The 110,962-nt window shown below is 39.0% G+C and overlaps 5 protein-coding genes across 7 annotated transcripts; 4 read left to right on the top strand and 1 right to left on the bottom strand.

Annotated features, from left to right (window-relative positions):
- The first annotated feature begins 8,767 nt into the window (after positions 1-8,767).
- Positions 8,768-38,849, top strand: oatx (organic anion transporter X). The gene is made up of 10 exons (XM_084138221.1): positions 8,768-9,350; positions 14,559-14,662; positions 16,024-16,178; positions 19,458-19,626; positions 30,185-30,308; positions 30,803-30,918; positions 31,052-31,266; positions 35,798-35,906; positions 37,825-38,031; positions 38,144-38,849. The coding sequence occupies exons 1-10, from the start codon at positions 8,970-8,972 to the stop codon at positions 38,286-38,288; spliced, it is 1,725 nt and encodes a 574-aa protein (XP_083994347.1). The 5' UTR covers positions 8,768-8,969; the 3' UTR covers positions 38,289-38,849.
- A 4,168-nt stretch (positions 38,850-43,017) lies between these two features.
- On the top strand, positions 43,018-75,297 carry LOC311097167 (arf-GAP with Rho-GAP domain, ANK repeat and PH domain-containing protein 1). 2 transcript variants are annotated; one of them, XM_084136671.1, is made up of 23 exons: positions 43,018-43,142; positions 44,201-44,298; positions 45,706-45,767; positions 51,815-52,319; positions 52,435-52,548; positions 53,222-53,335; positions 56,961-57,021; positions 57,108-57,228; positions 57,391-57,548; positions 60,027-60,133; positions 60,206-60,491; positions 62,567-62,749; positions 62,839-63,013; positions 63,632-63,676; positions 63,811-63,928; positions 66,850-66,949; positions 67,057-67,249; positions 67,333-67,378; positions 70,217-70,368; positions 71,799-72,008; positions 73,787-73,892; positions 74,595-74,742; positions 74,820-75,297. In XM_084136671.1, exons 1-23 carry the CDS (start codon positions 43,125-43,127, stop codon positions 74,859-74,861), a joined length of 3,162 nt encoding a protein of 1,053 aa, XP_083992797.1. In that variant the 5' UTR covers positions 43,018-43,124; the 3' UTR covers positions 74,862-75,297. The 2 variants fall into 2 exon arrangements, with proteins under 2 accessions (XP_083992797.1, XP_083992796.1); XM_084136670.1 differs by having other exon boundaries at positions 51,812-52,319.
- ik (IK cytokine) lies at positions 74,922-94,715 on the bottom strand. Its single transcript, XM_084136673.1, has 20 exons — positions 94,593-94,715; positions 93,943-94,009; positions 93,447-93,539; positions 93,278-93,337; positions 90,272-90,439; positions 87,378-87,492; positions 87,227-87,297; positions 86,666-86,712; positions 83,412-83,575; positions 82,994-83,102; positions 82,199-82,238; positions 81,907-82,114; positions 80,987-81,005; positions 79,629-79,694; positions 78,195-78,276; positions 77,317-77,374; positions 77,149-77,237; positions 76,960-77,068; positions 76,781-76,815; positions 74,922-75,424 (listed from the first exon to the last, which is right to left on the bottom strand). Exons 1-20 carry the CDS (start codon positions 94,606-94,608, stop codon positions 75,397-75,399), a joined length of 1,644 nt encoding a protein of 547 aa, XP_083992799.1. The 5' UTR covers positions 94,609-94,715; the 3' UTR covers positions 74,922-75,396.
- An 883-nt stretch (positions 94,716-95,598) lies between these two features.
- On the top strand, positions 95,599-99,023 carry ndufa2 (NADH:ubiquinone oxidoreductase subunit A2). The gene is made up of 3 exons (XM_084137517.1): positions 95,599-95,755; positions 98,651-98,757; positions 98,837-99,023. Exons 1-3 carry the CDS (start codon positions 95,649-95,651, stop codon positions 98,926-98,928), a joined length of 306 nt encoding a protein of 101 aa, XP_083993643.1. The 5' UTR covers positions 95,599-95,648; the 3' UTR covers positions 98,929-99,023.
- A 1,403-nt stretch (positions 99,024-100,426) lies between these two features.
- On the top strand, positions 100,427-108,199 carry arsib (arylsulfatase family, member Ib). 2 transcript variants are annotated; one of them, XM_084138007.1, is made up of 2 exons: positions 100,427-101,387; positions 105,012-108,199. In XM_084138007.1, the coding sequence occupies exons 1-2, from the start codon at positions 101,059-101,061 to the stop codon at positions 106,411-106,413; spliced, it is 1,731 nt and encodes a 576-aa protein (XP_083994133.1). In that variant the 5' UTR covers positions 100,427-101,058; the 3' UTR covers positions 106,414-108,199. The 2 variants fall into 2 exon arrangements, with proteins under 2 accessions (XP_083994133.1, XP_083994134.1); XM_084138008.1 differs by lacking the exon at positions 100,427-101,387 and adding an exon at positions 104,730-104,890.
- Positions 108,200-110,962: the final 2,763 nt, after the last annotated feature.

The raw sequence follows: 110,962 nt of genomic DNA, 5'->3' as shown, positions 1-110,962 counted from the left end.
CTGTGCTACGGATGTTTGAAGCTCGGTCACAGTGCCAGAGACTGTCGTTCCAGACATAGCTGTGATACCTGCAAGGGAAGACATCTTACCTGCTTACACGATGACAGCTTCATTAGAAGGGTGAAGTCCTCCCCTGCTCAGAGAACACACACGAAAGGGTTGTGACAACGTATTTAAGTGTAGAATCTGGATGCACATCTGCTATAAAGCCTGGAACACACCAAGCCGACGGTCAGCCATCGGGCAGTTTTTGTTTGTCGGCCGACTAAGTTTTCTCAGTGTGTTCCGCACCGTCGGCTGAAATTGGTCCTCGTCTGCTTTTTTCAGCCGATTCGACAGGCTGAATCAGCGTCGGGCCGTCTGTGAAAGAGGGAACTCTGATTGGCTGTTCAGCTTAGTGAACGAGTCAGTGCTCGATAATAATAGCCAAACAGCGAGCAAAGAAGTCAAAACGGTACAGATAGATGGCTGTTCTTATGTTACATCATCTAACCTGAGTGTTCCATGACGAATATTTCAATATTAACACGAGCGGAGTGGAATAAAGAAAGTGTTTAGCAGGATTGATATTCAAAATGGTAAGCACACGCTGCTTTATGTGCGGTTTGTGCATCTGCAACCTGCAGCATCGGTTTCCCTTTTTTAAATGATGAATATAAACAAATATATCTGCAGAAACAGACAGTTGTCTCATTCACACGCAAGCGCAGAACGCGCATTCTAGCTAAAGCCTGGAACACAGCAAGCAGACGCCGATGAACTATCACTGATGAAAGCCAACTTTGTTGTCGCCTCGCGTCGGGGTAAAAAGCTGCACTTGAACACCGAGAGAACTAATGACTGTTAGCTAGAATGCGCATTCTGCACCTGCGTGTGAATGAGACAACTGTCTATTTCTGCAGATATATTTCGTCTTTTCGTCAGATATAACTTGGTCTGTTCCAGGCTTAACAGTCAGCAGTTCTCTTGGTGTGTTCAAGTGCAGCTTTTTACCCCGACGCGAGGCGACAACACAGTCGGCTTTCATCAGCGCTAGTTCGTCGGCATCGGCTTGGTGTGTTCCAGGCTTAACACCTCAATGATTGTGCCAGTGTGGTTGTCCTCACAAAATGACCCAGCCTCTGAGAAAATCGTCTATGCTCTGTTAGACACACAAAGCAACACTGTCTTAATCGAATATGCAGTAAGTCAAAGTCTAAAGGTTGATTCATGCCCAGTGATACTTAGGCTCACTACTATGGTTGGAAGAGATTCGTTGATGTCAAGTGAAAGAGTTTCCAGTCTTCAAGTCAGAGGTTTTAATTCTACGGTAATTCTAGACTTGTGAAGTGATTCTTGGAGCAGACAATGAGCCATATGCTGTTCGCACGGATCTCGGATGGAGCACCGTGGGTCTTGACACAGGGCCGGTTCTAGACATTAGGAGGCCCTAGGAAAAATTCATGTTGGAGGCCCCCGACCCCCAATAAAAAACACTTGAAACAAATATGATTCCTAACCTTTTTATTTACAACATTTAATTTTAAATTTAGTATATTTGTACTTACACAGTACATAAGTTTGGACACATTACTATTTTTACTGTTTTTGAAAGAAGTCTCTTATGCTCATCAAGCCTGGATTTATTTGATCAAAAATACAGAAAATAATATACCTAGTGAAATTTAATTTAAAATAATTTTTCTAGTGTAACTTGCAGGTTAAATTTTTCACGAAGAAAATGCAATAAACATAAAGTTAAGAACCGCCCACCACTGTTTTGTATGTTTTTCATACCAAAATGCTGAATATAATATGAAAAGTTGGTACTTTTTAGTGGTTTTAAGCACTCCCTCTCCCTTCCACTAGGCTGGGCGTGACATCATAAAAGGAACTCCAAGCCTAGAGTTACTGTAGTCTAATGGCAAGTAGGCTAGCAGTTATATTGAAATAACTCAATAGTAAACATAATCGTGTGTGCTGGCTTCAAGAGGACCGTGATTCTGCCTGAAATGAGAGTAAGCTATTCGCAAAACAAACGGGTTCAGGCAGCATGCACGCAAAGTTAAACCGAACTTTTATTTTGACGGGTTGCCGCGAAGACCTTTGAGTTTCTGTGTGTGTATGATATTACGATAGTTTTGTGGCTCTGGAGATGAATTTCATCATGTCATCATATCGTGACTGGCACGATTTACGTTTTATTATCAAATGTTAGAAATGGTGCTTAATATTTATTTTATAACCTGTGATACTTTTTTCAGGATTTTTTGATCATTAAAAAGTTGTTTTAAAAAAGTCTTCACTATCACTTTTTATATATTTAACACATCCTTGCTGAATATTCCTGTTTTTTCTGTATTTTTGATCAAATAAATGCAGGCTTGTAGAGCATAATAAGAAACTTCTTTCAAAAACATTAAAAATAGTAATGGGTCCAGACTTTTTACCGGTACTGTATGTACATATTAATCAAACTTTATCTAAGGTAATCTCTTTTTTGTTTAATGAAGATGTTTAATGTTGTTGTTGTTGTTATTTTGCTGTTTTATTCAATTTATTCAGAGTTCCAGAATACCACTTCAGTAGATGAACATAAGTGCTTTTATAAAAAAAAATCATAGCTGCGGTATAGGCAGGATTTTTCCCTCCCATTTAATCAATATTGACTGCAGATATTGTCATATTATTAATATCAGTAATATGATAATATGTATTACATTGTTACCTTAAATATGCTATACACAAATCAAGTGGAAGAGAAAGACACGATCCCTACTGAGCAGAAGAAAAGAAATTCTAAACTGATAGTATTGGCGTAAGTAGGCTATGATGTCAGGGTATAATCTAATCATCAGCAGAATTTAGAAGATAGACCCATAGATATGAGATCCTTTATTTGAAACATTAAAAAATGTTGTAGTGTGTTGGCTTTTTAACTTTGAATACAAACGTCTTGTCTTTTACTTTTGTAGCTTTTTTACTAGTCAGCTCCCAACGCGATGTTATTATTGTACACGCAAATTCAAAGCGTCGCGTCTGGGCACGTTAATGACGCTCGCGCTCTTTTAAACTCGTAATAAAGCAGTGAATGATTTTTCCAGAATGACGCTGATCTACAGTAAGTTTATATTTAGAATATTGCAATCACTCCAAAATAGATGACGACAACTCACACACCTGCATTATGAGCTGTGCCTCTTTGCATGCCTATTTAGGTTTTTGCTTCGCAGCACCTGATGGATTCGTTCGTTACACAAACTTTCAGAAGCCGTGCCGGCTTTGAAACGGAAACATTAATTGGTTTAACTGCAGATGAGTGACAATTCAACAATATCCAATGAACAATGAGGCTAGTATTTCTGCCCGTCTTGACTGGTGGACTATATAGGGGATGTTACGGTTATGGAGGCCCCTCCTCAAAGCCCGAGGCCCTAGGCAATCGCCTGCTCTGCCTATAGCTAACGCCAGCTGATGTTATCAAAGTGCTGGAGTCAGATTTCAAGGATACTAAAGAAAACACAAGAGTGGTGTCTCAAGAGGACATTATGTTCTTGAATAAACTGGAAGAAAACATCAAAATGAACGAAGACAGCGATTTGGAAATTCCCCTTCCATTCAAGAAAAGACCCTATCTTCCAGATAATGAGCCTCTTGCTGTCATGAGACTTCAACATCTAAAGCGGAGATTAATTAAGTGGCAGGAATACAGAGAGCATTATGTGAAGTTCATGGAAGACGTAATAGAGAATGGTGACGCAGAAAGAGTCATTGATGAAGGAAAGAAAGGAAAATGGTACATCCCTCATCACGGGGTGTATCACTCGAAGAAGCCAGGGAAATTACGCATAGTCTTTGACTGCTCTGCCAGATACAAGGGGTCCAGCTTGAATGATCATCTACTTACAGGCCCTGACTTGATGAGCAGCCTGACTGGCATTCATTTGCGGTTCAGACAGTATCCAGTGGCCTTGATGTGTGATACTGAGAGGATGTTCCACCAGTTCCATGTTGACAAAGCAGATCGAGATTACATACAATTTCTATGGTGGAGAAATGGAGATTTCGACTCACAGCCTCAAACGTTCCCCATGAGAGTACATCTATTCGGTGCCTCGTCGTCCCCTGGATGCGCTAACTACGGACTGAAGAGAAGGTGAATATCTGTACCACGTAGGTTCACAATTCATTATGCGAGATTTCTACATGGATAATGGAGTCTCCAGTGTTGAATGTGCAGAGAAGGCCATCCATTCGGCGCGAGAAGTTCGCCAGGTTTGCGCACTAGGAGGTTTAAGATTGCATAAGTTTGTGTCCAACAACAAGGCAGTTTTGGAGAGCATACCACCCTCTCAGTGTGCTGTGGACGTTACAGCTGTCAATCTGTCCCTCACTGACCAGCCTTTGGAAAGAGCCTTGGGTATTTACTGGCAACTGGAACATGATAACTTCAGATTTCGTGTCAACCTAAGGGACCAGCCAGCAACCCATAGAGGCATACTGTCTATAGTGGCCTCATTGTTCGACCCCCTAGGGTTTCTTGCACCATTCTTGCTCAAAGGAAAGGCTGTTCTGCAAGAAATTTGCAGAAATGGCATGGGCTGGGATGATCCTTTACCCCTGATGGTTTGCAGCCAAGGTGGGAGCATTGGAAGGCCGATCTTGCAAACTTAGAGAAGATCAAGGTGCCTTGTTGTAATGTGCCTGCTGGATTTCAGAGAATCACAAAGAGAGAAATTCATCACTTCTCAGACGCCAGCACGAGAGGATATGGCCAGTGCTCATACCTTAGGCTCAAGAACGAACAAGGTGATGTCCATTGTGCTTTGCTCATGGCAAAATCTAGAGTAGCCCCACTTAAGGTCACAACAATCCCTCGGTTAGAGTTGACCGCTGCGGTTGTGTCAGTTGAAGGGAATGATATGTTAAAGGAAGAAATGAACCTTGAAGATGCAGAGGCATATTTCTGGACTGACTCTCAAGTGGTGTTAGGCTATATAAACAACGAAGCTCGCCGCTTCCACACGTTCGTCGCAAATTGAGTAACAGAGAATTCATCACAGTACAACTCCTCAACAGTGGCGATACATTCTCTCAGATGAAAATCCAGCCGACTATGCATCACGAGGTATGAGTGTTAATGATCTTGTCACTTCCAGCTGGTTCAGAGGACCGAACATCTTGTGGGAAAGGCAAATAGCTCCCCCTGTGGATGTTAACACACAACTTCCAATTAGAGACCGAGAGGTCAAGAAGGCTCAGTCACTGAACAAGCAAACGGTACAGTATTCCTGCTTATCCAACCATCTCACAAAGTTGTCCTCATGGCCCAAATTCATCCAAGCAGTTGCATGTCTACTTCGTCGAGTCAGGAAGGACAAGTCAAGTGACCACAGTACAGTGGCAGAACATGAGGATGCTAAGTGCATCATTATCAAGGACGTACAGAATGTATGCATCAGATGTATGCAGAAGAGATAGCCTTACTCCATAAGGGCAAGCAACTCTCAAGCAAGGCTATGCAATCTAGACACCTTTGTCGACCACGACGGATTGCTCAAGGTGGGAGGAAGGCTTTGCAATTCTTCTGTCCCTAACTCCATTAAATGTCCAGTAATAATTCCAAAGGAACACCATCTTACAAAACTTCTGATCACTGATTGTCATGAAAAAACAACATCAAGGAAAAGGCTTAACTATAAATGAGATCAGATCAAGAGGATTTTGGATAACAGGAGTAAATAGGACTGTAGCCTCCTTTGTACGATGGTGCGTGAGATGTAGCAAACTTCGCAGACCAACAGAAGAGCAAAAAATGGCCAACCTGCCCTCAGAGCGTATAGATCCATCCCCTCCATTCACGTACTGCGGAATGGATGTTTTTGGTCCGTTCATCACCAGACAAAGCTGTAAATCGTACAAGAGGTATGGACTTCTCTTTACCTGTTTCTGTTGCAGAGCCATCCATATTGAGATGCTGGATGACATGTCCACGGACGCCTTTATCAACGGCCTGCGTTGTTTCATCGCTATCAGAGGAGCAGTTTGTCAAATAAGGTGCGACCAAGGCAGTAATTTCATTGGAGCTAAGAATGAGTTTGCTAAGGCCATGAAAGAGGTTGACACCAATCGCCTGGTAACGCTCTTAGCAGAAAAACTATGTGACTTTGTCTTCAACGCACCCCATTCAAGTCACACAGGAGGAGTTTGGGAGAGACAGATTAGAACTGTGAGAAGTGTTCTTCATTCCACTCTGTCCTGATTTCGTAATTTTGTTGCTATATCGTCTATTGTTTTGTTTCTTTTATATGTACGTGAATTATTTACAAATTCCAATAATGATAATTCATCTGTTCTAGCTCTTACAATGTTGTGATGGCATTGTGAAGGTGTTGTGAAGGTATTAAGGACAATAAACCGACAACATCAGTGAAAAAGTGAATTTCCTTTATTCAACCGGGCTGCTACACTTTAATGGCCTGACGTCGTCATACTCAGATTCTAGTCAGAGTATGAGTCTGATACTGCTCCATTGGGCTATGTTTATGGGGCGTGTTTCAACCGAACCAGGAAAGAAAATGCCTCTGCACTAGGTGGTTTTCAGTCACGTGATTATGATGACGTGCGAAGGCGGTGCGATTTTAGACGGAGGGCAGGAAGTAAACATGGAGAATACGTCTATGGAGTAAACCGTTGCGGAGAGTCTGTATTGTACGGATTTAGATCCAGTTTCAAGACATAGATACAAGGAGTTAATTAACATATGTTATTTCACTTCCTCAGCTATTTCACTTCCTGCCCTCCATCTGAATTTCGCGCTCTCGCGAAGCAGCAACGTGACTTCACGTGAAACCAACCTATTGGATAGACCTACAACCAATCAGAGCAACGGAGTAAGTGACATATGTTCTTAATTAAATTTTCCGATCAACAAATGATCGCGGTTCTCTGTTCCTCTTAAAATTAATGCGCTGTCGATATCTTCTATAACAGATGCGATGGCGTAATCTACACATCTCAATTCTCCAGCGGCAGTTATCTTTGTTGTAAACGAATTCAACCCAAGCGCTCTTTGCTGACGTGGATGATTACGTTACTGTTGATCATCTGTCCATCATTGTATAAAGCCCGCCCTGACAATTTGATTGGTCCGATCAGCTCTGGTTCGAGCATAGTTGCTCCACATCGGATCATGTCCAGACCGAACTTCCCGACCTCAAATGTTGTGGGCGGGGCTAAGTTCGGCTGGCATCCAGGCTAACACTTTAATATTTCCATGTTTGAAAGCTGTGTATTGAAGAGCTTCTGTGCTCCTATTGGTCATTGTCACAGTCAGATGTGACGGAACCCGTCATGGAGGACCAAAAAATGTTTTTAAACATGCTAGTCTTTCTGGTGTGACATTGTGGAGCATCGGTTGTTGTACAATGACACACTATATGAGATGAAACGATTGATTCTTTCATCCCGACACCCATTGACGTTTATGAAACACCGCGACACCCTATGCCAAGCGGACCGGGCTGATATCGTGTAGTCTGAACCCGGCATAATCTTTCATGAATACTTCACCCACTGGAACAGTTTTACAGGAACTGATTTAAATTCAGCTTTCCTGAAGGACATCTCAATTCTCTAATTGCACCACAAGGAGGCGAGGAAGGAGGAGTGAGAAAGCTTCCTGAGGAGTCATAAGCGAGGATTCACAGTTGTATCCTTCCCTCACATCCTAAGTGGAGCTAAGATACGAGAAAAGGAAACAAGGATGCACAAATAAGAAATGCGAAGCACCCACTGATCTTCTCCTGCAGAGGTTGTCTTTTGTCGCACTATGACACAATAATATGACAATACGTAATGAGTTGTTTTTTGAGCTTGGTTTCCATAAAAGCTGTTTTAGTACAATGAATTAAGTCAAAAGATCAAGGAAAATTTGATTTCTCAATTCATGACCCCTTTAAAATGTTTGTGAATACAGGTCCAGTTTAGGATGAACATGATCCTTTCATATTTTGTAAAACGTGAAATCAGAGTCAGAGGTTAGATTCCCAGCGAACAAAAATGTTTAAAATATTTTGCTAACTTTCCAATTAAGTTATGAAAGCATTATTTCTGAATGTCCTCTGAATGTTTAAAACTTCTAAAGACGTTTAACTTGTGGGAACATTCCATTCTATAATTTTGAAAACTATAGGAATGTTACTTGTGAATGTTCTAAACATCCTGAAAGAAGAGTTAACATTTAAAAAATGTTAGGCAAAAAAAATGTAAAAAAAATCCATTGATATTGTCACGCTTTAGCAAAGCATGGTGTTGGAACACGATGAAGACGATTAATGTAAACATAATAACAAAAGGACACAAACAAACTCAGCATAAACGTTAACGAGAGACGGATGAGAACTGAAATACAGGCAGGGCAAACAAAGATGATTGAATGAACACGTTTCTGGAATATGTTTGTTCATTACTTTGAGAGAAAGTTGTCAAAACCTTGGCCAAATTTCTGAGAACATTCCCTGTTAGCTTGGTTTAATTATAGTATTTTTGGTTACCGGTTTATATTTAACAAACTTTTTTTAAAGTGAACTTTACAAAACCATCGTTTTCTTATTGATATAAAAAGACAAAACAGTAAAGAAAGAGACTTATCTTATTTTCTCAACGGGTTTCCTCAAGGTCACTTGTTCTGCACAAGCTCTTTATGAAAATTCCAGTGCAGGGGATTTTAATCAGATTAAAACTTATTGCACTCCGTGTGTGTCATGGAGGGGGTGACTTTTAATTCACTTCAGCTCTGTGTTTGGAAGAATGCTTTGTGTTCAGAAATCAGAAACTCCTTTGGCAACCATTAACCCCAAAATTAATCATTCAAAGTTTTAAATAGCTTTTGTTTTTTTGCGTAATTTTCATTGAAGGTAAAGAGTTCAGTCGTGGTGAGTTGTGTCAATCTGCTGAGGAAAACTCTATTACGGGAGTCTCGGATCAGTATGGGCTTTGCGGATCTTCTGGATGAAGTTGGCGGGTTTGGACGCTTTCAGCTGATTCATGTCATGCTTCTGTCCATCCCGGGCCTTCTGATGGCTTGCCAGAATTTACTAAATAACTTTACTGCTGGTGTACCGGAGCATCACTGTCGCATACCGAATATAACGGCCGCACTGAATGAGAGCACCTCATCACTCCTGCGCGCGTTTATCCCACTGGATTCATCACTGGCACTGTCCAAATGCACTCGGTACACTGAGACTCAGTGGCATTTAATCACAGACAAACTGAGTCACAGAAATGCGACTGAACTGCAGACAGAGAGTTGTGCTGATGGCTGGACATATGACAAGACTGAATTCAGCTCATCTATAGTATCAGAAGTAAGTTGTTTCATTAGCTCTGACACAAAATATGTAGGCCTATTTATCAACATTATAGGTCGAAATTTATACAGTGGTCGTGTACAAATGTTTTAGCATAAAAAAAAAAAGAAAAGTTTTGAAAGCTCTAAATAGGCTAAATATTGCAAATTCTGCACTAGGTTTATGCAAATTAGTGGCAATGAGATATGTCGACAAATTGTAGACATTGAGTCAGATCAGATTTAAGTTTTTTTCTATCGCAGCACGAGATGCTCTTTTCAAATCATGCTGGATAAACTCCATATGGAGTTTCATCATTTAAATCATTAGGTTTAGTCCATGCCAGCATACAAACGGCTGAAAGCAAAAGAAAACACACCAAATACTGACACATTCTCAAATGAACATGAATTCAACTTTTTCAACATTTCAATTGTTACAGCGATAATCGAATTTGCAATTTTATTAAATATTGTAATAAAATAATATTAAATGAGAAAAGTATTACTAGGGTCATTCTGTATCAACTCAACCGGCTCAAATGTTTGACTTTGATCTTTCTTTCTTTTTTTCTGTAGAAAGGCAAACATAAATAGTGATGATAACCAAAATATTAAATATCACATATGAATATGTACTGCGTAATCCACTGTTTTGTAGAGGGCGGTCAAAATTTTAATTTTCACCTGAGATTTGGAGCCAAATTAGAGGGGTGTAAAAATGACTTTAGAAAGATCAGATTTATGGTCTTTAGGTCAGCATCATTATTATATTTTTACACAGTGATTGGTAAGTGTATTAGTAAAATCTGTTTACTTTAGCAATCTTTGTTTAATTAAATGCTAACGGTGAGCGTTCAAAAATGGAAAAAAGTCTTCTTGTGTTTTTTTGCCTCAAGTTTGAATGCCTGTAACTCAAGAAGTACTATAGATATCTTAATATCTTTTTAGATTCCGGTTCTTAACAAACTTTTCATTTAGTATCTTCATTTTAAAGGGATACTTCACTTTAACTTCCATAGTAGGAAAAAAAAGTACTATGGAAGTCAATGGTTCCAGTTAACTGTTTGGTTACTGACATTCTTCAAAATATCTATCTTTGTGTGCAGCAGAAGAAAGAAATTTATACAGGTTTGAAACAACTTGAGGGTGAGTAAATTATGAGTTAATTATTCATTTTAAAGTGAAGTATCCCTTTAAAGGCCCTCGATGGATCAGTCTCAGAGATATGGAGATATTAATGCAGCGCCATGAGTAAATTGGTCATTTGCACACATTTTCAGTGGTCAAACCCCAAATGTGGGTCACTTTGCATACAGTTTTTTTCTTTTAAAGAGGAATATCCGAAGAACAAATAATGTGGAAACTAGAAATGTATCTCGTGTTTTTCTATCAACACCAGTAATTTTTTAACAGGTCCTAACTATGGTCTGCAGATGATTCATAAATAATCTTACATAACTATTCTTAAATTATTCTAAAACCTGTCCATCCTTCTCTGGATCCTGTGAGCAATGATTCAAAGCCACCTCCAACCCTGGAGATTGATGGATCTCCTGCTGATCTTGTCCGGGAGATCCTAGATTCACACAGGAGGGGTAATGGGATGCAGTATCTGGTGGACTGGAAGGGAAACGTATCAGAGGAAAGGTCTTGGGTTGCAGCCGCAGACATTATAGATCTATCGTTTATCAGTGACATTCAACACAATCATCCATATCGACCAGCACCCAGACCAGACCTTCCTGTTTATCATGCATCACTTCCTGTTTGTATCGTATTTAAACAATCAAGGCTGCGTTGAAGTCCAATTTTGTATGCCCTTCCCTCGCTAACATCTCAGATGTACGTCATTGCTTATGTTGCACGAGTGCCCACTACTGGCGGAACCCTTGCAATGTGTTTAAAGGCCCCGTGAAATCAAAATGTAAATTTTTTAGCTTTTAATATGGATATGTTAGCCTTAAGGTTATGAATAAGCTGGTGTGTTCCAAAACAATGACAAAATTTGCATTTAGGAGAAATAAGCGTTCAAGCTTACAGTCTCTCACTTCTAAAAAATGGATTACGTATTATTATGACATCACCGCGGACTTCAGCTTCTCATCACATCTTCTGTCCAATCAAATGCTCTCTAGAATCTAAAGCTCCGCCCCCTCTGCTATAAATACCACCTGGCCAAAGCCACCGTTGACACTTCACGGAGAAAAATGGGTTGGAGATGTGTGTTCGATTACACAAACCCTCAAGTTCAAATCAACTTTGTCTAACATAGTTTTACTGAAAATTGAGAAAATTTCCATATGTCAACGCTGTACCACAGTGGAATTGCAGTAATGTATTTCCCTATTGGGTTTTTTTTATAGATAGTAGCGTCAACAATTTGTTCTTTATTTATTTGAAGTGTTTTTGGTAGTATAGTTGTATTTATGTATAAATAAATTGATTTCTTCATTTCAGAAAATGAATACAGCAATATTTTACAGAAAGGGCAATAGGAAGAGTGCAGATTTAGCTCTTCATGTGCGGATGAGTTAGCCAAAAGATTGGGAATGATAGTGATTAAATGATAGGGATCTACTTATTTTTGGTTTGCATGAGTTCAAAGTATGTAAATCTATCAATTTCTAAAAGAAATAATTATCTTTTTTTTTTTAAAAAAATCTTTTTTTATTTTTATAATTAAACCTATTTCATGTCATAAAAACGTATTTGAAAAAAATATTTCATGGTTAGAACATAATGAGAGGGTTAAAAAGATTAAAGATTCCAGCTTCGATATTTGACCACTGTTTATGATAAAACTGGTTTCAGTGACATTCATTTCTTAATTTATGTAAGTGTAAAATAATCTATCTGTAATGTTTGATATTTTGAATTTTGAAATATATTCCATCAATCAGATCTAAAGATATTCCTCATGGCGTTCTAACACAAAAAAATACCACAGACGCACGTCGCCAAGTATATATCATGAAGCACTCGCGTTTGGTTCTCGCTCAAGAAGCATGCACAGACCGTAGAAAATGGCACAATATTATTTTCAGCAGACTCACGATTAAAAAGAGCTCAAACTCAGCATAATCCATCACTCAGATCTAAAGATATTCCTAATGGGTTTGACACACACAAACCCCCACAGGCGCACACAGAGCCTTGTAAATAGATGGAGCACTGATGTCGCGTTTTCATTCATAACTCAATAAAGCATGCATAAATTGTGGAAAATGGCACATCATTATTTACAGCAGATTGTTAAGATTAAAAAGAGCCCAAACTCACCATAATCCATCACTCAGATCTAAAGATATTCCTCATGGACTTCTAACACATGAAGTTGCACAGGCGCACCATGAAGTAGCAGTAGCAGTGATGCTATGTTGTTTTGAGGTGACGTTTCAGCTCATATATCCATGAAATATGCATGGATTGTGAAAATTACAAAGAGCCCAAAACACAACATAATCCATTGCGCTGATCACAAGATATTCCTCACAAAGTAATGCATACTTGACTAAAAAACAAGTCTCTCATCTTTCCGGGGTGCAATGTGTTTTCCCATTTTCCCGGTGTTGTGCCGAATTTCGACCCCCGCCAAATTATTACCCTCTAGTATTGATAGGTTTAGGATTAGTTGTGGGGGAGGGGTTAGGATTAGGGGTGGGGTTAGGATTAGGCAATCAGGTACTGACTTCAACGAGGGGGTAATCATTTGGCAGGGGGTCGAAATTCGGCACAACACCGGAACCGTCCGTGTTTGTTTTCAAATGTGGATTAACACAAAATATGTATAATTTTAAAGCTTAGAATCTTCGCTTTTTAAAGCATCTAACCACTTTGATCAACTCTGAACGAGAGCGGACTAGTTGCTCTAAACCGGAGTGTACCGCCCTCGGGCGCCACCTAGCTGTGAAAATATTCATTATCATATTTTTCCAAAAAATTGCCTTGATTAACACAAATAGTCATTTGAAAGCTTAGAGTCTGAACTTTACAAGTGAATGTAGCCAATTCGAAAAACTCATAATTATTGCTGAGTTATTAGCTGATAAATATAATTTCTTTTTTTCATAATCTATAAAATACTTTTTTGTACTATGTACTGTAATGTGTCAAAAACATCATACAGCTCATGAAACATTCACAGATCGTTGAAAATGGCACATCATTTTTTACAGCATATTATTACAATTAAAATGAGCCCAAAATGAACATAATCTATTGCGTTGATGACAAGATATTCCTCATGGAGGAACAATTTAAAAAATGCCCAATAGGGGGCGTCAAGGACTGAACAAAAAGGCTATCTTGGTTCCAAATGCTGTAACTTTTGATTCCTTTATCCAATCACCACAAAATTGTATCCAGATGCAGCTAACATGTAGGGACTTCACCAGTTATTCCATGTCAAATAAGAAAGATATGCAAAATCATGATAAAAATTATATATATTTTTTGTCTTTTATCAGCAGTTTCTCATCAGGAGAATGCCCAAATGTAATGTAATTTATATTTTCAAAAAAATTGAAAAGTGTTTTATCTAACGATACCTACCTTTTGACTCTTTTGTTTTTTGGGGTGCACTTATAATATTAGTATAATTTTTACATCAAAAATTGTCATAATTTAGAAATAAATGGCATTTTTCCTAACTTGATTTTAGCCCTCTGATTTGAACGCTCTGTTTGAAGGGGCGTGTCTGTGTGAGACTTCAGTGTAAACGCCCACTGCTGTGATTGGCTGACATATGAAATAGCTAAGTTGTACATGTGGAATTCTCTCGAAAACTTTTAGCATGTTTTTACTATTACAGTTCACTAATCGTGAAAAATGTTCATTATAGCATATTTAGTGGCATGAAAAGTTGCAATGATGAGCATTGTATCCGATCACAGACATGTCTGCAGCAATCTCGTCACTGTAACTCTATTTCTGCACACTAACGAATGCTTTCATCATAACTAACAGTGCAAACACAATGGAAATAAGAGATTCGTTGATTCTAACGGGAGTTTTGGCGAGAGTCCAGAACACTTGCGCGGTTTGATTTACAGTTCCAGCGATTGTAAAGGAACTATCGAGATGATCATTTAGTCAACAAAATGAGTTACACTTGATGCCCCATAGGAATCAAGTGAGGGAGTCAGGACCACCATTTTTGTCAAGCACAAAGAGTAAAAAGCATGTGTAATGTTTTGCAGTAACTCTTTTCTCTCATTTGTCACAGTGGGATTTAGTTTGTACACTTCGTCCACTCAAACAGATGAGCCAGACCATTTACATGGGAGGAGTACTGACAGGTGCCATTGTATTTGGAGGGTTATCAGACAGGTAAAGCATCCATAACTTTCTGTGTACATGGTCACGTCTTTGGACAAAACATACTCACATATGATGCCTTTTTGGAAAGTTTAAAGATTCAATAAATAGTACACATTATAGTATACATGATGTGCAAGTGCATTTAAACCTATATATCAGCAGGGGTTTTTTTACAAGAAAACAACACCACAATCTTTAGCTGCATAAGAACACTAATGATCTCGAATAAGACTCTGGTAATAATAAGACTGCTTAATAAAATATGTATAACATGCAGAAAGTAAAATGAGAACTGAAAGGTAGCCACCATGGATGAGATAAATATGATGCATACGCCATGAGCTCATATGCAGGATTACCACCTTTTTCAGATCTTCTAAACACAGTGTTGGATTAAATGAAAATATAAAATAACAATGTGACAACTCACCTCTCCCCGCAAGCTGAATCGCAAACAATTTCAGATATCTCAATGTTTTTTCAAACTCATTTGACCAGTTAGATAGAAAAGAACTGATTCAAAACAGCTGATAGAAAACACACACACAACAGTGATTCTCAGGTCGGTATACAATAATTTCCCATTATCACAGAAATTTTAATATAGAACTAAATTAAATGTTTTTAACAATTAACTTATTGACTAGAAATTTATTTAAAAGTGTACAGGCCCCATGAGACAAGTCTAAAATGTAAGTTTTTTTGCTTTCATCATGAATATAAATATAAACCTTGAGGTTAACTATAAGCTTGTGTGCTCCAAAACATTGACAAAACACATTTACTGTTTTCCTTATGGTGAATGGCACATAATCCACTATATAGGGTATAAGGAGCGATTCAGAGAGCATAAATATGCGTCCTATTGGGGCGAATTTAGGCAGCTTGTAACGGCCAAAAGACTGTCTGTAACAATAAAAAAAAAATCTTCTCAATACAGTCTCAATCAGTGAGTGTCATCCAACATACAATATACAAAAATGATTTACAAATAAAAAATGCAATGAAAGTAATCTCTCAAATTAAATAAGTACTTCTCTAAGTTATTTCTAACAAGAAGTTGGTGAACAAGAGGTTGGTATTACTAACAAGTACATGGATAATTCTTTGGATAATTGAAGGAAAGACATGCTGCCTTGATTCACTTCTCGCGAGAGAGACAGTGCATTAGACTTCTCTTCTGAAGGTTAAGAGATCATTTTGAAAATTATTGTTATATTACATTACAGCATGTAATATCTATGCATGCTTATCTGGACCACATCTCAACATTGTTAACAATTTTATGGACTACAAAAAACACTACAGAACCATTTTAACTGGTGAACTTCAGATTCAACTCTTTATTGTGTGTTTATATTCTCGTGTAGGTTTGGACGAAAGCCTATTCTGATTTGGTCATATTTTCAGCTCGCTGTCTTAGGCACATTTACAGCTCTTTCTCCGTCGTACGTGGTGTACTGCATCCTCAGATTCCTGACAGGAATGTCTGTGTCCGGAGTCATTCTCAATGGCATCTCACTCAGTGAGTGTCTCTCTTCACTGTCATACAGCATACCATATACAACAATTATTTACAAAGTAAAAATAAAATGAAAATAATCTCTCAATAAATTAAATGAAGTCAATCACTTTAAGTCAATTAGCAAAAGAAAAACTATAAAGGTAAATGTTTAAAGCAGTCGTTCCCTTTCAAGGGAACTTGGTGTTGACACTATGGGAAAGCCTCCAGCATTAAATGTTGAATAGGCATCTGACTCAGAGGAGTTAGATGTTCAGTACTTGATATGTTCATGTATGTTCAGTCAGCCAAAGATGCACGTTCTCATTCTTTTTTAATTATTACCATGTTGGGCTGCATGTCTATTTTTCTTAAATCATCAAATCATCAATGCCTAATGCTGATTGCTTGCTTTAATTGCTTGTGTTATACGAGAAAATACATAATTTTTGTCTACCTGATGTAATAGATTTAATGCAGATGTGGTTCGGGTAAGGAATTAAATTAGTGCCACTGTCTGATAATTGGTTGTGTGTTCTATTAAGGACTGCAGGTGCGGGTTTACCAAACATATAGCCGTATCTATATGGGCTGACCCCGGCTTCATCCCTGGACCCCCCACTTGAGTCGTATTGCCATCATTGTTGCAATGGACACGTCCTTCATAGCAGTCCTAGATGACTGGGTCCTACCGACTAGGAAAAAGGAAAGTATAAAGATATCTGAGGGCTCAAGGCTTTAAGTTGACAACAACCTTTGGTGCTTCCGCCCAATGGCCCCACTTTCCTCAAGCCCCAAGATGATGCGACTTATTGTCTCTAATTCTGAGAAAACTTTCTGGGCACAGGGCTTGGCTCTGCCACCCCAGCTGGGGATGCGAACAGTCCTGCCCCCAAAGGGGGAACCATCTTATGGGTCTGGTTTATTGAAAGCACTTTAAAGAGAGTTCAGTTGTTACCTGGTCTATTGACTGACACTCAGATTATGAGCTCTCCCTGTCAGTGATTCAGTGCTGTGTCAGGCAAGGCCTTTCTACACAATTCTGAAAAAACATTCTCAGGCATGGTGTTAACCCTAGGATTAGATATTTTTGGGTTAACTTTTGCTCAGCCAGTCTGTGATTGCTTTTCACAACTTGGTTGAATAGGCTTTTTAAGAGTCTTTCAGCCATGGTCTGCTCAATTGACTGAGGTCATTAGATCGTTCAGCTCTTTTCAGTGTTGTAACAGAGTAGGCCTGTCTGCACGCTTCTAAGTTCTTATGCTTTCACCTTCTGGGTTAGTAACTCATGTTCACTAAGTCTGTCATAGCCTTTCATAGCTTAGGTGGGCAGGTAGTTGTAGGCAATGGAAGCGAAGGGCCAAGGCATTCATTTTCAAGGCTCATGATGGTTTTGTAACCAATATCTCTCTTTTTGCGCAAATCTTCTTGTAGCATGGGGCTTGGCTCTGATATGATATGATATGATATGATATGATATGATATGATATGATATGATATGATATGATTGCCTTTATGGTGGTGTTGGTATTAACCCATTTAATCCCAAATTTTTCCCAGACCCAAAAATACTCAAATCATGTGTCATTAGTATCCCTTTGAAACAATCAATCATAATTTTTAGAAATGTTCATGGAAAAGTGTGTGAAAAAGTGTGTTTTATGATCGGTCACAATTGTGACCGGTGGGATACTGTGTTGTATCAACCATTGTACAGATTTAATATAGGTCTATTTGACCTGTGCAGTGTGTTTGTGTGTGTTTTTGTGTTTGTGTGTGTGTGTGTGTGTGTTTTTTTTGTGTGTTTTTGTGTGTGTGTGTGTGTGTGTGTGTGTGTGTGTGTGTGTGTGTGTGTGTGTGTGTGTGGAGATCAGACATCAGAGGAGACGTGACCATGTGCGAGTGTGTGTGTGTTTGTGTATGTGTGTTTTTGTGTGTGTGTGTTTCTGTGTGTGTTTCTCTGTGTGTGGGGAGATCAGACTTCAGAGAAGACGTGACCGTGTGTGTGTGCGTGTGTGTGTGTGTGTGAGTCTGTGTGTGCGTGTGTGTGTGTGTGTGTGTGTGTGTGTGTGTGTGTGTGTGTGTGTGTGTGGAGATCAGACATCAGAAGAGACGTGACCGTGTGTGTGTGTGTGTGTGTGTCTGTGTGTAAAATTAGGTAGAAAGTAAGGTAGAACAGTTAGCCTATGTGTATTAGTATGTAGATACAATGGTTATCCCACCGGTCACCGTTGACATGTTTGTGAGTTCTATGACCACATTAAACAAAGTTGAGTAATTGCAAATGCATATATCAATACTAGACACCTTAAACATGATGTGTACCAAAAATCTATGGCCTATCTTTATGTTAACATACTTTACCACCCTTTTCTTTGGGAGCTTTCTTGCTGCCATCCTCTTCTCTTGGCGCAAACAGGAAGTAAACAGCTCTGGTCATGTGACAATTTACAGTAAACATGCGACACTGCATATATTTCTTTGAGACCCTTTATTATTTCAATATCTGCTGGAAATGCATTGATAGATCATTCAGTAACATTTTTATAGCCTTAGAAATGAAACATTTTTTTACGGTCACTATTGTGACCGGTGGGATTCCCATAGAGTCAACACTAGAACACAGCATTGAGTTACCTTATCTCAGGCTACATTTAACCCAGTTCCCTAAGAAGGGAACTAGATGCTGCGTCACATTGCCATTCTTCTGGCATGTCTACATCATCTGTCTCTGTTAACCAATAGAATTGGCGTTTTCACTCGTGCCTCAGACATCGGTCATGCTGGAGGTGTTCCCATAGCATCAACACTGTGATACAGCATCTCATTACTTGTGTAACAAGGGTGTTACATACCTAACCTGAGATGTTTCCAGTCCTGGTGATGGGGACCTACTGCTCTGCACACTTTGCACATATCCCCTATTTAACACACCTTGATCAGATCATCAGCTGATTAGTTGAGAGCTCCATGAACTGAACTGAGTGTGTCAGATAGAAAATGCGCAGAGTGGTGTGTCCCCAAGATCAGGATTGAAAACTGCTGGGTTAAAAGACATTTAATATTAGTATTGAGCTGACTGCACTATTGGATGAAAATAAAACTGAATTGAGCTAAGTAATTACACTATCGTTGTTTCATAATGAATGAGTTTTGCTACTGTGAAGCTGCTTTTAAACATTATATATTGTATAAAGCTCTATATAAATAAATGTGACTTGACTTGAAATGTTTGTATATATTGTATAAAGCTCTAGATAAGTAAATGTTTCTCGACTTGACTTGAAATGTTTGTGTTCTCAGAGGTGGAGTGGATTCCCACTAAGACTCGAACTCTGGTGGGCACCTTATCATCTTTCTTCTTCACGTTTGGTCAGATGGTTCTAGCTGGAATCGCATACAGTTTGAAAGACTGGCGTAAAATACAATTGGCCGTCTGTCTCCCTTTCTTCATCTTCTTTTTGTACAGCTGGTGAGAGATTATTCAAATAACTTTTTGGTGCTGAATAACTTCATAAATAATGACATTCTATATTACTGATGTTTGTGACTAACTGGAATTATTCGAACAACCCATGCTCACTGGAAAAAAATTGCTTGTTTTGACATTTCTGCAAAATGATATTACATTTCTTTTTGCATGTTGAATATTAAAAATCAATGAACAAATTTCAACAAATTTACTGTCGCTGACACACCAACTCTTAAAATGTAGGGTTTAAATATGACATTGTGGTGCCATTCATGTGCATTCAACTCATTTGATCTTTTCAACATCATTTGAATGCACCATGAATCAGCAGAACCAGGACTGAAATCCGTAATAAACACTGTTGCTGAATTACTACAAATAAATTTAATTAAATGTCAAGAGGTACACGGTAAAAAGAAATCCTGTGCAAATACACAGTAAACTACTGGCAGCAGTAGTTACCAGCATTTTACTGTAAAATTATGATTTGTTACTATTATTTTTATATTATTTTAATTAACAGCACAATACTGTTTTGTCAGCCTGCTGTCACAGATACTCGAGATAGGAGATGAACTCAAAAGCAGGGATTTATTTACCAAACAAAAAAAAGAAATCAATAAACAAAACCAAAAACACGTTTGTAGCAAAGTTCAGGGAAGGAGGAGATGGGAACTGTCAGACGTAAACTTTAATGTGAAAATAAAAAGTAAACAATAAAACAAAATGAAACGGCATCCACCTCACAACCGACTGCCATACATAAAACATAAAATGGCCCAGGATTTGTCCTCTCTCGCCCTTCATTGTTATCTGTCCTCCTTACATCCTTCTGGAGCTCCTTTGTGGGACTCAAGAAAAAGACTTTAAACTTTGTTCAAGACTGGTGTGTTGCACAGGTGTCACTCATTAGCGTTCGTTCAAATTTCCTTTGCAACATCTCCGGGAGTGAAGTGAAGAAGTGAAGTTTATAAATCTTAAATGATCTTGAAATTGTGCGGAGCTGAATTGTTTCCAATCTCCGCTTTGTAAAAGCAGCCTAATTAATGTCACTGACATATAACAGAGCACCAGTCAACGTCCAAATCCGTTTTAGTGGGAAAAGTACTTAAATTAAGGAGCCATGGATTCAGGGTGCAAGGGCAAAATAATAAACAAAATAGACTGATGAATAAAACATGTATAATTAATTACCTTATCAGGGAATAAACAAAATTACAAAGAAACTTCCCTAACTCCCTTTAAATAAACAAATCACAAACAAAGTCAAAATAAAGGGCAGGACACCCCTATGCTCCTAAAACATAAGAAAGAACCAAATTAAATCATCACAAACAAACAAACATGATCAAAAGAAGGTTTTGGGATCTTTTGACAGGAGGAGGAATCCGGAGCTCTTCACGCCACAAGGCCAACGCCAGCATGAGCTCCACATCTTCAATTAGCGCCGCCCTTTTAAAGCGTGCATCAGTAGAGTAAGAAATGGATTTTCTTGGCAATGATTTTTCCATGGTGGTCACCAGGTCTTTCCCCAATCAACTGCAATGATTGGGTAATAGTTAGTTTTGCATAATTAAAATAATTCTCAACGTCCCAGCAATTACGAATATGAAATTGTTTTGAAAACTTCCAATGTTGAAAAATATCTTGTTACATAGTTAGTTTGCCAACAAAGTGAAACATTTATGTGTATTAAACATGCTTTATATGTCTTGGTTGTGACAAATAATGTTTACGTACTATATTATATTATTAAATAATGTTATATATGTTATAAAATATATTATGTTATATTTGACAGGATAACTTACGGTGAATTTACTTGTTCTTATAGGCTATTCATTGTTCATCCGGTCTGGTCTGGTCTGGTCTGTTTATTTCATTTTGTTTGTATGTCAAGTTAATCTCTCGCCATCTCTTTGTCGTCTTTCCTTAATTGTTATTTGTGTGTTTTTAAAAGCAATATTTTTCTTGCCTGTCTCTCTTATTTTTTTAGGTGGAAGAATCAGTCTGTCTCTTTGACTTGAGTGCAGCAAATCTGTTGATTACTCTTTCTAGCTCAATTGAGTTAAAAGATTCCTTTTCAATTGAAAGAACATCAAGGTTGTGAAGTCTTCCCTGACCCATAGTTCGCCTCAACCATGTGTGCAGGTGTCTCAGGGCACTGAATGATTGTCCACATGTTGTTGCTGACAAGCAGTGTTAGTACAATCTGAAAACGTTTTTTGAGAAAGGGGAACCTGTTACAGTCCAGCAGGCGGTATAGAGTGAGTATATCTGGAATGCTACCTTTTTCCTTCTTCCAGATTTACTCTTTGCAGATATTTGTGCTACCCATCTGTGATGGACAACAGACACTCAAACATTACCATCATGTAGACCACAGGAAAACTTGCACAACTTCACCCTGAGGGATACTGCAACAGGTGTTACCAAGTGCATTTGTCAGTGCCGCACTCGTACTGACTCTTATTCTGCCTGACAGAAAGAAAAGCTCGTAGCCTACTGAAGGCGGAGTGTTTTGACCAATCAGATGAAAGGGGCGTTTCAGCGCCGCCCACGTGTGCAAATGAAATATCGAACCCATAAACCGATTTGTAAACCACAAACGAAAAATCAAGCCAGATCCCCATTTTTCACGATTAGTTTTTTAAACTAAACTAAAAAACGAATAAACGAGCTGGTTTTTTAATGGATTAATGGTCAATTAATCCCTCATTATCTCCCCTACTTTAGATCCTCTTGTGTTCAGTCTTTTGTCAGACCGTTGTTGTGAGTAAAGCTTTTCCTGTGATCAACTTATCCTTGTCTTGCTGTGCTTCTTCAGACTCTAAGTGTGTTTTTGTTTTTGTTTTTGCGTTTTGATTTTTTGTCCTGCTTCCACTGTCTCCCTCTCATCCTGCCAGGCCTGGTTTCCTAGACTGCCTGCCCAGGTGTTATCTTCTGTTGGGACTTTGATGTACCACCCCAGACCCTCTCTGTGTGCTCATCACCTTCTTCAGGGAATTCAGTGTGACTTGGACACTGCGTCGGGTGACGCTATGATTGGTTTCTTTTGAGAAGTGCTCTCCTGGTCCAGTGGACATTTATTTGGACTTCCTCTTTTCTTTTTGTGTTCCTGTTTTTTTTTTCCTGGGCTCATTTGAGAGCAAAATAAACTATTCTGTTACCTGCAACTGAATCCGTGTCTCTCCCTGACAGAACGGTCTGACCATAAAATGGATTCAGCAGGTGCAGACCAAGTCAGAAACGCAGTGAGTCAACAGGGCGTTCTTCTGGGACAGCATTCCAGCCAGTTAACTGCCACTTCACGGGAGGTTGAGTGCCTGACCGCCCAAGTAGTGGATCTCAATCTCCAGATCCAAGAACTCCAGCTAGAAGCCTTGGCCAGCAGATCAGCTGCTGCGTACGGCCGTTCTCTACCTCATGCTGAGCCCGAACCCCATGCCAATAGTCCGCCACCCTACGACGGGGACCCCAATTCCTGCCGTGCGTTCCTGTCTCAGTGCTCCCTTGTCTTCGCACTCCAGCCTCAACGTTATGTTACGGAAGAGTCCCAGGTGGCCTTTGTTATCACACTTTGTCAGCCCATCAGTAATCCGGGGAATCCTGGTGGGCGCTACTCCTTGTCTCAACTCTCCCATCTCACGTACCCTGCTAAATGTTTCTATTCAATATCAAGACACTGTTCACTCCTGTTCAGCCCTGATTGACTCAGGTGCTGAGGGCAACTTCCTGGATGTCTCCGTTGCTATGCTGTGGGGCATTCCTGCCATTCCTCTCCCTTCTCCTATCTCTGTCCGCTCCCTTAATGGTCTCCTCATCACCTCCATCACCCTTTCCACTCCTTCCATAAGTCTTCTAGTCTCCGGCAATCACCGTGAGGTGACTGAGCTGTACCTTCTAGATTCCCTGACTGCCCCCGTTGTCCTTGGGTATCCGTGGCTGGTGCAGCACAACCCTCACGTGGATTGGTCAGACAATTCTTTGTTCTCTTGGAGTCAGTCTTGTCTTGCGTCATGTTTAGGTTCTGTCTTGTCTCCTGGCTCTGTGTCTTCTGTTTTATAGGTTGAGGAGGCCGATCTCGCCGGAGTCCTGGTGTCAGGTCTTCAGTAAGTCCCGGGCCACATCCTTGCCTCCTCATCGACCGTATGACTGCGCCATCAATCTCCTCCCAGGCACTTAATCCGCCCAAGGGTCGTCTGTATTCCCTTTCTGATTCTGAGAGAGAGGCCATGGACAAATATATCCGGGAATCCTTAAATGCCGGCCTCATCCGTCCCTCTTCCTCGCCCGCTGGGGCTGGGTTCTTCTTCGTTAAGAAGGATGGCTCCCTGCGACCCTGCATTGACTACCGGGGTCTAAATGACATCAATATAAAGAACAGGTATCCTCTGCCTCTGATGTCATCAGCTTTTGAGTTGTTACAGGGAGCCAGGGTCTTTACCAAGCTAGACCTCTGTAATGCCTACCATTTGATCCGGATACGTGAGGGGGATGAGTGGAAGACAGCCTTCAACACCCCAATGGGACACTTTGAATACCGAGTCTTACCATTTGGGGGTACCATTTCCCTGAGGGGGTGCCCGGTGGGTCAGTTGTTTGTGCCGGCTGCGCTGTGTCCTGAGGTCCTTGAATCCTTGAATTGAGGACATGAATCCAGAGTAGCCTGTCATCCGGGGGTTCGGAGGTCGCTGGCTGCCATCTGTCAGCGATTTTGGTGGCCATCCATGGCCCAAGATGTCAGGCAGTTTGTGTTGGCTTACTCGGTATGCGCTCAAAATAAGATGTCTAACCGTTCTCCTGTTGGTCTGTTGCAGCCATTGCCCATTCCCTCTCGCCCTTGGTCACACCTGGCCCTTGATATTGTCACTGGTCTTCCCCCATCGAGAGGTAACACCGTGATTCTGTCAGTGGTGGACCGCTTCTCCAAGGCGGCCCATTATATCCCCTTACCCAAGCTCCCCTCCGCCAGGGAGACGGCACAGGTGGTGGTGGACCACGTCTTCCGGATCCATGGTCTTCCGGTGGACGTGGTCTCCGACAGAAGACCCCAATTTGTCTCCCGGTTTTGGAAAGAGTTCTGTAGACAGATCGGGGCTTCAACGAGTCTGTCTTCAGGTTTTCACCGTCAGACCAATGGGCAGGCCGAGTGAGCCAACCAGGATCTCGAGCGAGCTCTCCGCTGCCTGGCATCACATAGTCTGAGCTCCTGGAGTCAGCAGCTATCGTGGGTGGAATATTCCCACAACTCCCTGCTGGTAGCATCTATGGGTATGTCTCCTTTTCAATGTTCTGTGGGTTATCAACCGCCCCTTTTCCCAGCACAGGAACCCGAAGCCGCGGTCTCGTCTGCCTTGGCCTTTGTCTGTCGGTGCCGTCGCACCTGGAGGAGGGCTGAGGAGGCCTTGTCCCGGGCTTCCAGACAGACCAAAGTGGCGGCTGACCGTCACCGGACTTCGGCTCCCCAGTATGTGTGCGGTCAGAAGGTGTGGCTATTCACCAAGGACCTGCCTCTCCGGGCACCTTCTTGTAAGCTGGCACCCAGGTTCATTGGGCCATATTGCATCACCAAGGTCCTGAGTCCGGTGGCAGTGCGGCTCAAGCTTCCTCACACTCTTGGTCGGGTTCACTTACACGGGCTGAGTGCAGTTGCATGCATATATCTCCATACTCTTCTGTACTCCTATGAACTGAATTCTTATGTTCTCTGAATGAACTGAGGGCTTTCTTCCAATTTTTGTAGCCCTGACTCTGCAGTTTGTCACTGTTGATTCGAATTTGCGACAGCAATAGCAAAATGCTACATTTTTGTCTATTGAGTACTTAAGCCAGACAAAACTGTCATACCATTTTAAGTTGAATGCTTTCATTTGAAACTTAAATTAGCTCATTGGATATTGGGCAAACTTCACTTATTTAGGGCCTATCTCAAAGTCATCCTTGTCTTTTCTGGCTCTCCCTAAGTCATTTCCTATTCTTTCAGCAGTCTCATGCTCTTCCCTTCTGGATAATACTGGATAAAAAATAGAGATTCTGGGGAAATATTTTATGTTTAAGTTAAAGAGTTCAGATTCAACCCTATATAAATAACATAGCTGTTGTTGGGGTTATCTAGCTCTTCCTCTGATTCACTACAAATGAAAGAGTCATCAAGTTAGGCTAGTATTATAATGCCCTGTTGCCTTAATGATATTAATGCTGCCTCCGCATGTTTTGTAAATATGTGGAGTGCTAGAGAAAGGCCAAATGGAACACGTTTGAATTTGTATGTTGTTTCCCCGAAGGCAATCCTTAGAAATTTCCTTTGTTGGAGATGGATCTGGATGTGATAATAAGCATCCTTTAGGTTGATTGAAATGAACCAGTCTCCCCTCTGTACAGAATGAAGCAGGGATTTGTGTCAACATTCTGAATCTGTATTTTCTCTTGTACTGTATTTGTTCAAAGATCTGAGGTCCAAGATATGGTGGATTTAATGTAACTGTGCAATGTGACCAACTGGCTAAGCTATGTGTTTTTGAGTACTAGCTCATGAGAGTCAGTATGACGAGCAGGACGAGGCAGAGGGCCGTGAGAGAACGGCGCGAGGCTTGTGGCGTGATTGCTGATGAGCGCCACCTGCATGACGCACCGGTTTCACCGTTCTCTCGCGGCCCTCGGCCTCGTCTCATGAGCTAGTACTCAAAAACACATAGCTTAGCCAGTGTATTATTCTCCAACCCATCACACTTATGAGCTGGTGAATTTATGGCATTTGACAAATGCTTTTATCCAAAGTGACTTTTTAATGCATTCAAGGTGCAGAACAAGTTTCATCAGGTCCATTCCCTGGTAATCGAAACCATGAGCTTTAATTGCTGGTGTACTGCACAACTGTTTGGTTCTAGGTTCATGTTTTTAATTTACTAATAAGAACTGGGAGTGATTTTTAGTCCTGGTCCTGGGCATCCATCGCTCTGCACATTTCCTATAGCTGTGTCCAAATTTAGAGCCTGCATCCTTTGAAGCCTGCATTTGAGAGCCGAAAGCTTCACAGTGGCGTGACGTTCAAATGCAGCCTTCAAATGTGTCCTTCTTTCCCTGGGCCACGAAGGATAGAATGAGTGGCCATGCTTTCACAGTCCACGAAGGTCTAAACGAGCATTGTTAAATGAGATGGTCTAGCCTACTGAGGATTACTTTTGTGACAGCTGCCGTTGACGAGCAGCATTAATGTTTGTGCTGGACTTTTTTGAAAGTTAGATTAAACTGTCTGAAAACAAAACAGGGTTCACAACCTGTCTAAGGGTACATTTAAATGACAACGATGTGCTTAAAATGGAAAAGTTTTACCTTTAAATTTTCCATGTACAGACAACACCATTGTCAAAAAGATCCCCATTCACATGGATCCGCGAAAATGTCTCGGCTTATGACTGCAACCATTGTTCCCTGAGAAGGGAACAAGACACTGCGTTGATGACGACACTATGGGGAACGCCTCTTAGCGTGAAGTATGAATGAAACTTATCCAATCCTATTGGCGTTGCGTGATGACGTACCGTGTGATGGCATACACAGAAGCTACAAAGGGATGCCGGCACACAACAGCGTTAGCTTCACGATGAAGCAAGTCGCTCCCAGGCAGGAGGAGGCGTGGCAAAGGGAAGCAGTGTCTCGTTCCCTTCTCAGGGAACAAGGGTTACAGTCGTAACCCGAGACATTCCCTTTCGAGGGAACTCGCACTGTGTCAATGACGACACTATGGGGAATAAAATGCCCACAATGTCACAACGAAGCAAACTGCGCACTTGATAGGCCAGGGAAGTAGCCTGAACTATACAGTTGCTGATGGTCTGTTTAGAAGTGGGGAGCCTCTTCTTGGGTGACCTGAAACACACCAGCAACTGGTCCGATTTCCTCCACTGAGAAGACCTTTGAAAATAGATATTAAGTGCTCTAACAGGGCAGAGCAGATGAAGTCTCACATCTTCCGCCATCACATGAGGTGGATGATGAAATGCCTGCAGAACCGTTGACCTCGCCACATTCGAAGGCACCTTTGGTACACAGCCCGGTCTGGGGTGCAAGATGGCCAAGACGGGAGCAAACTCCAGGCACTGTGGAGATATGTAGAGCGCCTGGAGATCTCCTACTCTCTTAAGAGAGGTGATAGCAAGGAGAAAGGCCACATTACGTGACAGGTTCTTGGCCGCAGCCTACTCTAGAGGTTCGAAGGGGGCCTCAACCAGCCCTTCGAGAAACCACTGCCTGATACCAAGTGGGGACTCTGGTCCGAGTCGCAGGCCTCATCCTCCATGCACCACGGAGGAACCGTACGACCAGCTGATGCCCTCCCAAAGGACCATCACTTATAGGAGCATGGAAAGCCGCAATGGCAGCCACGTACACCTTAAGTGTGGACGGGGTAAGACCAGCAGGGAAGCGATCTTGGACGAATGGGGCTGCCAGAAGTAGACTGACTCTGTCGTGTCGGACTCTTTCCAGGACCTCAGAGGTCCCAAATGAGTTAGGACCTATTTTCCGACGGTCCTAAATTCCGCCTTCTCAGGAGGCTGTGAGCGAGAGCGCCTGAGAGCTATCCCAGACTATCTGAGGGGGAGCTCTAAAGGCGACACTCTCCTTCTGACCCTGCCGGTACGAGAAGCTTGATAACAGCTGAGGCTGCCCCCTGGTGGCAGCCTTTTTAGACCTTCACTGGTGAGGGAGATATTGCCTTAATGCTGGTGACTGCTTCTTTGTCTCTTGGAACCTGACACCGAGTGCATTAACAGCGTCGCTGAACAGGCCAGTAGGCGAGACAGGGGCATCAAGGAGGAAGGCTCTGTTCTTCTTCTTGATGCCCAACAGATTAAGCCACAGGTGCCTCTCTGTGGTTACCAGCGCTGCCATGGAGTGGCCGATGGCACAGGCCGTCTCCTTGGGAACCTGGAGAGACAGATCTTTGGCTTTACGCAGCTTGGCAATATCTTCAGCTGTGGGACCCTCGCCCTCATCAAGGTTTTTAACAGGCCTGGTAAGCCTGCAAAGATGGCCATGGTGTCCAGGCTCGCACCAGCCCGACCCGCCGCCATATAAGCTCTGCCCACCAAAGCAGATGTAGTTAGGCAGGGTTTGGTGGGCAGTGCCGGGGCCTTAAGGAATGACGCAACATCAGGGGAGAGGTAGCTGGCCAAAGCCTCTTCCACCCGCGGCATCATCCCATAACCGTTCTTTCTAACCCCCATGATGTTGCTATAATCCAACACCAGGGGATTAGGCAGGCGAGATGAAAAAGGCCTGTTCCATGACCCCGGCATGAAGGCTATGATCTGTGCCTTTCTTGTGGCCAACTAATATTTAATTTGGCCACCGCACGAGTTACAACCTCCACGAGCTCCTTGTACATGGCTGTAGTCTGAAATGGCAAGGCTTCATTTTCTAGATCCCCCACCGCGATGCTGAGCACATCCACATCCAAATCAGATAGCTGTAGCACCAGGCTCTCAACCCGAGTGGAAGCAGCCACGGGGCGGGCTTCCGCCCGGGGAGTAGAGGGATCGGAGCTAGCAGGCGAGGATTGAGAAAGTGCTGAAGCAGTCTCAATTCTACTGCCATCTCCATCTGCAAGCCGCACGATCTGAGCCGCCGCGCCGCCCCAGCTGACTCAGGACCTGAACCGTGAGGAGCGTGAGCCTGACCGGCTTCATTGAATATAGCCAGGTGGGAGTGTAGCACTTGGATAGAGAGTGACTCACAGTGGCCGCAAGCAGCCCCCTCGAGGGCTGCCTGGGCGTGCTGCGCTCCCAAGCAGTACACACACAACTTGTGTATGTCCCCACCCTTAATGAAATGAGGGCAGGGATGCACACACTTCTTGAACTGCTCGCTTGCCATTATATATATATATGATTTCAGACAGACAACACCAAATAGACAGATATACAGTAGAGAGCGCTTGCTGAAGAGCGAAAGCTAACGCTGTTGTGTGCCGGCGTCCCTTTGTAGCTTCCGTGTAAGCCTTCACACACATGCCAATAGGATTGGATTAGTTTCATTCATACTTCAGACGCGATACACTAAGAGGCGTAAAAACCCTGTATTCTGCTGCCAGGTCATTAGATGGCGATGAAACACTATAGACTGAACACGAAATATGCATGACGTCACCGTGTTCAGAGATTCGTGTTTTTGTTGTTTGCACTTTGAAACACTTTTTCAAAAGTTTGCATTTTCAGGTTTCCAAAACGCCAAAATGAACGGGCAAAACGCATAAAAAGTTGTACGTTTTTATATATACCATTTTTTTTGTAACGTTAGATATTTAAGGTAAGTTGAAACCCAATACTTTATAAAATTATAATCTGTCACTTTCAAAAAATCATGAGTCTTTTGTCATTTTTCAGCCTGTACAGCAAATGACAGTGTGATTCTGTTGATTCTGAATATGATTCTGAAAAGGTCACCAGTGTGTTTAAAATGTATGTAGACTAATTAGAAAATATAGAAATTCTGCATACAGTAAAAAATAATGTTGCATGCATTAACTAACTGAAAAAATGTCTCCATGTCAAAGGTGGTTCTCTGAATCTGCTCGCTGGCTGGTGCTGAATGGTCGTTCTGAGGAGGCACTGAAGCGTCTCCAGCACGTAGCTAAAATCAACGGCAAGCCCGAGATGGCAGAAAAGATCACTTTAGAGGTTTCACATCAGCCTTTCATGTCTGTGTCATTATTAAACACTATACTTATCGAAAGTTTAGGGTTGTTTTTTAAATGATATTTATTCATGTGATGGCAAAGCTGAATTTTCAGCGGTCATTACTCCAGTCTTGAGTGTCAAAAATTCCTCCAGAAATCATTATAATATGCTGGTTTGGTGCTTTTATTATTTTCTATAATTATTATAATAATTATTGTTATTTCAGTTGAAAGAGGTTGTACTGCTTAGAATTGTTTTTGGAAACTGTGATACATTTTATTTTCAGAATTCTTCGATGAATATAAAGTTCAAAAGTTTGATGAATATAAAGTTAATATTTATTTATTAGAATATTTGTAACAATATGCTTATCTACTGTCACCTTTGATAAATTTAATGCATCCTTGCTGAAGATGTTTAATTTTGTTTAAAAAAAAATTAAACCAAACTTTTGAACAGCAGTGTGTGTGTTTTATGGACATGCTGATGTTTAGGTGCTGGAGTCACACATGCAAAAAGAAGTTCAGTCTAGTAAGGAAATGTATACTGCGCTTGATCTCATGAGAACACCAACCATGAGGAAGATATCCATGTGCCTTATGTTCGTCTGGTAAGAATCAATTTGAACATGTCAGTGTTTCAATGTCTGTATGCAAGAAACCTGGATGGTGGTCTTTTATGTATAAATATAAATACATAAATTAAAAATCAATAATAAAAATGACTACTGTTCTTCCTAATAGGTTTTCGACTAGCTTTGCATATTATGGACTGGCCATGGACCTGCAGAAGTTTGGGGTGAACATCTATCTAATGCAGATCATCTTTGGGGCTGTAGATTTTCCTGCTAAACTGGTTGCTCTTCTGATGTTGAGCTTTCTGGGCCGACGTTTGACCCAAGGCTTGTGTCTCCTTGTGTCAGCATCTGTAATATTTGCCAACATTTGTGTTCCTAAAGGTAAGACAATAGCTCTCTTTCTATTATGATGCCATTGACGCTACAATCATTCACCTAATGCAATGGCTAATCACCTAATGTGATGACACGGATTTTAAATAATAATTATAAAATTTAACAAACCCTGCTCCTGGAGGGCTACCTTCCTACAGGCTTCAGTTCCAACCCTGCACAGACATAGCTGGATGTGGTTTTCAGGTAATCCTGAGCACATTAATCCTCTGGTGCTCTTCTGTCATTTTTGAACGAAAATAATTTAGTAAAGGTTTTGGCACTTGCAAAGGAGGAAACCCAAGGTCTAGCTAGGACCAAGGAACAGGACCGGAGCACACAACGTTTTAATTAATTTATTATTGATAAATAATGACTAACGTTTCGACGGAAAGGATGTGGTAGAGTTAATATAGGCCATGAAATTCTCCAATTCAAACAAAGTGCCTATCCAAATGAAGAAAACATCATCGATGTATCTCTTCCACAGAGGGATTTTAGATGATATAGCTCCTCCCAATGAATTCTTACTGACATTGTCGGAAGTCATTTTAACAATGAACTATTTCCAATATGCGGGCCATTATTATCTACAAAAGCGTGGGGTCAGTATGGGGAGTTGCTTTGCACCGTCGTATGCATGCCTAGTAATGGGTTTTTGGGAAGCTAAATTCATTGGTAACCCTGTGAACAACCTATTCCTCCCTAAAATCCCTCTGTGGAAGAGATACATCGATGATGTTTTCTTCATTTGGATAGGGACTTTGTTTGAATTGGAGAATTTCATGGCCTATATTAACTCTACCACATCCTTTCCGAGATTCACAGTAGAACACTCTATAGACAATATTAACTTTTTAGATTTGACTATTTACAAAAATTCCCAAGGAGGTTTAGAAACATCGATCTATCGTAAACCTCTTAGTAGAAATACTATCCTCAGAGCAGATAGCCATCATCCTAAACAACTTATTAAAAATATTCCTATTGGCCAATTTTTACGGCTTAGAAGAAATTGTAGTAGCGATGCCGAGTTTGAGCGCGGAGCAGTAGAAATGATAGAACGCTTTCGAAATAGGGGCTATACTGAAAGCGACATCTCCGCAGCTTATGAACGAGCTAGATCGACGCAACGATCACATCTCTTGATTAAAACCAAACGCGTCTCTAGGCAAAGACTTTGCTTCTCCACAGAGTTCTCTCATATTGGCGGAGAAATAAAGCATGTGATTAAGAAACACTGGCACATCTTGCAGAGCGATCCAGCTCTTAAAGATATATGCGCAGAACCGCCGCGTATTACTTTTAAGCGTCCTCGCTCACTGAGAGATAGGTTGGTTCACACGACCATGAGCCCTTCATTAAAACCTACGTGGTTGCCGGCTCCTCCTTTGGGTTTTTATAGATGTGGACATTGTACCTATGGCTCTAACTCAAATGATACGAAGCAATTTTTCCATCCTCAGTCAGGTAAAAAATACAAGATCAACTCTTTTATTAATTGTAACACCACCCACGTGATTTACATGTTGAAATGTCCATGTGGTCTAGTGTATGTAGGTCAGACTAAACGCCCCCTTAAACTACGCATTGCAGAACACAAAGCAGCAATTCGGAACCGTAATATGGACTATGCAATTGCGAGACACTATGTACAAGCTAATCATGGCTCTAATGCGTCCTTAAAATTTTGGGGTATTGAAAGAATTCTACCCTCCCAACGAGGCGGCGATATAGTCAAGTCCCTACTACAAAGAGAGGCGTTCTGGATTTTCACTCTTAACACAGTGGAACCTAATGGTCTTAATGAGGAACTAGGCCTCTCATGTTTTTTATAATTCACACTGTGAGGCACTTCTATACATGTTGCTAGCGGATATTTTTACATTTATATGTTGTTTTTTTCTTTCTTTTTTTCTTTTTTTCTGAAGGTGTTGTAATTTTAATTTTTTTTTTCTTTTTTTTTTCTTCTTCTCATTTTTATTCATTTAATTTTTTTTTTCTTTTTTTTTTCGTTTTGGTCTACACCTGAGTGCTTGTATATGATTGATTAATTGATGTACCACACCCATCTAGGCCTGTGGCCAATGATTTGAATTTTAATGCTTTAAAATCTGTACATTGTTGCCATTGTTTGTTTGACTCTGAAGAAGACGCATGGGCGTCGAAACGTTAGTCATTATTTATCAATAATAAACTAATTAAAACGTTGTGTGCTCCGGTCCTGTTCCTTGGTCCTAGCTAGACCTTGGGTTTCCTCCCTTGAATTTTGTGTCCTGCTCCGTGACCACCAACCAGGCTGAAGCGCAAGTGACTTCCTTCTATTGTTTTGGCACTTGCCTTGTGAAAAAAAAAAAAAAAAAAAAATCATGGACGTGATTCGAAAAGGTTAAATGGTCCTAGAGAAAAAAATTGTCACACTTGTATTCCTCGCGGTTAAATAATGGAAGGCGAATTTCATCTAGTGAACATTTTTGGTAATGCACCCAAACAAAATGTTACTGAAAGCTCAATTTTTGAGATATCAACCTCAAATTTGGAACACAACTTGTTTAAACTTCTGCCCTTAGTTTTAGAGTTAAACGTTTTGAAAACATAGATTTCATATAAACATTGAAAACAGTATTTTTGTACATTTTTCGTCACCATAAACATAAACTTCTATAACTTTTTTAACTTTAACTTTTTACTTATTTCATTTCAGCAATATTATGCCAAGTGTCTTCAAAAAGAGACCAAACTTTAGAGACAATTTTTTCACAAGATTTATGACAGTTTAAGTTGTTACTGACTACAAAAACTGGTTACTGACAATAAGTGGATTATAACTAGAGCATAAATATAATTTAGTACCATACAATCCCCTAAAATACAAAATATTAAATAAAATAAAAACATTATTTTTATTATAAACATTATTATAACATCATAAAATATAGTACATTTATTTAATTGAAACAAAAAAAACATTTTGACCGCCATGCGAGGAGCACCAGACGGTTAATTAGGTGTGTCTGATTATGGTAGCTAAACTCTGCAGGATGTCATTTTTATCATGGATTTGTAATTTCTTGATTATTAATAAAAGTTGTCATACAGAGATATCTACACCTGTCAGCCACAACATTACAACCACTGACAGGTGAAGTGAATGACATTGATTATATTGTTACAATGCTACCTGTCAAGGAGTGGAATATATTAGGCAGCAAGTGAACAGTCAGTTCTTGAATTGTGTTGGAAGCAGGGAAAATGGGAAAGCAAAAAGATCTGAGTTGCTTTGACAAGGACCAAATAGTGATGCTAAGACAACTGGGTCAGAGCATTTCTAAGAAGTCTTGTGGTATGTTCCCAGTATTCACATGCGGTGTGAAAGCTAGTCCGTCTGGTTTGATCAGATCATACAGCTAGAGTTACGGTAGCTCAGATTGCAGAAAAACTTAATGCTGCCCATGATAGAAAGGTGTAACAACACACAGTATATAGCAGTCAGCATCAGAACTGGGCCATGGAGCAGTGGAAAAAGTTTGCCTGATCAGATGAATCACGTTTTCCTTTAGATCAGGTGGATGGCCATGTGCGTGTGTGGTGAAGAGATGGCAGAGAATCATGGGAAATCTGTGGCATGGGAAAAAATGGCTTCTTTCAGCAAACTAATGCAGCCTGCCACACTTGTTCCTGTTTTTCTTGTTTTCTTTTCTTTTACAGGGACCATGCGAGGCATAGTTGTCATGCCAGAGTGTAGTTTGTTGTAGTTTTAAAAATGTAAGTCTATTAAGTGTAGTTTCCATTCTGCTGCTAACTCGGCAAAAAGTGTTCAGGAATGGATTGAGGAACATGACAAAGAGTTAGAGGTGTTGCCTTGGCCTCCAAATTCCCCAGATCTCAATCTGATTGAGCATTTATGGGATGAGCTGGACTAACAAATCTGATCCATGAAGTGCCCACTTGCAAGAGTTAAAGTATCTGCTGCTAATGTCTTGGTGCCAGAGACCACAGAACACCTTCAGAGGTCTTGTAGAGTCCACGCCTCGACACATCAGAGCTGTTTTGGCCTACATGTTATTAAGCAGGTGCTTTTAATGTTGTGGTTAATCAGTGTATTGTCATTTTATAGTATATAAATGCACTAATTATTCTTGATCAATAGACAAATTCAGCCTTATACTATTTAGTACTGATCAGAGGTGTAACTGGTTGTTGAGTAGGCTACATGTGAATGTACAGTACACATGCTGTCTGTTCTGCTTTAGCTCCCCATTCACTAAAAAAATTAAGCTGATCAGGCAATGGCACAAAATCTATGCTGAATCCATGCGAATGCCAAACAAAAATTCAGAACGTGCAAATCCAGATAAAAATGTATGCAAATAATGCAAAAAATACAAAATTGTATTATTTCCCAAGAAACAAGATTTAGCTAAACGTTTTGTTAAATGTCTTATGTCATGTGAAAACACAAGCTACAATATCACACACACGGGTGTGTCTAATCTTAATAATTCATACTGACTGGTAATTAAGCTGTTTGTCATTGCAGATATGCAGTTTACAAGGACAGCGCTTGCCGTTATTGGGAAGGGCTTCACGTCATCGTCCTTTACTTGTGTCTACCTATTTACTGGAGAGCTTTACCCTACTGTCATCAGGTCAGAATAAACATAAAATATGTTATAGTTTTGTTTAAACCATTAAGCTATTATGCAACAATGTACAATATAGTACCATAGACCATAATGCCATTGTATATGAATATAGTGGGCTATTCATTCAGTATCATGGTATTATCTTATACCATCACTGTTAAATGGACTGTACAGAACATGGATATTATAGTCCTAAATATAAGTGCCACAGTATAGTAAAATCGTCTCGGTTACAAATGTAACCCTGGTTCCCTGAGAAGGGGAATGAGATATTGCGTCCTAGGGAGCATTTAGGCTTCAAATTTTATAAAAGTTGTGTTCATCTGTCATCATTATCTTGATAGACAAAACTTGCAAGTATCATAAACTTTTGTTGATCACAGAGCTTGTTCTTAGCGATAATCCAAAAGCCTATGGGAAAATCCTATTGGGTTTTGGTCGAGGGAACCAGTGTGATGCGAACTACCGGTTGGCCTACAAACTGACGTCATGCCTGTAAACTCTATTGCGGGTTTAGTCTAGAATTTTTTTATTTTTTTTTTGTAAATGAAAGGATACAGATATTAACAGTAAGAAATAAAGGGGACATACAGACATCATCACAAGTGGATATAAGAATTACACCAATTAACACAATTTAACCTTTTGTCATCATGAAAAATTAAAGGTTCCTTACAAAAGACTCAAGGATGATACATGTCTTCGAAGCCTTTATGTTCAAAGGTTTTTACATTTTCTTAAAGGAAGTAAACGGGACTTTATATCAGAGGAGAACATTATAAACTTTAGATTACAGTGAATGTTTCTGGCTTTGAAAGACAAAGTAATAATGCAGTATTATCAAGATCAACATCATTAAAGTGAAAATCGGACAATATATATATATGTAAATTAAGTATTTTGTGTCTATAGGCATATGTGCGTCCGGCTCGAGTTTACTGTAGTGTATGTGCGCAGGCGCGTCGTCTTTCTTTACAAAGTGACATCACCAATTACTTGTCTGGCATGAATAATACAGCGTTATTAGTTACGTTTTCATAACATTGTCATCTGTACAAAGAAAAAACTTTTCCGTTTTTATCTCATTGTTGTACATACCCTGAGGTGTGTACCCTGTCAGCCAGCATCATTATCAGCATATCATTATTCATCATATCATTCCCTCTCACCGTCTGTTTGCTGCTGTTCCTGTTTACCGTGTGTCTGCTGTGTGACCACAATAAAGTGTTTGTCTGCATTCACTTAATACCTTCTCAGTGTTTACTGACAAAGTGAAAATAGCACATGTTCTTAGCGATGGACGCTATTAACACTTAACGAGATATATTCTATTTACACTATGTAAAAATAGCAGCATTTTCTTTGCAACATCTATAAATAGTAGTTAGATACTATTTGCACCTCTGTATTTTAGTACATTATAAGACAGTATGCAATAATAACATATTAGTGTAAATTATTATATTTAAATAAATAGCGCCTTATTAGGACAATAAAGCCCTCCCTACACCTACCAATAAACACTTTATTGTTAAACCGGTAGGCACTTTAATTCACATATTTCTTCATATTTCTTGAAAATAAACGCCTTTCCGATCTGATATGTGATGGGAAAAGGATGCAGAACTAGTTCGGCAAAACCTCGGATCTGAATTCTGGTTCAAACTCGCGTCAGAAGTATCTTACCTTCCTCCCTATGCCATCACTGCCTCTGATAAATGACAGGCTTTTTTTTGTACTTTTTGTCTTGTCATTGGTGGGTGGAGTTAGAGTAAATAGCTTCTACCAACAAAGAGGACTATTTACACTTGGTGTAAATAAACACTCCGAAATTTTATTCCATAGTGTAAGTTGAGCGACCAACCATCAAAGCTCATGCAGCCTCTTCATTGTGACTCCAGTTTTCATGTTTGCTCCACAGGCAGACTGGTATGGGCTTTGTCTCCACCATGTCCAGAATAGGATCCATGGCCGCCCCTGCAGTCCTGATCTTGGATGAGATTATGCCGGCTCTGCCTAGCATTATATACGGGGGATCCGCTGTAATTGCTGGTTTAATAGCCTTTTTGCTTCCAGAAACCCACAACATTCCTCTGCCTGAAACCATTGAGGATGTAGAGGAGAAATGGTAACGTCATCTGTTCACATGATCAGTCTCGATAATAAATCAGATCACGTAGTCACTAAGTATCGGTTTCACGACTTCGTTTAACACTGTACTGTACATTTCACTCATACAGGGAAAAGAAAAAGCAAAGTCTTCAGGAACAGACACAGAGTGAATCGCTGGCCTTGCAGGACTTCAAACAAGATGGAGGAAAATATGAAGAGAACAAGTCTCACCTCCATCCACTGTCAGAGAATCCAGTTCAAATAAAGGAATAGTTATTACACTCAGAGACTGTTGATGTTGGCTGTCTCAATCTAGACCAATAAAACTGGACTACAGCTTTTTTATTATTATTCTTAAAGGAAAATGAGAATGAATTTCTGATTGAAAGCAGCTGATTGCTTTAAAAGTGAAGTGATTACATAATGCACTCATTGTTATTCTCCAAAAGTGCATAGGTAATTTACAGTATGCGACACTTGCAGTGTATTGTGTGAAAAACAGACTGAAATTTGAGTCATTATTCACCTGATAATCTTTGTTTTCTTTTTTCCCCCTTTCATGATGTTGAAAAATCATGAGAAGTTGAAGTTAATGCGTAATTGCAGGGATTGATTTTGTTCAGATTTTAAAAGGCACAGATAAGTGAGAAGTCTGATGTTATTATACAGTAAAGTATGCAGTTATGCTCAGTAATACCTTCTGGATGATTATTTAAAATGTGAGTAATGAAGGATCTGCAGTCATTTAATCATGTGAAACTTATGATGCAGAATGATTCTGCTTTTATTGTAATAACTAAATGTTGGTTTACAATAAAGCTCAGTTCATTAGCTAATGCGTTATCATGACACTTAACACTTTTTTACAGCATTTAATGATGAAGGTTAGAGCTAATATATATAGTATAATACTAGTTAATGTATTATGAATGAGCATAAATTAAAAAACAATATATATATATATATTTTTTTTTTTATTTTTTTTTTTTTTTTTTTATTTATGCTCATTCATAATACATTAACTAGTATTATACTATGAGGCTGTTTAATGCTTGAATCTGATTGGTTGACAAATGTTCTAAGGCGTGTAATTATTTAAAGTAGTTCCAGGCAGGTCTTGACCGCATTACAGTTTCATATATCACTTCGCCAAATGATTTCAGTTATTCCAAAGGTCCTTACAGCCGACAGCAGAAAAATAACAAAACCCCTCAACAACACTGACCAAGCAAATAAATAGTAAACAATAGGATAAAAACGACAAATTATTTCCTGGTTATTGTTTTTTTTAACCACAAAATTATTTTTGTAAAGTTTTTAGTATGGAAAGCACATACTCTCATGTATATTTGCATATACTGTATATATACATTTATACATAATTTATATTATATATAAATAATTTATATATAAATAAATAAAAATCTTAAATATATACATGCATATGTGTGTATTTATATATACAAAATAATTATACACAGTACACACACATATATTATGCAAACACAAACTTTTATTTTGGATGCGATTAATCGCGATTAATTTTTTTCCCAGCACTAGTTAAAACCTCATAAGGTTTCCTCAACATTCAGAGCTTTAAATTACAACTCATTTATCTCCAGTGTTCTGTTAAGTAGGCCTAAATATTGTTACTGGATTTACAAAAAAAATATTAATATTTCTTGAATCAGTCTTCACTTTGAGTCAGTGCAACTGTGATGGGTGAAAGAGATAGCCAATGTTGTTTCCTATCTTCACAATCTTAAACACTAGGCTATCAGTGCACGTGTAGCGCATGTGGGTGATGTTGAAAATTAAGCTTTTAATGTTGTTTATATGTCTATGTGGTGTTGTTAATGTGCTTTAAGACAAACCATGTGTAAATTCATAAGTCGACACCATTGCTGAGTATTTTCTTATTAAAACTGCAGTGAACCAAAGACAGTCTCAAAAACACACTTTGAAATAGCTGGTGTTTCTGACGTCACAAACGACCTTGTAACCAATCAGGGGTGCTTTCCCGAAAGCATCGTTAGCCAACTATGGTCGCAAGTTCCCTCCTTACCAATAGAGTTCAATGGACATTGCAATGAACTTGCGACCATAGTTGGCCAACGATGCTTTCGGGAAACGCACCCCAGATCAACGTGTGATCGTCAGAGGTGTCAAGTAACGAAGTACAAATATTTCGTTACATTACTTAAGTAGAAATTTTGGGTATCTATACTTTACTGGAGTAATTATTTTTCTTACGACTTTTTACTTCTACTCCTTACATTTTCACGCAATTATCTGTACTTTCTACTCCTTACATTTTAAAAATAGCCTCGTTACTCCTAGTTCATTTCGGCTTGTTTTCATTCCGGCTTGTCGTCGTTAAAAAAAAAAAATGGCCAATTACACAAATGGTTAATAGATCTGAGTCCCGCCTCCTGAACACACATCGCTAAACTGATTGGCTTTGTTTTCTTTTCTTTCTAACTTGTGAGAGGCTGTAGTCACATTTGGTTTTGCGAAGCGCCAAAACTCCTCCGAGTCCTAAGGAAACCTAGATGCGGTAAGCGAGGGAGAAATCACAGTTCAGTGCTCAAGAATACGGGGCAAATCGCGTCAAATATTGATTTGGGGACAGGCGTTTTTACAATATAATGACAATCGTAACATAACACTAACATAATCGTTAGTGAGTGTGTGTGTGAGCGAGCGAGAGAGAGAGAGTGTGAGTGTTGTGTGTGTGTGTGTGAGCGTGAGCGAGAGAGAGAGAGAGAGTGTGTGTGTGTGTGTGTGCAACTCTATATTATAGGGTCAAAATATCCCCACAAAGATGTCAATATCCGAAATCCTTGTCCTTTTGGGGATTTTTTTTTTTTTTCAGAAAACAGCTTATAAATCAGACTTGTTTTTTGAAAATGTAAAAATGCAGACAGTTTTCTGTGATAGGTAAGGTTAGTCTATGGGGGGTAGAATACACAGTTTGTTTGTACAGTATAAAAATCATTATGTCTATGGAAAGTCCCCATAAAACATGAAAAAATAACATTGCTTGGTCTGTTGAAGGCTGGTCTTGTTGAAATGAGAGGCCTGTTGATCAAATCATCCCAGTCTCATCAGCTGGACTGAAAGAAGTTTCAGTGCTCTTAGGACACTGAAAACATGGCTCAGAGCAATGGTCACAAGTGACACTTGACAGTATTGCTGTGTGTCGTGTCCAACAGGACAAACTAGACAGTATTGATGTGAAACATATGCCAACAGTTAATTTCTGTTAAATGATTAGTTCACTTAGTTAAAAATGAAAATTCTGTCATCATTTACTCACTCTCGAGTTGTTTCAAACCAGTTTCTTTCTTCTGCTGAACACAAAAGAAGATATTTTGAAGAATGTCGATAACCAGACAGTTGATGGTAGCCATTGACTTCCATAGTATTTTTTTTTCCTACTATGGAAGTCAATGGGGTCCATCCACTGTCTGGTTATCAACATTCTTCAAAATATATTCTTTTGTGTTCATCAGAAGAAATAAATTCATACAGGATTGAAACAGTTTGAGGGTGAGTAAATGATTTTCAGTTTTAGGTGAACTATATCCCTTTAATGAAAGATGCAGACATGTGTTTGGCTTCTTCAGAAAGCAAGGAACAAGACAGTATTGCACTATTGCATTGCACTATGAGCGGAGTAAAGTTAAGTCTCTGTTAAACTGCCACCATGTCTTTATTAGTTATTTGTAACATTACAGAATTAATTAATTTACGTATTGTTAAGGTCAATATAGACTAAAAACCTTAATACATTATCCTATTAATTTCCTGATTCCTTCACTTATTTAGCTTATTTATTTAGAAAATTAATTTTCTATAGGCATATATACGGCTGAAACAGGTAGCCTAGTGCATCATCCCAAATTTTTCAACATCAACATTTTAATATAATTATAGTCAAATATGGCCTTTAGAAAAATGTGGGGTTTTTTTGAGGAGCTGGGGTAGTGCACTATATAGGCCCCTGTGGCACGGCCTAAGCTTTTGTCCTTAATGGCATTTTTTTCCTTACAGTACTTTTACTTTTATACTTTAAGTAGTTTTATTAGTTTTTATACTTTTACTTGAGTAAAAAGCTTGAGTTGATACTTAAACTTCTACAGAAGTCTTTTTAAACCCTAGTATCTATACTTCTACTTGAGTAATGAATGTGAATACTTTTGACACCTCTGGTGATCGTCAACCAGTGGATCTCTGAGCTGAGTGAGTGAGTGGAGGCGGGGCTATTTTAAGGCATGAAGAAAGGAAATAAAAAATTAAATATGTAATTAAAAATTGAGGTGATCAGAGTTTTAAGGGATAAAATTATTGCAGGGGGACTTTAAATAGCCTAAGGTTTGTCTTCCAAATGGGTTACATGTATAATGATTTAGACTATAAGACTAAAACCAGGTAGTTCTTTTAAGAATTAAAATTTTACAGTTAATTTAATTGTTATCAACTAGAAATTAAAATTACACCACCTTATTTTGTAACACTGTTTAGCCTATTTTAAGCAAAACATGCACTAAATGCACAGTGTGTATAAGATGCAATTGTTAAAGTGACTATTATGAGTGATAGTGTTGATTGTTTTTTCATAAATAAAGTTGCAAAAATCCTCTGTGAGGGATTGGGAGAGAGGTTTATGATTGCTGGCATAGCAAAAATGAAACTGATGTCCATGGTTTAAGTTGATATAGGCTACCACTCACTATTTACACATTAGATGTTGGATAAGTTGTAAATTTCAATACGGATATAGCGCGAAAAAATATTAGTTATAAAAAAGCTCTTGCATAATTTAATTTGGAGAGTATATGGACTGAAATTCTAAAACACACTTTGTTCAGGCGGCCTTTGAATGAGGTGAAAATGACCATTTTGTCCATATGAGCAGTTCAGCTTTCATTTTACTGCAGGCTATCGCGTCATTTGTCTTTCAGTTCTTGTCTAGTAGGTTTAAGTTCACCTGATTACATTATAACCCAACCCACATGCGCGAGACTGAGTGACTGAGTGGAGAAACCGGTAAGACTCAAACGTCAAGTCACAAACACGCTGTCTTACATTACGTATTCATTCTTCATGCAGAACATTACGAAGGTAAGTTACACAGTCTCTCATATAGATATGCTATTTATGTTAGTCGAGGTTTTATTTCATTAGGACTGTTTTTCATAGACTGAAAAAGTATGTTTACACAGCAGTTAAACTAGCTGTCAGGTTTCATATCATAATGTAACCTAGAGCACTATAGTAGCGTAAGGATTTTTAGGGATATTATTAGATTTTAGTCGTCGTCTTAATAGTAGTAGAACTAAACCGAAGCGTAGCCTACATAAATATAGAATAGGCTTCATAGAAAATGAAATTTCGACCTGAAAGGGTCCAGTTGAGTTAGATTTGGTGGCGCTAATAAAAGTTTTTGTTGGGGTTATAGTCTATTCTATAAATTAGTTTTTTAGGTGTTGTATATAAACAAGAATCGCCACGTTATTTCCGCTTAAGAATTTACAGTATTTATATGAGAAAGATTGTCGTTTTAACTAAAGGGGGCGCTGTAATAACAGTGACAAACATGACTATATTCCTATAAACTTTGTCATTTGAAGGAACAAGAAATAGGCTACTGGTAAAAACTGAGAACAGTTATTGCTTCATAAATGATACATTTATGAACTTAAAGTCTAAAACCCTGATAAGTTTAGCTTGCAGCAACATTTTTATTTGTATTGTCTATTAAGGTGCAGTTATCCAACACTGTTGTGAAATACAGTGGTTTTACATTTAATTATATGACCATCAAACACTGAATTTATTACATTGTTACGTGATATATTAAAATATGTAACTCAGAAGTTCAATAATATTTGCCACTCACTCATCAACACAAAATATGTACAATATAAGTTCTAATTCCCTTGATACACTTACTATATTTATAAATATATAGTGTGTGTGTGGGGGGGAGTTCCCCTTTGACCAACCTTTCGTTGATGAGTGGAAATAAATCTCTGCTAAATACGTCATGTTTCTAAGAAATTGAAAGGCAGTGATCACTGTTATCACTGCATTCAAATCTTGATGTTTAAATTCTTGGCATTTCTAACCTAGTCATGCATAGTCTAACATATGTTATGCATTATACTTTTTTGCTGCAGATGTCTGTGTCTGATCCACCTGTTCTCGTACCTGTGCCAAAGCCACGATCAAGATATTTACTCAGAGCAAGTGTAGGTCAAAGATCATTTACTGACAGGTGAGCAGATGCTGTTCAACTATTGTCTGTAAAGTCTTAAACAAAAAACAAACAACCTTTTTATGCCTTAACTACGGTGGCCGAGAGAGCTCAACGCGCTGCAACTGAAGAAAACACATGCAAATAGAAAAACACCTGCAAATTAAGAAAACATCTTCATCAGTTTCACAAAACATGTGTGCTCCAAATACTCACAACACAACCAAATACAGAAACGCTCTGCAAAAGTTCACAACACAACCAAATACAGAAACGCTCTGCAAAAGTTCACAACACAACCAAATACAGAAACGCGCTGCAAATAGAACAGAACACAACGGAAATGTTTCCGGGGAACCCAATAAGTGACGGACCCGGCTAGGACGTGCTTACAGCTGTCTACTTTTATTATTATTTAATTTTTTTGCAAAACATACAGAGATGACACGTTTATGACATACAACTTTGTGTACAATATACAAAATGTATTTACAATATGTTCAATGTCATAAGAATACTAAAAAGAACAATGAGCTGAAGACTTAAATAAATAAATAAATAAATAAAGATAGAGAAAAAGAACATGAGGGAAAGACATTAATCTATACATCAGTTACATTGTACACATTTTGTTATGTTAAAATAAGTTTCATAAGAAATGTTAGAATGCAGCTAGGGTCCAAATATGAGACGGCAAGTTTTAAAGTTGAGACACTCACACACAGATATAACACATATTTTAAAAACTTTGTTGTATAAAATGTATATTTATTTGCAACAGTTATGTTAACAGCAATAATACTATATTTCTGGTAAGAACAGCTATTCAGCTGATGGACACGTGCTGCATTGTCATGGGAACACCCCAGTTGAAAATAATGAGGAAATTACATTGTCTTTCGTTGCTCCCTTCATCAACATAATGGCACACAAGTGCCCCGCTCCCTCCAAAGTGCCCAATTCAAGGGCTCTGCCGTCTGCCCTTTTAATAGAGTAGGGCATAGGTAAAGCTCACGAGCAATAAGCACGTCCCAGCCGTCCGTCCGTCACTTATTGGGTTCCCCAGAAACATTTCCGTTGTGTTCTGTCCTATTTGCAGCGCGTTTCTGTATTTGTTTGTGTTGTGAACTTTTGCAGCGCGTTTCTGTATTTGGTTGTGTTGTGAGTATTTGGAGCACACATGTGTTGTGAAACTGATGAAGATGTTTTCTTAATTTGCGGGTGTTTTTTCTATTTGCATGTGTTTTCTTCAGTTGCAGCGCGTTGAGCTCTCTCGGCCACCGTACTTAACACTACAAAGAAAGGCATTTTAAAAGAAACAAAGGACTTGAATTTTCTATCAGGAGTCTAATCCTAATCCAGGATATCTAATATCAAGAAATCTTTTTTGGAAAGTCAATACATTTACTATACTTGAATATCTTACAGAGATGGCGTTGTTCAGATGCCTTGTCCAGAAGTTCAGGTTGATGCACAGATGAACTCTGAAGGTACTTTTTATTATGTTTTTTTTTTTTTTAAACAAGATATCAGTAACATGTTTATCCTATAGTATTAGTCGTCCTCCGTGTTGACCCAGAATACATTATACTTAAAATATATTTTTTTCCTTCAATTGAAAAAGAAAACAATACTATATTATGTAAAGTGGGTACAGAAAGTCGCCACAACTTTCAAAATATTCACTTTTTTTTTGTATCCCTATAAAAGATTAAAATGAAAACCCAGCCAAACAGTAACCCACAATATTTCATATTTCAGGAAATCAATTAAATATAAAGCCATAAAATAAAAATTTACATTTACATTTTTTTGTTTAGCAGAAGTAACAAACATCTCAAGCAGTTTATCATAAGTAGAGGTGTTTGATTCCAGGTTTTTCTGCGACTCCCGCCGTACGTGGCACACTTTCTGTGTAATCCAACACCAATGACTCGAAATGTGCAAGGGATAGTTCACCCAAAATGAAAATTAGCCCATGATTTACTCACCCTCAAGACATCCTAGGTGTATATGACTTTCTTCTTTCAGCCGAACACAATTGGAGTTATATTTAAAAATGTCCTGGCTCTTCAAAGCTTTATAATGGGAGTGAATGGTGACAGATTTTGAAGCCCAAAAATGCGCATCCATCCGTCATAAAAGTAATCCATACGACTCCAGGGGATTGATAAAGGCCCCTGGACACATTACACAAATAATGACTTCAAAACTAATACAGTAATAAAACATTTATCCGTTAGACTGATTACGACAAGCACAAAGCACAGTAATGAGTCTGTGAAGCCAATTTGACTAAAGGGTGCATTTAATGAATACCCACAATGCAATTCCAGTTTCAAATCTTTTATCTCAGAAATCCAAATGGTGTAAGAGCAGCATTTAAATATCATACATGTTTTAACCATTTAAAATGTCCATATTAAAGTTTTAAACCAAAATATAGACTATGACGAAATGTTTCTGTGTCTCAGGCAAACTGCACACAGTAGATTTGTGGACATGTTCAGCACACTCAAACGCTCTCTCTGGGGTTTCTCGGTAGATCTGTACACACTTAAATGTGAATAAAGAATATTAGTATTTTGGTTCATAAGTCACTTGCCACCTACTAGCGTAGCAATGTAACCTGGAGACAGGTAAGCAGTCGAAATCGAGGAGAATCTTTCTGGTGAACTGATTCAAAAGAATCAAGTCGCTGAGATGAAACAAGGCATATTTGATTTATGGACAATATGAATGGAATAGAGTTGCATCTCAAAATGAGCTTTTCATTTAGGGTGAATTTTGATGTAGGACCCTTCCTCAAGTCCATTAGCAAAAGCGGGGCACAAACTAACGCAGGGCTAGTTGTAACACATGCCAGCATGATGAAACTTAGTGTATTTACTAGTTGCCATATCAACACTATATAGAGAAAAAATTGCACCAAAATTAAAAAATCTTTGGAAGATTTAACCAGAGCAAAAGTAAATTTAAGTACAATTTGCATCTCTGTTTTTTGTTTATTTAAAATTAGACACTTCTGATATTATTTTAATCTTATATCTGTTATTTAACAGTTGAGATAGTTCTTTAATGCTTTGCTAACCAGACAGTCGCAGGGTTTAAATCCCAGTTGTGCAGATGGGGCATGTCGTCACACTGCGTTACAATGAGCCCCTATTAAAACTATGATATTCTATTCTATACTTTTATGAATTCTATTGAGAAACCATTAGAAAAAGGTGAATAAATACTGAGAGTCAGTGTTCAGAAATTATTGTTATGTTTTAAACTATGCTGTATAGCTGTGTTTTGCAGTGTGTTTGTTTTTTGTCAAACTCAAAAATTTATTTATTTTTAATTAGTTCAAAAATGCCATTATTTTATATAAAAACGTAATAATTGTATTTTATTGAGAAACTATTTTAGTTTGAATTGTATACTTTTTGATTAGATCAGATAGCATTTTTAATCTGTCATATGGTCATGTTACAATGTACTCCACCTATGGGGCATGTTGTCACTTACACTTCCATTCTTTCGGGGTAAATCAAGTAAAAAATATACACTGTATTAATGAAACAAAACCACATAAATGTACTAGACATGAGTGAAATTAATGTGGGAAAAAATAAATACTCTGAACCCTAGGTATATTTACACAAACTGAGAAATTCAAGTGTTAGGTTGTGCCCCGCTAAAACTTTTTTAGCGTTTATGGTCACGTGACCCTCACGATTAACTTTAAAGCTAGACGATAGGAGGGTTTGAGTTAACGTGAAAACAGAATAATTAAAATCGTTTTGTTTGTGAGATACATACATTATCGTCATGCATTCAATATGAAGTTTAAATAAGTTTCATATGTAAGAAATGTGTTTAATAGTAGATACGGTACGTTAGGTAAATGTAAATGTTAGTGCAATGTCAGAAGAATAGAGGGCAAGTTTTAAAGTGTTAAAGAGCAGAGACGAATGTTGGGTTTCCTTGTTTAATGGGGACTTTCCATAGACATTATGATTTTTATAGTCTAGTGTACAAACTGTATATTCTGTCACCTAAACCTTCCCATCACAGAAAACCTTCTGCATTTTACATTTTCAAAAAAAAAAAAAAAAAAGCATCACTTAGCATGATTTATAAGCTGTTTTCCTCATGGGGTCCAAAACTGTAGGGAATACCTGATAACTCAATTCAGTTCATGAAGCTTTCTGCTAACGAGCTGATGATCTGAATCAGACGTGTTAAATTAGCGAGATGTACAAAATGTGCAGAGCGTTGGATCCCCAGGATTGAAAACTTCTGCTTTGCCAAGTGTGTCCCAAATGGCTTCATTATGGGTGCGTCTCAATCAGCTCCTGTGTTCAGTGGTCAGGGCACTGATCAGGGAGTCAGACATTTTAAAGGTAGGGTAATAGACGTGGTCTGAATATTAAAAAATATTTTTTTATTTTTTTTACCTATAGCTTCTGTGGAAGTCTCTGGATCAAAAAATGATGGTGTGCCTTCAGGAACAGGGTTGGGAAACACAGCCTTGGTCATTAGTTTCTGATTAATCCCACACCTGTTTCTGTTCTGGTTAATTAACTGTTTAATACAATCCCCAAAAAGCATTTTTTTAAGTATTTACAGTTGAAAAGTTACATGTTATCAAAAGAAGAACGGATAATCTTTATGCCATCTTTATCAAAATTAGAAAGAATAACTCTTGGAAATTTAGTAGGCAAGGGTCACGTATCTGTGTACTATAATTTAATGGTCAAACACTGTACTGAATCAACACTGGACAAATTAAATGCCTGGAAAATGGATATACAGGAAGATATAGATGAGGCAGACCAGTCTTAAAGCACAAACACAGACAATAAATACAAGGTTTAAATTATTTCAATATAAATGGTTAATGAGAACCTATATAACACCTGCCAAACTTAGTCAAATGTCCGGTAATATTCCAGATGTGTGTTCTTAAATGCTTGGATAATAAAGGTACATTATATAATTGCCTCTGGGAATGTCCAAAAATACAAAACTTCTGGAAGGAGGTTATAAAATGTATGTCAGACATGTTTAACATTGAAATTCCTTTGAATGTAAAACTTTGTATTCTTGGAATATATCCAGTGGACTTTATACAAACATCAAGACGGACTAAATTTATAGACTTTGGTCTGCTTCAAGCCAGAAGAGCTATTGCATTATGCTGGAAGAGTATGGATGCTCCATCCATGAAAATGTGGATAAAGGAGATCTCAAACTGTATTGGACTGGAAAGACTAACTTATATTGCTAAATGCAAGAGGAAAGACTTTGATCAGCTGTGGGAGCCATACATAAATATCATGTAAGCTGGGAATGTTATCATGTAATTTGGGAATCCATTCACACGGATCCGCAAAAACGACTAAAAACGCTGTATTCTGCTGCCAGGCCAGTAGATGGCGATGAAACGCTATAGACTGAACACATCATACGCATGTGCATGACGTCATCGTCTTCAGAGATTCCTGTTTTTGTTGTTTACACGGAGACCATTTTCAAAAACTTGCACTTTGAAACCCATTTTCTAAAGTGTATGTTTTCAGGCACCCAAAACGCTGTTGTCGTGTAAACGAATGGCCAAAACGCATAAAAAGTTTTACGTTTTAAGTTGTCATTTAAACAGCCCCTTAGTTTCCTTAGTTCTTTGTCCGGTATTGTCCACGGTTTAACATGCTTGTGTTCTCCTGAGTTTCTCCCTGGATTTTTTATTTTTTATTAAAGACTCTTTATTTCTCTGAAACACCAATGAAGACAAATGTTGACAATACTCTTTTTATTACATATAGTGCAGCTGTTGTGAAGCTACAAAAAGGACAAACATATATAAAGAAATATAAATACCATTGAAATGTGTAAAAGTCATCAATATACCTCATCCCATGCAGTGGCTTTGTATATTCTCATAAATATATTCTCATAAATGTCAGATATCAAAAAACACGAACAGAACAACCAACAAATGTAGACAATAACCAACATGTAGCAGCTGAAACTGAGGGCTATAAATACACATGCAAACACCAGGGACTAAATGAGACAATTAAGTAGACACAGGTGCAACACATGAGGGCGAATCAGAAACCATGGCAACAGTGGAACTGGGACAAATGAAACTGAACTGGGAACAGTGCAAAACTAAACACAAAGTCCAACTCAAGCAAAACACAAACACAGATCCAAGCTTACAGCATCTTGCCGGTTCTTGCATGTCTTGTTAGTCGACATGGCAAGTTTGATTACGTGAGTAATGACATCACACAAATCTGTTGTATTGACCTGAGGATACTTGGAATATTGAGCATGATTCACATGATTAGATTCATGGTGATTTTTCTATTTTTACTTTCATTGTTTCAGAGCTGAATGGAAATTGTTGAACATTCCTTCTTTTGGCTTTGGAATGATATAAATGTGTGAGATGACATTCACCCAGAAATGATTTACTCATGTTGTTCCAAACCTGTATGAGTTTCTCTCATCTGTTGAACACAAAGAAAGATTTTCTCCCTATGTGGTGAAAATCAAGGTTTTGTGAGTCAAATGAGTGGATCTCTGAGCTTCTGTGAGTGAGTGGAGGCGGGGCTCATTTGCATATTCATAGAACCGTGCATACTAAATGAGGCAAGGGTGTCGAGTTACATTCAAGCTATTTTAGGGCATGAAGAATTTTTTTTCAAGGAAAAAAACCCTTAAATATGTCATTTTAGTAATCAAAGATGAGTTTTAAGGGATAAAATAACTGACTACAGGGGGATTTTAAAGTGTTGGTAATCAGACAGTTGACGGTAGCCAGTGAGTTTTTTTTTTTTTTTTTTTTTTTTCTACTATGGAAGTCAATGGCTATCATCAACTGTTTGATTACCAATATTCTTCAAAATATCTTTTGTGTTCAACAGAAGAAAGAAACTCATACAGGTTTGAGGTGCATAAGTGATGACAAAATGTATTTTCGGGGGGGAACTATCCCTTTAAAGCAGTGGTCTCAAACTCAATTCCTGGAGGGCCACAGCTCTGCACAGTTTAGCTCCAACTCACTCCTGCTTAGAAGTTTCTAGTAGTCCTGAAGAAATTGATTAGCTGGATCAGGTGTATTTGATTAGGGTTAGAGCTGTGACCCTCCAGGAATTGAGTTTGAGACCACTGCTTTAAAAGGACTTCTACTGCTCACAGCCACAAACAAAGCAAACCCTTATCAAAGTGTGCAAAAGGTATGGAAGCTTGCTTCCGCCACAGAATAAAAATAAAAAAGGCAATTGCGACTTTTTATCTTTTTTTCCTCATAGTTGCGTCTTATAAAGTCAGAATTGCGAGAGATAAACGTACAATTCTGACTTTATAACATGCAATTGTGAGTTTATATCACACATTTCTGACTTTATAAGATGCAACTGTGAGGAAAAAAGTCTCAAATTATCTTTTAAAATGTTTTGTTCTTTGGCAGAAACAAGCTTCCATAAAAAGGTGATGGGTTGATGACTTTTTTGTTTTGTTTGTATTGTTTTCTCAGTAGAAACGTATATCAAAAACGATGTAAGTGTGGATGATTCATCTAGTCAGTTGCATTCCACCGCTGAACCCCCTGATCTTCAAGCTGTCGAAACCAACTGCAGCGAAACATTGCCTTGGCCAGCATTACTCACCATCAGTCCCAGTTCAGATCCGGATCCAGCGAAAACTGCTGACTCAATGTCTTCTGACGATTCCACTGTGACCCTAAACTCCTCAAAATCACAGGAGGACCTCTCTAAGGAGGACCTCTCTAAGGAGGACCTCTCTAAGGAGGACCTCACTAAGGATGACCTCACTAAGGATGACCTCACTAAGGATGACCTCACTAAGGATGACCTCACTAAGGATGACCTCACTAAGGATGACCTCACTAAGGATGACCTCACTAAGGATGACCTCAATAAGGATGACCTCAATAAGGATGACCTCAATAAGGATGACCTCAATAAGGATGACCTCAATAAGGATGACCTCAATAAGGATGACCTCACTTCTGATAATGCAAGGTAATGAATCACTACTGTTTCCCTCACAACTGTGTTTTTATTTTGTTTATGAAATGGCATGTTTCTTGACGAAACTTGTCTTTGGTAACTTCTCTGTTTATATTTTTCCTTGTAGTGTCACAGATCAGTTAATGGATGCTCAAACAGAACTTGGCACCAGTGAAAGGATCTATCAAGTTCCCAAATCACTGAACCTTCAGATCAAAACTGACAGATTCAAGAAACCAAGGTACATTATGATTACTCCTCAGAAAACAAGGTTCCCTATCATGTCTCATATGACAATCTTGTGTGCCAATATTATATATTTAACGCCTAATCAAATAAGAAATACATTTACAAATACATACATTTTGCATACTTTTATTTTTTCATTGTGACGTTAAAGTCCCCCTGTGGTGAAAATCCAGCTTTTAATGTTGTTCATATTTCTATGTGGTGTTTTTAATATGCTTTAAGACAATCCATGTGTAAGTTCATAAGTCGACAGTATTGCTGAGTATTTTCTCCTTAAAACTGCAGTAAACAAAAACACAGTTTGAAATCGCTGGTGTTTCTGACAACATAAACGACCTTGTAACCAATCAGATCCACGTGTGATCGTCAACGAGTGGATATCTGAGCTGCTGTGAGTGAGTGGAGGCGGGGCTCATTTGCATATTAATAGAATAGAACCGCGTAAATTAGGCAAGGGTGTCGAGTTACATTCAAGCTATTTTATTTTAAGACATGAAAAATCTTTTTTTCAAGGAAAAAACATCTAAATATGTCATTTTGGTGATCAAAGATGAGTTTTAAGGGATGAAATTATTAGCACATGTACAACTCTAATATAAAAGCAAACTTGACATTGCGTATTTTTTTTGCAAGAACTTAAAATATCCTGAATTCTTGGTCTGCAGGGCTGCAACCATTCGTGTGAGCAGGAAGAAGCAGACGTTATCAGGCCCGCGCCAGAGAACCAGTGAGTGTGCGGTGACACAATCCAGCTGGCTCGACGTGTGGAGGGGACGCAAGTAACTAACTCTACACAATCTCAGAAATCACATGACAACTTCAAAGAAAAGTCAAAAATCCATTTGAAACATTTCAAAATAACCAGCTATTCAACAGCTAATTTAAATAATGCATTTCAAAATAACAATATTAATACTACATATTAATATGAAATAATCAAACATCTTTACAAAAAAAACATATAAGGGCCCTTTCACACCAAACACTTTGCGAAAAGAAAAATGAAATGCAGAATTAGTCAGTTTATTCCGACAGCCAAACAAATAAGTTGGCTTAAGGAAATGGAAATTTGCGCACATTTGTGCCCATAAAAAGATACTTATGGTAATTATGAAATTATATATAGGCCTGGTTTCACAGACAGGGCTTAGATTAAGTCAGGATTTGGCCTTAGTTAAATTAGGACATTTAAGTATTATTATTTTTTTATAAACGTGCAAAAACATTAGAAAAAACATTACCGGTTGTGCATCTTAAGACAAAACAATGACACTGACATATTTTAAGATATTTCAGTGCAAGTTTCTTTCAGTTAATACAGCTCAAACATGCATTTTAATCTTTAAATCCTAAGTAAGTGGTTCGATTAATCACTAATTGCATTTAATATAATACATTTTCATTTAATTGCATATTGCATAATTATATATATATATATATATATATATATATATATATATATATATATAATAAACAAATTATACTAATATATATATATATATATATATATATATATATATATATATATATATATATATATATATATATATATATATATATATATATATATATATATATATATATATATATATTAGTATAATTTGTTTCCGAATAAGTAGTCTTTTGAAAAGTATACTAATGTGTACTACTTTTCACAAGGGATATATTGCAAAAAATAAGATGTAAATGTAAAACTCTGGTAAAAGAATGACTGATTCAGGTAAGTGTAAAAATGTTCAGAGTAGAAACATTGTGTATTAATTGTATGTCTCACAAAGGACACAAGTGCCAATGCTTTAGGAATATTTTCGACTTGCTAATCACAGGGTGTTGCTTGGCCAATGTTTGAGCCTGGCAAGGCAAGGCACTTTTACTGTTAAAAACGCTTTCAATTTCGCAATGGATCTGAGCTGATAAAAGCTACTCTTCACCACTGAATTGACTTGTCGAATTTAAGGCCGTTATGAAAAATCACTCCCAATTTTTGGCATGAGCATGAGAATTCCCAGATAAAGGACCCAGATGGTTATTTATCTGTATAATAGAAGCTGGTGGTCCAAAAACTACAATTTCAGTTTTAGAGTCATTCAATGTTAGAAAATTAGCTGCCAGCCAGCATCTTACCTCCTCAAGACAGTTCAACACAGGGTGTATGTCATAATTATCCCCATTTTTCAAAGGGAGGTACACCTGGGTGTCATCCGCGTAAAAATGGTAAGGAATGTTGTGCTTTCGAAAAATCAAGCCTAATGGAGCAAATACAGCGAAAACAACAGCGGGCCCAAAATAGACCCCTGAGGTACACCACTAGTTAAAGGGATGGTTCGGCGTAAAATCAACCTAGGGTCCTTTGCACCATGACCTCGAGCCAAACACCCCCAGAAGCCTTTTTTCCCTTGGTTGAACATTATTAAAGTTAGATCTTATTTAGAGATATCAGCTGAATGGCTTAGTGCAGGCGCTAATGGATCCTATGATGTATCTCGTAAATTACCGCACTAATAATGCCCAGAATGGCACCAAACAGTTCTAATAGGTTAATAGCTCCAAATAGGTTCTGTACTCATAAAACGAGGCATTGGAAAGTTTGTAAGTACATCAGGAGTTTATTTAAATAACACTTGCCTGACGGCTCATGCTACCGCTAACCCGGATGTCGACGTCACTTCAGTGATTTGGGACGTAAAACACGTAAAAGTCCTGGCAGAAAACGATGCTTAAGGATGTAGTGTAACGATTAATTATTATTTTTTCCGAAGTGTTAACAACTTGGTGTTAACTAATAACTGTTGCAAACTGATACTACCAACAAAATATTAGTGCATTCCTGGAACTGGGCGTTGTTACACTACATCCTTATGCATCGCTTTCTGCCAGGACTTTTACGTGCTTTTCCCAAATCACTGAAGTGACGGCCCGCTGGCCCGAAGTTGCAAGGGTGGTTTTTCTGCTCAAAGGGCGCTAGGGGGAAGCGAAACGACCACCATTCAACCCGAAAAAAAGTCATATAAGCATTCCAGTGACTGCGAAGCTGTTCAGTTAAGGTAAATTAAGCAAAAAAAAAAAAAACTGCATAGTTCCCCTTTAAGCCAAGGTTGCGTCCTTAATTTAGGTTTCTTAATTTTAAATAGAGCAAAACATTGCCATACAGAGTGTTAAAATAATAAATTTGATCATCAACATACATCTCTGAGAATGAAGACACAGTAGGGCAAACATCCCTAACAAAAGCATCTTCGAACTGTTTAGATGTAACAGAATTAACAGACCGGATTGGACGACCACAGGACTTGACATTAACCTCAAGTATTGAGTACAGTGTTAAACAATACTGGCTTATGATCTGATTGACAGATTTCATCAATCTCTATATTACTGACAGTGAGACCTGCTGAAATGACCAAATCAAGAGTATGGCCTTGTTTATGCGTAGACTCTGTGACAGACAAAGTGAGATTAAAAGAGTCAATAATTTGAAGAAATTCATTAACCAAAGGATGAGAGGGACAACACACATGTATATTAAAATCACCTAGAATTAATAGTTTGTCATTGGCATTCTCTGTACTTATCTTAAGTACTTGAACTTCAAAACTGCTAAAATTGTCCACTGATTATAAACGACACTTAAAACTGTTCTTTAAAATTGTAGTTACCCCCCCCCCACACACACACACACACACACACACACACAACCCGATGTCCGTGGAGAGCTGACAAAATTAGTCATCAGGTGCCGCTTCAGCAAGAGGACCAAGTTCATCACAATTTAGCCAAGTTTCAGTTATAAACATAAAATCCATATCATGTGATGAAAAGAAGTCATTAATTAAAAATATCTTGTTTGAAATCGATCTTGTGTTCAACAGAGCCATCTTTACAGTCGTTGTTTCTGTAGATTGAGTCAGTGATGCTGTTTGTCAACATCTGTGAAGGAGCGCGATCAAGCGTCCGGAGGTTGCCGAAGTTTACCCCAGCCTGGGGGCTTGATCTTAAAAAAGCTAGATCCGGTAACAATCTGTACGCGGCATATCCAAATGCTGTGGCCAGAGAGGTAGGAGGCATGAAGGTCCTGTAATTGGCGATCATATGTAATTAAAGATGTAGCATTATGTGTTAAACAACAGTTACGAACAGAAACAGCGGGACACACTGCACACACATCGAGTGACGGCCTGCCGATCAACACACTGGCGCCATCTTGCTCCGAGAGGAAAAACTGGTGTGAACAGTTTCATAGGAACATAAAATCTTTGTGCTCAACATTTGCATTTGGTGTGAAAGTGCCTTTTGGACACCCATTGATTATTAGATTGCAGTGAGGAAACAGAAAGAGAACTGTGCAAAGAAAGTTTTGTGTTCACGTTCGTGTTAAATTTAGCAAATGACAACTTTGTTTTGCAGGCACAATGTTCTGTGGACGACTCTAGATGGGCATCTCATGTCATTGTGGAAAAAACGCACAGTGAGTTGTTTCATAATAAATACTGAATAAATCAGTTTTTGCCTCTAACTATTTGTCAATATAACCACATTTTCAATGTGCTCCAGGACAAGTTCACAGAATATGTGTTTCACGTAACAAGCATCACCAACATACGGAAGCAGGATCAGGGACACTTCTCCATCTCTTTACAGAAGAAGCAGTTTGAATTCATGGCTCATAGTGAGGGTAAGCTGTATTATGGAGAACTGGAAACTCTGGGCGTAGAGAAGTGAAACATGTCATTTCCTAAATCTGAGTGTCAATGTTTGATTCCCAGTGTTAATATTAGCATCTAGTGGCTGAAGGTCATTGCGTTCAGCTCTATCTTGTGAATGTGTTTTGTCGCAGCTGTGCAGGAGAGCTGGTTAGTGTCTCTCTACGCCACTCGAGGGAGGGAACCGGTCACTACACCCAAACAACACGGACCACTGACCATGAAAGACCCGAGGAAAAAGGTGTACACTGCTATCTGTGGATACACCCTTTGGATTTACAACAGCAAAGAGGTGTGGAAAATTGCTTACTAATGTGAAACTTTCAAGAAGAATTTGCACATGGTTTGTCTCAAAGCATATTTAAAAGACCACATGGACATATAAACAACTTTTAAAGGCTGGATTTTCACCACAGGGGGACTTTAAGAGATAAGAGATGATAAGAGTGGAAAACTTGGTTTTACAGCTGTTACTAAGCCAGAGTGTTTGTAGCTCAGAGCTCACAATCTGTACTGGCACCTTGACACCTGGCATTGACATGCTTATCCGGATAGTAGAATCCACATATGAAAGTGGATAGCGTTTATCCTCATTCCAACGCAACTTTAGTGCCGTGGGAAAGAGAGCCGATCACACTTGTAAAATGCAAATCACCACTTACATATAACATGAGCGTTTGCATAAACTAAAAATGTCTGTCATTTTACAAAAGATAAAAGCATTCACAGATCGTTGTGTCATTGTAATCTATATTGTCCCTCTCTTTACTTAGCAGCTCAAAACTAAAAGAAAACACAGGAAATGAGTTTTAAAGCACACGCAAAAAATAATCTCATAAAATAATTAGCCAATTAAATCAACAATATCCAATATTTTATCGGTGTACATAATCTACAGGCTCAGTCTATCAAAGTGACGTTTATAATTATTTGAAGCATAACCTCATTACATATTACTATTGTAATGTAATGTCAAATATTATTGTAGCTGAATCCGGATTACGAAAATAAGACAAACCGTTCATCATAAACTGATGAAATAACGACTGGAAATAATTTCAAATGAATTGAGTGAACTTGAACCCAAAACTAAATTGTTTAAAGTCCCCCTGTAGTCAATAATTGTATCCCTTAAAACTCATCTTTGATCACCAAAATTACATATTTAAACGTTTTAAACTTCAAAGCATGCTTTAAAACAGGTTGAATGTAACTCGACACCCTTGCCTCATTTAGTATTCGCGGTTCTATGAATATGTAAATGAGCCCCGCCTCCAATGTTCAATTTATTTATAAAGCACATAATAATACAACAGAAGTTGACCACATTGCTGTACAAAGGGCAAGATAACAATCATAAAAACACATTTCAATTCTAAACATTGCCATAGACAACCTCATAATCTAAGCAGCATTAATAATAACCTATTACACCACTAGCACAGCACTCATGAATGATCAAATGCCAAAGTGAAAAAGTAAGCTTTTAAATGTCGTTTAAACTCTGTAAGAGAGGAACAGTCTCTGATATAAGGAGGTAAACTATTCCACAGCTTGGGAGCAGCGGCTGCAAAAGAGCGATCTCCTCTCATTTTCCTATACGTCCGCGGGACTACCAAGAGGTTTAATGACTCGGAGCGCAGTGCTCTCTTTGGTTTATTCACCTGGATTAGATCAGCTATATATGTCGGAGCACTACCATGTAGGGCCTTAAAAACAAATAAAAGTATCTTAAAATTAATTCTCTAGAAAACCGGCAACCAATGTAGTTCTCTTAATACAGGGGTAATATGCTCATTTTTCCGAGTGCCTGTCAGTAACCTTGCGGCCGCATTTTGGACTAGTTGCAGTCTGTTTTATGTTGAATACCATAATACAATGCATTACCATAGTCCAATCTTGAGAAAATAAATGCATAAACTATCTTTTCCAGGTCCTTCCGTGTTAAAAAGAACTTAATTTTAGCGATTAATCTTAACTGGAAAAAACTCATTTTGACTACTTGATTTATCTGTTTATCAAATTTCAGTGCACTATCGCAGATTATACCTAAGTTTTTTACTTTATGTCTCAGATAAGGGAATAGTGTGCCCAATTTAATTTTAGATATATCAGCGGACTCTGAGGGCCCAAATAAAATCATTTCAGTTTTTGATTCATTTAGAGACAAAAAAATTGCAGACATCCACCTTTTAATCTCCCCAAGACACTCTGTCAGCCTTTCAACAGCAGCAGGGACAGTTGGTTTTAAGGGTAGATACAACTGAGTATCATCTGCGTAGCAGTGAAAAGAGACATCATATTTACTCATGATCTGACCTAAAGGAAGCATATAAAGAGAAAAAAAGAGAGGTGCTAAAATAGATCCTTGTGATCCTCCACTCACTCACTCAGCTCAGAGATCCACTGGTTGACGATCACACGTTGATCTGATTGGTTACAAGGTCGTTTGTGACGTCAGAAACACCAGCGATTTCAAAGCGTGTTTTTGAGACTGTCTTTGGTTCACTGCAGTTTTAAGGAGGAAATACTCAGCAATGGTGTCGACTTATGAATTTACACATGGTTTGTCTTAAAGCATATTAAAACACCACATAGACATATAAACAACATTAAAAGCTGGATTTTCACCACAGGGGGACTTTAAAAACATGAAGCAACAACTGTCTGGTTAAAAGTGCGTTGAGACTATGAGCAAAGTAAAGTTATTATTTAAATGTTATACTGTTGGGTAGGGAAGTTTGCAAATTGAACTTTTTTTAATTAACAGGACTTCAATATAGGTCTTGGCATGATGTTTGTGTCTATGAATATAGCATCTGTGAAGTCGACAGGGCGTCACAGCTTCACTCTCATCACTCCATACAGGACCTTTAAGTGAGTCTTCCATTACAACGTTTTTTTGTCTTCCCTCTACACACTTTGTTGACTGTGGGTTGGTTTGTCCAGTTTCTCCGCAGACTCCGCGAAGGAGGCGACCATGTGGCTGGAGAATCTGAACGACGTGATCCGCAGCGCTCTGTCCTACAGCGAGGTGGCTCATCGGCTGTGGTCGAGTCCCTGTAATAAAGTGTGCGCTGACTGTGGTGCCGCCAACCCAGAGTGGGCTTCAGTGAACCTGCTGGTGGTCATCTGCGAGGCCTGCGCTGGCGCACATCGATCCATGGGCAGTAACCGGTCCAAAGTGCGAGGTCTGAAACTAGATAACAAGGTTTGGACGGAGCCTTTAATCCAGGTGAGGTTTGTCATGTTGCAACAACAAAACGCATCATCCTGTCAGCATGTCTTTATGATATTATAAGACCGGTTTTATGTCCGCCTCATTTCACAGTGCTCTGAAAAGTTGTTTTTGCACATAACTCCATGCAGAAATCCTTTAAACTTTGTGATTTTGGGTGGGTTTCTTGCATGCACAACCCACTTCAGTTTTCCCTACAGCATTACGATCTGGATTTTTGACTTAACCATTTCCACACGTCAGATGTCTTGCTTCGAAACGTGAAAATGTTAGCAAGATAAGTTGATAGAAAGTTGTCTTGCTTCTTGACATCTGTCTAGAACTATCAACTTGCCTTGCTAACATTTTCACTTTTCTTCCGTCCAGTGATCATTTGGAAGGAAAACGTGATGGAAGCCTAATGTTATTATAGCAATGAATGCACCTTTAATTGCGTGGAAATGGGCAATTAAATGCCACACAAAATACGTTTTTCTTTTTTTCATTCCATTGCACTACTTTTCCATCGTTTTTAATGTAAAACACACCCTAGATGTGATTGACTGTTGCGCTCTCATCTCGCTTCCATACTTTTGCAGAGTATTGTGCAGGCTTTCTAAAACGCGGCACTGAAGTAAAAATAACTTTTAAAAAACGTGTGTATATGAATGCCCCCTAACTGACTGAAAGATGAACTGGACATTCTTATTGCGCTGTTATTTAGGCAGACAGTTTGCCTCGTACATTCAGTTTAACAGCATTAACAAGCCAAAGAGGGCAAGGTTTCAACTGAGCTATGCATATGCATTTTAAACACTTACATTATTTTCTTGGTCCGTCCATGCAATAAATGCACATTCTTAAATGAGCGAGGTCTGATTTCAACTTGGTATAATTCAAAAATCAAATCAGAGCTGTGTATTTACAAGTAAATATGAAGATATATATTCTCGAAGATACAACTCCTCGTAATTTACACCTTGATTGCACGCAAACATTGAACCGGTCCCAGTATTTGGCACTGGTCTGTCTGTGAATTAGCCTTAAAGCATCTTGTGCTCTTCTCTCAGGTTGAATTTGGTGGGATGGCTCGGTCAGAACAGACTGTCAAACCTTTTTTTTCTCAGGGGCTTTGGCAGCTCTTTTGATTTTGGCATTATGGATGATTGAGGTTTATTGAGGCCTTTTTCTTTCATTCTACTGTACTAATTTGCACTTGATTCCAGAATATAGCATATATAATAGATTTAACCATCTTGGAGCTCGTAGTTGGTCTGTCTAGAAAGTGAATGGTAGTGTATGTACTTACATTCTGTTACTTCAACTTTGGATTTTGAAATTTGCAAAAACAAAATGTATCAGAAAAAGTTAATTAAGTTAATTCAAATTAATGTAGTATCATTTTTTTGTTTAAAGTCCCCTTGTAGTCAATAATTGTATCCCTTAAAACTCCTCTTTGATCACCAAAATTACCAAAATGTTCCTTAAAAAGAAAAAATTCTTCATGCCTTAAAATATCTTGAATGTAACTCCACAACCTTGCCTCATTTAGTATGCACGGTTCTATGAATATGCAAATTAGCCCCAACTCCACTCACTCACTCAGCTCAGAGATCCACTCGGCCAACTTAAATGCTGCACAATGATATCGCCCTTTACAACGTCGGACACATGACAGTAATTAATGTGATTAGCCTTTTGCTTGACTGTAATCAAACAGCAAATAATGTGTTGCTAATGTTACACAAACCATATTCCTGTTCGCATCTCAGAGTCTAACAATCATCAGAAAAACTTTGAACAACTCAGAACGTCAGTGGAGAAAGGCACTGAGACTGTCTTTGGTTCACTGCAGTTTTAAGGAGAAAATACTCAGCAATGCTGTCGACTTATGAATTTACACATGGTTTGTCTTAAAGCATATTAAAAACACCACATAGACATATAAACAACATTAAAAACTTGATTTTCACAACAGGGGGAATTTAACAATAACATCTAATCAATCAATAAATTTGATTGATTGATTGAACAAAAATGTGATTTTAGTTTAATAGTCTTTTAACAGTAGATGCAAATGTTTTATTTCTCAGTTGTTTATGCTGTATGGCAATAAAGCTGCCAACAGTGTGTGGGGTCACAACATCCCTCCGGCGGAGCAGATTGGACCTGATGTCTCACCAGGTCAGAAGGCAGAATTTATTCAAGCCAAGTACCGTAAAGGACTTTACCGCAAAGCTCACCCACTCGCTGCAAGCCAGAAACTGCTTGACCAGGTCAGAAATCTGATCACGGCACCCTGCAATCTTATTAGTTTCAGAGCTATCTCATATTGACCACTGCATTATGTTCTGGTGCTCTTCAGAGGTTGCGTGAGGTGGTGTGTGGTCCTGATGTAGAGGAGACTCTGTCTCTGCTGTGCTCCGGGGCAAGAGTTTCGTTCAGCGCCACGGATCCCGAGCTTCACTCCGCCATCAGTGTGGCAGAGAGTTCTGGACAGGCACTGCAGACTGAACTACTCCGACATAATGAGTTCGTGGGTTAGTTGAGTCCTGATCAGGGCTAATTAAACTCCTAGTGTATCAGAGAGTGTTTGTTAACCACCTAACAGTTTTCCATGGCTCATTTTAACCCTTTTTTGAAGATGGTACATTTTAAAACCATTCAGATAATTTGCATTGTGACATTATTTCATGACAATTAAGTACAGAAATTAATGTACCCTTGATAAACATAAGAAAAACTTAAAAATTTCATCAAATTTACCTTTCATAAAATCCAAATAATTGAAATAAAAATAGTTTTTGTATATGTCAAATCATATTTTTATATAGAGAAACGGTCAAGTGGTAAATCATGACTCCCCATTTCAATTTAAAATCTATAGGAATATACTTTTAGATTGTTACTAATAAGAATCTCTAAGGGTACTAATTGTGCTGTTCCTTGAAATTAATGCTACAATACAAAATTCTTATGATCTTTAGTATAAATTTATTTGCAAAAAAAAATAAAAAATCTTGATCTTGAAGTGTAACTTGGACATGTTTTAGTTAAACTGACTCTCTAGTTCATTATCTAACATAAGTGTAATATTCTCAGATTTTGTTTCTATGAAAAGGATGTTTTTAATTCATGTTGCTCTTTTTTTTTTAAAGAGGCGCCTGACTTTGAGCAAACAAAACATTCAGAGGAGCAGATGGGTAAGAATGCAGTACACTTTTAGATTATTGTATTGAGAGTGAAATACATTTTACCAATGCAGAATCAGTTTTATGAAGCCACTTTTGATTAAAGTAATGACGCTGTGTTTTTTCTCTGATTTCCACATGTGTAGAAGAACTCCACGGAAAGCTGGATGAGGAACGTTTCTTGTTCTCACAGGAGAATGAGTCTGCTGCCTGTGATGTGCTGGATTTGACAGAGGTCATTTCAGTGTTTGACTGCTCTGCAGGGTAAGCTCACGCCACAATATTTATTAGTGTGTGAAAGGATATATGACTTGATTTACTGTCTACAAGTTAGGACAGCATTAATTCAGGTGTGCTTGATAGCCACGCATTCAACACAGGTTTATTCATATGATAATATTTGTAGACGCATTGTGTGTAATACGTTGTGGATGTAACGTGTAGATAAACAAGTACGAATCTGAATCGAGTCAGAGTTATTTTAATGAACAAGGAGAATACTCAGGAGAAAACCAACAAGGAAACTACACATTAACATAAATAAGACTGAACAAAGAGCTGAGAGGGCTTAAATACACGGATGAGGAAATTAACTGGAACAGAAACAGGTGAGTGATAAATTGGAAACCATGGAAACTGATAATGACCAGGAACACAGGCAAAACGGGAACAGGTAAAATGAAACCAAAACACAATGAAAGTAAACATACTCCTGGTATCAGTCCCCCCTCCGGGAAGGTGCGTCCTCGCCTTAACGAGTCCAACTATGGGGGACTAATGCCAGGAGGAGAATCAGGGGCTTGCGAAGGGTAGGACACAGGAGGATATGATGGTGGGAGAAACCAGGGTGGCGATGGTGGTAGGAGGAGACAGGTGGGAACCCAGAGCACAGCCAGGATGAAGGCCCACGACAGAGTCAGGGAGGGATGAGCCATGGTGGAGACCTGGCGGAACCAGGGGGACGACAGACTGAGACGGAGCCGATGGAGATGGAGACTTAGGGGGAGCCGAAGAGCAGATGGATCTGGAAGCCGAGAGCCGCTGTGACGAGCCCTCGTGGAGACCTCGGCGGGGCCTGGCGAAGCCAAAGGGGTGGAGTGACGAAACGCAGCTGAAAACTCAGAAGTCTGTGGCACAAGCAGAGTGATAACTGACCCTGGCGGAGCCCGGTGAAGCCGTAAGGAAGACGGCCCTAGGTGGAGCCAATGGAGGGAGGAGCCAAGGTGGAGTGACGGGCTCGACAGCTGGAGGCGGAGCAAGGGGATCCCCTTGCCAAGGTGGAGCTGGAGACCGCAAGACCTGAGGCAGATCCACGCAGCAGAGCGGAGTCAACAGACAGGCAGATGAGGGACTGAAGGGAACCAGCGGAGGCGGGGCCAAAGGACTGGCTGTCTTGAGTTGAGGCGGCAGGAGAGGCAGGCTGTGTGGGACCAGTGGAGACACAGGAGACTTGGAGCTGGACAGGACCAGTGGAGACGGAGACTTGTTTTTGGGGGGTGGGACCAGCAGAGATGGGATGGGAGACTCGGGGAAATATCCTCTTCAACTTCCTCAAAATAATTCCCGGAGGCCAGGGGTGCTTCTCATTTCTTATTTGTGCATCCTCGTTTCCTATCCTCTCATCTCAGCTCCAGCCCCTGTGGGATGCTGAAATGAAAGAAAATGAGGATGGAGGAGTCGAAGGAAAGCTTATGTGTATTGGAATATTCTTGATCACTCAAGCGTCACCTCAAAGCGTCATCAGCTGTGCTCAAAGGATCTGCCCTTATGTTGTTAAAGTTTGGATATTTAAGAAATTAATAAATAATAAAGATAAAGCAGGATGCACTGTTGATAAACGTGTGATATATGGTTTATTTAAATAATAAATAATAATATAAAAATAAAGAATAAATAAAAATTATTGTGACAGATATGAAGGGGAGGAGAATTTATACGTGCGTCAGGATTCTCGACAAGAAAGCCTTCTGCATAGGATACACCTGTGCATCCTCACTCATCATAACTCCTCTGGAAGCCTCCTCACTCCTTGTTCCTCACCTCCTTCAAGATGGCTGAGTTTGAACGGGTCAAGGGCTGGAGGACAGAGGAGCGAGGAAAAAAGGAAGCATCAGTTTGAGTATTGAGAAGCACCCCAGGTGTAGCAGCGGGAGTGTGGGCGGGGCTTCCCTCCATGTCCTCGTACTCCACTAGCACACCCACTGGGACGGATGGTGTTGCCAGCTCACACACCTGGTCAGACGATCCGTCAGGCTCCGGGGCGATGATGTGCACCGGCATCATTCGTATGTTAGCAGCGCGGGAGGCGGCAAGCTGGGCTCTGGGGCTGGAGTGGGGCTGGTGATGTCCTCCCCATCGGGCAGATGGTGACGGAGACAGCAGTTCACCAGCATCCACTCCACAAACATGGTGAAATTAGGAGGTCCCCGAGGACCATCACCGGGCAGGCGTATCTTGGATCGCTCACTGAGCTGTGCATTAAACGATATGAATGCACGCTATGGAGGCTCCACGTTGGGCGGTTCTTTGCCTCCACGAGCGTAGCTGTGCATTAAAATTGTTTAATGCACAGCTCTCCGTGGATTATCCCTTACTTATTATCTGCAAGTCGTTTTTTTATGATTTTACGTACATTACAATTGTGCATTAAATACAATTAAGCTTGTTTCTTTTTCACAAGGGAATGGTGTTGTCCAAAGTGCTGACTTCGGTACTGTACTGATATTTAAAAATGTGACGATGCCAGCATTTCCCTCTAGCATTTTGAGCGCTGTTGAACGGATTCTTAAACCCCTTTGATTGGCCATTGTGTTCACATGCTCAATGTCTCTGATTGGCTACAATGATCAGCGCTTCAAAAACATTTAGTCTTCTCCAAGCGCTCACACAGATATACACGGGAGCGTTTGAAAGCGTGCATCTATCAGCGGATCCCTAATATATCCACCGATAGACGGATCTGCTGATAGACGCCTGGTGCCTTCAGCTGTGATTAACTACGGCCAAGTTACAGTTGTGCTGGTAATCAGAACAACAGCCCACTTACTTGAATTATATTGTTTAAATATACTGTTATATTTTGTCAATCATGAATTGTTAATAATCCAGAACCATTCTTTGGAGGTTCTCTTATTTATATTTTTCTTATTCCGTAGAGAAGAGTAATTTCCTTTTGTCTTTTATAGGCAAACCCATGAGTTTGAGGTGTTAACTTTGACAGACAGACTGACTTGCTCGGCAGACGAACGAGACGCCCTCCTTGGTCACATGTTGCATATCATGAAGGTAATGTGGTTAACAATCTCTTTCCTAGTGGATACAAATGAGCACTTTTTTGCTGGTAAATGTGTCAGTACCGCAGTGTCTGAAGAGAGCGTCCTGCGTGTGTGTAGATTGTGCTTGCGGGTGCAGTGGTGGATGACGATCTGTTGGGAGTGTTTGCCGTGTCGAGAGCGTCTCTACGGGAGGGTGCCACTCTACAGTGTGCTGAGGTGTGGTGCACACTTCAGGCCGGAGAGATGACCATACACACGAAGCAGCACGGCTCCAGAGACACAGTGATTCTGGGCGCTCAAACACGCTGCCGTCAGTAACACCCCCCCACCCCCCCCATCAGTTTATCAAATACTGTCTTAGTAATGTCATTAAAAAATGTTTCTTCTTTGTAGATCTGCAGCACTCGGAGAAATGCATCCTGCTGGAGTTTGCTGAAAGGTCAGTGACAGGCCTTTGTGCACTTATGGACCGTGTCTCAAGACATAGTGAGCTGCCTACATGGACAGCATCGCAGGCACCAGTAGCACCCCTGCCTGTATAACAAATACACACATTGCGTACCCTAGCATCACCAGCATTTCGGCTAAAAGAGCGCAATGGTCAAAGATGACAGTCTAGCGCAGTGTTATTCAAATGGCAGACGGTGTGGTCTCATCCAGATTAAATCTATAGATTAAAGTGAGCAGCGCGTAAAAATAACAAATGTTTAATGCATAACGATTCTACAAGAAGGTGACTATTAAAACTGAATATTTGGCCATTATACTGTAAGTGCGTACAGTATTTTTTGGGTTTCGACGTATATCAGCAGTGTTGGGGAATGTTGCGTTACTCCCTTAAAAAGTAACTAATTGCGTTACTTAGTTACTTTTTAAAGTCCTCGTGAACCGGAAGTTGCAAACGACTTTTCTCCAGTGTTGTGGCGTATTTCCAAGTGAAAAGGAATATTGAACAGAGGTCAGGGTTTTACTCTAGCGCTCCTCCTCTCCATCTCTCGCTCAGAGCTGACTGACGGTTTTAGGGGAGTGGTTACACGTTTTCAACCCAAGCCGTCACACTGACGCCATCAGAAAAGGAACGCCATTCCAGACCGGAAGTAACTTTTCAGATTTTGATTAAAGATTACCACGGCAAACTATTTTTTTCTGTGTATTAACTTGCATGGATTAATTGTTCACAACAAGACTAGTAATATGCGCTAACAAAGTTAATAGGGTAAATTTTTATTTCATGTCGACTTTAAAGGACAACTCCGGTGAAAAATGAACCTAGGGGTAATTAACACATGGTTACCGAGTCGATTGTTCCCTGGGATGCGTTTTCATGAAAATCGAATGTAAAGAGTTTTATCTCTAAAAACAGAGTTGTTTATAACACTAGTATATGGGGCACAGAGTAAGTAAAAGTAAATCGCTAGTTAATACCACTAACAAGGCTCAAAATAGCCTCACACTAACACGGTAGCATAATGAGGGTCCCTACATACAAAGTTCTCAATGCTTCGGTTTGCAAGTGTACAGACAGTTTAATAAGAAGATACTTTATAAAGACAGTACATTACGCGTTTACAGACAGGATCCATCTTGGAAAACAGTCTCGACTAATTGAGTCACGAACGCCGTGCTAAGTGAGCTGGTCGATAGGAATTACGTTTGTGAAATCTCTACGGCGTTCGTGGCTCGATTAGTCGAGACTGTTTTCCAAGATGGATCCTGTCTGTAAACGCGTAATGTACTGTCTTTATAAAGTATCTTCTTATTAAACTGTCTGTACACTTACAAAGTTCTCAATGCTTCGGTTTGCATGTAGGGACCCTCATTATGCTACCGTGTTAGTGTGAGGCTATTTTGAGCCTTGTTAGTGGTATTAACTAGCGATTTACTTTTACTTACTCTGTTCCCCATATACTAGTGTTATAAACAACTCTGTTTTTAGAGATAAAACTCTTTACATTCGATTTTCATGAAAACGCATTCCAGGGAACAATCGACTCAGTAACCATGTGTTAATTACCCCTAGGTTCATTTTTCACCGGAGTTGTCCTTTAAGAAAAGTAATACATTGTTACTTTTGCGTTACTTCTCACCTGGACTGAGCTTGTTTGTTTTTAATTACCAAAAACGTATATTTTTGGGTAAATGTATAGGCCCGTTCACACCAAAATTGAAATAAGGCTGAAGGAAGTGCAAATTAAGGCCTATACAGTAGAGGGCGCTCAACAGCTCAGACAAACCTTTCAGATGTGCTGTTATGAATTACAGAAGAATAGGGAGAGAAGAAAGTTCAACACTTACTTCAAAAATTAAAAAAAACAACAACTCTAAAGTAATTTTTGCTTATGGTTTAACTGAATCATGGCTGGTCAACAGCAGCAAGTACATTGGTCAATAAAGTGAGATTAAATGCATACAAATATTTGTTAAATTTAAAGGGGTGATGAACTGAGAAATCAATTTTTTTTATAAGAGGTCATCATACTATAAGAATATCCTGTAAGTTTCAGAACTGAAAACTTCCTTGTTAGTCCAATAAAAGCTTTTATTGACACCAGGCACAGCGAACGATAGTGGGGATCTTTGACGTCAAAGGTTATCAAACCCCTCCTCCACAGAAGAAGATCAACACCTACTTCAGCACTGCCGGTTTAGCCCCACCCACCGATTCGCACATTACATGAAACTCATTATAATAAGCAAAACTGTTATCCAATCATAGCAGTGGGCGTTTACTTCCAAGTCTTCAATGCGGCATGCCCATAAAAAAATGCTCAAAACCAGGGTAGAAAATAGCCTATTACTTATTCATTTTGATGTTTTTGAATGTAAAAACCAAGCGAACGTCATAAGTTGACCTCAGACAACAATATACTTTTTTTTTTTTTTTAAATCATATTTTATAATTGGAGGTTTGTGTAGTATTCTGATTTTGCATTTCACTGATTGTATTCATTTTGAGGAATACTGAATGTGTTTTTGAGCAAGTGAAGATGAGTAAATGCTCACATTTAGACTAGAACTACAATAACCATCATGTTCACACACAACGCCTCTGCACTTACTCGCAACTTGGGGACAGGAGAGCTTTGTCAGTCAATAAATGGGAAAACAAAGTAACTTTTGTGAAAAAGTATCTTAGATATTTTGTTGTATTAAATTTAAAAACTACTTACTTTACTAGTTACCTAATCTGATTACGTAACTCAAGGTTCCTGTAATGCGTTATCCCCATCACTGTATATCAGTATGCCTCGTAAAGCACTGTGTGTTTCTCCTGCAGGACGCTACACATGCAGTTTGATCTGGAGCTCAGCTGTGTGAGGTGGTATGAGCTCGTGAAGAGGGCCGTGAGCTCGACGACAGACGGACCGCAGCGTGTGGGATCTGTGCCGTGTGCTGTAGACCGGTGTATAGCTCACATCACACAGTACGGTGAGTGACGGCCTGGAGTTAGGCAGGTTATGAGTTTCAAGATGAAAAAGTGCAGATGTAAATGAAGGGATGAGAACAGCTTTGGATACATGCAGCTTCAGTTTGGCTAGTTTAACAATATACTGAAGCTCAGGTTAGCTCTTGTGAAACATAAGTCTGCTTAATTGCATTGAATATGTACTTTAAAAAAAAAAAATCTGTACATGCATACAATATGAATGAAATAAAAGCTCACTTAAGTGCATTTAGAGTAGACTAAGAAACACTTTTAAAAAGTATGCTTTGTTGTAACGTTAAATTAAAAGTTTTACTTTCTACATAAATTATTTAAATCATTGTTTTAATAATCTTTTGTTGTGCTTAAAGTCCCCCTGTAGTCAAAAAAAAAAAAAAAAAAAAGAGTTAAAGGGATAATATTATCACCAAAATGACATATTTAAAGTTTTTTCCTTGAAAAAAAAAATTATTCATGCCTTAAAATGTCTTGAATGTAACTCGACACCCTTGCCTTATTTAGTATGTGCGGTTCTATGAATATGCAAATGAGCCCCGCCTCCACTCACTCACTCAGCTCAGAGATCCACTCGTTGACGATCACACGTTGATCTGATTGGTTACAAGGTCGTTTGTGACGTCAGAAACACCAGCGATTTCAAAGCGTGTTTTTGAGACTGTCTTTGGTTCACTGCAGTTTTAAGGAGAAAATACTCAGCAATGCTGTCGACTTATGAATTTTAGACAAACCATGTGCAAATTCATATTAAAAACTCCACATAGACAGATAAACAACATTAAAAGCTGGATTTTCACCACAAGGGGGACTTTAAATACATGACATACAGGTTTCAATATTAAAGTATATTTTAGTTTACAATAAATGCATGTCAGTACATTCGCCAGTACACTTATTTCAAATTTACAATAGAAGTAATTATGAATTTACATATGAAGATGCACTAAAGTTCTGCTTATTTGGGTCAAAAAGCACTCTTAAGTTCAATTAATTGTATTTAATGTAAGTAAAGTTATAGCACATTGTCATTTAAATGCAAAAAAACATGCAGTTAAGTCTCTGAAAACATCAAAAGTATATTCTTTTACATTAGAATACTTTAGAAAAGAGTGCTTAAATGTACTTTTTTCACAAGGGACTACACAACAACAAATATTAAGGACACATTTCATTAAAACATTGTTCTGTTAGGTAAATTAATTAATGAAATCTTTCTTCTGGATAGAAGGTTAGAATTGGTGTTGCATGTCATAGCTGGTGCTATATTGTGTATTTTAGCACAGCTGGATTGACCAATCAGCATCCAGGACCACATTTTAAAGCTTGACATGTATCCTGAAAGCTTTCATTTTTAGAAAACCATCAAATGAGAATCTTTCAAAGCCAGATTTGAAAAGAGTTGTGCTGTTTGTTTCAGGGTTAAAGGTCGAGGGCTTGTATCGGCGCTGTGGCATCGCTCCTCAGATCAGTAAGCTGGTCGATGCCCTGCGTGTTTCTCCGAGAGGAACTGTTCTGGAAACAGACGAGCTCTCCGTCCTAGATGTTTCAGGAGCACTAAAGCAGATCCTACGGCAGGAGATTGAGCTCATACCGAACACACTCAAACCGCACTGGCTGAAAGCTGCAGGTACGTCTGTTCCCCGCTGTCATCATACTAACAAACACAGCTTTCACATCGGACATCAAGATCATCATTTCACTGGTTTGGTCTAAAATGAGTTTAATGCTGAATGTTATGTGGTGTTCATGAGTTACCGAAGTGTTCAAACCAACAAGGCAATTTATTTTGTACATTAGTGTTCTTTTAGTCTCCTTTAATCAAGTATGTTTTCTCTGTATTGATGTTTCTAACACCTATCAAAGTAGTTTTACACAGTTTAGATGTTTGATGAGATGAGGAAGATCCCTTGGAATACAGCAGACTCAACAGGGAGCGTCTTCTGACTTATTTTCTGCACTGCCTCAAATGTGTAATGCAATGTGTTGATGGGATGTTGGGCACCATTGTTAGCATCAAGGCAAAGATCATTATTAGGTCCAGTTCAGAGGGCCTCATTCATAACCACTGCGTTCACACAGAACAGGCCCTGTGAGTGCCGTTCGCCACTTCCCACACTTATGTTATGATTTATAAAAACAAAACTGACGGGAGAATGTGCGCACCTGCACGCAAACTCTGACCCATGCGTACGAACATTTGAGACGGAGCAGTTTAGCGACACCGACGGCGATCTGAGGGACCGATGAAGGAAAACCACTTTAAATCTTCATTATGAGTCCTAATCATTAATACAGTGCATGTTCACGATAACAGTTTAAATACATCAAATAATGAACTGTTTTACATCTGATAAACACATTTAGATTAAATATGTCAGTCTCATTAATGGAGTTAAGCACTTAAATTACATGAAATCATTACAGAGACGTTACATTTTTTAGATTCTAATAAATATAAATATTTGTAGTGGATGCGCTGCTTTTGAACACTTTTCCTGTGGCATGCTGTGCTTTAATGTTTTAATACAGCGAGGATTGATTAGCGCATGATAATAGCAGAACAGACATATTTCCACGCAAATAGTGATCAATAATGCACAATAACGCCTCTCTGTTTCCATAAAAAATATAAAGCAATTAAAAATACTATTTGGCCAGTGGAAAAGATTGAGAAAAACTCTCTCTGAAATGTACTTTATACTTTTTGATTTATTTATTCAAAAACAAGGCAAGGATACGCACATCAGTATCTCATATTTTCCTAATGTCTTGTACCGTTAAACATTGTATCACGTGGATGAATATGCATATGCAAATGATATGCAGATGAGGATATGCATAGTAAAACGAGGCGCTGTAAGCTCCACATATGGTTATTTCTTGGTGATATGGTACAATCTTCCGCTGACTTATAAAGGGAATTTTGCGCAGGTTCTGGCGTACGCACGGTTTTATAAGTCTGAATATTTTTTGCCGTACGCCGTTTTTGGCTTTCGGGAGCATGTACACTTTTAGTAAGGATCTTACGAATCTTACCAATCAGCAACCCAACATAACTGGTAACCTTCTTCAATTCAAGTCACATTAATTTTCAGACGAATGAACCATTTAGCAAACAATGTATTCATGACCTCAGCTCTTGTTCATCATCTTTATTATACATTATAGGAGACGTTTCAGAGCTGTTATCTTGGCAAAGGGAGGTTACACAAAGTATTAAATGAATTAATTGAATCCATATAGTTCAGAAAAAGAAATATATTTTTCTTTGTGAATATTTTGAATGAAAGACTTGAGAAATTGCAAAAACAAATTTTCACAGTCAGTTTTGCTCATTTTTGTGGAGTCCACTGTAAATATAAAGACTGTTTATACTGTATTGATTGATAATGTATTGATCCACAGCTCTGTCAGATGAAAAACTCCGACTGCAGACGTACCGCAAACTGCTTCAACAGCTTCATCCGGACAACCATGCAACACTGGCCGCTCTGTGTGGACACCTGCACATGTATGATATCAAACTCAATATTTGGATTTATAACTATAAAATGATACGAGCTATCAATACTGAATATGTAATTGTAAGCATAAATTTTATAAATCTGAATATATGTCTGTCAGCTTGGGTATATTGATTAACAGACTTGTTTTCTATTTTACATTAAAACAGAAGCCATGCTTCGTCTATATATTCATTTTTATGCTGCGTCATGCTAAAATGCTTTCAACTTTTTCATCAAATGTATCATTTAACAAAAAAAAAGTGCAATATCACATTGACCCAGGTATTCTTGGAGTGTATAGATGTGAAGGGGGGGGGGGGGAATAACTAAATGAAAGCATTTTAGCATAAGGCTACAACATGAAATTGTGGTAAAAAAAAATGAAATGAAGGGGTGAATACTTTCACTGTGTAATATTGCAGAAATGTGTAAAATGTTGTGCAGTGATCTCGAATGTTTGTATTTTCGGGCTACAAGAATTCACAGCAACAAAGCAAAACCAAAGAGGGACGTTAACTTTTAAAACAATATTTAATGATTAAGTACACCTGTATCCGCTTAGGGGAAACTGATAGAGGTTGATATTGATGGATTGAGCACTATTTGAATGGAGAGGACCTTATGCTTCGCATTAGATGAAGTATCGTGTAAGTGTACTTTTTGGACAAGACCGAGTTGTTCTGAATCACGTCTCTCTCTGCTCTCAGGGTGCAGAAGCACAGTCAGGTGAACCGCATGACGGCGCATAATCTGGCAGTGATATTTGTGGTCACGCTGTTCCAGGAGTTTGCCATGAACACAGGCATGGTGCAACTTACCCGAGAGCTGATCATGCTCCACATGCAGATCTTCACGGTGAGCATGAGCACACACACACACACTATAATACATCTCATTGTGTCAATGACCGTGTGATCTGACATTGTGTGCAGAATCACATGGACACAGATGGAGAAATCATCACTGCATTGTGAAGAGCTCCCCGGTTCTCGTCGAGTCTCGTGAAGGAGTGAGTTCAGGACGGGAGACTGAGCCGCAGAGTGTATTAAGCTTTATTGTAGCTCAGAATTAGACGATACATTTGTATAAATGAATAAATGCACTAAAAAAAAAAAAAAAGATGAAAAAAAAAGTGCATTTAAACAGTGTGTTTGTTTCTAGAGGGGCAAAGCTGAACCCTTAGCTATACATGGGGCTTGTCCACGTGAATGTTGGGAATTAAACTGTCAACATTCAAGTCTTATAAGATGGGATAATGATAAGCATTTAGTTTCTAGAAGCTCTGGCATCACAGTTAACACTGCATCTATATCCTAAACACTCTTCCTTAACTTTGACAAAACACTGGATGAAAAGTAAAAATTTGAAATATGATAACATCCTTTCTCTACCAATGTATTTGGTTGTATGAAAATAAACAAAAACAGCACAAATGGACAACAATTCATTTACTGTTACACGTGTGCATCATATACATGCAGCTGGAAAGATTTCTTCACTCCTGAAGCTTTAATATTTGGGCCGTTTTACGTCCACCCTGTACGATAGAAGAGGAAACAATCATGAGCAAACGCTGCAAAATAACACACACTGATCGAAACATGACTACATCACACTAGACGGAAAAACACCCAATTCCCATTAGCGGCTCAAATCTCATTTCTTTTCTGAGGACATTTACATGAGCTTTAGCCCATATCAGACCTGCATTTGGTTTTTTAAATAAATGTGGTTCAAAACCCAGTTTTACTCCGAGCAAATAATTCTCATAATTATTGGAGCCTTACATTACAGTTTTGTATGAATCGTGCATTAGTTTGAACGTTGATCGATGTAGATAACTAAAAAAAAGAAAATGCAGAGTGATGTGCCATTGACCCTTAAGAAGCTTTATCCGCTTCACGAGTATAATTAAAATAATTGCTAATTACAATAGGCTACTCTTGACACTGAAATAATAAAAAATTGTAAAGCCTGTACAAATACTAGAAATCATGAAAAATGGAAATAAGTGGGAATTGTGTAACAAACATTTACACATTTGATTTATCTATTAAAACTTTTGCCATTTTTCCTGCTTGGCTGATTCCTTTTTTAATTACATGATGTGATTACATTTAATTGTCTGGCCTCCAGCCAATCGCTGCATTGCTAATCTTTGTTTCAAGTGTCGATATATCTGCCCTTTCCATCCAAAGTTGGCATTTTTATGGCATAAAACATTTGCGAATCAGCTTTCCATCACAAAATCGTCACTTCCTGGGAAATTGGCACAAAATATCAGTAATAAAAACGGAAGTTGCTCTTTGTCCCTCCATCATAAATGAGTGTCTCAGAGCGTCAGACGAGACTCAGTAAACGCTGTCATGTTCTCTAGCGTTCGGATGCTGGTGTTCGGGAACACACTCGAGTGAGACGCTTCTGGAGGGAATTAAACCAAATCATTCTGATCACACACTTCGACTCCGGCGTTTCAGAAACACCAAACCAACATTAGAGATCCTGCGACGCCATTGGTCCACTGGTTACTCCAGTTATCCAATCACGGCCTCAGCTGAGGCAAAGTTTTTATTGCGCATTGAGGGATTTATTCTGCAAACGTGTTTCCATCATAGTTTATGTGCACGTCTTATCGGGTGAAAAAAAAAAATCATTGGCCTCAATTGAGCGCATACATTTTTTTATGCGATATCCCAAAATTCACATAAAAATAGGTGGATTGGAACATGACTAAATTTTGGAGGAAAAAGATAAATATATACAAATCTGATTTCATTTCAAATATGAGTGGTCCACATGTTGAAAATTCCAATATTTTTGCTGTTCACATCCAGTTTTTTAGGATGTTTTTAGACTGAAAAAAGAAGAGAAGAGAAAAACCAACAACACTCACCCATCTGCCTCCATCTTCTTTCTCTTCTCAATGATCTGAAATAAACAGACAGTGTGAACATGCAGCAGGATTCATCACCATCATCATCATCACACCATATGGGGTTCAGCGCTTACACAGCGCTAACACAGCGCTAACACATTACACAGAACGTTGTAGATGAGAGCCGGTAAACTCACAGCACTGATTTTCTTCCACTGTCGGTCTAACTCGGCCTTCTCGTTGGTTTCTTTAAAGCGACGAGTCTTTCGGCCCTCGGACATTTTGATGCCGTACTGGAAGGCAGCCCTGCAAACACACCACCATCATCATCATCAGAGTGAACACAACCTCACATGGCCGAACTGAGAAAACAGAGGCTGTGTTACTTTGGCAGCGCCTCCTTGTTGTTCATGTAGTCGCTGTACTCCTCTTGAGTGTCAAAGTCCCAGCGGCCCAGAGGACCCTTCTTATTACCCTGCAAACACACACACACTCATGAACACGCCTGACCTGAGACACTCGGACACATTACAACTCATCAAACTCATTCATGCCTGGTCCATCTTGCTGTAGTCCACTTCTTCATCGCTGTCCACAGCCAGATCATCCATCCTGCAAGACAAAGCAGCGTCAACATCATCATCTTTGAAGGAGTAGTTCACTTCAGAGTTATAATCTCCTGATCATTTACTCACCCCCACGTCATCAAAGATGTTCATGTCTTTCTTCAGTGGAAAAGAAATGAAGGTTTTTGAGGAAAACACTCCAGGATGTTTCTCCATATAGTGTCTTCAATGGGGTCCAACGGGTCGAAGGTCCAGATGTGAGTTTCAGTGCAGCTTCAAAGTCTCGACACGATCCAGCCGAGGAATAAGAGTCTCATCTAGACAAACCAGCGGACATTTTATAACAAAATAAACATTTATATACTTTTTAACCACAAATGCTTGTCTTGCACGACCACGACTTCACACGTTACGTAATCAGTAAAAACTTCAAAATCGTCCGACATCGTTGTTTTACCTTTTATTTCTGAATGAATTTTTTTGTAAATGGCGTTTGACTTAAACACTGGGTCGGTACTTCCACGCGTGACCTTTCAACCTGATTACGTAATGCATTTGTGGTTAAAAAGTATATAAATGCTTTTCTTTTTTTTAATAAAATGTCCGCTGGTTGCTATTCCTCGGCTGGATCGTGTCGAGACTTTGAAGCTGCACTGAAACTCACATCTGGACCTTCAACCCGTTGGACCCCATTGAAGACACTATATGGAGAAACATCCTGGAGTGTTTTCCTCAAAAACCGTCATTTCTTTTCCACTGAAGAAAGACATGAACATCTTGGATGACGTAAATGATCAGGACATTTGAATTCTGAAGTGAACTCCTCCTGTCAGTGTTCATGAGAAGAGATGAAGGCAGGAACTCACGTGGCAGGGTAGCATTCGGCGTAACTGTTCGACATCCCGAAGAAATCTCCCAGATGCTTCTTCTCTTCCCGTCTGCTTCCAGTGCTCACAGTTAAAGAATCAAACTACAAACTCAACACTGCAGTGCGAGGCATCATGTCACTCGACAACACTTTAAAATCATACACACGAATGCATAAATGATATACGATATTCATGTCTGCAGCACAAACTATGATAATAAATGAGGATATTGAAACATTTTTTTAGATCTAAGCATAACTGGAAAAATGCATCTTCATTATAAACTTTCCGAAACATTACATAAAGGTCAATGAAACCAATTACTGAAAACACAGATATCTTATTTTTTATCCAGCCAATCGCTGGGCTGTCTTAGAGACCAATTAGCCCTTACATAAAATGTAGTATATTAAATCATTTCTGCACATTATTGCTTATAACAAGAACATTAAGTGCTGTATAAGTGCAGAACCTGAATCTGATTGCCAAGTTCTCATTCATGCAAATGTCAGTGATTGGCTACAATGACCGACGCCAAGTCCCAATTGGCCTACTTATACTACGCCCTAAAAGTATGTGTAGCAGAAGAGTAGGTGAGCTTTAATACATATACTTCATCATCATTATTATGTGCATCCTGTCACTGTTTAAACGGATCCGTCAATCATCTCGTCACAGTTAAAAATCCTCCACATTCAATCTAATTTAATTTCCTTCCGTTTCGGAGAGAAATGTTTCGCGTTAGCATAATGATGCATTTAAAAGTTAATGACTAGACGTATCTTTCTAAAAGCTCACAACACTGCTGCAGATGAAATATAATGTGCATAACATTGAATAAATATCTTAGATGCTGATTATTAATCCCTCAATCCCTTTATCTAAACCTCTCTATGTATCCGTCTGACTCACACGTCCGCCATTTTTGTAGTATTTTAACACTTTTAATTCATGTTTGTAGTTCTAATGGAATCCTCGTCCAACACTCAATGGGTTGTGGGTAATATTAGCCGTTAGATTGAGCACGGATCTGCACTTCGGACTCTAACCATCCGGGTATCTTTGTAACACTCTTTTCAACATACTATGATTCGGGACACACTAATTCTATTTTTGAATACTATCTAGATCTGGTTTGGGACGCAGCAGTCGTGATTTTGAAGCTTTTGATGCAACAGGAGAATTTCTTAATTTGGCCATGTGAAGGTTAACGTAAGGTACCGTAATGAGTTATATCCATGAGGAGTCCTATTCTTTATGAAACAAGATTTTTTTGGCTTTAGGTCTCAAAAAATCCTGTTGATTTCCGACCGGATTTCAAGTAGCCGTTTCATAATTTGGGACACAACTTGATGGTATCGCTCTATACTCAAAGAGCAACAGTGAACTGACTCATTGTGTTCTCACATCAGCAGTCTCGTGAAGGATATGCTTCCGGACCGACTCCGGCAAACTTCTCATTGATTAACTTGATCTGGTCCTTCACAGAGCTTGGACCTGCAAGACAACAGCACAACTACAGCATTGAAGAACTCAACAGGCCTGGGGTCTCTTTATAAAACTGTGCGTAAGATCCTTACTAAAAGTGTACGTGCGCCTGAAAGCCAAAAATGGCGTACGCAAAAAAATATTCAGATTTATAAAACCGTTCGTACGCCAGAACCTGCGCAGAATTCACTTTATAAATCCCAGTCAGCGGAAGATTGTGCGCACATGCGTCTCCTCCCCGAAATAACCATATATGGAGCTGACAACGCCTAGTTTTACTATGCAGATCCTCATCTGCATATCATTTGCATATGATTATTTATCCACGTGATAACGTTTAATGGTACAAGACACATTACATTCATAAAAATCAAGTAGTTGCCTATCCTTGCCTTGTTTTTGAATACATAAATCAAATAGTGTAAAATACATTTCAGAGAAAGTTTTTCTCAATCTTTTCCACTGGCCGAATTGTATTTTTAATTGATTTATATTTTTAATGGAAACAGATAGGCCTTGGGCATTATTTGCACGAAACTATTTTCTCAGACAATCTGGTATTATCATGATAAGCAGTTATCTCTGTGGTTAAAACATTAAAACACAGCATGCCAGAGGAAAAGTGTTCAAAAACACCGCATCCACAATAAATATTTCTATTGACTGAATTTGAATATAAAAATGTTGTAACTTCTCAGTAATGATTTCATGTTTAAGTGCTTAACTCCATTAATTTGAATGGCATATTTAATCTAAATGTTTATATCAGAAGTAAAACATAGTTTAAATCATTATTTTATTCATTTAAACTGTTATTTGCGTCAGTTTCACTAAACGGCCCAACGCGCTCGCTGGTGCAGACATTTAAGAAGGGATGGATATTTGCTTCAAGTGACAGGCTTGGTGAGTGAAATTATATTTGTATTATCTTTCTGTATACATTTAATTTTCTTTAGATTTTCTGTCTAAAAGTGACCAAAAAGACACTTAACTCCAGCTCACCATCGGTGTCGCCAATTCCCTTTGTCTCCAGAATGTGCGTACGCACGGCTCAAAGTTTGCTTAAAGGTGCGCACATTCTCCCGTCAAGTTTGTTTTTTATAGATCACAACCTTTGCGTGGGAACTGGCGTACGTACGTTTCCAGCCCTGTTTTGTGCGTACGCACGCTTTATAAATGAGACCCCTGGACTTTAGCATTCAAATGTGTGTTTTTTTTTAAATTTGCTAATTTTTCAGTGAACTATTCCTTCAATGAACCATTTTTATGAGGAAACTATGAGTAAGATTGTGAATACTCACCTTTATCGATGTCTATGGGCTGAAAGGACAGAAATATTAGACAATTATTACAGAGATTGCTTACTTATTATAGTGATATCCATAAGTTCTGCACAAATATTCTAAAGCAATGAGAATCATTTTCTCTGGTACTCTTCAATCTTTGAAAAATGAAAAAATGTACGTTTTGTTTTTTTAAAAGAATTTTTTACCGCATTGGATACAGAATGGTACGAAACTTGGTAAATGTTTTGGCACTTGCTGTGTGAACATAAAAAATAAATAAATCATGGACATGATTCGAATAGGTTAAATGGTCCTGTAAAAACAGTGACACGTTTGCTCCTCACGGTCAAAAATGAGCGCATTGAAAATGAATGCGAGACGAATTTCCTCTAGTGGAAGCGTTTGGTACTGCAGCCGAACACACACACACTGAAAGATCATTATTTGAGATCTCAATCTCAAATTTGGACAACTTGTTTAGGTTTTAATTTTCTTGCAGTTTTAGAGTAAAACATGATTTTGAAAATATATATTTCATATAAAATTTAAAATAGTATTTTTGTGTATTTTTCATAACACACGTAAAACTCTGTTACTTTTTTTTTAAAGTTCACTTTTTTAAACTTTTCACTTCAGCAATAATCTGCCAAGTGTCGTCTTTTTCAGTCTGTGCTCTAAAGCATTCAACGTTTACCACAGTTTAAGTTGGAAATGTAATTTTCAGGTCTATGCTCAAAAAGTGAATTAATGGATTATAAATACAGCGTAAATATAATTTAGTATAATAAAATCCCCTAAAATACAAAATATTAAATAAAAAACACTATCAAATTAAAATATAGTACATTAATTTCATTGAAAAAAAAAAATCTTTCATTCATTTTTGACCGACACGTGAAGAGCACCAGAGGGTTAAACAACAACGATCAGCTGACCTCCTCATCAGCTCGAGGCTTCTCAAAGTAACTGTGTCGTCTTTTCTCCTCGTCCCGATCTCTCTCTCTCTCTCGCTCTCTCTCTCTCTCCCTCTCCCTCTCTCGCTCTCGGTCTTTCTCCCTCTCCCTCTCACGGTAGCGCTCTTTCTCTTTGTCTCTGATGCTCTTGGAGGTGGAGGGTATGTAGTCACCGATGTCATCAAAGATGCTGCGTGGACACACACACACACGTGGTTAAGAAGCTAATGATCAGATCATAAACATAAAACACTTTGACTGCATGTGAACTCACCTTAAGTCAGCCTCTGGCGCTTTCTTCTCATCCAGACGCCCTGAAAACAGAAAACACTCAGCTTTCACACACACACAAGCACTACACGTGTGTATGAGAAATCGACTAGTAAAACTTCTTAATTTCCAAAATGATAAGAGCACATTTTTCATCAAAATGCATTTGAATTTGGTTAACACTGTGCTGACTTTCTCTGTTTTGCTCTGAGCTCTATGAAATCTGAAGACTGAAGACGAGCCTTTAATGTGGAAATATTCAAGTGAATCTTTGAGATTCTTTGTCTTGTCAATGAGTTACATTATGGACCCTTTTTCCACAGTTATTTTTTTATATAGTGTGTTTTTTATATACAGTACTGTGCAAAAGTCTTAGGCATATTAGTATTTTCACCCCCAAAAAATGGTTAAGCCAGTTAGTGTCAGATTACAGTTTGTGTAACAGTAATGTAACATGTTAACCGGCTGTTGTCAGACTCACTGGATTATTACAATTAATGGCTAAATGAATGTTTGGAAATGTAAACTGATATATTCCTACTGACACACTACAACAAAAGATCTAAATTACTGACTTAAACCCATTTTTTGGGGGTGAAAATACTAAATGCCTAAGACTTCTGCACAGTACTGCATTTTCTTTTCTTGTTTTTAAAATGCCAATTTAACACTGCCGCAGAGTTTCTAATGCAACGGCTAAAGGCCGTTTAGAGGCTTTCTCTCTTCTGACCGTCGTAATCAATCTCTCATACTTTTATCAGTGATATCTAGGGCTGATCTTGTGAACATTCAGCACTACCTTTGTCCTTCTTCTTGATTTTCTTGTTGCGTGTGCCTTGCCTCAGGTACGACAGGATCTGTGTCAGTTTGCTGATGACTATGTCATTGGTGGTGAGTGTCGTCTGAGCCTGAGGAACAAAAACAGCAGTTTGACTAGACATTAAAAATGAGCTGAAGAAAGCGCGAGTGCCCACAATGCCACGTTCTGAGTGTCTTTAGCCCATTGCTATAAACCCGTGAATTGAACAGTGCTGGATCAGTTATTCGCCATATATACTTCAGCATGAGCAATAGCAGTAGTGATTCGGCAACCACCACTAATAATTCACTCGAACAATTTCCAGCATTTGAAAGCACGTCAAGTGAGAGTAAAACATGTTAGCATCTGCGTCCTTAAGCAATGTCAAGGTTTGTAATGTTGCGTTTGGGGTCTGTACCTCCATGGTGGGGCAGTCGGCTTTGCTGCGGATGAGTGTGGTTGGGATGTCTGTGTCTGCGTACTCGTCTTCCAGGTCCACCACATATGCCATTCGGCCTGGCAGGAAAAGCTCATTACGCTCCATCGGACGACCCTTGAACAGGATACGATAGATGTTTCGTCCTAAAGAGCAGAACAATACACACAACTCACATGTAGTTCAGTCTTATTGCTGTCCAGAGACATTAGGGGCTTTTGCACTGGGTAGTTCTTAGGGCTGGGACGATACACCCATCTCCTGATTCGATACTAGGGTGCCGATACGACATGCATTGTGATTTTTAAGAATTGCAATTCGTTATTTATATTCGTCGATCACTTGTCGCCACCTAGTAGCAAAACAATGCAATCGATAAATGCGTTATTTTAAGCGCCCAGTTTCTATCAAAAGCTGATTTGCTCTATTTTGATCACTACCGTAGACTTCAGTGTTTATATTTGAACTTTAAACTTTTATCCCAGTACTTATGTGATAATATGAACTATTGTATCACAGAAATAATGATACTATAGGGGCTTTTGCACTTGATAGTTATAGGAACGAGCCACCAGTGTGTTTCCCCAAGAACTAATGGTTCCCATAGGAACTTTTCCTGGTTGCGTTCGCACCGCCAGCAGGAACTCTGAAGTGACGTAAGACACACTTGTTGAGACTTTTATTTTGACGTCGCTGAGAACGGCAGCGCTCGCATTCTCCGTGTTCATTAGTGTACGATCTGTCTAACAGTGCTGTCTCATACGTTATCAGACAGAACTGTTACACACAGAGAGTAGACAGTGATGAAGAGTTATTAGCGTATGCCGTGTGTCTGATGTCCAGTGTTGCTGAGCACAAACACATAATCATGTTCCTCTTGGTCCCTCAAAATTGCGTTGGATTTTCTCCTCAGCGTAAAGGTTTAGAGGCTCATCTATCACTGTTTTCCATGTTCGTAGAGTTAGTTTTTTTTTTTTGCTGGCGTTTTGCGTGCGTTCGACCATTTAGCGCTAAACTTACGTCACTGGTAGCTCCTATTGTGCTGGGTTAGACACTACTCTGAAGTAAGAGCTAATTTATGGCTCATTTCCACTGAGCGGTACGGTACGGTACAGTACGGTACGCAATTATTTCTGTTTCCACTGTCAAAAGTTGTGAATGGTACCAAAATGCCGAACCGTACCACTTTTTCAGTACCCTTCCGTTGGGGTACCTAGCACAGTGGTACGGTACTAAAGGGTGGAGCTACACTCACTGCAGGACGCACATACTACTGTTATTGTGTCACAAAATGTAGTTTTGAGAGTTTTTCAGGCGAGAATGTAGTTGTTTAAAGCTCAAATCTGTGGTTTATTTATAAAGATTTATGAAAATTTGATCCAGGTTGTGAGATCCAGGCGATCACCGGGCGCTCGGTGCTCATCTACCCCGTCTGGAACAGCCTTTCGACATTTGCCGCCGACTCTGACGTCTCTGTAGCCTGGGAAAACCCAGACAACTTCCGGCAAATTTAGATTTGCTCTGCAAGTAGTCTGGCAAAGAGCTCATTCAAGCCCATTTCTAATCCGTCGAAATCGCGGCACCAATCAGAAACGTTGGGGCGGGCTTTACACTATGACGATCGCTCTGATTGGTTTTAGGTCTATCCAGTTGCGCCCAGAGGCATTTGAGCGACGTCCGTTGGTGAAGCGCAGCAACTTTTAAATGCATTATTATAATCAAATTGCAAACACATGAGGACAGTCTCCATGAAAGACCCACTGGCAGATGAACGTGCTTCTACATTTCTCTCCGAAACGGTAGGGAATTAAATTAGATTTAATAGAGGATTTTAACTGTGACACGATGATTGACAGGGCAGTTTACGTGACAAGACGCACGCGACAGATCCGTCCGATAAAGATGACGAAGTAGTATGTCCCAAAGCTTGCCTACTTTTTTTTAAGTAAATACCTTTTCTTCACAAAAAGAGTACATACTTTTATGGCGTAGTGTAACTTAGGCGAATTGGGACGCAGCATATGGCTTTACACGATGACGATCGCTCTGATTGGTTTTAGGTCTATCCAGTTGCGCCCAGAGGCATTTGAGCGACGTCCGTTGGTGACGCCCCTTTGGAAATGAGTTATTAATGAAGCTTTGCCAGACCATAACTCAGTTACTACTGAGAATGGTCTGGCTTTAACCAGGCTAACGTCTCTGTAGTGGTTAAACATGAGATATAATTCATCTTGTGTATGGCTAACGGGTGATCTTTGGGCTCGTGAATCTATAATTTGTTCCCTGGCCAATCGTTTTGGCTGAGGGCTAGGTGAAGTTTCATGACTTAAATTTAGGCTATTTAACTTTACCGTTGTAAGGTTAGACTAAAGCGCTGACTTTGTATGTTTGACTGAATTGTTTGCTTTATTTCTTATTGTATAGCTTCTTGTAGCTTTTACTTATACTTTTATAATGGCTAATATTGATAAAAATGAAATTTATCAAAAAGAAACTGGGTTGAGTTTTGTCATTTTTTATTTTATTACAGTGAAGATGATCACTGTAATGTTGTTTACTACAACATCTGTTGTTTAGTACAAATGCACATATTGCCTGAACCATGTTAATAAGTTTAATATTTTTTAATTTAAAGAAAAGAGGCAGAGTGATGTTTTATAACATATTGCATTTTATTGTTGCCTAAAATGTACATACAGAGATAACCGGAGCAGCAGAGCGAGCTGAGTGACGCTTTCAAGAACGCGCTGTTCCAGTTGCAGAATTAACGTTCTCGGGAGTCATTCTCCTGAGTCGGACTTGGCAAGTCCAAACTTTGCGTACTTGGTATTGAGAAACGCCTAATGTTGGCACTTGTCTTCTTGTGACATACAGCCACATGTCGAGAAGCAAGAACAAGATCTGCTGTATGTCATCCATTGTTGTTTACTTTGTCGCTTTCTTCTTCGAGCGAAAATGGCGTCGATCGCTTTCTGGCGAGGCTACACCAACGCCTATCAAGTAAGGGTACTGTTGGCGGTGGAAACGCAAGTCGGATCAGGGTTTACCGTCCTGAATCGTACTGTACTGTACCGCACCGCTCAGTGGAAACGAGCCATTAGTTCCCCTAAAAGGCTTTCCTAGAACTAAAATCCTTCCCAGTTCCTGCGGTTCCTGCTTCCACCAATAGTTATGATATGAAAATGTTCCTCCAGTGTGAAAGCCCCTTAATGAGATTAAACACAGACTGAACTCACCCAGGCGAGTCTTGAACTCAATCTTCTGCTCTGGATCTTCATCTCTCCTGTCAAACACAAACATGTCAAAAGAGACTCGCAACTGGGTTAAAGGGTTAGATCACCCAAAAATGAAAATTCTGTCAGTAATTACTCTCCCTCATGTTGTTCCAACCCTGTAAGACTTTCGTTCATCTTCGAAACACAAATTAAGATACAGGCATGAAAACAGGTCAGGGGTAAAAAAAAGTGAGAAGGATGCGGCATTTATAGGGGATAAATGCTGGCCTCGACAAGTTAGTAAAGACATTGTTAAAATAGTCCAAGTCACTACAGTGGCTCAACCTTAAGTTTATCAAGCGACGAGAATACTTTTTGTGTGCAAAAAAACAAAAATAACGACTTTATTCAACTCTTCATTTTCTTGTGTGTGTGCCTCTGACATATCTTAATATGTGTTCCCAAGATGAACGAAAGTCTCACGGGGTTGGAACGACATGAGGGTGAGTAATTACTGACAAAATCTTCATTTTTGGGTGAACTAACCCTTTAAGTGAACAAATAAGAACTTATGAAACATACTTGACTTCCTTCTGCACTTTCTCAATCATGTCCTCCTCTTCCCGCTCCTTACTAGTGATCTCAGCTCTGACCTGAAATTAAAACAGTACAATAAACACAAGCATTCATGTGGCAGTGGTTTGATTTTCAAACAATGGTTACGTGTGTGTACCTTCTGTAGCAGGGCGAAATCCAAACCCTTCACCAAGTGAGTGTGCTCCATATCACCACCCAAGAACTTGGACTCCTGGATCAGCTGACGCCTTTTCTCTGCGGCTGATTTGTCCCTGTTCAACAACAGTGCAGGAAAAAGACAAACAAAAAAATGCACATTCAAATACAAACCAATGACAAAGCACTTTTTACTGATAATTCCAAGGCAATAATCAGTCCGATGATAAGTATTCAATCGCTAATATTAGACAAAATGGCATACGGTTAAACTCTTGGCATTTTAGTTCACAGCTGCAAGACAAAACAGTGTCACCATGTTCAGCGATTTTGGGAGTAATGAAAATGAAAATGAACGAATAAATTACTTCATTTTAAGGGTGTCACGATTCTCCAAATCCTCGATTTGATTACATTTTCGATTCTAAAGTCACGGTTCGATTCGATTCTCGATTTGTTTGATTGTAAAAAAAATTGCATCACATTAAGTGTATTGTGATTGTCACTAACATTTTAGTAACTAAACTGAATTTTATTAGGTTTAGTGACAACATGTTACAATGTTTACATGGTACAATTTCTGGTAAGCTACACATTTTTATTATTTCAATTAAATTAAATTATTGTGATTTAATTTAATATTGACTCATTTGGATAAATATTAGGTAGGCTACACAAGATAGGCGTTAATTTGTCTAAAAAAAAAAAAAAACTCACCTAATGCTGTAAACATACAGACAGCCCTATCAGCTGGTAGTAGGCTATTATTTAAGGTTAAAAATAATTAAATATAATGCGTTTTTTTATTATAACAACAACTTTATTTAATGATATAAAAAGTAAAAAATATAATATGTAATATAGAACACATATTTAGCAAAATACTCTCTATAGCTATTTTTTTTTTCTTGCCAACTACGTGCTATAGCCTATATTATGGTCATTAAACGGCTTTCCTGAGGTAAATGTGACATAATTGTTCTCCAGCTATGTTATTGACCACTTCACGCTGATGAAAAACACTGATTGATCGATATCATGTATGAGGAATATAGCCTACATTTCGGTAAGTTGTAGTTGTAGTATCTTTCAACAGTGTTCGTGGTTTTTTTTTACTATTAGAGTACTAGTAGAGATGATCGGTTCACGTGCGCTAGGGATCTGTCACGTAACATTTACAAGCGCCAAAACGGTATTTATTGTTTGAATTTCGTAATAAAATTGACAGAATCTGAGAGCTGAGATTTTTTTATATCATAATGTAACCTACTCTAGTCTGTCGGTCTCCGTGTCCTCTTTGCTTCGCGATTTTTTTGTGCGTGAGAGCGTGTGAAAAGTGTCAATTGCCTGTGTCTCACGGTGAATGCGTGAGAGTTGGCAGCTCTGGCAGCACTTCAACACGTGTTTTTTTTTTTTTTTTTGCTTGGCAAGCCGAGCTGACATGACAGGGGGCGTGACAACATCGACGATTCCATTTTTTGATTCGATAATCGAGATTGAGCATTCATTTCGATCGATTTCGATTTAAAATCGAAATCGTGACACCCTTACTTCATTTGCAAAGGCACAAATCTGTAGAAAGACGTAGAAGAAAACAAATGATGCAAAACGAATTATAGAAAACTGCAGCAAAATAAATGTCGAAAATTAAATAAATCAGCAATATCCTGGTGATTTTCAGCAATCTGAAATGGATTTCAAGCAATCGTCTACAAACATTGACCAAATTTCAAAACATCTTGTTACTTTAGGGAATTATAGTCGTTTTACTAAAACGGACAGCATTTTTTTAGTCTCTGGCAGCCTTGTGAAATACAAACTTCAAAACGATGATTATTAGGGATGCACAATATATCGGCCACCATATCGGTATTGGCCGATATATGTTCTGTTTTAATCTTATCGTTATCAGACAAATAAGAAAATATTAAGAGGTCAACCGATAGTGGATTTCACCGATACCGATATTTAGGTTTGACCGTACATGCCGATAACCGATATTTTTTTAAATGGATATTGGGATTAAAAACAAACATAACACTCCAAGTAAAACAGTGCTGAACTGAAATGTGCTAAATGAAATAAATATATAAATATGAATATATTAAAATGAGAAGTTCTAACTAAAATAATTTAAACATTAAAATGTTACAGGTCAAATGTGTGTTTCTTTAGCTATAACCTAGAAACATGTAAATTTCATAGGTAACACTTTGCAAGTCCCATTTGTTAACAAGGATGTATTAGCTAGCTTTCATGAACTATATGCATTATGCAATAATTTTTAGTTCCACCAATCAACTATCGGTACCGATATATATCGGTCGACCTCTAGAAAATATGGCTGATATAGTAAAGCCGATAAATACTGTATTATTTCCTTCAGCTGAGACTCTTCAGATGCGCACTGTTCAACATGATGGTTTTGAATTGCTTGAAATATGATTGGGATCACTTCAAAAAAGGAAAATACGGTTCAGTGCAACATATATGAGAACATCATTATAATTGTGTGCTTGGGACATGGATTTTAATGGTGAGAATTTTGTTTTTGTAATCAGGCTCTCAAAAATTTATATAAAATAAAAATTTGGATTTAGATTTATCGACCAATACATTGATAATCAGCTTTCAAATATAAAGAATTATCGGGTATCGGCGCATCCCTATTGATTATTGACAAATGCACTACAACCTACACGCAAAGTTGGTACAAAATAGTTTAAAAAAAATCCTAAAACTAGGACAGGGGTTCTAATATGAAAATCAACAGAAACGATAGTGCCTACACATATACAGAAGATGGTCATATAACAAAACACAGCTAGAGAAAAATTATTCTGATTATTGTAACATGCAGTAAAAAATGAAAGGCACAAATGTCAGGAAACTCACGCCTCTGCGGTGGGTCCCACGGCTCGATAGTTGGCAGTGGTGCTGATGAGCTCAGTCTCCTCGTAGTCCTTATTAACGCCATCACGTCGCTCTCGAGCACGATCACGGTACTTCTCCGCCAGCTCGCGCTCTCTCTCCATCTCCTGCTGCCGCAGTTTAGCGTAGTAACTTCAGACAGAAGCGTGAAGCGGAAGAACAGAGAAAAAATATCTCAAAACACTATTGAATTTTTACAAGACACATTTTACATGCATTTTAGTACTTAATTTAAGCAATAATGAATTGGGGGGGGGGAATAAAATAGGAACTATTTAAAAATTCACTCCTGAAAAAAATCTAATTCTTCCTGGTGTGTTCATACATGAACTTTACATTCGCTAGCACAGGAGGTGATTACTATTATGTGTTGCATGCAAGTAATAGCTAAAGCAAAAACCACAATTATTTATGAAATAAAATGATTTATTTTAATGATGTATATGATGTAAATAATGATGTATTTATTGATAGGTTTTAGTGTGGATCTTAAAGTAACCGCAGTTTTCATACTATGTCAAAGGACTTAAAAACATCTCATCAAAAAGACAACAACAACATCATCATCATCATGATAATTTCTGGGATTTGGTCAATAACGATAATTAGACGATATTTTGCTGTGTGTTTATTGTGTTGATACATTGGCAGGTTTAGGACTGATTACTAAAGTTTTAGATATTCTTTATATTCTGTGAGCTGGTTAGTTCACAGCAGGGACAGATATTACATTTTCCAATAAATGTAAAATGATTTTTAACTTTTATCTGCACAAGGCCAATTTTTTCTTCCCTAATTAAATATAGCCCAAGCATAATTTATTATGTCAAATTACTACATTTAATCAAATTAAATTAGAATAAGACGACACTACAGGGCTGTTACCAGTCAAATGAAATCAGTATCAACTAAATTGCTCTTTGCAGTGCAGAGGAAACACAGACGCTGCATCTGAAGTGGCGTTTAGATGCGTTTACTCAGACTGTTTCATGCAGCTCAGAGGGACATGAATGCATTTAACCTGCAGCTACACATGCAGAAATAATGCTTTACAAATAAAACTTTGATGATATATGAAATGATTTTAAGTTTTAAAAGATACTTTAAATATGAAACTGAAACCACCAGTAGGTGGCAGCAAGTCACTGTTAATGAGCGAGTCATTGGGCCCTATTTTAACGATCTGAAACGCAAGTGTCAAAGCGCAAAGCGCAAGTAACTCTGTGGGCGGGTCTTGGCGCTGTTGCTATTTTCCCAGCGGGATAAATGACTCTTGCGCCAGGCGCAAATCTAAAATGGGTTGGTCTGAAGTAGCTTCATTATTCATAGGTGTGGTTTGGGCGTAACGTGAAATAAACCAATCAGAGCGTCATCTCACATTCCCTTTAAGAGCAGGCGCGTTTGTTCTAAAGTGGATTCCTATTATAACGGCGGATTTGCCAGACGCGCGCCAGGAGCGGTTCACAGCCAAGGAGAGCAACGCTCTCGTCAGGGACGTTGGGGATGGAGAAACCCACCCAAATTAACTTCGGTTAAAAAGGTGTATGATAATTTGGGTAAATGTGTAAGCTAGATGTATGCTTTTATAATAAATTGTCTATCTATCTATCTATCTATCTATCATAATAATGTATGATTTGCAAAAATGAAAACTGCTGCTTCTGTGTAGATGAGAGAATCAAAGTGTATGCGCGTTGTGCACACGCTACATTGATTATGGCCAAGCATGCGCCCTTAAAATAGCATATGAATAACATGCGCAACCTGCCACTGACTTTAAACTATTTTTTCCTGGTTAGTGGCGCAATTGTTTTCTAAACCTGCAAAATAGCATGAAGGAACGTTTGCGCCGGAACACGCCTCCTTTTTTGCGCTGAACCGCCCAGGGAGCGCAAGTTCATTCCCTAGTTTAGCGACGTGCTTCTGTGGAGGGAAAAGCGCGCTTTGCGCGGGTGCAAAATAGGAATGATACATGCGTCGGTGTACAAAGTCAATTGCGCTGGGTGCAAGATAGGGCCCATTGAGTCAATAATTCAATCGATTCGTTCAAATTAGGGCTGCAGGATATTGAAGAAAAATGTGATATGTGATAACTCATTAAATAATGCGATATTCGATATGCGATACGATAATGCTTAAAGCGTGTAAAATAAACTTAAATTATCTTTAAAATATATTTAAAATTATATAACCTACATGTGTTTCACATTCTTTTTGTGACAAGAAAACATCCCTACAGCTTCTGGAAGTGAACAGCAGTGTTTTACTGCAGCATAAGAAGAGTTATTTTAACATCAGTGTAAACCACAGGGTTCAGGGTTTCAGGTTATCCTACATTAGGGTTATTTAATCAAATGTAAAATAAAACACTGCTTAGTTTTCACTGTATGAATTAAATATATACTGATTCTTTATTAAAGCTACAAAAGTTATTCAGCCAAGAGCAGCGAGTGATTTTCTCTGTCTTTAGTTCATGACCCCAGTTATTGCAAGCCGTTGTGATATGCATATCACGATATATACATTTGCAATATTTCGCTAATTTCGATATATTGTGCAGCTCTGGTTCATATGGACTGATTTATTCAGTGAAACACCGCTGTGTGTTCCTCAGAGATACAGAACAGTTTTGCCGTGGCTTTGTTGGTGAAATGGAGAAAAACAGGCAATATTGTGTCTAAACTGTAAGTCACTTAATTGTTTATTGAACTGTTGTATAAAATAATCAGTTTCACATTTGCAATTGTGCTGCTATTTGAAAAAAACGTCCCTCTTTGTGTGATTCACTATATCATGATATAAATATAGTCTAAAAGACATACTCATACAGGGCAACGTTTTTATTGGATAAAATGGTAATTGATGCAGAGCGAAACGTAGGAACGTGTGCAGAAGAGACAAAAGCAACAGCAGGATTAGATATTAAAGCAGTAGTAATGTAGGAGGATTCATTCATGTTCCTCAACTCACCTTTTTTTCTTACGTCTGCGCGCCGCAGGATCCTCGTCCTCGTTATATTCCCGTGGCATCCTGGGAAAATCATCGCAACAAAAAGTTAACGGGACTGTTATCATAGAGACATGCAGTGCACACATGACCACAGAAAGATCTTAAACAAGTGTGTTCAAAAGCAAAGTACTCATGTTGTCGTGTTTTGGAGGGCGGAGCGGAGGACGGGGTCGATCTCGGGGTCATCAGAAGCTTCCTGAAGTCGTCATTGGTCAGCTTGGATCTGAGGGTCACAAACAAATTTCATTGAGACACAAGGACAGATCAGACTCGACTTGAGAATGAAGATAGTAACGTCACTGAATCGTCAAGAACATAGATTTCATGGACTGCCACAAAATAATACCATAATAATAAAAGCTATTACATTTAGAATTAGCATTAGAGAAGCAAGATCCTATGCATTTTAATGTCAGGTGTAAATGTGATTGCTCCTGCACTTGTCTTTGAATACTGTGTCACTGCTGATGCTTCACTCATTTAATCACATGAGAGGAAAAAACACCTGAGGTTATTTAGAAATATATAAAGGGAAAGCTAAAGATTTAACAAAAGAATGTTCACTGCAGAAAACGAGTCCACGCCACTGATCATCAGCACATTATTGACAGGTGGAGAGCACTTACTGTAGCGCTGACCGATGATCTTCCACCTCATGGCCATCAGGAGCCAGAGGATTGGAGTACACCTCGGCTGAAAGACACACACATCAACACATTCATAGAAAACTGCCTTTAAATGTTTGATTACAAATCAGATGTTAGTTTTAACCTTTAATATCAAAGTAATGTACCAACTGACAGGGTTTCCTGTGTAGTTTACAGCATTAGATGAGAGGTTTTGTCTATCTATGAGATAAACTGACATGTACTGTATCTGATATACATCCAAATGAATCGATATCGAATCGGAATCGGAAGTGAATCGAACCGCAAGCGAGTGAATCGAATCATTCCTCCTAACGTTACTCGACTCTACAGTGTAAACAGTGAGGGTTTGGCTGCAGGAGCTTTGCTGTATTTGTGTCAATGCGTGTTTTATTTGCACACAGACAATCTTCTTGTATATCTCTCACATATTCTTTAACTTATCAAACGTACACATTATCTTTGAAATCTACACAGAATCACTGTAACAGTTCCTTGGCGTTATGCAAACGGCACAGGCATGTTCATAGAATGTAACAGCGTATATATTTTCATACGATAAGAACATATATGATGTGATTATTCATCCGCACACAATATAAACTTCATAAACGGTATGTAATACTTACATTCGCGTTCAGGCATGATGAAATTAAACGAGTCGCTCTAAAACGCGACTCGACGCACTTTAATGTTGATAGTAGGTCTGATGACGTCACACTTCCGGTTATCTGTGTCACGTCGCATCAGCGCCGCCTGTTGAACTGGAGGAGAGCCGATCACATAATATGTGATAATATTAAGCATTACTATCAATAGTTCACCCAAAAAAAAAAAAAATTATAATAATTCTGTCAACATTTATTCACCTTCAAGTTGTTCCAAACCTGAATGTTGTTTCCATAAATTATGACAGAATTTTTCATTTTTGGGTGAACTATCCCTTTAAAGGGCAAAAAAATTACAGTTACAGACACGAAGGTAAAAGTTGAGAAAACTATATCTTCTCGTGGATTGAAAGCATTATGATTCATAATTCAAGCTCAAGATACATTTCACTCTTCAATGAAGGAAGGTATAGACATACATCAATAACTTTGCCTATATTCGAAATATAGTGATAACATGAAAGACAGGAAAGAATAAAGAAAAAGCCAGTAAAAATAGGCCCTAATTGTGTTTATATGAATGAATTTTCCGTAGCCTGTTAAATTTTTCACAGGCGTTTTGTGTTTTAGGGTTAAAGAAAAGTGAAGATTTTTTTCTTACAGTGTATAAAAACTTATTTGAATTTATGTTGAAGAAGAAGTTGAAGAAGAGGGCTTCCATTCTCACAGTTACAACAAGAATTTGAACTGGATGTACAGGACTAAATGGGAATCTAACTAAAATAAAAAAGACATCCTAATGATTGTTCACGTAATTAAGATTGGACTACTGGATTATGATTATGAGACCGAATCTGTGGAGCATGTCAATGGGCAAATAAAGACAAATACTGTAAAAGTACGAGAAAAAAGAATACAGAAAATGACACTGTAAAATGTAGGCTACTACATCAGAAGAAAGGACGAAAAAATAAAAAAATAAAAAACACCCAGTTCGGTAGGTGGCGGTAATGCAGATGAAGCGTGTTTGAACCCGCAGAAGAAGAGCCCCACTTCCGGTCGCTGAAGGTGACAGTAATGGCGGCGGCTTTAGTGGTTCGCGGGATCGGCTCGAGTCTGTCGAAGAATCTGCGTGAGATCCGTCTGCAGTTGTGCCAGAGATCAGCCGCCAGTCAAGGGACCAGGTGCAGTACTGAGGGCTTTACTACTGATGCTTTTTATTACAGATTGACTGTTCTGTGCCTATCACTCTTACACAGTGTAATGTATAAATGTAACGTTACATTATAAATGCTGTCTGAAATCCTAGTGAACTATATGACAAACCGATTAGCTTTTACTCATCCATTGTTATATATATATATATATATATATATATATATATATATATATATAGAGATAATAGAGATAAAGAGAGAGATAAGCACTGGCTGCCAAATATGTGTCGATGTGCCACAGCCTGAGAGACAGCAGGTTAATGTGTGTGTCTGACCTCAGTGTGTTTCCCTACAGTCCGCTACAGTGACCCTCAGTAGTGTGTGTGTGTGTGTGTGTGTGTGTGTGTGTGTGTTAAAACACTGTGATACATATTGATACTGAAATATCTGAAACGCTTCCAATACTACTTTTATGCAGGATAGATACATGATACCAGCATCTCTCTCTCTCTCTCTCTCTCTCTCTCTCTCTCTGCCTCTCTCTCTCTCTCTCTGCTCCTGATGAATATTGTTGCTGTTACAGGGTTATGTTACAGTTATGTTGCGCATAATTTTACTCATTCCCGCAGATTTTGTTCTCAAACCCAAAGTCCGCACACATAAATCCGCCTCTCAGTACTAATTGAGTTTTTCTCTGCTCATTGTGCTTAAACAGTCAAATAAACACAAAATGATGTCAAAATGCCGGTCTTGACGAGTATTCACGTAAACACAGTCAGTCATGTTTTAAGTGAACGTAAACAGTTGAGAAAGGAAACGCATGTGTCACAATATAATGGATCCGTGCGTCAGGTCTTAAAGTGACAGCAGCCTAATAAACCTGCTGCCAAATTATGAGATAATATAAAAAAATATCTATATGGCAGTTTTTCCCCATGGTATTGATTGATGTCAAATTTGTGTCCAGTGAAAATACTGAGAGGCTGTAACTTTGGAAACCCACTCGTCACAGGGACAGGAGAGCAAAACAGTGAATGTCAAGCCCTGCCGTTCTTACATTTAAAGTAGCCAGCCGATTGTGCAAATGTTTCTACCATAGACTGTTAAAAATATGGACAAAGCGTCTGTGACGTCACCCATAGACTTTCTGAAGAACGGGTTTGAAGCCGTTTATGGGGGGTATGGGCGGCGCCATCTTGGAAAATCTTGGGAAATCCTAACCCCGCCCACTTTCTGGCCAATCCATATATGGGTAAAGGACGCAGCGCACGTCACTCAGCTCGCTCTGCTACTCCGGTTATCTCTGTGTATATTTTAGGCAACGAAATATGTTATAAAACACCATACTAACTCTTTTCGTTTTCATTTAAAGAAATCTTAAACATTATAGCCACACAAATGTGGTTCAGGCAACGCGTATTGATTATATTCACTGCACATAACGTTTGCCTATTTATGAAAAAACTAAATATAAAACACAAACCTGCCTCTTTTCATTTTAAATATAATATAAAAATATTAAACATTTTATGGTCCAAGCAATATGTGCATTTGTACTAAACAACAGATTTTGCAGTAAACAACATTACAGATCATCTTCGTTGTATTAAAATTTAAAATGACAAAACTCAACCCAGTCTCTTTTTGTTCAATTTCAGTTTTATCAATATTAGCCATTATAAAAGTATAAGTAAAACGTATAAGAAGCTATACAAATAAAGCAAACAATTCAGTCAAACATACAAAGTCAGCGCTCTAGTCTAACCATACAACGGTAAAGTTAAATAGCTTATAAAGTTATGAAACTTCCCCTCAGCCAAAACGATTACCCAGGGAAAAAATTATAGATTCACGAGACCAAAAATCACCCGTTAGATATACACAAGACGAATTATATCTCATATTTAACCACTACAGAGACGCCAGAGTCAGCGGCAAACGTCAGAACGACTAGCCGAGGAAAGGCTGTTCCCGGCGGGGTACATGAGCGCCGAGCGCCCGGTCATCGCTGGATCTCACAACTGGATAAAATTTTCATAAATCTTTAAATAAACCACAGATTTGAGCTTTAAACAACTACATTCTCGCCTGAAAAACTCTTAAAACTACATTTCATGATACAGAAACAGTAGTATTATATGTCAACTGTATTAAAAAATGGCTTATGTTGTCATTCTCCGTGGCGCTGCCTTGTCAGCTGTCAATCAAAGTTAACCACGCCCTTATTGTCATACATTTTATATCTAAATACGATCTAAACTAACGAGTTAGAAAAAAATTCACCCCCCTCACAGTCAGGCACTCGGAAGCTATCGAAAAATACAATAAAAGTCCATGGGACCAACCTGTAAAAACATGAATTTATGCTGTGAAAACGGACATTTTAACATGGGGGCTATGGACATTTGCTCCCTTTTGGGACCTCCCTCTAGCGGATTTTCGATGTATTGCAGTTTTTCGCACTTCCGGGTAGGCTTCATTTTTCAGATCAGAATGTTGCCGCTTGGTTTCTACATTACAAAAATGATGGCAGGACCACAGAGGTATTTTTTACATGCACTTTTACACTAGCAGAAAGGTAAATAATAATAATAAAAAAGGATAGCAAGTCCCCTTTGATAATGGCCTGGCGTGGTCGAGTCCTATCCACAGTAAATGTCCCTGCTCTAAGCTTGCACCACACATGCTGATGATTGGTCTGTACTGCGCAGTTCACACAGATAGCGCAGGTTATTTCTGGTTTTGAAGTGTTCATTAAGGCATTTAGTCACAGTCTGGATCCCTCTATTGACTTGTTGTGCTCTTCTGTGAGAGAGGGATGAATGGATTGTGTGTGCGCCTATAAACCAGCCTGACCATTTTTAAGTTCAACATGTCTCATTCTGTTTTGCTAATTATTATTTGTTGATGTTGTTATTTTAGGGATTTTATCGAGCAGCATTATGTGACATTAAAGAAGGCAAACCCTGAGTTTCCCATCCTGATCCGAGAGTGCTCTGGAGTTCAGCCCATGCTGTGGGGTCGATATGGTAAGAAAACATAACTAAACCATATTCATTCAATAATGAGCATATATACATAATGATGCATCATCTCTCTCTGCCTTAGGTTTTGGTAAAGAACACAGTGTTTCACTGGACAACATGAGCGCCGACCAAGTGGCCAAAGCACTTGAAACCGTTGTAAATGCAAAATCCTAAGTAAGCCTCATAATGTAAAATGTTGTAAATGTTATGCGTGTCACAAATGGAAAATAAATGTACATTCTAAAATCCTTGGATTTTTTTATTTCTGACGCCTTTGCCATGTGTGTTGATTTCCCATTGACCCAAAATATTTCCAGTAGTCATAAATGAGAGTTCATTGTTCATGCTAGCCTGGTAACAACAACCATATGCATAAGGATATTTTAGAACCAAACTAGCAAACTTTCATAGCCTGATCTCCAAACGGTTGAATGTGACTACATTCCCAAATACAGTGTGAGATATATGCCTCCTGACATAAGTTATCATTAGTAGGTTTCATCCTAAAACATTTTTATGGAGTGTGGTATATTGTGTGAACGTCCACTTTGTTTCTTTTGCATACTTCCTGCACCTATATTTACTGTTCATTACTGTCATAAAGGCCCTGTTTACACCGTTTTGGTCGATCTTTCGATCTAATGGACGAAATAAGTTTGCGCAATTTACATATGAACACGACCGGAGATGATGGAAAAACACACGGAGAGCATCAGCTTTCTTTTTGCTCTGAAGCCACAAGACCAGCCGAACGCTGTGAGTGTGTGTTAGAAATCAGGAACGCTGAGAGAACATTGTGCTTGGTACATTTTCTCTTCAAACCAAACTTGTGTCTCCAGCTGATAAAGTTTAAACCCGTCCGGCTCGAGCTCTTCTCATAATGTTCACTCATTATTCAGTAGACGGAGAGTAGACGGTCTTTTAGTGGCTGTTTGAACACACTCGATCACATGAGCGTTTACACTACGACAGCAATCCGGTCGAATGTGTTTTCAACTCCCTCTGGAAGTGGTGAAAGTGGACGAGCTCAAAGCATTTATACCTAAACTGTTTTACATTTCCAGAATCGCTGCTCCCAAGAGAACCAGTCATTGTGTGGGGCAATCTATGATGAAGCGGCATTTTAAAAACTCAATATCTGAAAGTTTTCCATCCTCATATAAACTGTCAACTGTACTCTATTTGCATTGAATGGTATTTGTGATATTAACATCATTCTGACATACTTCAACGGGAGTAGAAGGTGAACACAACTTGTATAGGCTACAACACTTTTATTTATTTTTGTCTGCCCAATTTTCATATTTTGCTATTTTAGCCACTGCATAAGCTAAAATGATATAATTTTACGGTCAGAAAAAAACAACATTTCTCTTTGAACATGACTTGATTTAATCTTACTTAAGCCTTTCCACATCTAAAAGGATTTTTTTTATTATTATATTGTCACTCAATTATTTTTAGAGATTGTGGTTGATGTGTATTGACATGTATGTAGTTTAATTTGAGGGGCCACTGCCATTTTTATAATACTGGTTAAACTTTTTAGATTAGTTTTATTACTTTAAGAGGTGAATGAATGATAAAATGTTGACAATGACTGTTTGTATAAAACAAATAACATTTTTATATGAGGCACAATCATAAAAGAACAGTTACATGACAATGACAAGCAATATATTTTATTACATGGCTTGGAGCAAATGTATGCTGGGTGGCCTGGCTCAAGATTTTGCTTTAGTGTAATTTTCGGGACAATTAGGGCCGGATTCGGGATTTGGGACAACAGCTTAGATTTCGGGACTGTCCCGAATTTTTCGTCTGGTCACCCTAGCTGTAAACTCCATCTTACTTGTCTGTGTTTTCACTTTCAGATCATCCGCGCTTCTTCAGCAGTGTAGAGAGAGCGCGTGGTTGCCAGATACTATTGAAAAGACCTGGTAGAAAACGTGTTCTTTTAACAGAAAAGCTCTGACTGGGGGGTTAAATCAGTGAAATCTGGCAACCGTAAGCATGAACACTCGTAAAAACAGTCTGTAATGTGTTGTCTCCTCCTTTATTCTACAAAAACAAGTTTGTTTGTTTTTTAAACACATTTCAGTCTCGTCTTTTTTCGTCAACGATATTGCATGTGTTGATATAGTCCCAGTTAGCGTTTAACGACGTGTCGTCTCTCATCGTCTTGTCTTAGTCAGGGGAAAAAAAGGTCGTCAACGCACATTTTTCTTCATAGTTTTCGTTAACGAAATTAACACTGACACTCAAAGCAAAGCCCGAATATTTTCTCCTCTTCTCTCAGACCCGATGAGTGCGCTGTTCGGGTCGCAGCTCTTTTCGAGGTGGATGGCATTATGTTTGCTCTTCGGACTCTTCCTCGGTCTCCAAACTTCTTTGTCGTCTTCCAGTGGCTTGAGATCGAGCCGAGAGGACATCACTACAGCTTTCAGACCCAGACAGCCTCCACACATCATCTTCATCCTGACAGATGACCAGGGTTTCAATGACATCGGGTATCACAGTCGGGACGTCCGAAGCCCGACGCTGGATAAACTGGCGTCCGAGGGAGTGCGACTGGAGAACTATTACGTGCAGCCGCTGTGCACCCCGTCCCGCAGCCAGCTCATCACAGGCAGGTCATTCACACAATACTTTAATAAGAACACAGACATTACGCGTTTTTTAAGAGATTCAACTGAAATCAGAATCTAAAATCAGGTTAAAAACAGATAATGTTGTAAAAATCCAAGTAAACCTTACAGATCAGGGTTTGTTCAATGTTTTTCATGTTTGTTTAATGAACCATAAACAATTATGGCACATGCACATGTGGACCAGTCCTGTACACACTAACAGTTTACAGGCTAAGGTCATGGTTACTATAACTTAAGACACTAAAGAGACCTTTCTGCTGACTCTGAAAAACAGATGCAGGTCATTCACCTCATCACCTCTTTCACACAATACTTTCGATAACACTTTACAATAAGGTTCATTAATTAACCTTAGTTACCTTAGTTAACATGAACTAAGAAATACCAATACTTCTTCAGCATTTATTAATCATAGTTCATATTAATTTCAACATTTAGCCTAGTAAAATCAAAGGTTGTATTAGTTAACATTAGTTAATGCACTGTGAGCGAACATGAACTAACAATGAACAGATGGATTTTTATTAACTAACATTAACAAAGATTAATAAATACTGTAACAAATGTATTGCTCATTGTTAGTTCATGTTAATACATTATTGTTAACATATGAACCTTATTGTAAAGTGTTACCATACTTTTAATAATACACAGAAATTACACGTTCACTGAAATCAGAATATAAAAGGGTTATAAAAACTCCCTTATTTCAGGGTACTGTATTTTAAAGATAACTTTGTAAAAATCCAAGTAAACCTTACAGATCTTTATTGGAAAGGGTTTGATCAATGTTTTCATGTTTGTTTAATGAACCATAAATAATTATTGCACATGCACCTTTGAACCAGTCCTGTACACACTTAACAGTGGTAGACAATTAAGGTCATGGTTACAAGCCTAACTTAAAGGAGTAGTTCACTTTAAAGGTCCCGTATTATGCCCCTTTTCACAAGATGTAAAATAAGTCTCTGATGTCCCCAGAGTGTGTATGTGAAGTTTCAGCTCAAAATACCCAACAGATCATTTTTTACAGCATGTTTAAATTGTCATTTTTTGGGGCTCAGAAAAACGCGCTGTTTTAGTGTGTGCCCTTTAAATGCAAATAAGCTGCTGCTGGACGACCCAGGGGGCGGAGTTTCACGAGCTCGCGCTCAGTCTCTCAGGACAATTTCATCTCAAGGAATGATGATAATATCAGAAACTCTCAGTAAAGGTGTTCAGAGTGCTGTATAGAGATGGAACAGGTATAGTTTAGTAGTTTAATTACGGTTATTATAACGTATTTGTCATCTGCTTGTATGTATCCATTATAGCCTACAAGTCTGCTGTTTCGGACCAGGTCCAAATGATGATCAAACATATACTGATGAGTTTAATAAAGTTTATTGTACATCACACAAAAGATGAAGCATCAGTTTTACTTCAGAAAATCACCGTAAGAGCTGAGTAAACACAGTAAGTTATAAGAAGTGCGCAAGTACATAAACGAATTTCGGTAGAGTTGAGGGAGCATTCCTGTGGGCGGAGGTTAGTCAAAAAACGGTTCTAGTGACGTCATTAAAGAAGGAAGTAGAGGGATGTAGTCCAAACGGGCCGTTCGATGTAGGCGACTTCTGTTAAATAAAATATCTCGCTTGGCATTGAACTTTGAGCTTTATAATTTTACAGAAGCCATCCTAGGTGTATATGACTTTCTTCTTTCAGACGAATACAATCGGAGTTATATTAATAAACACCCTGACACTTCCAAGCTTTTATATATATACTATAATATATATATATATATATATATATATATATATATATATATATATATATATAATATCACTATATAAAGAGTTTTGTGAGCACTTGTAAACTCCATCAGCTTACAGGTCTACTCAAAACTAAATATTTTTCCACCTCAACCACATTTTTCCCTCAGTTGTTGCCGCTTTAAAGGGATAGTTCAACCAAAAATGAGAATTAGCCCATGATTTGCTCATCCTCAAGTCATCCTAGGTGTATATGACATTCTTCTTTCAGACAAATACAATCAGAGTTATATTAAAAAATGTCCTGGCTCTTCCACGCTTTATAATGGCAGTGAATGACTATATTTTTTGAAGTCCATCATAGTGCATCTATCCATGATAAAAGTGCTCCACACGGCTCTAGGGTTAATAAAGGCCTTCTGTAGTGAGGCGATGTGTTTGTGTAAGAAAAATATCCATATTTAAAACTTTATCAACTAAAATAACTAGCTTCCGGCAGTAACCCTTGACCCGACGCACAACATAATGACAAACGCGGAAGCGCAGAGGATAGAGCAAATCAAAACACCAGTCACGAATTAGAATTAGAAGTCTAAAACGACAATTTTTAAAGAGAAATGTGGGAGGAGCTTGAGTTTGTTGCCCAGCCCTGTTTGTTTAAGCCGCGAGAGGCGACAAAGCTTACGCTACTCCTACATCCTTCGTCATACATCGTCAAGTGTTACTCTATTGGCATAAGTCGACTTGTAGGCTGTCTGCCGGAAGCTAAAAAAAAGAATAAAAAATATTTATTTCAAAATAAACAGAAACCTTCATCTGACGATGTTAAATAATGACAAATGAGTTGACAAAGACTGACGGAGTTGTAGCGGTACAGTACGTCTCATTCTGGGTCTCCAGTTGCTCACAGAATACAAGAATCTGGTTAGGTTGAGCGTAATGATAAGCATTATTATGTGCTGCCCTGTAGAAGAAACAGAAATGTTGCCAATGTGAATCCTATTCTCTTAAGGAGCTATGGGTGAGTTTTGGGCATAACGTGAAATAAACCAATCAGAGTCTCATCTCTAATTCCCTTTAAAAGCCAGTTGCGCTCGCGCCATGGCGGATTTGCTATTTACATGGCGGAATTTGCAAGCGTAAAAACAGAATGCTTCTCTAGCGAGGAAACGGATCTGCTCGTGCATGAGGTTAAAGCTGTGTGTGTGTGTGTGTGTGTGTGTGTGTGTGTGTGTGTTAAAGCGCAAGCAGACCATCTACGGGACAAGCCGGATTCACCATATCTTTATCTACACAATAATAATCTTTTACATTGTAATCCTTTTATTTTAAATATTTGGCATGTTTGTGTGCTGCTGTGCGTCCCTGTGTGTGTAATAAGCAGAGTGTACGCGCGTTGTGGACCCGCCTAAAGGCACACATTACTATTGCGCCCTTTAAATAACACAAAAAAATACTGCGCCATTGACTTCAGACCAGGTTTCAGTTGGTCAATGGTGCAGTGTATTTCAGTTCCTCAAAATAGCAACGCACCAACAATGCGCCTGAACACACACCTGGTTTTCAGACCAGCAGCTCATGGGCGCACAGATGGGCACAAATGCATTTGCTATTTAAACAACGTGGCTCAGGACATGAAAATGATAACTGCGTCCGGCTGAAACTAGCAAAAAACCCTTGCGTCGCAACTGATGCCGCATTGCGCCGGGAGTATGATAGGGCCCATAGAAAGTAAATAGGGTCATATTTAAGTTCATGTCAACCTTAAAACCGGGTTTAAAAAGCTTATTGTTTCAATTCTTGCTTTTTCTCTCTTTCTGAGCATTAAGAATGTATTTATGCTTTCTTTTAGATATCAAATTCACACCGGCCTCCAGCATTCCATCATCAGACCACGTCAACCCAACTGCCTCCCTCTGGATGCGGTCACGCTCCCTCAACGCTTGCAGGAGGCTGGCTACTCCACTCACATGGTGGGCAAGTGGCATTTGGGCTTCTATCGGAAAGACTGTTTGCCCACACGTCGTGGATTTCACTCCTACTTCGGTTCATTGACTGGCAGTGTGGACTATTATACATATGGCTCATGTGACGGCAAGTCATTGTGTGGCTTTGACCTCCACGAAGGTGAGTCAGTGGCATGGGGGAGAGGGGGGAAGTACTCAACTCACCTCTACACCCAGAGAGTGCGCAAAATCTTAGCAACGCACGACTCAAGCAGTCAGCCTCTTTTTATCTTCCTTTCCCTTCAGGCAGTGCATACACCTCTAAACCCTCCCAAAGAATACATCTATCCGTTTCGCCGCATGGGCAACGTTCCCCGCAGGAAATACGCAGCCATGGTTTCCATCGTCGACGAGGCGGTCCGAAACATAACTTACGCGCTGCGCAAATATGGCTTCTACCGCAATAGCGTCGTCATCTTCTCCACTGATAATGGAGCCCAGCCGCTCACAGGGGGCAGTAACTGGCCCCTACGAGGGTGCAAGGGAACATATTGGGAAGGTGGTATTAGAGGAGTGGGTTTCGTGCACAGTCCCTTGATACGCCATCGAAGAAGGGTCAGCAGAGCCCTTATTCACATTACTGACTGGTATCCAACTCTTGTTGGACTTGCTGGGGGGAATGTGTCACAGTATCAGGGATTAGATGGGTTTGACGTTTGGCCTACCATTAGTGAAGGGAAGGAATCTCCACGACTGGAGATTCTTCACAACATCGACCCTCTCAACCGGCGCAGTCGGGGCTCATTTAAGGAGGGCCATGGACTGTGGGACACAACCGTGCAAGCGGCCATTAGAGTCGGTGACTGGAAACTCTTGACGGGCGACCCTGGACATGGGGATTGGGTGCCACCACAGGTTCTCACGAACTTTCCTAGCAGCTGGTGGAACCTGGAGCGACAGACTGGAGAAAAAAGGAAATCGGTTTGGCTTTTCAATGTTACGGGCGACCCTTGTGAACGCCATGACCTTGCAGTGCACAGGCCTGATGTTGTCAAGGAGCTACTGGCACGTCTAGTATTGTACAATCGCACAGCAATACCTGTTCGCTACCCGCCAGACGATACCCGTGCCGACCCTAGTCTGAACGGAGGTGCTTGGAGACCTTGGGTTGGTGAAGGTGAAGAGGAGGAAAACTGGGATGGGATTTATTACAAGAGAGGAAAGAATCGCAAAAGAAAATGTAGGCTCTGCAAGTTACAATCTTTCTTCAAGAAGTTTAATTTAAAGATCATGTCAAAACAGATATAAGACTCTTCTGTTATTTAACATCACTTACAATAACTTAACTTAAAGGTGACATATTATGCCCCTTTACACAAGATGTAATATAAATCTATGGTATCCCCAGAATGTGTCTGAATGTTTTGAACCCAAAATATATTAAACGAGATCTGTACATCACACTTTCTTTTTTAGGACATAAGCTGAGCTCATTAGGAAACTTGTGTCATCGAGACATGAGTGCTGTGTCTGCCTGAGAAATTGATTTGAATGGTTGATCAGTAGTTGTCAGATGTCAACTTTGTATTCAAGAACAATGGAAAATTGCTCAATTTAATGCTAAGATAATAGATTCAGCTGTGTAGGAGAACGTTTCTATAGATTGGAAAGACCATGTAGTTGTTTTTCAGTGAGCTCAGAGCTGCTCCTTTGAGAATCTCACTCGTCTCCTTCACACAGTTTTATTCTCTCACAGACACAATGGGTCTCTTTTGCAACTTTAGTGCAGTTTCGTTCACAATATTGGATTCTCCTTTTGGTCTCTCTCAACCAGTGGTTAAATTGGGCCAGGGCTTTCCGGGACTCAGCCCCGGCACATAAGCCTGCTCGTTTGTGTCTTGATGTGCCTGTTTGCAGTCAGTTGCCTACTGGAAATTATGTCACATAAAATTTGATGAAAGTGATGCTTTTGAAAAAATATTTCTGACAATAAATGAAAGATTTTTGAAATGGCATGTCTATTTTGTCTCGGCGGAGCTGAGATGAGAACAGTCGGAACACGGCCATATTCTTGTTCAGCTGCTTAATCTCAGTCAACCATGATCGCGCACCGCTCGTGCATGCCATGCGCAGGTAGGCTACTACCTCGGTGGTTAATGGAAATTAAATCAACCATTTATGCTCTTAACCTTGCAGTTTTACAGATATCATGTAAGACTCAATTTCTCCATTTCTTTGCACAAAACTCTCCAGAAAGTGCCATTTAATGTTTTTTTTGTTTTTTTTAATTCCCGGGGGGTTGGCATACCCCCGGTAGCCTGGTTCTACCAGACTCTCGTACATTTCATTTGTACAGAGAGTCTGGCCTCTCTCCATTGACAAGCGTTAACTTCCTTGTAGGCGGGTATTCTGTTGAAGTTTAAAACTATTGGATCTGCCCAGAGTCACTCTGGATCTGCCATAACCAATCGCTAACCCTTGGTCGTGACGTAACCCTACAACTCAAACTAACGCACGACATCAACGTCATCTTGCAGCCACTCCCTCTGTTCGCTGATTGGGCCGCCAAAAATTTGGCCGGAGAAAACCAAAGAATACACCACAATCCCAGACATAGTACTGAAGGGAAATAAAATTGAGCGGAAGTACGCAGGAGGGCGGAGCCAGGCTATACCCCCGGACCCCCCTAGGGAGATTGTTGTTGCTGTTCTTTTTTTTTTGTAATGGTTGTTCATGAGTCCCTTGTTTGTCCCGAACACTTAAACTGCCCAATAGTCTTCAGAAAAATCCTCCAGCTCCTGCTCATTCTTTGCTTTTCCAGCATCTTCTGCATATTTGACTCCTTACTAGCAGTGATTGTATGATTTTGAGATCCATCTTTTCACACTGGGACTCATACACAACTATTACAAACCCTGCAATAATTTAGTGATGCTCAAGAAGGAAGCATCCATTAAGAGCCAGGGGGTGTAAACTTTTGAAGTGGATCATTTGTGCAAATTGTTCTTATTTTGTTTAAAAATTCATTAATTAATTTAGTCCTGCCCTTCGGAGGCTAAATAAGATACTAGCATGTAAAACAAAATAAGAAAAATGTAAACATCATCTTGCTCAAAAGTTTACCCCTGGCTCTTAATGCATCGTGTTGCATTCTTGAGCATTGCCTTGCAGATTCTGAAAGATGTACAGTAGGTAAACGTATGATTGCAACTATACATTGCAATCCTTTTCTTAAGGTTAAAACATTAATTAAGAGCTCAGTGTTGAGACCTTTCGCCGGAATTTGATTGACAGGCGATCTGACCAATCATAATGCAGATATCCACCATTTTTGTCTGACAAACAAACCAAACCAGTTAGTAGATTAAAGTCAGTGGACTTGAACTTGAAAAATTGTGTGTATTAATTTCTTTTTGCAGTTCTGGTGTTGATTCATGTTTAATTCGTGCTATAACTAGAATAGATTATCAGTTCACGTGCTGCTTGAACTGAGGCCTACACATTAAAGCACCACAAAACAGTATTTATTGTTTGAATTTCATAAAAATAAAAAAAAATTGAAAGCTGAGACTTTCTTGTCTGTTGGCACATTGTCAGTGTCCTCTTTGCTCCGCAATATATTTTTCACTGTGTGAGAACATGATGTGTGGAGTGAGAGCGGAATGGCTTGTCGGACGTAGCAACAGTAACTAAGAGGGGCGGGTCTTTGTGAAAGGTCAATTTCAAATAATTTAAATCTTTGTGGACTCGGACTCGACTCGGATGTTAAGGACTTGGACTCGACTCGGACAGGAGGACTCGGACCCAACACTAATAAGCCTATTTTTGTTACAATTTTTTTTAAACATTCTTTTATTCAGTCAATCATCAAAATAATTGCCAGATACAAAGGGTCTACCACACTCAGCTACCAAGATAATCAATAACGACAGCCCTACTGTAATGCAGGGTGAACTCCAGAAATGAAGGGAGAGCTGGATCCAAATGCAAAGTAGTTTAATAATAAACCTAAACCTAAGAACCAAGAACAGACTGAGACACCAAACGTACATCCATGTAGGATAACACCAGACGAAGAACATGAGAAACACTGGGGTATATATACACACAAGAGGAGATTGGCAAATACACACCAAAAAAATTGACACACCTGGGAACAATCAGGAACTAATCAACAAGAAAAACTACAAAGGACTTCAAAACATGGCACTGACCAGAAATAACAAAAGTCCACACAAGACCAGGGGAATACAAGGCAGGAATAATGACACCTGCACACTACAAAACAGAATATTGTTGTTGTCCTTTCATGGACGGAGTATAATTGCAGATGTTATAATAGATGTAATGATAAAAGCAATACTGAGCAATACTAGCTCAACAGAAGCATTTATTCGGTCACTATTTCTTGTTTTTTGTTTGTTTTTCACCCCAAATTGGCTTCAATAGTTCTGTGGTAAAATAAGTCTAAAATATACATATTTCTTAATTTATGTGAGCTTATAAAAACAGCATGTATACAAATATACAAGAACTGTATTGACATATGCTGTTTACAAGAGTTATAGCTATTTAAAGCAACTTACTCCGATTACAGATTTTCTTTTATATGTTTTGAGAAAATAAAAGCTCAAATAAATGCAATGTTAAATGCTTTGTATGAACAAACAGTAACTGCCCACAATATTGTCAACAAGATGACTTAATTAGGCTTTTTTTTCCATCAAACCAAACCGTCGGTAAAATATGTTAGCTCTGTGATGCAAGAGCTGGTAATGATGCAATGTAGGTAAACTTTGGAGCAAGTCAAGTCAAGTTACATTCATTTATATAGCACTTTATACAATACATTGATTGTTTTAAAGCAGCTTCACTAAATAAACAGGAATATCTGTTGTCAGACCGGCTCGAATACCTAGGCCTTGAGTTACCTCAACAAAGTAGTCCTCTGGAGTAGTTTTAACTTCTTCTTTGTGTCATACTTTAATGCAAAATCCAAATGCCTTGAAGACCATGGCAAGACATGTCTCTAAGAACTTGTTCTCGTTCAGTGGTGATCTACATGGGTCTGGTAAAGGTATGGACAGTGACAGATTACTGGAATGGGTCCAGACTCTACAGTTTAGGCTTTCAACACTTAAAGTGCAAGCTGTTAGTTGTGCCCGACTCACTTTATACATATACATGTTTTTTTCTCATACGCTATGAAGACAAATCCTCTGTAGCACAGAGACATAAAAGCAACGGATGTAGCTACAAAGCAGTCATGGCCCTCGTGGATGATAAGGTCTTGGGTCTGGCCCAATACCATTTTGGGACCTCGATGAGTAGCACATCTAGGACTGTGGGACCATCTGAAGCTTTCTACAAATCACCTTTAAAAAACTGCCCAGCGTGGAAGCATGACACGAATCAGACAACCATCTTCTCTGTGGTGAATGGAAATACACAAAAAAAGTGCTGATGTGATCCTCCTTCCATTCAGCAAATGGAGATGGAGGGTGTAATCAAGTGATGGATAATCCAAGTGATGGTGGTGGTTGAGGAGAGACCCCGACATGATCGTAAAGCGCTTTGGGTGTACAGTAGTACATATGAACGCCTCGTTCATTCATTAATTCATTCAATGGACAGAAATGACTGTTCCAATTCCTGCTACAGTGTGAGACTGCAACAAGTGAGTATAATTTATTCTGTGGTGTTGTGTAGATGTGTTCATATTTTATCTATTGACCTGAGATGTGTTTTACATTTGAATATATGATTCTGAAATATGTCCCATTATTTTCCACACAGAAACATGTGAGGAGTGGATGTATCCGATGGCCTCAGTGGGTATTATTCAGTGAACAAAAAC

The sequence above is a fragment of the Abramis brama genome (assembly GCF_963993115.1).
Source record: "Abramis brama genome assembly, chromosome: 15".
Taxonomy (NCBI): domain Eukaryota; kingdom Metazoa; phylum Chordata; class Actinopteri; order Cypriniformes; family Leuciscidae; genus Abramis; species Abramis brama.
This window is presented reverse-complemented; position numbering and strand designations above follow the sequence as displayed.

Bases quoted from the DNA above. Each gene is read 5' to 3' on its own strand.
- arsib (XM_084138007.1), top strand. From the start codon at position 101,059: ATGAGTGCGCTGTTCGGGTCGCAGCTCTTTTCGAGGTGGATGGCATTA. The intron at 101,388-105,011 runs GTCATTCACACA...GCTTTCTTTTAG, and splicing joins AGCCAGCTCATCACAGGCAG to ATATCAAATTCACACCGGCC.
- LOC311097167 (XM_084136670.1), top strand. The intron at 60,134-60,205 runs GTGAGTCTTCCA...TGGTTTGTCCAG, and splicing joins ACTCCATACAGGACCTTTAA to TTTCTCCGCAGACTCCGCGA. The intron at 67,250-67,332 runs GTCAGTAACACC...TCTTCTTTGTAG, and splicing joins GGGCGCTCAAACACGCTGCC to ATCTGCAGCACTCGGAGAAA.
- ndufa2 (XM_084137517.1), top strand. From the start codon at position 95,649: ATGGCGGCGGCTTTAGTGGTTCGCGGGATCGGCTCGAGTCTGTCGAAG. The intron at 95,756-98,650 runs GTGCAGTACTGA...TTGTTATTTTAG, and splicing joins GCCGCCAGTCAAGGGACCAG to GGATTTTATCGAGCAGCATT. The intron at 98,758-98,836 runs GTAAGAAAACAT...TCTCTGCCTTAG, and splicing joins CATGCTGTGGGGTCGATATG to GTTTTGGTAAAGAACACAGT.
- oatx (XM_084138221.1), top strand. From the start codon at position 8,970: ATGGGCTTTGCGGATCTTCTGGATGAAGTTGGCGGGTTTGGACGCTTT. The intron at 9,351-14,558 runs GTAAGTTGTTTC...CATTTGTCACAG, and splicing joins GCTCATCTATAGTATCAGAA to TGGGATTTAGTTTGTACACT. The intron at 16,179-19,457 runs GTGAGTGTCTCT...TTGTGTTCTCAG, and splicing joins TCTCAATGGCATCTCACTCA to AGGTGGAGTGGATTCCCACT.
- ik (XM_084136673.1), bottom strand. The intron at 87,493-90,271 runs GTGAGTTTCCTG...GTTGTTGAACAG, and splicing joins GTGGGACCCACCGCAGAGGC to GGACAAATCAGCCGCAGAGA. The intron at 77,375-78,194 runs GTGAGTTCCTGC...TTTGTCTTGCAG, and splicing joins GCCGAATGCTACCCTGCCAC to GATGGATGATCTGGCTGTGG.